The 121,896-nt window shown below is 34.4% G+C and overlaps 5 protein-coding genes and 1 long non-coding RNA gene across 6 annotated transcripts; 5 read left to right on the top strand and 1 right to left on the bottom strand.

Moving 5' to 3' along the window:
* Positions 1-21,597: 21,597 nt before the first annotated feature.
* Positions 21,598-84,869, top strand: LOC128171805 (transcription factor 12-like). Its single transcript, XM_052837592.1, is given in 26 exon segments — positions 21,598-22,693; positions 26,621-26,876; positions 26,879-27,016; positions 33,765-33,852; positions 38,766-38,821; positions 39,278-39,356; positions 39,944-39,990; positions 45,269-45,368; positions 45,699-45,742; positions 51,365-51,454; positions 56,821-56,917; positions 61,228-61,493; positions 65,990-66,184; positions 66,486-66,561; positions 66,803-66,885; positions 70,648-70,716; positions 73,047-73,268; positions 75,817-75,865; positions 76,095-76,272; positions 76,446-76,532; positions 77,476-77,685; positions 78,002-78,151; positions 78,345-78,413; positions 78,508-78,653; positions 80,330-80,455; positions 81,499-84,869. Coding segments are annotated over 26 exon segments (3,315 nt in total). The 5' UTR covers positions 21,598-22,634; the 3' UTR covers positions 81,834-84,869.
* A 1,157-nt stretch (positions 84,870-86,026) lies between these two features.
* On the top strand, positions 86,027-88,542 carry LOC128171803 (sushi, nidogen and EGF-like domain-containing protein 1). Its single transcript, XM_052837590.1, has 4 exons — positions 86,027-86,448; positions 87,081-87,185; positions 87,475-87,592; positions 88,043-88,542. Exons 1-4 carry the CDS (start codon positions 86,394-86,396, stop codon positions 88,122-88,124), a joined length of 360 nt encoding a protein of 119 aa, XP_052693550.1. The 5' UTR covers positions 86,027-86,393; the 3' UTR covers positions 88,125-88,542.
* Positions 88,543-90,363: 1,821 nt separating this feature from the next.
* LOC128171777 (uncharacterized) lies at positions 90,364-94,111 on the top strand. The gene is made up of 4 exons (XM_052837563.1): positions 90,364-90,695; positions 92,004-92,314; positions 92,675-93,289; positions 93,661-94,111. Coding segments are annotated over exons 1-4 (984 nt in total). The 5' UTR covers positions 90,364-90,693; the 3' UTR covers positions 93,717-94,111.
* Positions 94,112-94,151: 40 nt separating this feature from the next.
* LOC128171809 (uncharacterized) lies at positions 94,152-104,057 on the bottom strand. Its single transcript, XM_052837595.1, has 13 exons — positions 103,810-104,057; positions 103,613-103,720; positions 97,771-97,822; positions 97,608-97,643; positions 97,320-97,480; positions 97,057-97,210; positions 96,809-96,895; positions 96,205-96,400; positions 95,842-95,918; positions 95,326-95,469; positions 94,826-94,986; positions 94,527-94,714; positions 94,152-94,237 (listed from the first exon to the last, which is right to left on the bottom strand). The coding sequence occupies exons 1-13, from the start codon at positions 103,990-103,992 to the stop codon at positions 94,216-94,218; spliced, it is 1,569 nt and encodes a 522-aa protein (XP_052693555.1). The 5' UTR covers positions 103,993-104,057; the 3' UTR covers positions 94,152-94,215.
* Positions 104,058-112,330: 8,273 nt separating this feature from the next.
* On the top strand, positions 112,331-114,299 carry LOC128171816 (uncharacterized). Its single transcript, XR_008242146.1, has 3 exons — positions 112,331-112,449; positions 113,112-113,194; positions 114,210-114,299. It is a non-coding gene; the product is annotated as an uncharacterized LOC128171816 (long non-coding RNA).
* Positions 114,300-119,170: 4,871 nt separating this feature from the next.
* On the top strand, positions 119,171-121,501 carry LOC128171795 (uncharacterized). The gene is made up of 3 exons (XM_052837583.1): positions 119,171-119,456; positions 119,617-119,790; positions 121,332-121,501. Exons 1-3 carry the CDS (start codon positions 119,171-119,173, stop codon positions 121,499-121,501), a joined length of 630 nt encoding a protein of 209 aa, XP_052693543.1.
* The last annotated feature ends 395 nt before the right edge of the window (positions 121,502-121,896 follow it).

A 121,896-nucleotide genomic window follows, 5' to 3' on the forward strand; every position in this document is an offset into this window, starting at 1 on the left:
CATTTGACTTAGCATAGACTGACCGAATAAACACACGGGTGGGAAGGTGACATACATTGAGGAGAAAAATGTACACATGTTAAGCAGTCGCCAAAAATGGGTCTTCGCCACATTTTGAAAAAAAAAATCCCTTGCACTGTGATCATGAAACCGATAAAATCTTAACAAATCTTGTTTAAAAACCCATGTGAACATTCTAAAAATAATCACTAAATCCCTCAATTCTATCGTGTCAGCCTCTACCGCCAATCGCAACTTCTCGGGCCTTTCTGGCAAGCTCGGAAAACACTTCGAATGTATTACCTAGGCGTCCATGACGACCCCCCTTTTTTAAAACTTGATATAATTACAACACATTTTATGATCTGTTGAGATGTGAGCTATATTTCATTAAAGGTATCAATATACACTAAAATATAACACAGACACGACATACAAAACTTCTTGCCGATACTTATTTTAATGGGAAGCGACTCCATTTTGTATAATATTCTAACATCCGGTGATGTTAATACATTCGAGGTGTTTTTCCAAACTTGCCAGAAAGGCCAGAGAAGTTGCAATTGCCTCTACCGCATGTGTTAATTTGATATTTGATTTTTTTTTATCCTGCCTTGAACGCTTGGAGACTGTTTCATTTTCTTAATTCGGCTAAATAATGCTTCCAATTTTGAGCGCGCTCTCTCTCTCTCTCCTTCTCTCTCATTTTATGTGCAACCTTATGAAGACGTCAACTACTTTCTACGATATCTATTAAACCTCTCAGCAGTATCTAGCGGAAATTTTCGTGGGTAAATAAAAAAAATCTTAAATTGAAACGCAAGTCAATCTTACATGTACCGGTCAAAATCTCGAATAAACAAATAGTTGGAATCGTACAAAATATCAATAAACATGCACGTGTGATCAAGTACATGCAGAAGAACACGAGCTACCGCGGATCACTTGTCCACTCGCGCGGGATCTCCTTGGCTATGTTCTAGGGGTGATCATTTGAAGGTTTAATCTTTGTGGTTTTTCGTTGTTTATCTATAACATTATTAGTACATGTATACTTTTTAGAACATTTTAGAATTACAAATTCACTATTGATTTATGTCTGATGATGTTTCTGATTTGGAACAATATCGCTTTAATCAATTTTTAGAGGGGCTTCTCAATTCACATTCTAATGTTTCATTCAATAAATTGAAGGTGAACAAAAAGAACATAAAATTGAAACAGTTCTTGTATATATATCTTGTTATTAGATAACCGCTGACCTCTAGGTAGTGCAGCCGCGACCGATTTCCTCGGCCGCGGATGAGGGATCGGATAACTTACGTAAAGTTAAAACACACATAAAAAGCTCAGAACCCAGGAAGATTTACAATGTTTGCAGTACGATGAATAATCTCTAATTAATATAAGTTTTTTTCCCCTTTAATCCCACAGTTGATCTATCTGTCTGATACTGCTTCAGTTCGAGTTTATGATTAAACAGAACGATTTCTTATTCTATCGTTTAATTCAAATTAAGAAGAGTAAGCTTTAATGTCATTGTGTACGATTCTTGTGTTTGCTGCTAAGTAAAATCACATATGACAGACGCGATTCTTGTGTATTAGATAACCGCTGACCGCTAGGTAGTCCAGCCGCGACCTTGGCGATCGAATTTCTCGGCCGCGGGCGAGATGGGTTATGTAATGACGCACACAACTAAGAATTTAGGTCGATTTGAAATGCTTGCAGTAAAATGACTCAAATCCATTTCATGGAATTTATTTTTTTTTAAATCTAGTTTATGTATCTCACTAGATAAGAAAAAGAACGTTTACATTTTCTCGTTTTTGTTTTTCTTAACGGTTGTCCACTATAGGACCTAAACAGAGGTTACTCCAAAAAAAAAAGGCTGTAAGAAAAACATGTACACGTATACTTTTTAGACACTTTTTCAAATGAATCAAAGCATCCCGTATATGCTGGAACACTTTCAGCTGTTAATATATGTACGTTATTCGCACGAAGACGATTCGCTTACTTGCCAAATGAATACAGGTACATGTTAACAAGACAAGCTTTTTACACTCATAATACGCATTACCGGTACAAAATAGTTTTGTAACGACATTGATAACACAATAATGAACAACTTTTCTATCGACAGCTATAGCGAAATATTAACCATTTTTGAGTGATAAAGCGAAGACTTTTAAGTGCTCTAGACCCCTAATTTAAGGGGCCACCCCTTTTTCAATGGTGTCAAGTGAAAGCCCTTGACATTTTGCACATATTTTGTTCTATATGTGTTTAGAGAAAATTTTAAACTAAAGAGCTACAAAACAAAAACACAACAAAAAATCAGCATTTTTTAAAACACAAATTCAAATTAATTTTTTGAAACTTTAAAGGAGGCAAATTGTAAAAACAAAACTCGGAGGACAACGTTCAAACTCTCTATTTTGAAGATTTATGACTTTGTAACACAGGCTGTGAGCGGTTTCAGAGCCTTTGCGTGCACAAGAATGCCTATATTTTGGGGAAAAAGGGGAATAACTCGGTACCGGAAGTGTCGATATCAACGATTTTCCATAGATATTGAGAAATAGTAACTACCAATAAGCTCTGCAAATTTGACCTTTATAGGACAACAAACAAGCAAGATATTTGAGTTTTAAAAAACGTCTAGAAGAAAAAAAAGAATAAAAAGAATTACCAACAGAATCAGTACAAGGTCTTCCGTTGAAAACGGAAGACCTTAATAAAAACAACGATAAATATGTAAGTTACAGAGGCGCAGAGGAAGTGTGGTGATGCAGTTTATTTTCTACAACAAAAACCGTTTTTAATACCTTTTCTTTCATAAAGTTAATACATTTAGTTGGTAAATTAAGCACAATATTGAATTAAAAATTTTTAATGGCTTAAAGGTGGCTTAAAGGTAGTTTAAAGGTAGCTTAAAGGTGGCTTAAAGAAGTTTGGACATTAAGGACCTATAAGTTGTTCTTAAAGGTGGCTTAAAGATAGTCTTTAAGCTGCCTTTAAGCCATCTTTACGCTTTCTTTCAGCCACCTTTAAGCAACACATATAGCTTAAAGGTGGCTAAGATCGTCTTTAAGCTACCTTTAAACACCTATCTTTAAGGAGAACTTAAAGATGGTCATTCATCCTGTGGGAGTTATTACATGTAGAACCATTTTAACAGGAGCTTGGACTTTGGAAAGCTGTGTGGCAACATGCTGTCAAACAGCATTGTGACATAAGGCTGTCTATTTCATTGTAGGCCACTCAGCCATTGCCTTTAAATCAACGAGATCTGTCTGGCTTTTGAGCTAACACTACGCAATCTGTGTATTTTTCACTAGAAGCCAGCGTCATTTTAACTTGTTTCGACGCAAAAAAGGTAGTTAAATCATTCTGAAAGTCTAAGGTCTTGTTTAACTCTACAATTCACAATTTTATAAAGAGAAAAATTATAATTCTTCGAGAGAGAGAAAGGGAGAGGGAAAGAAATTCTTCGATCAAATTGTTATTTCATTAAATATATTTTCATTTCTTTTGTTTGTTTAAAATGTGATACCAAGATGGTGCCTCAATCTATTCTGCACGTAGCGCAGTTGATTTCTCGAAAACAATTAAAGATTAGCAAGTCATTTCAAAACATTTCATTATATATAGTGAAAATATGGGCATACATGTATTTTTGAAAGGGACAAAACAGTCATCTGATCTTATTATCCAAGATTTTTTTTTTAATATCATTATTATTTGTGTTCTTTTTTTTTTTTACTACAACAACATGTAAGGAGATAGCAAATTAAGATTTTATAACTTGTGACCAATCCCATTGTAATATATAATGCAATAAAATATGTTGAAATCAGATAAGATATGCAATCCTATGCTGTGGCATGCTATGGGATTTGCACAAAATCGCCTCCGTAGAAAAGTTCCAAACATTTCGAATTCGAAGTAAAATGATAAGAAGTCAAAGTTTGCCACTAACCTGTAATGTGAAAATTTATTCTTTAAAATAAAAGCATTCAAATTAAGTTAGAAATTTAAGTTAAAATATAATTTTGTATGTTATGCTTAGTACCGGTATGCTATGGTATGATATGACGAATGAGAATCTATGAGATTGCATGCGATATGGTATGAGATTCCAATGCCATGGCACATGATTGTATGATAATTGAATGCAATGCTTTGCTATGATATGCTATGGTGTATGTTGTAAAAGATAATGCTTGAACTTACTATAACTGGGAAGGAAAAAATGTATAAAAGTAAACATTGTGTTTGGTTTTATTCCGATAAGAAGTCCGTCACAATATGGAAGTGTCCAATCTAACCAGTGAAAATATTAAGGGGAGACAGGAGACATATCACGTGACTATCATTGCAATGATGAAAATATTTTGAATTTAATGTACTTTTATCCACATAAGGAAAGAGGATGTCCCAAACCGCCTTAAGATGTAATGAAGTCATACTTTCAACCTTTGTTTAAAAAACTGAATAAGGGAAACTCTTTGAAAAAATACTAGTAATTTGACAATAACAATTAATGACATTAGAGGTGCGTTGTTTCATTCCGATATGAAAAAATATAAAGTAATTCAAAATGGCGTCATTAAAAATTAGCTGTTTCCCTAAACAAAGCCAACCAAAATTGAAAAATGAAAAAAAAAATTAGATGATTAAATGATATTATTTCTGGCATGTAATTTGAAATTTCAAATAACATTCTTTTTTAAATTTCAGATATATTCTCAATGAAATCAAACATCTGTGTAATTCAAACAATTGCAAATAATAAAATTTAAATATTCTTTATGCCCACCCACCCTCCACCAAAAAAAAATTAAAAGTTGGTTTCTATTAAAAATATAATTTAAAATAAAAATAAAAAAATGAATCTTGAAATATCATGCATTAACAAACAATATATCTTTGTATACTTAATCTATCTTTTTCTAAAATGAATTATAGATCAAAGCAAGATGGATTCATACCAAATTGGTTTATTCTCAACGGACTCTGGTCACTCCAGCTAGTAAATAACACTTGTTTTAATTAGGCCCCGCCTACTTTTACAGTAATCGTGCAGTCATGATATTGATCTTTAAGCAGGCATATATAATGAGCCATTTGTATATTGCACAGGTATTGGATTTCTAAATAACATCCTCCAATACAGAATATACAGAGTTATAAATCAAAGTAAGTTAAATTATGATATCATGTATATATGTTATGCTTATTGGGAGTTTAAAAGCTTTGTCAGAATTTCATTCGACCAATATTCGAGCTATTTCAGTCGGTGCCGCTAATCTAACCTGAAGAGAAGTCTCTTGAATATTCTTAAAAATCTTGATTAGCCTTTTAAATCATTTCACTTGTGGTTCAACTTTTGTTTCTTACTTACATATAGCTGCTTTACATTTTTATCAATATAAGAACAAACCATTTTCTTTATGTTTAAAAATATGATAATTAGATAATTTATTTGTTGCTAATATGTCTGAGTTTAACAATATTGTTTATAATGTACAGTTTCCTGAAGTCATTTTAGTTAGTCCATCATGTACATGTATGTACACAAAAATAGGTACCGAACAAATCGCCGTGATGAAACATAACATTATTTGCAATTTTTAGCACCCAAGAGGCGGGTCCAGAGCCGGCGGGCCGAATCCCCTCTTCGGGTTTTTTCCTCTCTCTCTCTCTGTCTGTCTGTCTGTCTCTCTCTCTCTCTCTCTCTCTCTCCTTTTTTGTTATTTTTTTTTTGTTATTGGTTGTTGTTTTGTTGTATGTTTTGTTTGTTTGTTTGTTTTGGTATAATTTTGAATATCCTAATTCTAAGTCTAGGTGAAATGTTTAGAATGATTAGATTATTTATTAATATAAATTTATACGCACCCATAAAATGCCATACATTAGCAAATTTCTTAAAGGGACAGGGGAGTAAAGAAATCTTATGTATTTATAACGACTATGTATAATTTTGGGCACAAGTAAACAAGTAAATATAGTTATGTAGTTATGGCTTCTTGTGAAATCAGCATGGTTTGTAGACAAAACACGTTCTTAGGTGGCATTTGACATTCAGCAATTTCTATTGTGACCTAGAGAACAGTATGAAAATACAGATTTGAGTTTTAGCTTTATTTTTGACTATTCATAAAATTACATCTAAAAGAACTATATATGATATGAGTTAAATTTAACCCTCATAATTCGCCATTTTTTAAGTGCTTTGGGTACAATAAAATGTTAACTTATTTTTTAGAAGAGTTGATATCAAATATATTTTTTCGTCTAATTAATTGATTTACTTGCACTCACTGGCAGTATATGACGTCAGAAGTTACGCTATTTCTATAATTCAATCAAAATCGGTCAAAAATTGACATTTTTCTCATCTTTTTACGAATGGGAAATATAGAGCGCATGCTTGAACAAGGAAGATTTTTTTGTCACTTATTAGTCTTGGCTAGATACATCTCTGATTAAATTACTTTGTTTGTTCAAGCATGCGCTCTATGTTTCCTGAAAGAAATGCAAAAATGGCGGGAAAAGGTTGTCTTTACGATGTGATATTTCTAAATTGTGGGCACTTGAACCAAAATGAATATTATGTAAACATATCACATAAATACCTGTATTAAGAAAACAAAGAATTACAGTTAAATGATGATGTTACTTTTTTTTGGGGGGGGGGGGCATTTTAGGCCCATATCATACATGATTTCATTTTCTACGCAAATATATGCAGGATATTACATTTCTTCTTTTCTTTGATTCCTTTAAGTTTTGGATTTGACCTCATACACCGAGTTACCGAGATGTTCCATTGTTAATCACTGATCAAACGCTGTAATCAACCCGCGAAAGCAGTGTACACTTTAGGGACAGTGACGTCACAAATGAGTCGCCATCATAAGACGTTTTCATAAATATGATTTTGAAAAAAAAAAACCACAAATGATGCATATATCATTCATCATGTTTGTTGCTTTCTCCGACTGTCAAGACTTTCAATAAATATGATTTAAAATTTCAAATAAAAAAAAAAACAAACAAACAAACAAATAAAACATATCGTTCATCGTATTTGTTGCTTTCTCCGGCTGTCTAGACAAAGAAAATAGAACCATTTTAACAAGACCGTGGACTTTCAGTAGGACGTAGCAATCTTTATTTAAACAATATTCTATTTAATATAATATATTGAATGGGATTAGGCAGCAGACACAGCCTGTTTTAGACCTCTCCCTACATCAAGGTCAAAATGAACAAATTGAAATATTTAAATGTTCAATATTGATAACACAAGACGGACTATAGAAAGATACAAATAAAAAGAGGGGGAAAAAACAACGAACAATATGGTATCGGTTTGAAAAGAAAAGGTCAGACTATATTCTATTTCATGAATAATTACAAAAAGCGTTCTAATGCTGCAATCAAAGTATACACTGCTTTAAATGTTTGAACAATGATATTACGTCCATGGTTAGGACTACCAAATAACATTAATTGAAGTAAAAGTTGATGGTTAGAACTAATTATAATATTTTTAAGGCTTCAAAAACAGTCATTTTACCTGATTCATACTAGAGGCATTTGAAAAAAAATAATGATAAATATCTTCAACAGAAGTTGCACAAATACCACACATTGCAGTTTCTGTTAAACCATGATTATACATATCTGCCATTAACATACTTGCATTGTTTCTAAATTGACGATGAACTATTTTATATTCACGTGTCCCAAATTTCAAAAGGTTATAACACTCCCTACAAAAATATTAATTTTATAGACTCATAAAATAGGATATGCTAGAAGCATTTTTAATGTGATCTGGTAAATCAAGCCTTTGTTTTACAATGGAAGGGAAAAAATTGTTCATATAGGATATAGTTCTTATTTATTTTAGGAATTTTAAATTGTAAATCATTGGTTCTTAGGTTATAAGTGTGAACTGGTGGACGATATGGTTCTAATAATTCATACAAAATCTGGGGTCTAAAACCATTAATAATTTTAAAAAATAGGATTAACTTATGTATTTTCTTCCTAGTTTGTAAAAGGTCCGACCCAAGGACGTAGCTATCTATTTTTTGCGTTGAAACAAGTTAAAAATAAAGCGGTTGCAAGGAAAATATGCATTGATTGCGTAGTCTTAGCTCAAAAGCCAGACAAATCTTGTTGCTTTCAAAGGGCCATGGCTGAGTGGCCAGCAATGAAATAAACACGATTACGTTGCTGTTTGACACAACTACACAAAGTCCAAACTCTTGTTTAAATGGTTCTAAGACGTCAAGTAACTGTATTTACTTGTCTTGTTGAACAAATTAAAAGTCCAAAGCATTCAAAATCATTTGAGATTATTAAGTAGAGTTGACAATCAACATCAAAACTGTTTATCGATTAACCGTAATTTGTTCGAACCAATTAACCGATTACTTGTATTAAAATAAGCAGTAATTATAATTCTTAATAATTATTGGAAATAACACAGAAAACATCTTACGAATATTATGTGAATAATATGATAAATCACTCTTTTAAATATATATGTAATAATTATGCACACTAATTTTATATATTTTTAAAAATTGATATAAGTGCTACATTAGCTTTAAAACGGAAAATTACTGTTTGAAATATATATATATATATATATATATATATATATATATATATATATATATATATATATATATATATATATATATATATATATATATATATAACAGAAAGCCGATTCAAAACTCTACCGGAAGCCGATTCAAAACTCTACCGGTTTCATTATAATCTTCAGGAGTTTTAAACTCCTGAAGATTATAATGAAACCGGTAGAGTTTTGAATCGGCTTTCTGTTATTTTTTATTATTTATTACTTGTGTGGATTAACTTTACTCATTTTGGATTATATATATATATATATATATATATATATATATATATATATATATATATATATATATATATATATATATATATATATATATATATATACGAAACGCGTCAAAACAGCATTATAAACGGTACTAGGTTTATGGAGAATGAAAGCTGTAAAATTAAAGGCAATTTTTGAAAAAAAAGTGACAATTCGGATCGTAAAGATTATAGAGGCATTAATTGCAAAACCAACTTGTAAAAAGTATAAATAATCTTGGAAAGTATGTATGTAAAAGTATAGAATAACCACATAATTTGTTACCATAATTAATAATTATTTTGTATTCTCCTGTTTCGTTTGCTTATTTGTATGCAATATGTATTGGATTAACATAAAAATAAACAAGTAGGGTTTAAATTCTAATAAAAAGTAATTAAGAAAGAAGAAATACGCAGTATTACATAACATACCGTAGGAAAAGTTGATTAACATTCTATATAATAAACTGGGAACTAGAAAAAACGATTGGACAAATTTTAAAATATGATTTTTTATTGGGTAAACCAGTGGTTAAAGTAAATGTAAAATGTCTGCACACAAGACCATCAAAAGTTTAACCACATTCTTTGACAATTTTTATCTTTTTGCATCATAACAATTTAAAATACATATAAATAATATATATTACAATAAATTCAAACGCACATTTTCTATAGCATGGATAAAAAGTGATTTAAATTTACGTGTTTTTTTTTCTTGTCATTTAATTTTGGTTGTATCGCGCCTTCTGATTGGCTAAAAATATTTTACATCATTTAAAGAATGTTGCATACGTCATTATATTTACATTCCACATATGTTTTGCTTGTAAAGTGCGTTATAAGCTACGGCAGTTATAGCACTGTAATGCACACAGGGTACTCAAATTAAAAATGACGAATTTTATTATGACGTCACAAACGTTGAACACTATTTTAAAACTGCAACGTCACAATCAAAAATCAAAGTTCATCCTTGCGGCTGTTTCTGTGGTTCTTCCACTAATATGAACTTAGCCTTAGGATAAGATAGGAATTTTAAGGTATACATGTAAATCACATTTGCAGACAAGGCACGAAGTTAGTAAAATGTAGATATAAGCATTAAATTAGGATTTTTTGAAGTATACAATCTCATAACTGCAGCGATGTGTGCATACAAATTTTCATAACGCGCTTATGCTCGTTACTCAATTTGAATGCACACACCGCTGCAGTTATGAGATTGTATACTTAAACAAAATCTTGATTCAATGCGATATTAAGACCAACGTCAAAAACCGTATAAATCAACTGACGTTACGTTTGAATGTTTTACAATTTGGTTAATCTAAAGGTTAAATCACTGTTTTTATCTAATACTAAGAACACAAAATTGATAAATTATAAGCAAAGAATTAAATATTTATTAGTTTTATACGATATAAAACATTTTGCAACAGTTTACGTACTTTATCAACTGCTTCGCGGTAAAAAACAAAAACTAATATAAATATTGAATTCTTTCCTTAATTCTGTTATAAGATGTTCATCTGTTCTCCTCCTAGGTTTTGTCAGTTCTTATAATGCTAGTTTTTCTTTTTAATTTCTATCTCTAATATTCCACAATTCTAACTGGAACGAAATTTCAAAATAATGCTTTTTTAGCTATGTAACTTTGTATTACATTTTCTGCATAACTATTTATCTTTTCAAAAGTGATATGCATGTACAGTAAACCGGGAAAACACGTTAAATCAATTACATTATAGTATGACGTCATTATGAATTTATTACCAAATTAATGTCGACCTTAATAAATAACTTAGTTTCTAGCAAAAAATTTTAATTTGGATCTGATGGCTGGCCTGTAGACATCTTAACCTTATTCGCGTCACTGACACAGATATTTCTTAAGACATGTGTGCAAAGGTTATCACTAACGTTAATACTATAAAAACAATTAAAGGACCTAATGGCCACATCGCCCAACTGGGTAACTATTTAGACTTTTGTTAGGATGTAACTATCTTTTAGCGTCAAAACAAGTAAAAATGACGCTGCTTTCAAGTGAAATATACAGAGATTGCGTGGTCTTAGCTCAAACGTCTGACAAATATTGTTGAATTCAAAGAGCCATGGCTGATTGGCCATCAATGAAATAGAAAGGCCTACGTCACATTGCTGTTTGACACAACTAACCACGTCCAAGTCTATGTTAAGATGGTTCTAAACAAATTGTAAACCATATCTAACCTGAAAGAATTTCAATGCAAGCATTAAAAATTGCCTCCAAAAGATATAACAGAGATTAAACAATTATTCTAAATAATAAAACGCTTTCTTCATGCGGGATATGAAGGTAGCAATATTGCAGGAAATATATTTATATATGTCACCTGCAAAAATGGTTGTATGTAAAATAATTAGAACTGAGCCATCATTTGGTTTAAAAATATAGGGAATGTTACTCCTTGGATGCAATTGTATGCGCATGTAATTATAATTCCGTTTAAGGATCCAAGGTCATCACCAATGTTCGATAACTTTAAATTATCCGGATTTGTTTTTTTATTCGTACCATGATTCTGCCTTTCATAAAGACAAACTGAATAAGTCTTCCAGTGTTAAAATTTCATCGAGCTTTTGAACGATATGCTTGGCGTGGTAGTTTCCATTATCTTCATGGTTAGGTAAAGGCCATCGATGCCCTGATACATCCTCTCTTTTTTAAAAGTGATATTTATTTTATTTTATCAATCGAAAGCAAATTTGCAATAATTTTGTAAAATGCATGGATATCATCCAGAAATTTCTTTGTATTTCATTTAATTCACAAAGTTTGAATGACAAATGACATTCTTATAATGAAGAAAAAAAAATACTTTGAGGCTGAGGATCGGAAAACCTTTAAAGAACAATTTATAAAGTTTGATTGGCAAATGACATTTTTATTATGAAGAAAATAAATACTTTGAGGCTGAGGATCGGAAAACCTTTAAAGAAGAATTAAAAAATTTATAAAGTTTGAATGACAAATGACATTTTTATTATGAAGAAAAAAAAATACTTTGAGACTGAGAATCGGAAAACCTTTAATAAACAGCATAGTTTCTCATATTGTAAAGGAATTCTTTTTGTCATATGTGACTGTAAAATACAATGATCAAATAAATAGTAATAGACTGTACATTTACAAGAGGCATTGAGACTGTTTTATATATCAAAAATACGTTGCTATGCAACTGTTAAAATAATTTCTAGCTTTTTAAAAAATTGATTTTCCCATACGTTCATCAGTCCAATACCTGATAACATGTTCTTAATCTTCGCAGTACAGTTTTTTACATTTGTTCTTACATAAAGTTTCAATATACATATTTACATGACATGAATTCAGAATGCAGTTTTTGGATGATAAAAGTTTTATCCAGTATTTTAAAATACGTATTTTTCTACTACATCGCAGAGGCTTTCTGCTCTATTAACAATAAATAGCTGCATTAGAGATGGAACTTTTACAGTAATTAAGATATATTTTTTCTATTTCCAAGGCAAAATGAAAGCCCTAGTCTTCATAACCATGGTTAGCAATGCTTCCTACATATGTATCAAAAAGGGACAAGAGCGTAGTAAAATTAAAACTAATAAGACAGCATTTCCTATTCAGTGAAAAATGCTCTTTCATACATAGTAATGACAACTGTTTTTCGTAGCATGAAATTTGACATTGTAATAGACAAAAGTCCGATATAACAAAAACTTTTCAATACTTCAGTTTGTTCACACTTATAAAACCACAAATCTTCTGTTTGTAAAATTCCCCCATTTCTGAAAACCATTAATTTTGTTTTGTTAACATTAACCGTTATCCATTTTATCTGCATGTCTGCCATTCAAAGTTCGTAAACCAATTTTACGCATTGGTTAAAACTGGACCGTGTATATTTTAGTCTTCTCGGTTTCTATGCTGTGAATTACTACTTTTTTTAAAGAAATAGACTGAGTGGATTGTAATTAATGGATATCATAATACGTGCGCATGTACTTCCATTTAGAACCATTTTAACAAGACCTTGGACTTTCAATAGGACGTAACTATCTATTTCTTGCATCAAAACAAATTTAAAATGACGCTGATTTCAAACGATATATACACCGACTGCGTAGTCTTAGCTCAAAACAGACAAATCTGTCACAATGATGTTTGACACAAGTACCTTAAGTCCCAGCTCTTGTTAAAATGGTTCTAAATCAACAATTGTAAATTGGAATCTCTTTTTACTTCCGGATATAAAGAGTTCAACTGATTGGACAGTTGGGCAGTGAGTTTTATAGGGAAGTTCTCTGTCACCCAATAAGGACATGTAAAGCTGAGTCAGAATTGAGATTGATAAGAATTAGGTTGTTTGAAGAGCAATTAATGATCTTTCATTAATGTAAGCTGGACAAGTGAGAAAAACATGAAAGCTACCTTCACTTGTACGTCCATCATTAGTACCATTTTTACTTGGAGAAATGCCTTAAAATGTAGTTATGTCAAACAGCATGGGGACGTAGGCTTTGCCTTTTTCATTTCCCCTCTCAGTCATTGCTCTTTGCAACAACACAGTCTGTCTGCCTTTTGGGAGAGGACTACGCAATTTGTGTATCTATCACTTGAAACCAGCGCCGTTTTTAACTTAATTGTTTTGATGTTGAGAAAAAGGGTATTGACGGTGATAATTACGGTGCAGAGGCGTGGGGGCTGTCATACAGGAAAGGACGTTGAACGTGTTTGTGAACTTGTCCATTCTCGATTCTGTAAACTCAATCTATGAGAGTTCAGTTCCAAAACCAATTTCGTTATATATATATACATACATATATATATATATATATATATATATATAAATATATATATATATATATATATATATATATATATATATATATATATATATATATCTATATAAATCCAAGAAAAACCTCGGTCGGTGAAATATCGATCTTTGTGTTTTCATTTATTTAAGTTTTATATATATATATATATATATATATATATATATATATATATATATATATATATATATATATATATATATATATATATATATATATATACTATTTTACGAAGTTAAAGATACTGAATTATTGGATGAATATTTTGAATCCTCAAAATTGCCCCCCCCCCCTTTTTTTGTTGTTGAAAAGTTAGACATAATCATAACCATAATACTTATTTTGCTTTTTTTCTCTTTTTTTTAATTTTGAATTTTTTTTTGGCTTGTCAAGATATTTGATAAGTCTAGCCCCCCACCCCATACACACTTTCAGATTGCTTCCGATACCACAGACATATACTGGAATATGTTCCGCCCAGTGTGAAAACTCTTTGAACAACATATCCAAAACCAAGGAAATCTGTTTTCACAGAGTTAAAAAAGACCATTTGATGTTTTGTATCAAAATGTTTTGACCGGAGAAAACAAACACGTTGTTTGTTCTCAGAGACAGAAAAAAATAATTACAGTTTGATGAGAATTAATGTTTATTATGTTAATTACATGCTAAAAAATTGCTGCAGATAGTAGCTCCCACGGGGAATTCGGGTTCGTCAATCCAAATTTTCCAGTATAAGAAAGAGACGATTAAACTCATGGAATGTTACTCTAAATGTTAAATATAAACTAGAATCATTTTAACAAGACCTTGTATGTATACAAATATTTGTATAACTCATTTATTCTAAAGTACTATCATAGGAAATGTATACATATATATCAGAAAATAGTGTTTATTATCTGACAAAATATAGATTGTCTATGAAATATAAGCTAAATGTGCCAAAATATATCAAAAGAAATATCAAAATATTGTCTAAATATGTTTTTAGAACATCTGAATATATCGTAATACACAAACTATTTAGAAGTTGAAAATTAGGAAACTAAATAAAGTAACAGTACTCTAAAACTAGTGAGTTATGAAAATTGATCATTTCCTTCTTGAAAACCTTCCTCCACAAAATATAGTCCCTTACTAAACTCTGTAAAATGTAATTTTTTTAAAATAATTTTATTCAATATAGTTTATTTGGCGTTGTAAAATATAAATATACTACTGGAATGAATATGTGATGTAGGATATAAGAAATCACCTAATTTTAAAAGGTAATATGAATGATAAACTGGATTTTTTATTATAACTAGATTTTAGAACCATTTTAAAAATATCATGTCAAACAGCATTGTGATGTAGGCCTATCTATTTCATTGATAGCCACTTAAACATGTCTCTTTTAAATCAACACGATTTGTCTGACTTTTTATAGATATGACTACGCCATATTTCTCTCGAAATCAGCTTAATATTTAACTTGCTTTGCTGTAAAAAAAAAAATGGATAGTTACGTCCTACCGAAAGTCCAAGGTCTTGTTAAAATGATTCTAGTTTATATTTTTACAAATCCTATCTTAAATTTTTAGGAAGATCTGATAGGTCAATTTGGTAACAATTTGGCCCCTCATATGGTGGTTTAAAAGGTGAGCTCGTCAGTTTCCGGTTTCGTTTCTAAGCCATGCAATATTGTCTTCGCGATTTCCATAATTGTGAATTTTGGTAATTTTTGCTACTTCTACGGTTTGGGTTTTTGGTACATTTTTGAAAGACGAAGGGAGTTATTACATTTTGTTTCCAGTGGTAACATATTCCATAGCTGAATAGATGAAATGATGCATGGTGGGAAAAAACTCTTTAAAGATGATGCTGTCATAGAGTATGTGGCATACCACAAAATTACCACCGTTTGAAGTATTATTAATAACCATGCTGGTGTTGTTTGAGAGACAAGATTAAATCTTGTCAATAGAAGCATTTTAACAAGAGTTTGGACTTTGGGTAGTTGTGTCAAACAATAATGTGACGTTTGCCTGTCTATTTCGTTACTGGGCACTCGGCCATGGCTCTCTGAAATCAACAAGATTTGTCTGGCTTTTGAGCTAAGACTACGCAATTTGTGTATATTTCACTCTAAACCAGCGTCGGTTTAACTTGTTTTGACGCAAGAAATAGATAGTTTACGTCCTATCGGAAGCCTAAGGTCTTGTTTAAATGGTTATACAGAGGGAATGTTCCATAAACAATCATATAGAATGATAAAAGTTTGTGTCTTTTCCTTCTCTTACATCGTGCACTGTTCCCACACCAACTCTGAATACAGATGAATTTTTCCGAAGACTTGAAATTATTCTTGGACAAATCAAAATTAAGAGATTTTAATTTCCTTGCGTGTGACCATTATCCTACGTAATACAGTCATGCATTGCTTACACCTTTGGTATTTTAACAAGTGTGAGATGAAGTCCGTAAGGTATAATTGATTTTTAACTGATTAGTAATTATTGTGAATTTAATTAAAAACCTACTTTTATTTTTAATAAACAAGCTCGAAATAGCTAAAATGAGAGTAAGGTGGTGTACACGCGTTGGCGGACCCAAGTCAAGGGTAGTTTGCATCAATATATATACTTGCGGTGAAATAATATTGAATGATTACGTAAAGAGTGAATATATTCACTGGGAACTTATTTAGAGTATAAATATAAAACATCACTTTGAAAGAGAAGACTAAGATGACAGTTGGATCTAGATTCATTTAGAGGGCTCAATGCTCGTGGCCATTTTTGGGGGGGGGGGGGGGGGTGGATGTGCCAACCTCCTATACATGTATAAGAAGAGCACTGCATAAATGTATAGGAAATTAATAAAATTGAAAAATTGAAGCTAAAATTAATGGAAATCTTCTGTACTAAATAACAGCTTAACAAATCACATAAATCATATATAAATTGAAAGAAGTTCTGGTGGTTAGTTTGTTGACCACTTCGCTCCCTTAATTTTGCTATCATCATTAGCAAAGTCAACAGGAAGGGGATTAAAACCATTTTAACAGGAGCTTGGACTTTGGGTAGTTGTGACAAACAGCAATGTGACGTAGGCCTGTCTATTTCATTGCTGGCCACTCAGCCATGGCTCTTTGAAATCAACAAGAGGTTTTGGTCCAAGATTACGCAATCGGTGCATATTTTGCTTGAAACCGCGTCAATTTTAACTTGTTTTGACGCAGGAAATAGATAGTTACATCCTACTGAAAGTCCAAGGCTTTGTTAAAATGGTTCTATTTGATACTTGGAATAAATACATTTCATTGCGTGTACTACGCTCCTTGTTTTATGCCATGCATATTAGTTTCTGGGTTTTCCGCGGGGTGACAAGACCCATGACACGTACTAGTATTTAATAATTACATAATCATAGAGCATACGGTTGTAAATTGGATTTCTTCAGAAGATATTGAAAAATATTTAAGTGCAGAAAATTCATCCTCGCAGGTGCTTGAAAGAGGGATTTAGAATTTGTTGACCAATACTAGTGATATTTTTGCACTTAGAAATCACATCCATGGACTCTAGTGTTTCTATAAATTATAATTCTACTTAACGTAGATTTAGAAACAAGCAATCATAAACCGCCATTTGAGACAGGTAAGTGAAACAATATACCTATAAATCAACAATTTTGTAATTTATGTAAAAAGTAACGTCGGCGATGAAATTCACTATATATTATGATAGGTCCAGCCTTGAAAGAATAGGAAAAAACCACTTACTATTGGTGTATTTTAGACGACCAATTGTCTTCAAATTTTTAAGAATAATTTTCATGTAAAAAAAATATTGTTACATTTTATTATTATTATTATTATAAACTGTTATTAATAACTTTCAAATGAGTAAATTTATCAATATAATAAATATGAGTCAACTCTCCGGGTTAAAATTGACATGTACAGTATACACTCTTGATTTTTTATTAATACCGCGCGTAACCGGAGGCGGGCGAAGCCCGCCTTGCGAAGCGAGGATTAATGGTAAATCAGTGAAAAATGAAAGTTGAATCAGGGGTACTAACGCCAAAAAAAAAAAAATTCTTCCAGCCATGGGCGCCGCCATATTGGCAGCCATTTTGTTTTTAAAAAGTTAGTTCGATCATTGATTGACTGGTGCTTATCGATGTTTATTGCCCTTAAACTCGATTAAAATGTTCCAGTGTTTCAATAGAAGGTAATTAAATGAAATGAAAGAGGACACCTGAGAGTTTCAATAGTGCTTCAATCAAAAAACACGACTTGTTCTATGTATGTCTTATCAAATTATCAGATGGAAAATAAAAACAATAACATCAAGGAACTGATCTTTTAGATACTGGATCCTACTGTGTGCGTTTCCAAAAATTTGTTCTACAAAAATCAAACTGCACTGTGTTAAATCTGCGCTCGGTCCAACGGCCACACCGTTTATATATTAAATTATATTGTTTATGATTTAACTCTTGTTGAAACGCGACATTTGATTGGATGGAAAAATTAAGTTTAATCTGTATAATTTAATTCTGGTTGTAACACGGCATTTGATTGGTAAAAAAATTTTGTTAAATTTCTATAACCTGGTTTGCACGTCACAAGACATGTCACAATGCACCAACGTCAAAAACGTACTAAATTTGCTTGACGTTACGTTTGAATTTTGAACAGATTCATTTCATTTTTAAGAGTGAAACGGACTCAATTTGTACAGCAAATTACAGAAAATTAAATTATATTATCAATATCTACCCAAGTTATACTCGTACATATATAACCTGGGTTGGAGCATTTTTACGCTTTTTTAAAATGCGCGTTTAATATTTCAATAACGCTAAAAAAATATCAATAACCTTCTACTTAATCGTGCCTGTTTGACATGAATATTTTTTTTGTGAAGTTTACGATGAGAATGTGCATTCACAATTATTGTATACTGTGAAACACCAAAGAAGATAATCTAGTATAACGTTTTATATCTAATAGGCCTATACATGTATTTTGAAGAGCGCACAGGTCTGCAGTGACATATCAAACTTCATTGATAAAGAAAATACAATACTATGCACCCACCCAATCCTTCCCCCTAACCCCCCCCCCTTACACACACACACACACATGAAATATTCCAGGAAGTTTATAGTTGTCAAAGGGGATCGTTATATAGTGAACAAATACTATAAGGCGACAAGCAGACGATCGCTGGCACGCGCTGTTATCACGAGCTGTTGCTCGTTTGTTTGCCCAGCTGTTTCTTCGCGAGGGGACCCTAGCTGAAATACAGTCGACGGGTAGAATTATTATTAAGTCTGAAAATAACCTTTGTTTTAGTTTATAACTGTATGACATGCAATCAAAGACCAAATTATGCTATTGTTACAGAATTCAAAAATTTATAGAAAAACTGCTGAAAACATGTACATAATATGAAAAAAATGATAATGTTTCTTGGGGGGGGGGGCAGGTATTTCTTCTTTCCTCGTCCCTTTTTCCCAGTAACTAGGATTTTGAGCTCTGAAGAACACATTGTTTTTTTTTTTTATTTTGTCAGTGGCCTTTTTAAAGCTTGTTGAGAGATGTCCCTTCCAATCTTCATCATCACCCCCATTCCCTTTGGAAAAAGATGTTATTAATGTAACTAATAACTGTAATTAATTCTATATTTGAGATTGACTTTTGTAAAAATTACAAGTACACAATATATAGCTCAATGTTTTCTTAGTTTACATCTTCATCGTCTTGCATGGTTCCAACATCAGATTGGATGTTTTCTTCAATTTTCTAAAAGTTTACTGGTATTAATCAAAGTACTAGGCTTTCATGAAAAAAAGTTTCCGATTACGATTTACGGTTCATTTTCTAGTTGTTACTGGCGTCACAGTGCAAATCATCGATGTATACAACAGACCCCCCCCCCCCCCCTTCGTCTCAAGTCACGGTCTAGAGTTTGCGTACCTCTCCCGGGTGGGTGTTGCCCGTGATTTGCGAAGATGCTCTCTCCCAACACGTGTCCGTGAAAACACGTGCAGAAGAGTTAGGCAAAATACAATTAAATCATACGCCTACAACTCTAGGGATATCCATCTGACAAATAAATACGAAAACAAGCTGTTGAACTGTTGTACAAGACATTTACTAGATGCATTTACGTGTGTATTTGCAGCATTATTTTTTCTGAGCTATTAATTCTTGCGTATATGAAATTTAATGGCCATGAAATTTGAAAAATTGAATAATGTTTTCTCACCAAGTTGTATTTATAACATTTTTTAATAGATTCGACATACTTATAAATATATATACACACCAACTTACAAAAAAATATTAACTCATATACATGCAGTAATTCATATATTATTAGAGAAAAGAGCAAAAAAAAAACAGATTAAAGCCAATCTTTTCAACGGCTTGTTACCTGAATTCGTGATAAAATAATTCTACACAAATTTGCTTTTTAGAACTGTTTTCATTTTTCTGATTTATATATATTTACTTATAGCTAAGTTTTCGTTAGAGAGATTAATCTCCCTTTTACTTGGAATACACAATATATAGGATTAAACGAATTCATTGAAAGCTACAAAAAAAAAAAAATGTTTAAAAATGATCATACATATATATGTCTTTGAGCTTAAACCAAGCAATTTTATCGATAGAAATCTTTTAATGAGTTACATAAAAAGAATAAACTTTTTTAAAAAACTCTTATGAATAAAAAAAAACCATACCAATAAAATTGATTGGACAATTGAACATTACATGGATGTCTAGATGTAAGTACATGTACATAGAATTCAGTTTAATAATGCGAAATTAATTTTCAATTTATAATATACATGTAGTATGCATGCACTATTTTGCAAGACGACTGTATAATTTATACATTTATACACGGGGGGGGGGGGGGGGGGGGGGGGGCTAAAAGGGGCACCGACACCCCCGTATTCCTCTTGCCAACTTTATATAGTAAAATTATCAAAAATGTGCCTTGGACCCCCTTCCAAACCTGGAAAATTTAAATATATCCTTCGGACTCCGCTAAAAAAATATTATAACTGATAAAAAGACATGTTTTTCCAGACACATGCACAATAATAAAATGTGCATAATGCCTGCTAACTTTACTGCGAATTGATTTTGGGAAAATTCTATATCTTACATTCCATTTTCGCAATCGAGACAGGTTTTTTTTCATAAAATGTCATGTATAGAAATAAACAAGCATTACGTGTATAATCATTTGTAGCTTGAACGCGTACATGTATAATATAATTTGTACTTTTAAAAGGCACGTATCGAACGGAGCATTATTACCTCTCTCTCTCTCTCTCTCTCTCTCTCTCTCTCTCTCTCTGTCGCTCTCTCTCTCTCTCGTGTATGTAAACCATAAAAGAATTTGATATAATGCATTCAAGGAAATAGTAATAAATTATAAAGTTACGTAATCTCGCGTGAATCTTGGCTTAATTGATTTGTCGAGATAATAATTCGCCGCCTCAATGTGTCTGGGGTCGCGCTGGGGGTGCGAATTGTCGTGTATAGATGACCAGCCCTGTCCCCCGCGGTTAGCGGCGGGAAGAGTATACAGATTATGACGAGGTCCCGTTGGGCTGTCATCTCCAGATGTAGAACTCTCTCTGTGTCAGTTTCAGGCTCCATTATATGTGACGTCATGAAATACACAAAGGACCGGTGATACAATTTTATTTGCATAGTTATTATATTGAAAAGTAAGAGGAATCAAGCGTTTTATAATTTTTAGAAAGCTTAAAATATTAATTTTTTCGTATATTATTTTCGTGGATATATTTTTCATACTCTTTTCTATTTTACTTCACTTTGCCTCAAATAAAAAAAATTAAAAAGATGTAGAAAGGAAAGAAATTAGATGTAGCGGTTAATTATAACATATTTATAAAAGACAAGAAATTATATGAAAAATCCAACATATTATCATAAATATTTCGGTAAATCAATTTCACATATTTTTCTTTCTAATTTTTGTTGGTACCTTTTTTTTTTCTACCGGCCAATAAATTATTAGATCTAATCGAATGTCTATAAAATAGTGGTGACAATAGTACATGTACATATATAGTAAACTTATTCAGTAGGAATCATGTGAAACTTAATATATCTACATATTTCTATACATGCTAATACCGATCAATGTTGAATATATCTGTATAATAGACTATTATCTTTTCGAAACTTTGCTGAGAAAAGAAATGCCACGAGAAATATATATTTTTTTGTGATAAAAAAAAATGATTTAACAAACTGCTTTATACCATTTCAATTAATAATTAATTACTGTACTAATTAAAACAGCTATTGAGTAGTGTCCCAAAACTTAGAGTGAGTTAACTCTTAGCTTTAGAGACCTTAGGCATAAGACACTCTTTATTCGACCCCTACTGATCCCGATGAAAACATTGACCGCATCACACATCACATCGAACAGTAACCGACCAGAAAATAGTTCTAAAAGATCAACAATTCCAACATCTATTAATCTTGACGCAAATTTTGAAAATACGAAGATTTAACACCAGAATATATTAATTGAGGTTGAATATAACCAATCGGAGTGAATTGCCACCGCGCAATTATCACAGAGGGTGATTTCAGAGAGCGCGGAAGAATATATCAAACGGGCGAATCACATACGCTGCTTGCGACAAAGGATAGTGAAACATGTCATACAGAGGCCATTTGGGTAAATAAGGTAGATTCCGAATAGCCGAAAAAAAGTTTATGTTTTACAAACACTGAGGGTCTGGAAATTTGCTGGATTTCCAGGCAGTGAAAAAAGGGAATGTTAAATTCTGACGGATTATCGGAGGGAAGCGAAGCTTGGCAGCAACGAAGAGCAAGGTAAGTTCCAAAACGTGTTCGGGACTTCGGTAGTTCGGTCGTCGCCATTTTGGCTGCTCCAAGAGTTGATCGTGTTACCAAAGATAGCTGTAGATAAGGCAGTGCCATTGTGTCATGTCCGTTTGATTCCTTTTTGTTAAACCTCCTTCACATTACATCCCTAAAATCGAATCTGATTGCACAGAAAGTTTAGAGGCAAAATATCACAACCCTTATAAAGATGCTGTATTGTTATAACAATGTTTTTGTGCTCGTCGAACATTTTGAATTCCCTGTAAATAATCTCTCTCTCTCTCCCCATTGCTTTGCGTTGCACTGAACGCCACTATGTCCTTCTGGTTTCGTTCACAGTGTGTTAATAATGGCCGTGTGTTGTTATTATAGTTCTTGGGCATAACAGATGGCCCTGTCCCAACTGTTGCTAGATCAAAAAAAAAATCTGTGTGTTTTCCCATACTGTCCCAATATCAAAATTGGTCGCACGACTTTTCACAGATGGGGAGAGAGGAGGTCTGTTTCAAATGAAAAAAATGATTTCTCAATCTGTTTGATATAGATCAGAAATCTACACATGTTGCGACACAATTCTAGTTCACACCATAGAACATGTGTGGTGCACATCTGCAGATACATTATTGGAGCCTGTTAACAATTAAGCAAACATTCTCACCTTCCATTCTCAGAAGGTTTTGATTTTTGAGGACACATGTATTTTTGTCTTCTATTGATAGAGCTTGCAAACAGTTTTAGAATGGAATTTTGCCATTCATACTTATCAACAGATATTACACCTACAAGTTTATGATTTTTTTATTGCTTCAGATTTGTTAGCTTTTTGTAGTAATTTGCTCAATGTTGAATTAAAAGTGATGCTGATGGAGGTCTCCACTGTTTGCGTTCATGTTATTTATAATAATTTTTAAAATTATTTTTTTTGTCGTTTATTTGAACTTGATTAATATTAATATGTGGGGGTGAGAACCATTTTCAAAGTAATCAGAAGAAACCTTAATTTCATACCTTTCCTTCGCATACTATTCTTTAATAAATTTTTCACACATAAGTTGTTTATTTGACCAAGTATCTTTACAGACATGATTTGTCATTTTCTGATTTTCAGGTATTTGTCCCCAAATTTGATTAACACCCTCTGCCTCCGGTTTTGATTTTAAGAAGTTCATGCTAATCATATATCAGACCACAGTATTTTACTCAAAAGTCAAAACTATTGATGTAATTTCAAGTGAACACTGAACAATATCAAGTAATTTAAAAGATAAAAAAACAAACATTAATATCGCATACAAATTGAAATCTTTGAAAATGGCATGTGAATTCCTACTCCAAGCCCAGTTCCGTGCTCCCCACTACAATTTGTCATCTCTCTCTCTCTCTCTGGTATTTCAAATATGTTTAAATACACAAACACCCACAGGCATGGAAAACGCATAGATCCACCCATGACACAAATAGCAAGCCAAAAATAGTACAGGCTTTGTGTTCAGTAGAATAACACAAACTTGTCCACACTGTTGCATTATAACAGATTCATTAAAAATTCATGAAGGGTCCATAAGAAACCAAGAAATGAAAAAAAAGTAAAAAAAATTTTTTATTGTCGCACCATGTTTTACATTTTACCTAAGGGAGACTAGCAATGTTTAAATGTTGTGTTTATATCGTTATCTTGATCAATGCATACGGTAGATAAAGAGAATGGCAGATAGAGAGGGAGAAAAAGAAATATTTGATGATTGTCTAATCTTTATTTTTGTTTTCCCTCGGTTATAGGTTTAAAAAATTTCTCTCCCTTCTCCCCACCCCCTTCCACCAAACTTCTCTCCACCACACAGACACACCCATCCCACCTTAATCCTGACCAGAACCCCAAAAAGTATTTCTCTGTTTGCATCTTGCTTGAAGTTTATTTTGATTTGCATGACTACTTTCATTTTTTGTTGCATTCCTTCTTTGTTGTTTATGTCAGCCACTTTTATTTGTTTGAGATATGAATAATGTATGCCTATAAAAATGTTCTGACATTTTTATAATTGTTGTGACTAGTCAATGTATATAAAAATTTGAAGAAATTGGAACAAGAAAAACTTCTGTGACAATTGACCATTGTAGCACTCCTCGAAATCAGTTATGGCTTCCTTTTCAAATTTTGATTTGCATGTTGAATGTTTTTTCTTTGCCTTGTTTATGCATGTTTTATATTTTACTTTGAATGTTTTTTGGTTGCTGTAAACATGTCACCTGAAATGAGTGTTGTGTAGGGTTAGAGGGAAACTACATTGTATGAACACATCCAGCACATGAACATCGAACAAGACTGGGAACTGTGAACAAGGTCTGGATCTCTGTGAACAAGGTCTGGATCTCTGTAAACAAGGTCAGGATCTCTGTGAACAAGGTCTGGATCTTTGTGAACAAGGTCTGGATCTCTGTGAACAAGGTCCAGTTCTCTGTGAACAAGGTCCGAATCTTTTTGAACAAGATCCAGATCCCTGTGAACAAGGTCCGAATCTCTTTGAACAAGATCCAGATCCCTGTACAAGATCCAAATCTCTTTGAACAAGATCAGGATCTCTGTGAACAAGATCCAGATCCCTGTACAAGATCCAAATCTCTTTGAACAAGATCAGGATCTCTGTGAACAAGGTCAGGATCTCTGTGAACAAGGTCCGAATTCTTGAACATGATCCGGATCTCTGTGAACAAGATTTGAATATCTGTGAACAAGTTTCGGGTATCTTTGATCAAGATCCCTGTACAAGATTCAAATCGCTTTGAACAAGATCAGGATCTCTTTGAACAATGTCCGGATATTTGTGTACAAGATCCGAATCTCTGTACAAGATCCGAATCTCTGTGAACAAGATCTAAATCTGTGTGAACAAGATGATGCTCTATATGAACAAGACAGGGATTGTAAGAACATAAACAGTGTTTTAATGTTCTGTATGATGGGATTTTTGGGCGTAACAGCAAGTCAAGATATTAAGATATTTTGTAATAAATACATTAAATGGAGATTTCTTTGGCAAAAGATAGATATTATGAAGGAATATTTCTGCACAAGGTAGTATGAAAATGGGATCTTTCTCTGTAGGATTGAGAGAAAGATAAACACATTGGAAATACACACATATTTAATCTGCTTGGAAGTTGTGAATGATTTGGGAGTCCCGAGTCATGGATTATTTAATTTTTTTTTTACCTGGTAATTCATAATGTTTTAGTACAGGGCAAATTTTTCACACAAATTAGTAAATAATTTAGGGATGGGTTAAAATTGAGGCATTGAACAAATTTATATTTTACAAATGAATGAACTTACAAGAAACCTGAGTTTAAAAAATGAACAGTTTGGAAGTCATGATGAAAAAAAAGTCTGGTTTATTGTGAATTTAAGGCAATTGACATTGGAACAAGATAGGCATTGATCGTGAAACATAACGGGGGATACAAGTGAAGGAAGGCGGTCGCTCCTAGTAAAGCAATATTGGTCTGGTAACAGCTGGTAAAGATAGGGACTCCAACTTTCTACCTTAGTCCTATTCAAAAACACACTCCCCTGGCGGGGCAAAATAAAGAGGAAACGCAAAATTACGATGAAATCATTACAAGCGAAATATTTGTGATTTGGTATTCTGCGTTTAATGTAAATAATTTTTTTAAAATAAAAAATTGGTTTGAATGTGTTCAACCCAGCTATACTTTCAGTAGATGGAGCCAATCAATTTCATAGATCAAATAAAGCTGCTTTATGTAGAACTAAAGAAAATATATTATGTCTAGTACTCATTTTCGGTGACTGTTTGCGTTTTTAAATGTTTTTTTTTCTTTTCTGCTTATATGTTTTTATGCATGCTTCTTTTTTCTCCTACCTTTGTGTTTTTTTTTCACGTGTTGTCTTTTCAGGTACCTACCTGGTAGTGGTAACGAGGGGATGAACCCCCAGGGGGTGTTCTTTCGGGAGGGGCCCGCCCCCAGCATGCATCCCAATGTTTACCCCTCCTCCTCACCTCGTACATCTAACCCAACCTTTTATCAGCATCACAGATTTACGTCGTCGCATCATCAGCCTCCGCCGCCGCAATACGGCACTCTCCACCATCAGGGGGTGACGCGACATCAGCCGCCGCCCAATGTTACAGTAGAAACGGTTAGTATAATGTCTGTGTTTGGTTTTCTCTTTGGTACAGGTTGTTCTCGGCAGTCATGATGAACGACCATAACGGCCCGCACGGAACGTTCGGTGACCGAGTGAACATGCATTCAGATAAGGAACTTTCCGATTTGCTCGATTTCAGTGCGGTAAGTCCATCGGTGTTGTGCCAAAGCCCAGGGAGGTGCAGGAAGAATGAAGGGGAATGCAGTATAAGGGGTGGGGGGAATGGGAGGATAGGATTGTTGGTGGGGTCCAAGGGGGTTGGGGGTAGGGTGCTTGGATCTCTTTGCAGAAATTTATTGGTCAGGGAATCTTGTACATTAATATTTTGTGATTAATTTTTTAGTATTAATTTACAAAGGGTTTTAACTTGTTTGCTTGAATTAGTGGTGTATATTTTAGTGCCATAATTGAATGGGATACCTAACAAGAGGATGACCTTGGGGATAAGTTGGATAGGGTTCAATAATTAGATGAACTTTTAATATTGGATAAAATGGTTGAAACATTGAGGTATAATTCTAGATTAAGGGTATAAGCTGGTTGGTGATAATATTGATAGAAACAAGATTTGCATCCTTTGCATGTATGGCATATGAGCATCTTCATTATTCTTTGACATCTATATATACCTATCCTAATAATCCTTGTGTTTCCTGAAGAAGTGGTTGGTATCGCCCCCCTTGAAATAGAATTTGGGTAGCTATGATCCAATGTTGAAAAATCCTTTCGATAGTGATCTGAAACTTTTCAAATTCAAGTGTTACTACCCCTCTGAAGGTCTTTAAGTACCTTAGTTTACCAGAGTTACTTTAAGTAAATGCAAAACTTGTGCCAGATAGGAAATCATGAGAGATGTGTCTTGACATTAATTTTAGATCTCTATCTTGGCTTGGAGAAGATTGGTCGACAATGGCTTCGTTTCGTTTTTGTAATTAATTTGTTATGTGCTATTGAAAGAGTTTTACAGTTGTTTGTAATTAGCAGGTGAAATACACATTAAAAAGTGAATGGCAATAAAAAGGTCAAATGTAACTGTAAAGGCCTAAGGTCAATGGGTGCTATTCTTAGATAATTCGAGGCAAACAATGAAATGAGATATATTTATATGATAATGAAAGAACAATTTTATGGGATGAAATTTAGGCTCACATTTAAGAATAATTACCAAATTTTAAGGGCTGATAAACATGCTTATAATATAAGTTTATCACTAGACAAAATGAGTAAAAAGCTGTTTTTGTTGTATTGGTTAAAAATAGTTTAGGTAGAGACTTGGAACAAAGAACAAACTGCTGCATTGCACAGAATTTGTCATCAAATCTGTGAGGTTAAAGATTTCTTCTATGATGAATGTGTGTGTAATGTGGGTATGGTAAATTGATGTGGCAAATGGTAAACCCCCGTACACAAGGTGTAAGAAGTCAAAAGAGGCGATCACAAATTTATAATGAGATCAGCTTAGGGGAAAATCAGGCAGAAAAAAAGCAGGCTTACAGTTGATTTCAGTAATCTCTAAGGGTGTGATAATCTGTGGTAATCTCTTTAACCCTAAGTACCGGCAATTCGTTAGCACTAATCTCCTCATCTCGTTTGATGAGAGATTTTTTTTTTCATTGATGGCTGGAAGGAGTTGACTTGCATTCATAAAAGCATTTAAAGATTTATGGTCAAAGCAGGTTTTTGGTTTTTGTAGGGGTGTTTTTCTTTTGTTAGATACTTGTGGAAAAATTCTTTCCCCACCTGAGTGAAGGAAAGAAGGAGAAAAATTCTTTATTCAACAAATAGTATAATCTTGCAATAAGTTGACTGCAGTCTTTATGCAAAGTGCCTGAAATGCCTTTCTCCATAAACTTTCAAACAAAATAAGGTGTGTGTGTGTGTGAGAGAGAGAGAGAGAGAGAGAGAGGAGAGAGAGAAAATCTGAAATCTTTGAAAGGAAAGAAGGAATGACTGTTGTAATTGTTTGACAATTGTGTGGTAAGAGGGAAATGCCTCACCCCCCTTTTCTGGGGACCCTACTGACGAAATGTTCCACATGTAATTTATTTCAGTGTTATAAACCTTCTAATTTTATGGGCTTTTTAAGTGGAAAAGACACGCCTGAATAAATTTGCCAGGCAACAGCTGTTCCCTACTTGGCTTTCAAAAAAAAAAAAAAACAAGGGTCACTGAACAGCGAGGTCAAATCTAGTGTAGTTCCGATGAATGTGAAAACAATACAAAAGGATTTTTTTTTAAAACAAACTTACAATTTTGTTCATCAGAAACTCAATTTATTTCTTTGAAAATGAGGGGAGGGGGAGAGAGAGAAGGGGAATAAGGTTGGATGTTTCAATAAGAAGTTTGATTCTTGGAAAAGATTGGTTGCAAACCAAACACATGTAGAAGTAAGAGACTCTTGTCGGGCCTCATAATGATTCAGTAGGTCGAGTTAAAAGTCCTACCCGGTGTTTGGGTAACAGATTAGGGTACGAGGTTATTGAATTCGAGCAGCTGTGGTTTGTAACTTGGCCCCACTCTCTCTCTCCTTCTCTCTATCTTTATGAAATGTTAGGGTTCTATAAAGCAGAGTTGAGATCCGGTGTATTAAAAGTACATTGATTTATAAGAAGAATGTGTTTACTTCAATGCACTGGCTGGAATAGGAAAGGAAAATGTTTTTGTTTGGGTGGGAGTGGGGGGGGGGGGGGAATGCTTCAGTTTGCAAAAGGGGGTGAAGAGTTTTTATATCAAAGTATTATGAATTATCAAGAAATTTATGTGCAAAACTGGCAAGTAGAAAGATTTGAAAGTTATAATTTTTAAGTAAAAATTCATACTAGAGTAATTGAAATTTAATTCAGTAACTAAACAGCTGCATAAAGAAGGGATTGACCTTGTAAACAAAACAAAACATAAAAGAAAGGGAAGAATTTGTCTAAGGAGGGGGTTGGGGTGGGGTTAGGTCTGACAGGAGTTCCAAACAGAGTTATAACCCTTGGAATATCAACAGCTAGTGGGAATAAATCAAGGTGTCTGCATATAAAGAGAGAAGAATTTTTATGAATGAACACCAGGCCGATGTGTATTGAATAGGAACACATTGCAGTAGTACACATTCCAATCAATACCAGGGCCCTCCTGTGTCAGGGGAGAGCACCTGTTGTCCGTAACAACCAGATGGGGGAGCCACCTGGTGGCCTCAGTCTCAAGGTCACGCCAGCGTTTGGCAGACTGGGCTCAGCCAGTATTAAGTAGGAGCAGATGGCAGACTGTGTCAGTCTGGTGCTTGTAATCCATCTGTGTTGGAAAACAGAAGCCAGGAATCTCTCTTTTTCTCTTAATTTCTTTATCCCTTCCAGCTTCATTGGTGTACATGCTTCTGGGCAGGTTCTGAAAAATGCAGTTGTTTGATGATTCTGGGGGAGATTAATGAAGGTCACAGTCAGGACTCTAATCTGAATCTTTGTGACCTTGACCCTTTTCAAAAGAGCAGCTTACTACAAGAAAAGTGGATATGTTTAGGAAATTCATGTTTAGAAACAAGAAGGATTTAAGGTTATTTACAGGAATGAAGAGGATTTTGAAAAGTGCATGTGGATTTAGGAACAAACAGAAAAAATAGATTTTTGTAAGAGCTCCTTCCTGATGGTTGACAAAGTCATTCAAGAAATATTAAGAGTGGTGTGTTTTGTTGATCGAGACTCAGAGCTGTAAGGTCCTGCTGTAGTCTTAAATGTATCTAGAGCTGGAATTTAGTTGAGGAAAAAATTAAAGTTTTTATATGGAGTGAACTTGTTTACCTTCTGAACTTATTAATGTGCTTTTTAAGACAGTCATATAAGCAATGTTAAAAAATGATTGCTTTCAGAGAATGTGTTTTGATTTCAATAAATCAGAAGATGAAAAAGTGATTGATTTCTCCCTCTGTTCTAATCCGCTGGGAATATTTGGAGTGCTTTTATTATGAGCTAAGTCCCTACTGAAAAACCTGTGGGGGATGCTGGATGAAATTGTTACAGTGACAGTGAACGAAGTCTGTGATTAGCTTGGAATCTGCCTGGGGGGTGAAATCAGGCATCAGCTGGTAGAGGTGATTACATGTAGGAATTAAACAGCCAGCTGAGGACAAGAGAGAGAGAGAGGGGAGAGAGAGAGAGAGAGAGAGAGAGAGAGAGAGAGAGAGAGAGAGAGAGAGAGAGAGGTCTGGAAGATTTTTAGATGAATCTATTGGAGTACTGAACAAAAGACAAATCTATAAGTAGTTTAAAATTACAGTGCTGATAAAAAGACAAACCTGTAGGAAAATTCTTTAGGAAGTGATCTAAAAGCAATTTTACAGGTAGTTCTTTTTAGTAAAAAATTTACAGTACTGATCTTCTGTCAGTGTCCATTGATTGGGTCTTTAGTATTCATCAAAGAAGAGGGTCTTTTGTATTCATCAAAGTAGAAATGAATTTTAAAGGTCAAGGTGATTTCCCCTCAAGGTTACCAAATTACAATCTTTTATAAAACAGAATGACGTTTTGGCCTGCTGGCATGAAACCAATCTGGCGCCGTGGTTATATACTGCACAAGTTGAAAAAGAAAATACTGTTTGAAAGCTAAACTACAATGTTGTGAAGAGAAGTGAGACACAATACCATGAAATCTAAAATGATCAAAGACCCATTCTGTTGTAAAATGCAGTGCATATAGTGCTAGGGATTTTCTTTGAACACTGTAGCAAGGCATTTCAGAGTGTTGCTACGATTAGAAAGCAATCTTGCAGCGTGAGCTATTTGATCACAGCGAGGAGATGTTGTGTGCATTCTCTTTTCTTTTTGGCCACTGGGTAGAAGTACATAACTTTGATATCTTAGAAAGAAATAAAAGAAAGATTGCTAAAAACCTGAAGGACTTGGTGTGTAATAATGAGGCTTGTCTTTTTTTATTATGTGCCTCAATCTGATTTCTATTAATTACTAAAAAAAAGACTTTTCTCGGTTGTACGGCTTAAAAACAAGAAGTGACGTAACATATTAATGTAAAAAGAATCAGGTACTTTTAAAGAAGACAATGTGTTTAAATGCAGAGGATCATAGAAGGAGAAAATCATATTACCGAAATTAAAAAAAGAAATAGAGTTCCATAAGCCTCACCTAGTTGGTTGAGAATGAGCTTAGTCACAGAGAAGGGATGTTTCCTAAAAGTAAAAATAACACACAGAATCCCGAGCCACACCCGGAGAAGCCAGATTCTGTTGGTCTGTAATTTGGAGTCTGCTGACCAGTGGGCTCAACCAATTAGGACTTGGATGACATTTACGAAGATGGGTAAACCCTTTTTTTTGATAGTTGTGTAATTAAAAGGATGCTGGCCAATAGGCTACTTTGCTACTTAGATGATATCTACATAGATTTGGTAAAAAAAAAACCTTCGCTGATAGTGGTCTAATTAGAAGGCCGCTGAGCATTTGGATACTTTTAAGACTTCGATGGCATTTACTTAGATCAGAAAAGTCTAATAGGTTTTATTAAAGATTTACATGGAAGGGGATTTTTTTCTCCGTCTCTCTCTCTCTGTCTCTCTCTATCATCGTTCCTGCTTGATTGATAATTGAAGGGTCGTTAGTGCTAGGTCTGGCTTGTTTATACTGATGTCCGGTGATTATAGTGCGACCTACGCTGGTGACTGGTTCTCACTGACCACTAAACGACCAGTTTATGGCCACGCTGACAGTCATGCCCTTGTACATCATTGGGTTCTGGGACCCACAGGAAGGTGTATAACATGTTGTAGAACAGGGACAGGGAGAGGGAAAAACAAGAAGGGGTGGTGGACTTATAAATCAATGGGAATCGGAGAATGTGAGAATTATAGGGAAAAAATCAAGATAAGAAAGAGGAAAACCTTTAGTGGGGGTTGAAAAAGAGGGAGGGGTAGGGGGGAAAAGAAGGAAGACAAGAAAGAGGAAAAGCTTTAGTGGGGGTTGAAAAAGGGGTTGGGGGGGTAGGGGGAAGAGAAGGGAATACTATTTTGTTCAGTGATAGGGAATAGGAAATAGATGTACATGTGATAACATGATTAGAGGATTTTATTGATTGAATCAAACAATGAGAGGGCTTAACTATGGTGATGTCGGGGCTAATTATAGTATGGTATCCCCCCCCCAACCCTCATGAAATGCCTGTGACATAAAGCTCAAAATAAGTGTCTTTTATAGAATGCTGTCTTTTGTAACAGACATCTTTAAGAAGTACTTTTTGTACCAAGATGTCATGATATGAGAAAATAAAAAGACTTCTTTAATCAAATTTCAGTAATGAAATAAGAGGGATGTATAACATGTAATGACTTAAATTTAATTAATTGATCTGGATGATCAAAAATGAGCGTGTTGAAAAAGGTTGCAGCCGAGAGTTTGTTAATTTGTGATAGAGCAAGTATATATATATCAGTTCCTTGTTGATAGTTAAAAATACACTAGAACTGGCTTGATGCCTGTAGTAGAACGTATAGTGGATCGGGAATAATGATGCGAGTCCTTGTCATTTTGATTGACAGCACAGCTGATCATCTTGACAAAGCGTTAAAACTCTAGCAGTCGTGTACAAAATATTTGTAAATAAAGTTTCCATTTATTTCCTTTTTCCTTGCGTTTTTCGATCATTTTTGGTTGTCTTTTGCTGCATCAGTCACCATTAAGCTGTGAAATTTTTTTATTGATTTAACTTGCCCAGTTTTTGACCCCCCTCAGCTGTTCTATTTCTCTTTTTACCTTAAAGAGAATGTTTTGGGTAAGTGTATTGTGTATAATTATGGAAGATTGACAACTGCAGTGATCAGAATTTTTTCTTTTTCAAGTATGTTCGTCATTACGTTTGGATTTTATATGGTAATATCTGACATCTCCTCTTGTTTTTTCGACAGATGTTTTCTCCACCAATCGGCTCCAATGGAGGCGTGAAGAATAACCCTCAGCAATCCAACCAAAACATGGAGTTTGGGTTCAAACCAGGTACCTTTATATCTCCATAAACTTCTTTTGGGGTTGGGGTTGGGGGGGGGGGGGTGTACATTGTCTACAGGGTATTGTATTCAATTCAGCCAAAAACCAGTGATATGTATCTATTCTTAAATCTCTTTGAGGGGTGGGGTGGGGTGGGGTGTACATTGTCTACAGAATATTGTATTCAATTCAGCCAAAAACCAGTGATATGTATCTATTCTTAAACTTCTTGGGGGGGGGGGGGTGTACATTGTCTACAGTATATGTTATACAATTCAGACAAAAAACAGAGAGTTTGGGTTCAAACCAGTGATATGTATCAATTCATAAACTTCTTTGAGGGGTGGGCAGGGATGTGATTTTTCAGTGGATCCGCTGATTTCTTCATCTGCCATTTACACCCCTGGGTGGGGGAATGATGGTATATTGTTTATATATGGATTGTATATCTAGTGCTTGTGTCAGAAAAATGGGGTAATGGCCATTTCAGTGAATCTTCAATTAATTAGAATTTGATTTGAACATATTTTATTGCATTTGGGATTGGGCACATGTTATAAAAACTTAATTTGCCCTCTCCCTATATGTTGAACAACAAATACAATATTATTGCAATTACATCTCAGTTTGTACTAGTATGATAATAAATTAAACCAGTTAGGTATTTGATAGTAAAAGTTTGTTATTAGTATTAGTCTAACATATGTGCAAGGATGAGTGAGATAAAAAGATACAGATATTAAACTAAACAAGATGTTATAGACAAAAATACTTTTGTGATTATTCAAATCTGCCAGTACCTTGAATATAAATTTGAACGATTATTGATTAATTAGAAAGTAGTATATTGGATGTGTATGGACCTTGTGTGTGTATAGTCCAAGTGTGAGTGTTGTCTGTGTGTGTATAGTCCATGTGTGTGTGTATGGCCCCTGTGTGTGTGTATGGTCTCTGTGTGTTTGTGTGGCCCCTCTGTTGATTATTTGGTGAGTGAAGCGAAATAGACAGGCCTGGTGTATTGTCAATTCTGTCACCTGTAAGAGCTAGTAAATTCTGTGGGTAACCTTTGCTCTGGATAAGTGAGAAAGGTTTTAATCTGGACACAAGGAGTATTACTCATTTTGTTCCTTCTGAAGAAATTGTATAATTGGTTCTTCAACAGAGTTCCCCTCTCTTATCCCTTCCCCAAAGAAAAACAGAAAATCTGAAGAAAAAAAATTAAAAACATTTTTGTAATGAATTCCTTATAGTTTTGAATATAGAGGATGGGAATAAAGGGAAGTGTCCAGTTATTTTCAAGGGCTGGAGATGACATATTTGATAGTTGTATAAATTCCAGGAGGATTTTGACCTCCTCCAACCCCCCCCCCCCCCCCCCACCAACCCCCCAACCAACCCCCTCCCTTTCCCACTCTGAATTCTTCCCTGAAACTGAGGGAGTATGAGTTGGATCAGATTTCATCATTGTAAAAGCACAAGTGTGCACAAACACAGACACACGTGGAGTTCTCAAGTTACTCTCCTTGTTACACCCTCTTTCTCTCTCTCTCTCTACCTCTCTCTCTCTCTCTGGCCCCTGTGTTGGCTGAGATGATGACTGTGCTTTATGAGTGATGGCTGTTTGTGTGTGTGTGCCTCGGTGCATTGATACTACTCTTATTTTACCACACTGCATGGGAAGGTGCCAAAAACCAGCATGAGAGAGGTTTCTTTTTCTTTGTTGTATATAATGTCAGAGAGAGAGAGAGAGAGAGAGAGAGAGAGAGAGAGAGAGAGAGAGAGAGAGAGGTCTAAGTAAAATTTTCATAGTTGAATTTCTGAAATATCTTGATTGAATATTTAAAATGCAGACTGGTAAAATTGTCTGCATGTTTCACAATAGGTAAAAATAATAGTTTGATCAGTCAATCCATATAAGGAAATGATTCTGGCATAATTAGTTGGCATTTTAATATAACGAAGTGTGTGATTTGGTGAAACAGACTTGACAAGTGCTTGCTATAGGCCAATTGACACAGAGTCAAAATCAGTGCTGAAAGATTTGTGACAGTAAATTTGATGACATAATTTTGAAAAAAAAAATATGTTGACAGACATTATTGTGCTACATTATGTAATTTTAAATTTATATTTTTTTGTCATGTTTCAAAATAATTGTCCTACTTTTTGTTATTCCCAAATTTGACCTAATATTTAAAGAAATAGGGCATTCTAGCTGTAAATGTAATTGTGCATTTCCTCCTGTTAAGTGTATGTATGAAAATAAAAAGGTTTTCAAAAAATCCGGAAAGGCAATCAATCCCAGCACAGAAGTATTACAAAAAAACTTCATGTCTTCTGTTTGGCCCAGAGAGGTCAGGGTTCAAACTCTCTGTAGTTCCCCAGTTCTGTAAACCTATTATCATGCTGTTGCGACTCCTGTTTTTAACACCTGTCCTAAGTAAACAAAAGCTCCCTCTGTGTGTGTGAAGAGCTGATAAAAAAAAAGGGGGGGGGGGGTGTCACACTTCTGTGTCACAGGCTGAGAGAGAGAGAGAGAGAGAGAGAGAGAGAGAGAGAGAGAGAGAGGAGAGAGAGAGAGAGAGAAAGAAAGTGAGGGGAGAAAAAAAGAAAGAAAGAGGGGAGAAAGAAAGAAAGAGAGAGGGGAGAAAGAGAATTTTACCTGTACAGGTAAAAGGTAGCAAGCGACTCGCTATCAGTGACGGTCACTGGGATGTGTTATAATTCCAGTCCACCCCCCTCATATCTCTATGGAGGTGTGTTTTGGGGGATTATAGGCCGCTTGTAAATCCGTCTTATTCACACCTGGAACAATGGCCAGGTAGAAGTTTACCTACCTGTAGGTGTGAACTTGACAGGATTTGGAATTGATTAGGGCACAGGGTGTTGATGTGTTGTATTGTGTGTATTAGTGTATGTGTATGAAGAAGTTTCATACTTGGGGGGGGGGGGGGGTTTGATAGGTAATGGCAAAGTTAATAGTTAAAAAAAAACCTCGATTGACTGTGTTGATTAAGGTACCTGATAACTAAAGAGCATTTAAAATGTAATGAAAGGAGAATACAGTTTAGGAGTGTCATTTTGGTGATATTCGTTTCTTTTTTAGCTTTTATTACTTCATTCTAAAAAAAAAAAAATGGAAGAAACGAAATCATCTACAATTTCATTTCACTAAAGGAGAAATGGAATAATATAGTAATATCTGATCAATTTGAAGATTTGTACTCAAATTCTCTATCTCTACAGAGAGAGAGAGAGAGAGAGAGAGAGAGAGAGAGAGAGAGAGAGAGAGAGAGAGAGAGTATTGATTCTCCCTTGATTCCCTGCCTTTTGCAGGGCTGTAAATTGGACAGATCTTTATACCCCAAGGTCAATTAGGACAAACACAAAGATAATAGAATCGTCTTGTTTGATTTGGTGATTGAGAAATGAAGATCTCTGAGAGAAAGGGATCAAGAATACAGACATGAAGAAAGATTAAAGAAATAAAGCCAAGTGAAAATGAAATTCAATGAATTTGCTGATATTTGTAAACAAAATTTTTGTATAAATAATCATGGTATGAATAATCAGGGAAAATAACTTTGAAATTTATTTGATTCATCTGATTGCCTATTTAATTTCAAGGATTGAAGTAGCTTTTATCTATCTAATAATACCAAAACAAAGCAAAAAGAGTTTGAGTAGAATGTTATTACACATATCGATAGTTTAAAGGAAATATCTATATTTAAATAAGTTTAGATATCAATTGAATTTAAGAAAATTCTGAAATTTTAAAATTCATTTTGACTTTGCCTCTTATTCTAAAGAAATAGAAAGAAATATTTTGCTGTTGTTCTGTGTTCCATGGACGCAAAGAGGTAATGGAGGTTCGGGGGGGGGGGGGGGGGGGGGGTCACTTTTATGAATGAAGATAATTGCTTCACAGGCTTGATTGGAATTCTAATTAGGTGTCATAAGTATCCCATAAAGAGTACACATCAACACATTGGTGCAGTAAAACTCAAATAAAACCCCTGAATAAATTCGCATGGAGTGTTCTGAGGGGGGCGAAGGAAATGACCGTCTTTGGTGGTGCTACATAGTAGGTCTATCCATAAAGTCCCATAATGCTGTGTTTTATTTATTTCTGGGACTGGGCTGATAAATCAGGGACAGCAGGGCCACTGCAAGTCATGATGAGGGCTCGGTGATTTGGCGGCCCCAGCCTTTGATGTTCCCTAGGACTTAACACAAAAACACTAATTGTGCAGTCGTAAAACTGTCAATGCTGTTGAGCGGTGGCCATTATGGACTTAGGGTCCCCAGACATTTACTCTCACTGCGAGAAGATTTGTGAATGTAGGGGGAGAAAAAAAATAGCGAGGTGTTCTTCGTAGTAGTCCTTGGAATTCTCTTTAAAAATATAGCTACGCACCTAGTTTTTTCTGTCCTTTGCATATATATACCTTCAGAACTTCCGATTCCCTCAGTCTAGTTCGAGAGATGTGTTTCTGTCTTTTAGAGTGATTAAGTTGTTTTCTGCTCAGGGAAAAAGAACTGAATGTTCTAAGAAGTTTAACCAAAAATTTTCCTTTTGCGGAACTTGATTTTTTTTCTGAATGGATAGTTTTGTGATGTACGGGGAGTTTGATGCAGGTTGGTACCTTGAATTAGATTTGCAGCAGAAGTGATGTTTTTCTCGAGGGGACATTCAGACACACAAATTAGTTAAAATACGCATATTCTCCAATTGCAAATCTCTTCTATTGATCTGCATTGGAGGAAAAAAGAATGGATTAAAAAAGAAAAAAAGAAAAAAATTCTACCATCGTAATCTCTGATTTAAGTGATTGTCTGGCGGTAATTGTTATCGAGTAATAGTTTTTTGATTTGGTTAACTTTTTGAATTTATTCCTGTATGTTTTTTGGCGTTGTAGGATTAGATGAAGGCTCGTGGAATTCAAACAACCCCCCTGGTTCCTTCGATAGAGGGGTGAGTATATTGTCAGATACCTAGGCTATTGGTGCTCTATCTCTGTCAATTAGCATCTCAGATCCAGGTCCCAAAAAATCATCCTAAGTTCAGGGTCTTTATTGCATGTTAAAAATGAAGTCTAACATAGTTTAATGTTTCATTTTTAAAAGTTTTCTGATCATTAAAAAAGATTTGAAAGACTTCTTTCAGATACTATATGATTACACATGTACATGTTATTCAGACCTGAAAGAGTCATTGTTCCCCAACCTGCATTAACAGTTCATTGTCTCTTAAAACTTAAACCTTTAAATCAGAGAAGATTGAAGCTTAACCAAGTGAGAACCATACATGTTTTTCATTAAATGAAGATGTACTTAATTAAGAAATAGATCCATGGTTTCTAGTTCTAACAAATCACAGTAGACATCATTTCACGTCAGAAGATGAACACTGAATTGTTGTTGCTTTCAGATGTATGACCAGAATTACAACGGCCAAACAACAGACAACATGCACCCATTTACCAACGAAGTTCCTAACCTAATCAACAGTATGTATAGAACAATAATGATGTGGTGATTCTTGAGGGTTTAAACACATTCCATAGTACTGTATGTTCTTAATTAAATGTGATATCTGCATAAAATCACGTGATCAGAAGCACATCTTGCGGATTTTAAACTTTCACATACATTTTGTCAACCAGATGTAAACTAAATAAAACTATGATAAAAATATTTTATATTTTTGTGATGAAAAACGATGTGCCTTGAATTTATATTGTTGTGATTATATGCAAAGGAAATGATTTGCTTCATAAAGCACCCTCGTAAAATAAAGGAATCTAGAGAGTATTCCCAAGTTTAAATGCAAAAAAATTATTAGATATTTTTGGACACATTTTTCCATGACTTACACAAAATTTTTACTTTATCAGTGTGTTCACTTTGGCAACGGGTTTTCTCTGGAAATTCCATTAATTTTAATCTCCCCAAGCAAAAATCTGGTGGCACTTGCAACATTTTGATTATAATCAATTCTAAACTGTCATGAAGTGTGTAAAACTAATAGACCAGATAAGTACTTAAATGTAGAAATGGTCACCTCAGGTGTTGAACCTCTGACCTTCTGTTTCAGACAAGACCACAGACCTGCCTTATAGAACTAATATGCCTGGAGCTCAGGTAAGTGATGTTGCCCACAGGCATTTTTTCAATCTTATCATTTCATCAAACACTTGTGTTATATCCAGTATATAAACCAAGTGGTAATTTTATTTACTTAATATGTATGTAAGGTATGCCTTTTATTCACCTTATACAGTTTATGTTGACCTGAGAGAGAGAGAGAGAGAGAGAGAGAGAGAGAGAGAGAGAGAGAGAGAGAGAGAGAGAGAGAGAGAGAAATGGGAGGGGGAGAGAGTATGCATGCATATTTTGCATGAAAATAGGGCCCCCGCTGGTTTGAATTTCATGGTGGTATTGAATTGATGCTCAAAGAAATGAGCTAGTACTTAAATGATGTCCACAACCAGAATGTATTGATAGAATTGGTCAGCGATTTCTCCCTTCACATGATCTAAGGACAAGGAGAACAAAGCTTATCTAGCTGGGGAAGGCTAATTGATTTGTTGGAGGTATAACAACTCGTATTTACTAACACCGTGGGTCACCTATCCAAGATCAGAAGTCCCTGTCAATTCCAGGCGCTCTTCATTATCGGGAGGGGAGAAAAGTCAATGACAGGAGATTGTGGAAAACAGGAAGAAGCCATCTTGATGCTGGTGGCTCTTCAATGTCTTCTATTATAGGTCTGAAGAAAGTTTTGCCTCAAGGTTGATTTTTTTTTTTATCAAAGGAAAATGGATTCTTGACTGAACTGAGGTTAAAAATTAATACTGTATGTGGTTCCAGAAAATAGTTTTGTACGCTTTGGCTTTAGGTCTCAGGAGGAAGTCAAACAGTTGTTTTAGCAAAGAAACACCATGACGATCAAACAAATAGAAAAATATCTCCCTTCTTCTGCCATACATTGCTTATGATTTATTATGTGTTGTCATATGATGAGGCATTCTTTCTCTCCCAACCCTACCCCAAAACACCCTCTCCACTGTCCTGACATTCTATTCTTCTCTCTCTCTCTCTCTCTCTCTCATATTGTGCTATGTAATATTTGTATAGCTGTTCATTCTTTATCTTTGGACTCTTTGTGTGTGTGTTTTATGAAGCTTGTTTCTGTGTCCCATAGGAATAAGAATTCAGATCAAATTCTCCAATTATATCCACTACCACTGACAATCTTATCAAACAAGAAAACCCATGGGGGGGAAATGAAGAGTATTTTAACTTGCCAAAAACCCGAGATACTTGGTTTTGTCCTGTAACGCGCAAAGCTGACCGAGATATTGTATGTTTGTGGAATAAAAGTCGGTATTACTGCACCAACAAGTTTGGAGAATTTACATTTTCATGACACTAATTAAGATGATGTAATCTTGTTATGGCATGAGTATCAGGAGAGAAGTATTTGGTCAAGGATATAGACCTTCCCACTTTTGTATTCTTCTGCTGCCTTTGGAAAACATACCAGTGCTTGCATTACACCCCCCTCCCCCCCCCCCCCCCCCCCCCCCACCCCCCAATTTTTCTGTTCTGATGTACCTAATCTTCTTGAAACATAAATTTTTTTGGTCGATCAGGAAACTCTGTCGGGGCTGAAGAGCAATAAATCTCGGATTCTGTTTTAGGGTCTATAATTTTTTGGACAAGTCTGTAGTCAGAGGGACTTTAAAAATTTGTGCTTCATTTAGGACTAGTCTGTAGTTGGAGGATTTCTGAAGTTAAAGAGTATTTGAAAATATGTGCTTATTTTTGATGAGCATGCAGTTTGATGGTCTCTATGTACAGGTAAAAGTTCTTGCCAATGACTGTTCATTCCTGTTTAACCATGGAGGAGGCTTTCGTTTGATTGGTCGATTTAGGATTAAGAAAATTGATGACAGAAAAATGGACAGGATGTCAACAGGAAACTTATGTGTATTGAGTCATATTCTTATTAACAGTTTTCTTGTGAATATTGAAGCACAGGACATGTAAACAAAATGCTGAAATACCAAAAATAAAATAACAATCACAAGACTAGTATATTTTGATTTTGTATGCACCTGGCTTTTGTTAATATTTACTGAATTGAATTTTTTGAAAATCATAATTTTTCATCCAAAATTGCATTTTTTCACCTATTTCACCTATGTACTTCTGATGCATTGTGTAATCCAACATACTGGCAATTAATTTTTTGCTGATTTTAAAAAAACTATTTCAAGGTGTAGTGAACCACCTTAATATTAATTGAAATACTTAACGTTAGATTTATATCAAAGTACTTCTCCAAACAATGGCATTATATTATCATGGCAAGAAAAAAAGTACACAATTGAAAAGAAAACAGGAAAGGAGGATGCTATAGGAAAAAATGTAGGAGAGTTTGATTCTCTGCAGTGAAAGGGGCTTCAGTCATGATAGAAGTAAAACAAACTTGCATTAAGATTTATCAGAAAGTATGGGTACAATGTCTGTTGAATTTGCTTGCAACAAAGATTTATCAGAACGTTTCGACGTGTTGAACAATGGGCACTAGGATGGCTCAGGTGGCCAGGCAGGTAAATTAATTAGATTAACAGATAAGCCGCACACCTGAGTTTTACCTGATAACGAGGAGGTAGCTGGGAATCTGTGGCTGGCTGCGGTGTGTTGTGTGAAGATAGCGGGATCTTAGGCGTGGACAATGATTCCCTGATTAGTTTGATGGCTACAGAGAATTAGTTCTCAATGAATTGCTTGTCGCAATTAAAATTCATCAGCCAATTCAAGTGGCAAAAGAAATGTCCCTTGTCAGTGAATTGTTTTGTAGCAATTAAATCTTGTCAGCTCATTAATTGGCATCCAAAAAAAATAAAAGGACGAAATCAATGGTAGAATTTGTTGCCGTTATCAGTACTGTTTAATAGTCGTTAGTGAAGTACCGAACAGAAGAGAGCAATTGGAATGTGTAGTTCTCTGGGATGGAAAGAAAAAAAATATTTGTGGCTTAGAAACTCTGAATGCTGAGGTTTTGGTCTTCTTAGAAAATCAATTAGATCAACAAGGAAATATCTTGGTATCAATGGTCATATTTTTCCATCGGCCTGAATTTTTAAATTTTACGACAATATAAAGGTTTTTGGAAAGGAAATGAAGTAATGGATTAGTTCGGTAAGTGACCAAAAATTTAAATTAGGATTGATGAACTCGAAGGTGCAGTTGTAAATTTTTTCCCTCGGCCAATGCAGAATACAGGAAGTTGATGCGAGACTGGAGTCTGATTCAGTAGAACTCTTTGTCTTACTGGCCAAGGATAATGGTACTTAGCCGAGGGACATTTTCTGATTTGTAAACAGCAAGGCCTAGTTAGTCATATCTTACCATGGAACTCTTTCTGGAAGATCCATGAAACTCTGAAGAAGAAAAACACTAAAAGCAATGTTTTGAAACAACTCTTCTAAAATATGAACCAAAAAAATGTTATAATGTTGGTATCTTTATTTAGATGCTAAAACATTCCTCTCTCAAAATAAGAAAAGATTTTCAAGTTGTAAGTCTGTGACCAATATAGAAAAATTATTGATCCAGTTATTATTTTTTTTGGCATTACGATAAAAAAGCAAATAAATATGTACGCAATAAAAGGTTTAAGATGGAATACATAGCTGGTACATATAGATACCGTCTTGGAAGCTATGTATATTTTACTGAGAGATCGAGTTAAAGAAAAGAAATTAAAGGTAAACGGAAGTAAAGTCATCGTCTCATTGTTTTACAAATAATAGCTTGCTAGTTCACTCCCATGAATGCTAAGACATAGACCCCGGAATCTTGTGGAAAAACGGAGAATTCTGTCTCTAACTAGCCTTTGTGGTTTGGTGTAGACAGAGTTATTGGATGAATAAATCACAGCCTATCGACACACTGAATCGTTACATATTTCCATGATTATTCACGGTGATTAAAGATTGAAAAATGAAGAATGAAGTATTACAAAAAAAGAAAGAAAAAAAGCAGCAAGAACCAGCCATCGTTTGCATACAAAGAGGTTTTTGTGTTGTCAGATACTCCCCCTGGATTTTGGTATTTTTGAGACTAGCATAATGATAGGTTGTTTTTTTTTTTTTTATTAATAAAAAAAAAAGATGACATAATATTTCTTTTGAATTCAGATTTTGCATAGATATTGATGAAATCTATTTCAGACATTGGAAATAATTTGGGAATCGCTTTGCGTGACTATGCAGACAGTAATAGGAAGTCTGAATTTAGCACTATAGCATGTCACGGTTGGAATTCGAATTGACAGTTTGTAATTACCCAACAAGTAATAGATAACTTTGAAATCTTAAACAGAAAACCCCTGAAATCCTTTGAGTCTTAAAAATGTCTTTGTCTTGTTCGAGTTCTTGTGTGGCATTGGCTGAGAATTTTACATGAATAATCTCCATAGGTAGTGAAAGTACTTTTGTTTCCAAAAAAAAAAAAAAAAAGATCTGCATTAATCGTGGATAACTTTATGACTGGGTCAGGGTTGACTTGCCTGGAGTTTCGCCCCCAGTCTCCGAGTCCATCGCTCTGTGTAGAGTTCTCGATGAATTATTCATTTTTGAACCTCCTGTAACAAGACACTTGTGTGTTCCATTTCCTGGACGTTGTGTTTCTATATACCCCAAATTCTGATTTGTTCATTGGTTTGCTCACATACGTCATCTCCATTTTCCTGCGAAATTTTTTTTTTTGGTTTGTGTTTTCCTTGTTATTTTTAAAATTGGGCCGAGGCTTTGTTGCACCTACAATACCACTTGCTGTGACAAGCAAACTGACAGTTTTCAAGGCGTGAAATACTTGCCCGCTTGTCAATATTAGCATTTTGTCAAGGTTTTTTTTCCCTGGCAGTCTGGTGAATAATCATAACATTCGTAAGAATTCTTTTTTTCTATTGCTTGCCTAGTTTTGTACATATGTATGTACAGTTAGCAGGATCCATATAAAATTTTCTAATTTGAATATTTTTCATCTTTATATGTAAATATGATACAAGAGAGAGAGAGAGAGAGAGAGAGAGAGAGAGAGAGAGAGAGAGAGAGAGAGAGAGAGAGAGAGAGAGAGAGGGTTTTATTCACTGACAACCATACTAGTTTTCATCCATGTTAAAAGCTTACACATTGCTACACTAGAATTTGTTCACATTAATTTCATTTTCTCAAGTAATAGTAAATAACACAGGGTTTTGGAAAGTATTTAAACAAAATAAATTAACAAGGAACATTTTTAAACACATTTTTGTATTTGTAATATTCTGAGGGAAATAAAAAGGGAAAATACATGTAGGTATTAGGGTTTTATGGCTATATCTGAACTTTTCGTTGTTTTGCAGGGAATGATGGGAAGTAATGTTCCCATGTCTCCGGACTCACTCTCTCCTGGTGCAAAATCTCCTTACTTCTACAACAAGCAGCAAGACATGTCAATAAAAGGTAGGACTGAAGGCAGCATTAAATAGCCCGGTCGCTGTGCAATGCAGCATAAAGTCTCCCCATCTCAGTACAATGTAGCATAAAGTCTTCCCATCTCAGTAAAATGCAGCATTGAAGTATCCCTATCTCAGTGCAATGCAGCGTAAAGTATCCCCATGCATCTCAGTAGGACTCCCCATCTCAATACAATGTTGTACAAATCCTCCCTACTTGAGTTTTTCAAACACTGAAAACTTCCAACCTTTATTTATTTGACAAATGTTCTATATGAGATAATGTCTGGGAAGGAAATCTAATTTTTTTTGTGTGTTTTTTTTTTTTTAAAAACAGGCAGAAGAGCCAGTACCCATGGTGCTTCAGGGAAAAGGTCAAAGGTAAGTGTCATAGTTCACAGAACAACTTCTCCATTGAGAATGTGTGTTACAGCTTGGCATCACAAACTTTGTCTGTCCGTCTGTCTGTGTCTGTCCTTTATATACCACAAACATACACCTAGAATGTTTACACTGAGACATAATTCATATCCTCAAGGCACTATCCAGGTGTGGGACTTTAAAAATAAAAAAAAAAGAATTCTTTTAAAAGGCTTATTTAGAAGTAGGATAGTCTGCGTATACAAATCAACCTGGTTCTCTTAGCCACACAGAAGAAAGGCAGGTCATGTAAGTTGGTTGACTCTATTGAATCTGCTGGGGGCTGCTTCTGAGTTCAGTTTAGTTCAGCTAACACGGTTTCCACTGAGCAAACTATGACAGAGGGGTTTCTTTTGAGTTCGTAAAAAACATGGAGAAAAAAAAAAAAAATATGGAGCAGTGTGCCATGCATGTTGACAGTAGTAATAGAAGCATGGAGGTTGTTACAGGCTAGGTGCTGGTGTTGGGTTACACGGGCTTAAAGCTTTGCTGTTAAAGCCCTTGGACCAAAAAAAAAATACAAATGAGCGAGGGTCGTTCAGGCGTAACGCTGTTCCCTACCTTGATCGCGAACACCTGTTGCCGCTGTGAATGGATCTATAGTCGGAGGAGAGCGAGGGGAAATATATCTCCCCCCTTTTGTTTGTGTCACAGATGGCAGATTGTCAAGATTTCAAATAATAAAAAAAGGTTGTAATGACTGAGTTTTGACTGGCTTACAGAGTAGGTAGGGCTGAGGCGATTCAGCAGAGCCATTCAGGGGGATCTTTTTTAATTTTTTTTTTTTTTATCATTATAAAACAATTCTCCTCAAAACATGAAAAATAATTCAGTTAGAAAAACCAACAGGCTAAGAGACTACGATGGGGATAAATTCAAGGCACTTTCTTTTGTTTAAAAAAAAAAAATTTAACAGTCAATAAGTGCAACTTACATGTAGGTCGATTTTAGAGAGACAAAGAATGCAGACTGTCGGGTCAAACTTGGGACCTTTCACCCCTGACTTTTTTTTTCGAACAAGTCGTATAGACTGAAGGAAATGGATAGGCTTGTGTTTATTGATACACAACAGAGTGGGTTGTTTTGTACGCTGTATGAATGCACAGTGAAACTCTAAACTCATTTGCCCCATCGTGAAAGTGGAAAGCAAATTTAAATATGAATTTATGTGTAGAACTTAATAGTATGTTTATGTATGAAAGTTCAGTGAATGGTTGATTGCAAGATAGGAATGAAGTACTGTATTCAAATTTCTTGCCATGCTGACGGAAAGATTGATATTTTGTGGACTAGTCAAAGGGGCACAACTCAATCTCTTCATTGTATTGAGTGTTTCATTCCTGTGTCTGGGAAATGATGTATTGTTAAGACAAGGTTACTAGTTGTAGAAATTGATGAATGATTTTAGCTGCAGGTTTATAAGTGAGGGTTTTTTTTTTTTGTATATTAACAATCCTTGATGTGAAAGTGATTGATGAATTGATGAGTAAGCAGGTCTTGAAAAAATCCACCCCCCCTAAAAAAAAAAAGAAAAGAAAAAAAAATTCTTGCACAAGTTGATTGTGTAATAGGTTGGGTTAGGCTTGACTGTAAATGTGTTTGTTGATTGTTGGCACTGTTGAATTACTAACCAAAAAGAAATGTCAGCGAAAAGGAGAATAAAATGTCCAAAGTTTTGTGAATCACTCTCTCACTGAAAATTAATTTCAGTCAAAAAGAAAATTTAAAAGTCAAAAAACGAAAGCTGCAAGAAGCATAAAATGTGGACTTTTGCCATAAATTATAATATAATCATTTTTTTTGTTCACATCTGGAATGTCAGATGCATTTTTTTTTCTTTCCATTTTGAAAGGCCTGATACAATAATAAAAGCTCATTGCTCTCCCACAGTAACAAAGCCCGCTTTATGTTAAAAAAAAAAATCCCTGAAGTATTCTGAACAGCACACCTGGCTCAGCAATTTATATATATATGTAGGTAAACACGGGCAGGTGTGAAAATTATGTCTACCCAAGTGTTGGATGTGAGTGGAGTTAGATTTGTAGCAGCTCTTGAAGCTGTGAGGAATTTCTGTAATCTAGACACAATATTGTAACACAGGGGAAAGGGGGGGTGGGTCTGTGTTAATGCTCAGTAGGGACGAGTGTAGTTACAATGAAAACGATGTGTGGATTAGAAGTGAGTAATGGTGCTGTTAAGTAAGAGGAGGATGTGTTTTTTCTAAGGATGTGTGTGAGAGAGAGAGGAGAGAGAGAGAGAGAGAGAGAGAGATGAAAAATGAAGAAATTATTTTAACCAAGGAGAGAGAGAGAGGAGATCCAATAAGTTGGATTAATTAGAGCTGGGGGGGGGGGAGGGGTTGTAGAAAAACCCTGAAAAAGTAGGATCCCACAGAGAGAGAGAGAGAGAGAGAGAGAGAGAGAGAGAGAGAGAGGAGAGAGAGAGAGAACCACAAAAAAAAGTTTGGCATTGGTAGCTGTAAAAAACGGTAGAAGCCTCACGGCTGGCTGCTAATGGCCTCCAGATGTTGGGGGTCTGGAAGGCCTCGCTTCACAAGTTCTGTGTATTTACCTTTTGCCGAGGGAAAGCTGGAGGTATACACAGGAAGTGAGGGCACAAACACGGGGGATAAAAAATGGACAGAAAAAGAGGAATGTCTGCTTGACTGGGGGGGATGATGACTTCAAGATGTTGTTTCTGGCCTAACAATGTCACTGTGCCTCATGTTATGCTTTGTGAAATGGGTTTTTTCATTAGTTTATGTCTAAGTTGTAAAATGACAGAGAAATTGTAGGTCTGCATCCTTTTGAATTTTGATTTGCACAATTCATTTATTTAGAGAAAGTAAGAGAGAGAGAGAGAGAGAGAGAGAGAGAGAGAGAGAGAGAGAGAGAGAGAGAGAGAGAGTCTGAACAGAGGGAAATGGAGAGAGGAGGGAGAATAGAGAGAAAATGGGAGGGTATCGTAGTTTCTTGAACTCTTGAATCCTCACTTTATGATACAATGTATAATGAAGACTTGAGATACCTTCTCACCTTTGTCATCTATGGATGAGAGTCAAGCACATCTTTAGATCTTTATCATATACTGAATTAAAAAAATTAATCAGTCGATAGTTTCCTGTGATTCCACACAAATTGCTACCCTTTTATATACAATTTCAGCCTTCTCAAACAAATACACATTCAAAAACTGCTGAATTTCTTTTTTTTTGGAAATGATATAAGATCTTGGACGTTTATTTCGGAGATCAAAGACATGCTTTGTTGCATGTGTAAGAAAGGGATTAAGGCTGTGTGTAACTTGATAGGCGGGGGGATTAATGGGGGTGTGCATGTTTGTTACACCTGAAGGTTTTTACCTGTAATTACTGTGGGCAGCCATGACTTACAGGTATATATGTATACCTGGGGCTGTCTGGAGAGCAGCTGGGGAGGTCTGGAGGTGTTACGTAAGCAATCTTAGGAGTCTGTAAGTGGGGGGTCTTCACAATTCCGTACTCTCTGTGTGGGAGAGAGAGAATACACAAGATTCTGACAGGTATTGCAAACAGCAAAGAACCAAAAAAAAATTGGAAAAAGAAATGCAAGATTTTTCTTTACTATTTCACTTTATATCATATATATCCATGTTCCAGTGAAGAAAAAAAAACTATGGTGAATTAACCACCAAGAATTTTTTTTACTCTGAATATCATTGTTCCAGAGAAGGACAAAAGGAAATCAACCAGCAAGAAATCTGTGCTTTTAATGCAAAAAGTAACTTCCAAATTCATTGAAACAGTGATTTTTATATACAGAGCCCACATTATAAAGAATTTGATTCAATAGGAACTAGGTATTTTGACTCCAGAAAATTTGGTTATAGATATGTTCAGATACAAGCACTTCGTCAGGTTTGACCTGATGAATGTAGAGATATTTATGTATATATATCTACAACCTGATGAAATAAAACTGTCATTGCAGATAAAAAAAAAACCAAATTTTTTAAACCAAAAAAATTATATTAAATGTATCTTTATGAGCTAGGTTTAAAGCCAGCAACTCTTGGTGTTTACATGTTATTGCCCCATGCTGCCTAATAGAACTCCTTGATAAGATATCTATTAATGCAGGTGTGTTAGAGAATGGTCTTATAATAGAGAGAGATATGCACTAGGTCTGACAAAATGCCGCTATCTTGATGAGAGGCAGCCATCTTGTTTCTTAGCAGCTGTTTCAAGGAGACATCTGGTGGATTGCTAAATCAGGAACAGTAACTCCTGCACAGATCTCTTAACAGGTGTATAGTAGGCTAATCAAGAAAAGGTGGTAAAGCCATTTGATGACTGGGGGAATTTAGATTAGAATAGAGCCTAGAATGTTTTGGTGGATGCAATTTTGAGATTTTGAATTAGTTCGGATGCTGATAGGAGATTGTTCTCAGTGGAATTCTGAGTAGGAAATTAGAACAAAAATTTGATGTTTATCTTGAATGATATGTGTTTTATTGAAAACATATACACGTTTTTCTATGGGTTCTAATCGAAAAACATATCTTGATAACTATTAATCTCTGCCAGCATTAAAGCTGAGAGATTTGCACCTTAAAAAAGCGGCAATGAAGGGATGAACAGAACAATTTCCCAAGTGGTTTTTAAAAAAAAAAGAAGGAAGAGATGAGGCAAAAAATCTGGTCTTCAGGAAAAAGGTATGATATACAAAGAACATCTGGATTCCATCAACTACAGGCAATGCACCTCCCGTAAAGCAGGGTCACATCCTGTTAGAAACTGGCTGGTCCACTTGTGAAGGGGGGAAGACAGGATTGGAGGGGGACCAGTCTATTGACTCAGGGAGGGGGATGCAGGATGGTTGCAAAATGTCTGGTTTGTTTCCTTGAAAAAACTACCTCAAGTCACATCTGTTCAGCTCTTTGACTTGTTGAAAAACCATTAAAATCTGTGCCATGAGCTAATTTCATTGAGGGTTTTTACAACTTGATTAATCGGGAGTTTTCTCTGGGTGTTATGTGCAGGCCTCTCTCCTCCTGGTTGGTTACTCAATGAGACTGAATCTAGGGCATACACAACTCAGATAGAGGCACACTCCTGATATTTACACGACCAGAGCTTTACCTCTACACATCACACTGTATACTGGAGTATAGAGAGTGAGTGAGTGAGAGAAAGACAGACTCGACTCATCATCATATGTTCGTACCAGATTCACGCAAAAATCTGTTCCTGTGTTATTCTTGGCTGGTGATTTACATTTAACATCTGATTCAGATGGAGGCTTGAAAGCAAGCTGTGATTAGAGCCGACAGGAACAGGTGAAATACCTGCTTCCTGCTTTTACTTTTACTTTTCTGTATTTTTTTTTTCTATTTTTACGTGTGTTTTTTATTCCTGTTGCTTGACAGTCAACATCTGGATCCTATCAGGGATATATGAGACCAAAGCAATGAAGTAATAAAGAAAATTTTTTTTCTTTGTTATTTTGATAATGTAAACTTAGTTTTGGAACTTTCTGATATGTGCTGTTGTATGGAGCTTATTGGTCGTAACTAAAAATATTAGCTGACCTATTCTGTGACAAGGAACCAGTTTATGTGACCATGTCCAGTGACAACTATCCCCGACCTTTTCCCATGTTTTTCTACCCGAGACCCCTACGCCCTACGGCTATGGTGAGTATGAAAAGCATGAGCATGCGAGCGGAACATTTTATCTTGCTGGTCTCTGTCATAGCTCATAATACAGGCTGAGGTCATGACCTGATGAAGGGTCAAAATTGCATGATCTTTTGTTATGCTGTGATTGTGATGCTGTTAAAACTTTTGTATGTAGAGGTTACACAGATCACAGATTCAGATTCAAAAATGGGGACAAAAATGGCAGAATTTATAAGAAAAAAAAGTTGTGAAAATATTTTTTTTTGCTGAGATTTGTTGGATTTTTGTGTCTGAAGGATATATAGGGTGAATACTTCATACTTGATAAAGAAAGGAGAAAAACTGCTGCAGACATTTATTGCTGGTGGAATGGAAACTTCAAGCATTTCTTTTACAGGCAGGGTGTAAATTGGATCTTTATGGCCAAGATATTTAAGCAGAAAAAACCCCTGGAACGCTATTACCTAAGTCTAATGTATCTTGTATCTCTCAAACACATTCAGCTTATAGTAATCTCTGTCAAACGCGCGAGCTCTCTCTTTCTCTCTTTCTCTCTCTCTCTCTCTCTCTCTCTCTCTCAGTGCTTGCCTGCTGCCTGATGATGAGTTCCAGACACAGGAATTCCATTGAGCAGTAAAAGACCCCACAGTCACAGCAGCTCAATACAACACCTGTCTTATCACAGACCACACAACACTCATTACACAGCAATTAGTAGGGAGGGTGACCTCAGCTCTGATTCCCTGTGTCCACTAGTTGGAAGGGGGGTCAGTATTATGCATGATGAATAAGGTCAAATTGTAAACACAGCTGTCTCTTTCAGGAGGAGGAACTTTATGAGTCTATCAGTGGTCAACAAGTTGGCCATCAAGATTCTTTAAAGAATCTTAAAATATGATTTTATAACCATTAAAACTACCGCCATAATAGAAGAGTCACAGGAGATGGAGATGAGCTTTGGCTAAAAGAAGGTCTTGATGGAAGGACCAATTTCAGTTCACTGCAGTGTGTGCTGTTGAGTTTACTTAGATTTTGTTTTCTGTTGACCTTTAGGTTACTTGTTCCACATAATAAGTTTGGAAGTCCACCTCTCTCTCTCTCTCTCTCTCTCTCTCTCTCTCTCTCGTACACATTGGGGGAAGTTAAGAAGTCAAGTTTCATGTTGCAAAGGAAACAGTGGCCTTATCTTTCCTCAGTGTTACAATGACCTTTAGATGTGAGCCAAAATATATCATGAACGTATACCAAAGATCCTAAACCATAATTCCAACACATTGAATCAAATAAAAAAAAAGAGAAAAGAAAACCCCCACTTCTATAAAAAATCAAACGAGCATTAAAACAATCATGTAACGGAAATACTTTGTTAGAATGATCGGAGGCTGAGAACCTCACCCAAGTGGAGATAAACATGATGTAACTTATCTCCTGTATAAATCAACGTTTATAAATACTGGAGGTGTCAGAAGACACAGGCAAGCCACGAAGAATTCCAGTGGTTCTGTAATTCAGCCCCAACTGATGGATCTCTTCAGGTGCCAGGGCCTGGGGAAGAGGGCGATACGATCTGCCAGTGGGCCCTCCCACCGGGGCGATATCAGCACTTCATAGTGCACTGGCTGTGTGTGCTACTTACAGGTTTTGTTTGGTGGGTTGTGTATTGTGAGAGAGAGAGAGAGAGAGAGAGAGAGAGAGAGAGAGAGAGAGAGAGAGAGAGAGAGAGAGAGAGATTTTGATACTCAATTTCTATGAGTTGGCAAATCTTCAAGTTATATTAGCAGAACCCTCTAGTGCTCAGTTAAAAAATGAAATTGGATTTTCACGTAAGATGTAATGTATAAATGCTTGAGATTTATTCCAACACTTGTTTATTGTCAAGAATTTTTAACTGTAATTTCTGTTAATTGAGACAGGGAGAAGAGAGGTAGAGAGATCGGGGAAGGATTACATTATATGAAGTGACATTACCTTGAAACACTGACCCTGTCTTGGCTTGGTCTAATATATTAACTTTGTTTAGTTGCCATAGCTTTTGTCCCAGCTGACATATTTTGATGTTTAATGCCTTTCAGAATTCCTGTTATGTCTTTTTTGCACTGAAATGCTGTGCAACGCCTTTAAAAAAATGGATGGTAACATGAAATATGACCCAATTTTGATTTATTGGATTCTATTTATGAATATCTTAATGTTTCGTTATTTTTGGTGATTTTTTTTTTTTTGGCTAGCAGGAAATACAACTTTATTCTGACAACAATTTAAAACCTGGTGAGGCCTGATTCATGTATTGTTGGGACATCCTGAATAGTTAGAAAAATATACAGCTGAGAGAGAAAAAAATTCTAATTAAAAAAGTTGCTTTCTCCCAAATCTCATTAATTATTAAAATTGAATAGAAAATTTGATCAATAGAAACACAAAAGCTGTTAATTAAAAAGAAAAAGCTGTTAAAAAATGATTAAGCTTTAGCAGGATTGGAAGGTTATTTTACTTAGTTAGCTGTGTGTGTGCGTATATAATATAATATATATGCCATGTGTATATGCTATTGCTTTTGCCTCCTGGATACTTTTAACACCGTTTTTCCCAAATGTTGAGAATTTTTTAAACGCTAATCGCTTACAGATGTTAAAACACGCAGATTGTAGAAATCATATGTTTCTGCTCTGGGTCTGAGAAGTGTTTGGCTCACTCTGTGATTCAGCAAGCTTTTATTCACTCTGTGGTTTTTCGGACTGAATTGGAATCTGTGTTGATTCGATTGAATATACAATCTGGATTTGAAATCGAGCTTTTTCCGTTTAAATCGTTTTAATTTTTTTTTTTAAAATTTCACCACAAAATTAATTTTATTTGTGTGTGTTTTTGCCCGTCTTGAGAGGAAAATTGATGAGGTTGTTCATATCAGGGAATTGAAGAAAGTGTTGAAAGAGTTTAAGTTTAAATTTTGGAGGGAAGTTATCAAAAGTTTTACGAGTGCATAATTCTAAACAAATTACTGAAGAAACCCTGATCAATGATATTTTTTTTTGTTTGTTTCAAAGAAGGAACTGAGGTTTTCACCAAAATGAGATTAAATGATTGAATTAACTGATTGGACCGGAGAATTCGAGTGAATTTCAACAAATTGAATTGGCACTTGTGTTCAATATCAAAGAAGCATTCTTTATACAAAGTGCTGTGTTATTTGACATCAAGAGGAAAACAACAACGAAAAATTCATTTGTATTGATGATGTGTTAAAAGAATGCTCCATTTTGATACGAATAATATTAATGAGGAATGCACTCTGAAAATGTAAACCTGACTATGACAATGTCGGACTGTCCGTTAAAAAGTGGTAAATTTTTTACACCCATGGTGAATGAACATTTGGATATTTAGTCCCTGGGGTTTACTATTGGATCCTGATTGGTTTGTTATATCTCGAGTTTGTGAAGAATTTACGCCAAAGCTTTCACCCTGGATTCCCGGCGAGACTTTTACAGGCGGATGTATTGTGCCTACCCCTATCTCCCCCCCACCCTGGGGATGTACCTGCCCGCTAAAATGCCAGGGGTCTCTGTAAGTATTGGACCCACTTTTCTGAAACTCATCTCATTGATTGGTTGATGTGTGGTCCAAGTCGTGCTTCTGTATGATATAGGGTCACCAAATTAAAAAGATTTATGAAATTTATTTCGAGAAAAAAAATGATAAAAAAATTAAATCTTTTTATAAATAACTTGAAAGTTTCTAAAAATGTCTTTCTTTTATCATGCAATTACTTTTCAAATTGAATTCCCTGAATTTCAGTAAGGGACCATGAATTCTTTGAATTATTAACCAATTTTTTCCCCTTAATTTAATTAAAAATGAAAATCAAAATGTAAAGATTTGAAAGACATTTTGTCACATTCATTAACTTTTTTGTAAAGATAGCAAAAATGCTTTTGTTGGTAATGTGTGTGTTCCTCTCAATCTATTTTTTTATTTAAAAAAAAAGAAATCTGTATTTGTATGAAGCATTTAGTACAAGCCTTTGCCCTATGTTTCATAAACCCACAGTTCTACCGAGTGCAAGCCTTTGTGCCCATCATTCTACCAGAGGATTTTGATTTTACAGATATTTCCCCATTCTTCCATTTGTGTTCAATTACCGCCTCGTAGTAATCCTGAGAGATAGGTGTGAATTTTCTCCCCAAAAACCTTGTTTATTTTCCGGGCTACGAATGCTACCGATTACAGAGGTGCCAGCGCCTCAAAGGAACGGCACCTTCCTACCGACCTGCTCTTCATTATACACTTGCTCAAATTTTGATCCAATTTCAAAACTTCAAAGCTCGCACTCTCTCTGTGGCGAAAGCCAGTGGAGAAATCTCGGTGTATTACATGTGGTTTGAGTTTCCAGTGCTAAGCTGGCTGTTCATTTTTGCCTGGTTTCGTTAATTAAGGTAATTAGGAAAAACCAGGTGCATTCGACACCTTGTTTTTCTTTTTTAACTCGCATCAGATTTAGAAATAGTTCTATCTGCTAGCAAGGAAAAGTTTGAGAGGTTTTTTTCTGTTTTTAAAAAGGCTGAATCTGCATAGGATACTCTTTTCTTAATGATTTGCAGATTTTGATAAAATTAAGTATTTCCAGATAGTTTGAATTTTTTGTCTATATTTATATGCTCCTCCTTGTAACTTGCAGCAATAAATCTAGGAATATGTTGTTGAAAAAAAGGATGATGCATTTATGCATTAAGGACACCTTTAATTAATTTTATAAAAAATCTTGATTATTTCCAGTATATATGTACATGATATATATATTTATATGCCTTAATGCCAGCCATTAATTTGAAAATTATTCTTAACAATAGCAATTAAATAAGGAATCTTGAATTAAGTAGCAATATAGTAGTGGGCGGTTGACAAGGGACTGCCTTGGACCTAGGGCTATTAGCACTCTCCAAGTACACGTCCTATAAATTTGCATTCATCTTTGAACTTAACCTCACAGTGCATTTGGCAAGTTTGCCTGCACTTCGCAAGATGATTTTGTTTATCCTCAAGGTTTTTCAAAACTTGAAATAAATATCATCCAGATATTACAAAGATGATCAGCATGAATAAAAAGTTCGGCATGTAAAGCTCAACAACAAAATTACATCCTTGCAAAACGAACCTTTAAGAAATTGACAAATTAAGATGATTTCACAGTATAAGTTTGTTGATGAGAATTATGAATGTATTGATCCATGTATTATTTCATTTTAAAATATAAAACAGTTCTGAAATTGATTCTGCTATCAGTTCTGTGTAAAAATAACTTTCATATAATAATTGAGCAAAACGTTGTTGAAAATCTGTATGATTTTGAAGTCATCTAAGCGTTTGTTTCTTTGGTTTTACAGATGTATCCCTCCAGCCCTGAGGAGTACAATGATTCCAGCAATAGATACCACGCATCCCCAAACCCTATGTTCCCCAAGGATTCTTACTACATGCCAGGTGAGTTAAGGGGCTCCCCAGGGGATTATTTTTGTTTTGTAAAAATTGTCCACAGTTTTGGGTGTAGGGGATTGGTCTCATTTATTTTCTTGCCAATTTCGGAAACATTTTTGAAAAGTAGCTTAGTAAATGAACCATTCTAGAATGTATTTATTTGAAAATAAAGCAATGTTGACGATGAACAGAAAAATTATTTTGAAGTGGTATTTGAAACATAAAGGGGAATGATTTTACACAGCACATGTAATATTAAATACTTCTGAGTTGGTGGATAAGAGAAGAGGTATCTATTTCAACACCTGATGCATCTTTAAGATCAAAATTATGTATTGTTCCAAGGTTCAATTCTCTTGTAAACATGGTCTCCTTTTTGACAAATTCTGACCTTTGTTCTATTCATGAGCATCCCAGTATTTTGATTATTCCTGGAAAGGGAAATTAAAAAGAATGTAAAAGGTAATTACCGTCGTTATCTATGGTAATACATGCATTGAGAAGTTCTTGGAACAATAAAACGAACGAAAACAAGGAACAAGCCACTCTCATTTGCTGCTGTAAAAAGAGAAGGAAAATATCAAGGAGAACCCAGTGTAGGTGGATTGAACCTGTCAACCAAATCATTTTGATTTGACATTCATAGTTAATGGGGTTATTTTTACTTTGAACCGATTATGTGCAGGCATTTCGGTTTGTGAAGATTAGGAAAATTCCCATCTATATCTGCAAACGTTTTGATGCCCAAAGCAATGCATGTTTCGTACTATTGGGATGTTACATTTGACCCTCTTTGCCATTGTCTATGGCTTCCAGAAAAATCCCCAGTTTTGGCGCTAATTGGGTCCAAGTAACATGAAGATAGACCCTCTATTGTCTAGTCTGTCAAAGTGATTTCCAAGATCAAGTTAATTTTGTCACCTTTCTGATTTATTGGAATATTTTTCTGATAACAGAAATGGAAAAGTTACGAAACAATTATGGTTAAGACGCACATAAAAAAATATGCATATGCAGCATCCATTCACTTTGAAACACTTAATTATCATATTAATACGTTTCAGTTTTGATCAAAATTTTGGCCTTGAAATTGATTCAGCTTGCAGGGTTTTAAGTAGTTTGAAAAATTTGTCCTTAAACTGCTGCTTTAGTTAAATTCACACTAAATATCAATTGCCTTAGACTCTTTTCTCTTTTTAGCTCACCTGAGCTGAAAGCTCAAGTGAGCTATTCTGATCACATTTTGTCCGTCGTCCGTCTGTCCGTCTGTCCGTCTGTCCGTCTGTCTGTCTGTCCGTCTGTAAACTTTTTACATTTTGAACTTCTTCTCTAAAACCGCTTATCCAATTTCAACCAAATTTGGCACAAAGCATCCTTAAGTGCGGGCGAATATAAATTGCAAAAATAAAAGTCCAATCTGTATTCAAAGCGGAGAAAACCTTGAAACTGTAGAAAAAGGGGGGTGCATTTTTAAAAATCTTCTTCTCAAGAACTACTGATTCCAATGCAACGTAGTTTAGCATAAATTATCCTTATGGGAAGGAAAATATAAATTGCAAAAATTAAGTGCTAATTCTGTTTCAAATCTGAGTTATTACGAAAATAATAATAAAGGAAATGCGTGTTTCAATCAGTTTAATAGCTTCGGGTTCGGCATCCGGTAATCCGGCATCCAGTAAAATGGGTAGGCAAGACTTGGTATGGGCAAAACAAAGATTGGCAGTTATTAATCTGCCAATCTCATTAAAATTTCAGGATATTTGATGGACTAGTATATTTGTATTCGCTGTAAATATTGCTGCAAAATAATGCGTATTTGGAATTGACAATTGTCGATCTGCCTTGGCTTTTATTTTGCCACGGCCCGGGTTTGCATACCCATTTTACCTAGACTCGTATTCCATACTTTCGAAAACGAGGTTCTTTGTTTAAAGCAGCCATGACATTATACGAAAAAGGGTCGATCTGACTATGATGAATTGCTTGTTGTGCAACAGTTCGCGTATGAAGGGAAATTTTTGAAACATGCAAAATATATTGTTGCCGATTTTGTGAAGTAAATTGAGGCTAAATATTTCAATGCGTTGACAGTTTTCACACATGACGTTGGTGTTAGCTTGTTCCGATTTTCGTTTCGTTTTCATTTTTCTGCTTGTACCCTGGGGACTATCGTCTGTATTCTTTCGTGATTTTTACGTACCAAATCAAACAGAGACTTTGGTAAATCAAACAGTCAACTGTTTACCTGCGCAAATTAAGCAAAATCTGATGTATCAAAAAATAATGTAATACAATTCATTCTATCGGTAATTCGATCGGCATTATCTTTTGCGTAATGGTATATTAATGCAATAGGTTTTGTTGCGATGCTCGGCATTTTCTCGAGTTTATTCAGTTTAAATAAAGTTTGACATTGCTGACGGAAATGTGTAGGTATATACATGTATATATATGATTCATTTCGAAAAAATAAATTGTGTTCTTTATTTGTTATAGTGAATGTTTCTTGTGTTTAATTGTTTTCAATTTCTATTTACTAACCATATTTGAGTGTTAAGCTTCAAATTATAAGCAAGATACAGAGATTTGCTCACAATTCTATGTTTGTACACAGATCTTAAAAACTAAAGATTAAAAAAGTAAAAAATTTGTCAATATTTATTAAGAAAATTTTCAAAGTATGTTCGTTCAGAAACCAACTTTAACATCTTATTGTATTGTAAACTTAACATTTTTCGTCATTATTACTCCTACTGTACATGTGATCCTTCACTGTGTTTGTGTACATTTGTATAAACTGATTTTGAACCTCAAATACCAGTGAACTGGTCTTGAGTGAATAAAAGAATATAAAATCTTAGGCCATTCTTTTTTTTCCAGTTTAAATGCTGAATAGGAAATACCAAGTTAAAAATCATAACTGAATGTAATAAACTCATGTGAACAAAATATGAATCAAACCTAGGCGAACTGTGAGCTCTGTATCTTGCTTATAATTCTACAATTGACGCTGAAATTTTGGTTGAACATTAGAAAATCTCTATGAATTATGAGTATGTTAAATACTTGTACAAACAAAATAAAAGAATGATACTGTGAAATCATTAGATTTCGTGGTGGCTCATTTTTCGTGGAATTCGTGGGTACCTCTCATCCACGAAATAACATCCTTCACGAATTGATGAATTAGGGTAATAAAGTCATATTCCCTTTTGTAGATATATATGAATACACGAAATTACGTCCCCACGAACCTGTAAAATTTAAGTCATCCACGAAAATTGGCCCCCACGAAATTTAATGATTCAGTATTCTGTATATATCTACTCTCTGGGGCCCTCTCTTTATACAATAAATAATGTGAAATCTACATCAATTTTGATAGATTTTCAGACACGAGTATATAAAAACGACATCTTAAAAACAGTTTCCATTTTTCTGACACATTTCTGTTGCGGGGATAAAGTAATTATCGCTATTCCTAAGAATATCACAGCGGAAAATTATCCTGGTTTGTACGCGAAGTAAATAACAGTAATCTAATTGTAATGGAGAAGACAACTAAAATTTTTGAATGTTTTTAATTTGAGCACATTGAGGTACAATTTTCTTCTTCACATCTATACATGTAGGGTTTTTAAAATAAAAAACAATTGCTATTATTTTTTTTAATACAATAACTAGTAAGTACTGAGTAGTTGATGAAAAAAATGTACCTATATGCACTCATATATTTTGATCGCTTTACAAACTGGGGGGGGGGGGGGGGGGGGGAGGCAGAACGAAAATATAGGGATTTGGAAGTTAACAACTTAACAGTATACCTCTACCAAATGTTTAGTTTTATATCTTGCGTAGAATTTTCTTATGCTGGTAAAAAATAGTATTTCATGAAGGTACAATGTCAAAGATTACATGTATACAAAAATAAGTGTAAAATTCGAATACTTTACAATATTCATTTTTTGTTTTTCTACCGATGGACCATATGGCACAATATCTTTTGAACGCCCATTGTTGCTCAGGTGAGCGATGTGGCCCCATGGGCCTCTTGTTTTATATGTTAGCAACAAAAAAAATCCAAATTTTAAAAAAATGTAAAACCTGTAATGCCATTTTGTCACAATGGAAAGGAGGGTCAAACGTTATACAATATGTCACAAGAGTAATAATATCATTGGATGTTTTGTGACACACAGGGTGAAGAGTGCACCAAAGATAGAGTTCTATTGAAGGTGTCATTTTCTTTTTTTCGTGCTTCTCAAACAGACAGGGTGATTATGCATCTATAATGGGGTTTTCTGTTCTATTTTTAGATGGTCCTGGACATAACACGCCCGACCCCTGGTCCTCCAGCAATGGACTTCCGACTTCCACATATCCCTCAATGTTGCCAGGCAACAGTCATCATTCTCAAGCATATCCCAGCATGCATCACTCTCACGACATGGTAAGGTCCTCTCCAGTCGGGAACTCCGACGTGCGACATTCGCCCGGAGTAATGGTCGCGCAGTGGTTGGGAAATAACCCCCCTTCTTCTTCCTCCTCCTCTGTTCCTTCATCGAGGCATCACCCCCAACAGGTTGGTATAGCAATTGGCATAGCAGTGTACTCTTGTCATCACTTCTTGTCTGCACAGTGTGTCATGAGCAGATATGCCTCGGACTTTGGTCTCGGGGAATTTTTTTTATTCTTTTAGTATAAAGAATCTTGTTGTGTTGATGGAAATATCCCTGTAATTTTGTTTTTAAGAAGTGGTTTAACTTTCTGTAAACTTTCTGTATCCTAAAGTAAAGACAGATGATTTGTATTAGATACAACTTCATTTGTTGCATGAATTTTACAAGTTTTTTTTCAAATTTAAAATGCAGTGGCCTTGGAATTTAAGAAGAGAATAAGATTCTTACTTAAAAACACCATTTATAGAGAATGTTTATCTGCAGAAAAGCAAATTCGATCCCAAAATATGTTGGTGAAGGCAACCAAAAAAATACAGTTTTCCATTACTTTCACATCTTCACAACCTATATCATTAGTTTCACTCAGATAGATGTATAGTAATCATCTTCATTTATTTAGTATTCTTATATACAATGTATTTGTCCTTTCTAAATCTTTGATAAAATTAATTATTTTACAACAGTCAGTGATTTGGTGAAAGGTTTGCCTTAACAGAACTTATTTTTAATTGTTAATTTTTAACAGCTAACTAATTCAATATACATTCAGGCTTTATGGTTTATTAATAAATAAAACATAAAAAAGATATTAACAGCTGATTTAATACAAATAGTATTTGAAGCAAATTAATTAAATGACTAAATATTTGCTGTAACAAATTGCTCACTTTTTGCTGTTTTTATACATTAAGCTTTTAATTCTTTTTTTGCAGAGAAAAAAATGCATATATTCCATTTAAAACAAAAATGTTGCTAAAGCTTTTAATTTAGAACAAACCATGTCACATTTTCTGCATGAGAAATAAATAAATTCTAGTTAAGTTGACATTCTGTCTCAAAATCCCTCAATGTGTTTTTTTTTTCAAGAGAACCCTCATCAAATTAACAAGCTGGTTTTAATATACAAGATGCTCTTGAATTAGTAGTGTTCACCTCTTTTTAATAATTAATAATAATTAGGAAATGTCATCAATGTTTTTATGTGAACGTTGTCAGCGTCAAATATGTATTTATGTAAACATTGGCCCATCCTAAACAGTATTCCTGCTATTTCACTTTTGTTCATTGTATACTTGAGTTGGCTAGTTTATTAATCTTAATAATTACTTCTATGTAGGGAAATGAGTTCTTTTGGTCCATTGTTAAATGTTGAAGAAAGCATTATTGCAGACTTTACAGGTTGTTTTAAATATTAACCATGATCAGAAAGTTTTGAGGAGTAGAATGCAATGTTTTTGAAAATAAAAAATCTTTCTGGGGAAGATATATACAGAGGATTAAAAGAAACATGTAGAACTCATCAAGTTGCAATTTTTCCTGTTTGAAAGAAATTAAGTTTAGCCTGCTTACAGCTTATGAAGCATGTCAAGCTAGAGATATTTTAAAATATGAATGAGAGGCTTTAGTGTAGTGAAAAAGAGGCTTCAGTGAGTGAAACAGAGGCTCCAGTGAGTGTAAAAGAGGCCTTAGAAGTGGTGACACACCATTGATATGCATTGCTATACCACTTCATCCCAAATCACCTTGCTTGCTTACAATATATTGAAAATGAAATTGAGTTTGTAGAGTTTTAACTGTTGCCATTTTTAAGGAAATTTCTTTTTATGATTATCAATTCCCATGTCTTTTAGGCAGTTGTAATAGTAGCATGTATTGAATTTGAGCAGAGTATTATAAAGAAATACATTGGATTAGATTCTATATATAGAAAAGAAATGAAGGATATTGAAAGCATAGATTGCAATATTTTGTATTGTTTTATTTTTATATATTGTTTATTTATTCAGAGTACACGTGTTATTAAAATTTGTAGGAGTAATTATGAATGTTAAAAAAAAAGAGGAAATTAATTTCATCTCATTTAAAAACGAAACAATGAGATTTTTTTTCATGTCTTAAAAACCTATCAAAATGCAAATAGAAAAAAAAACTATCCCCAAAAAACATTTCTGAATGCAAATTACGTATTTTGAGATGTAGCACAAATTGCAAAAATAGAATCGGAAATCAATTTGAAAACGCAGTCATTTTTGGAACAAAAAAAAAGAGAGAGAAGATGATTTAGGATACAAAAAACCAATATAATTGGGAGATTACGGGCTCTCGTCTGTCGTCTGGTTTACGCTTGAGTGGGTATGACAGGGGCAGAAGGGAATGGGTCAGTTCTATTTCACTGACATGTAACCCCTGTTACCGTGGTTACCAGAATGAAGTTCGTCACACAAAGCTTTTTATACCGAACCAGATGCGAGATCATGTTCTTAATTTTTGGGTTTTTTTCCCCTCTTGTATTCTTTTTGAAGGGGAGGTGGTACTCTGCTTCAACATTAGAAAAAGTATGAATGAGCATGCTGTGGCTTCAGTTTCTTCATTTGTATATATTAGAATGAATTAAAATTCTGATACCTACTTCAACTTCTTTTGAGAGTCCTGTTCTCCATGCAGTTAATATAATTTCCAGTATGTAACTTAGAATATCTTCAATACTGGCATGCTTTACTTTCATATGTCCAAGGCTCATTTATTGGAACCCAAACCCCCCCCCAAAAAAAAATCGATCTGCCAGAGTGAATCCGTTTCCATAGAAACATTAAATTCAATGATGATACGAACTTATTTTAGGTAAAGTGGTGTGTGTGTGTGTGATGTTTAGCTTCGCATTGTACCAGCTTACTTAAAATTGAGGAAAAATGGGATTTTTATTGGATTAAATTGTCTTATAACTAGAGGCATGTAAACTCTACTGTCTTGAAAGAAGTCCTTGAAATGGAAAAATAATGGACCTGTTTGCTAGAACAATTAAATGAGAGAGAGAGAGAAAGAGAGAGAGAGAGACTTTGTCCAGTATTAGTTGTTTTCTTTATCAATTTGCTCCTCTTATGTAAATAATGTAGAACAAAATCTCCATCATGTTCAACAGTTTAAAGCTTCAGGCTTCAGCAACAGGTGTTACTCTGAAGATAAGAATAGGAAACAGATTCAATAAATGAAAACAAAGGGAGGAATAAAGGGGGTAATGAAGTGTAAACATTGATGGTTGACTGTGTAGTGGTACATGTAGGCTTTTTGGAATACCTGATATTGCATTATTTTCAAATCAAAAACTCAATTATGTTACCAGTAAAACATGATGACCATCTTGGACTCTTTTTAATGTGTGATAAATACAACTTAAATCTGAATAAAAAGTTAGCAGAGAGATACTGGTACTAACTCTTTACCTTCAATAAATTAAAATATAGCTATGTTTCTGGTAGTGTATTTCTTTGTCAGTATATGAGTATTGAGATTAATAACATATAACCATCAGTTCTTATTATAACTTATTAACATATGAGTTAATGCTATGAGTATATTTGATAATTGACACACTTGTTTTGTGTGTGTTAAGTCCTTTCAGTACTTTGATTATGTGCCTGGAGCATACTTGCCAACCTCCAACATGTGAAAATCTGGTCATGACCAGATTTGGAAAGTAAAAAATCTGGTCATAGCGCGTAACGACATTCACGACATATTTACCATGCATTTCATAGGTATATACAATAGAAATATGTGTTAAAACTTATGTGTAATACTTTATTGCAAAGAAGCATTTTAACTAACAGTTGCTGATTTTGAATTTTGTAAAGTGATCTGACACAGAAAATGGTAGGTTGTGTTCAGCTAAAAAAAATGCAAAGAGTTTCTGCTACATTAACCTTGCTTTTGAACTCTGTAAATGATGGCATGAAAGTTGTAAGTGACTTGGAAGACTTTGTGTATTAAAAAGCATTCTATATATGACTTAGCGTTTTTGAATGTTTAGTCAGATCATTTTGGGCACAAAATCCAATATTCAAATGTGCGTTACATAGAACACAAAAGCCTCGTTTTGTACTCGATTACTTTGTTTTACCTATGGGAATTCATTTTCCCAGATATGTTGATAGGTACAAAAATATCATTTTCTTTTTGTTGGTTTTGATTCCACTGGCCCCGATGAAGACCTTTTCTTATTGGAAGCCATCACACTTAATGATTTAAACCTTCGCTAAGTCAAAACAACTCACGATAATAATTACACTTAATGTGACTGTAATAGCCATCGGCATTGTTAACGCGTTACGTAAATCCAAGCTCAGCTTGGGTTCATAACTGGAAGTCAAACGCGCAACGTAATTTACGAACCAAATCCGGAAATCGGGAGATTTTCGGGTTGTTCGACCAAAATCGGGTGAAAAGCATGACCCGCCGGGTCATAAAAAATAATTGGGTGAAGGGTTGAAAAATCGGGTGTGACCCGACGAAATCGGGTCAGTTGGCAAGTATGGCCTGGAGTACTTTCGGTACTTTGATTATGTGCCTGGAGTACTTTCGCTACTTTAATTATTGACTGACCTTCTGTCTCTCTTTACAGGGTTACTCCAATGTTCCTCCTCCTCCTCCACCCCAGGACAACCTGGGACTACCCCCCATGTCAACATTCCGACCGGGCACCACCATCCCTACCACCTCATACTCCACCACCTCACCCACGGTCAATGGTGGGGGCAGCGGAGGCGGGGGTCAGGGGTCGCAGACCGGGGACGCCATCAACAAAGCTCTGGCATCTGTAAGTCGTAACAGGGTCACTTCTATCAATATTTTGCAGGAATATGTGAGGTTATTTTAACATCAAAGTTTAATCATTCCTTTCAATAAGTAGAGATTATTAAATTTTAAAAAAGCATGCTTTTAACACAAGAACAATGAATAAAGTTTTTTGCTTGATAAGTGGCAGAGTATCATTGTAACACAATACTACACAGAATTGAAAAATTCAAGATGGACAACTTAACTTTTGATATAATCTAAAACTTAGATGAAAATGTTGGAAGTGTTTAAGATGTGTTTCTTTCTCTTTATTTGAACAGATATATTCACCCACAGATCATACCAATAGTAGCTACGGTTCAAATCCCTCCACCCCAGTATCTTCACCACCCCCAGGTAAGAACTTGCTGTTACAGGTCAAGGTCAAAATGTTTGGTGTCAAGGTCAAATATTTTATTTCAAGGTCATCAATTTTTTTTTGGAATTAACTTTACTTGACTTTATAAGACCCATATCAGTGGTGGGGACTTCATCAAGATCCAATTAATAAATGTATTATATATATGCAATATGAGAGAAATTTCAAAATATATTTTTTCTGTCTCTTGTGATGCTGAGGAATTGCTTTCTGTTTTAGGATCATCAAGTCAGTGGCAGAGACCATCCACCCAGACTTCTACCTCGCCCCACTTTGAAGGGGGAAACCCCCTCCATTCTCTGGTAAGTCCCCCAACCACCGCTCCTGTAATGCCTATCCCCCCACTGTGCACCCTAGTTTGTTGGTTTTGTTTGCATGTTGTAGAAACATTGGTGTATATTTTTAGCCAATAGGTGCCGGAGTTTGTCCTTGGGAATTTTTTTTCTGTCGTAAGAGGACATGTTCAACTTTACATTTTAAATTTTCACATTTGATGTTATGATTGATAACTCTGGTGCATTATAAATCGCAACATGCATTTAAGCTTAGTGCAGTAATGTTAAATTTGTCTAGATTTTCTCCATCTTATTATTATGAAAAGGATGCTTATGTCAAAATTCTAATTAATCCATTTTATTATTAGGAAAAAGGTTGCTTTTGTCATATATCTGGAGTGCAATACAGTAAATCCTTCAAACTCCTACTGTATATTTATTGACACTATCAACATAAAACACCTTGTCACCCCCATTCCTTAGTGCAGACTCTTTGTGATCAAATGAAATCTAATTACAGTTCCTTGGCATTGTTTATGACAGTTAATATTCAAGAGAGTGATCTATCAGAATCCACTTCATTTGCTCTGACCCTGTCGGAAAATTAGGATAAAACTTTTCCCAATCAGCAGTATTAGATTGGGGGGTCTTCCCTTATTCTTCCAAGTGTAAACTGATTGGCCACAAGAGTTTTAATGGAAGCTTGATGGTCAACAGACTATCCATCACATCTGCTTAAACAATTTTTTTAGCCATAAATTGTCATCTAGTAAAGGAACAATTCCAAAACTTTAAGTCTTAAAATAATGTTTATCTTTATAAAAGGCCCTTCTTCTTAAGGGCATTAATATGGTCTAAAAAGGGCCACTGCTGTCAAGCCTTATTAAGTCGGACGCCAATTTTCTATTTTCAAACTTCTCTCCGCCCCATTACCAAAAAAGTGAAATAAATGAGATATGAAATGAAATGAAAAGATTTCTTTTAAAAATTGAAAAAAAAATTTTTTTTTAAGAATTTTTTCCAAATTGAAATTATTTTATTTTCAAATATGATTGACTTGGCTGAACTTAATTAGATGTTTTGTAATGAAGTTGCAGTTTTTAAATTAATTAAAGGCTGTTGAAATTTTTTTTCTCTTTAGAGTTCTATCTTAAGTAGGGCTCTGAAGTTCATTTGCATAATGTTATGTGTGATTTACAAGATAATAAATTACATACAATGATTAGAGAGGGAGTTTGCAAATAGTCATTACATATGTTCAAAATATTTCCCTTCCTTTCATGACCTGAATTTCAAACCATTTTCCAAGAATTTTTCTTTACATAATTAGAGACAAAAATATTTAACAATCAGATAGATATTTATTTTTTATAGATGTTTTTTTTTGCTTGGAGACCTGAATTTATAATATTAAGGATTAAAAGGGAAGATGAAAATAGAGATTATTGCATACTTAAAAATAATGGGATTTTGCCAGTCTCATTGCTCTAACAAAAATTTTTTTTTTTAAATTTTAGAACAGCCATTTCATGAAATCGTGTAGAAACTGTACTAAGTTTAGGTGGTATGGGGCATCAGTTGATATTAATGTGGATTAAAGTACATAATTATTGAAATACCTTCACCAGTTTAGAATTTTCAAATTTTACAATATTTAACCAGAAAATACGTTAACAAAAATTTGAAAGTGTAACAATTTCTAAATCCCCAGCGGGATTCAAACTTGTGACTTATAGATCTGTGGTGAACCCTCTAAACCACTGCGCAAGAAACTATTTATAAAATTATTCTTGATTTTATTGTGTATTTCGATAAATAAAACTTCATAACATGGAGGTGTCCCATAACACCTTAAAACACTCTAATGAAAAAAGATTGAAAAGTACACTCCTAACTAGTGACATGCCCTCTGACGTAATGAGAGGTAGCTTAACTTGGAAGTCGGGAGTTGAGTGAGTGCTGTACTGTCTAATAAATCACTGGTACTTATACTACAACCCCAGTGCTTCCCCCATTAATCTTCTCCTCAGTCAAACAGTGTCACAGCTATAGTTCTCTTTCTCTTCCATGCCATCTTCATCATCATCATCATCATAATCATCATCATCATCGTGAGAACAGTAGAACTTATAGAGGGTCATGGGTACAAAATTCATATGACGGAAATAAGTGTGTATACATATAAACTGTTCTTGAACTTGTCTATGGTCGTCTATAAATCAGAGTCTGGTCTTTAAGGGTGTTGTTTACTCAGGGTTTGAGTTCTCAAATTCGGATTGTTATAAAGATCAATGTCATTAGTAAAATTTGTTCTAAACACAAAAAGTATCTGTGAAATGAATTATTATTGACAGAACATTCGATATTACTACTATATTATGGAATTATGCCAAAACAAAAATAGACTTTTAGCCAAACAGAGGAAATTCGAACTAAATTTTGCAGATTTTGTTTTCTGCTAAAATATTTTTGGAAGTACTCTAATATTGAAAGTTAAGATTTTATATTTTAGTCTATATCATTTTGCATATTTTCTGGTAGTTTTACCTCATTTATTCATTATAATAACCGTATGGCAAGAATTTAAAAAATATTGAAATTTGCTTAAAAACGAGAAAAGACACCATATCTCAAAATTTTGATCATTGACATCATATAAATTATATGCAAACAGAATAAGATCAATATAAGTAGTTTAATACTATAAATGTTTTTGTATTATCATCATTCAATTTTTTGTAAAATTGGATCAAAAATGGGTAGGAATTTGAAAAGTGATAGAGGAAATTCGGACTGGAATATTTATAAAAATTGTGAAGGAAAACTTAATGCTTTGTATATATTTAGTGTCACTGCCATTCAGAAGTTGTATTTCATTTTCAAAAGTGTTGAGCAATTATTATTATTTTCACAATTAAGAAAATATCAATCATAGTGTAAAATTTTAAGTGATTTTCCTTTAATTTTCCAAAAATATACAATGGCCATTAACTCAAAAAGTAGGTCATTGACCTACTTTTTTGAAAATGAAAAATAACACAACAATAAAAGGTCTATAACACACAATAGTTGGTTTTTCATTATCATCAGTGGAATTTTTTTTCATTCTGAGTAAACGTCATCCTTAAAGGCACATAGATAATCAGCCGGGTTATTTTATTTTAGTACTGAAACCATTTACATGTAAATTTTTACGTGATGGTGGTGGCAAGGGAGGTGCAAAAATATTGATAAATGATTCCTGGTTTCAGTATGATATATTACGTAAGGACAAATATGATTTGTATGGGGTTTTTGATTTTTTGATCTCTGTTGGAGGTTAAAGAATTATGTAATAAATATGATCTTTGCATATATTCAAACTTTTGTTAAAAGATTTATATTTTAAAAAAAAAATAGTTAAAAAAAAAAAGTTTTTATTTCCAAAAAGAAAGAAAGAAGTTTGAGGTTCTAAGTAGCACTTATACAGTAAAAAAAAAAAAATGAAAGAAAAAAACGAATTTTTTTAAGACCAAGGCATTTTATTACTTAAATTCTCTCATTAACAGAAATAGTGAAAACAGTTTTTTTTATCCTGCATTGAAATGTACTCTTCATTATAATTGTAATGATGTTCTAACACTGCATTCTTCTTTCCTCATTATCTTCATTTTATGTCATAAAATAACAGGTTAAGGGGAATATCTTTCAGCCTCTTCATTTCCATGGTTCGATTCAATCTCTCTTTCATGTTGTTCTCGTAACGTTTTGCATGTGACTAACTGCACTTTTTGAATTAACCAATCACAGCCCAGCAGATTGGAAGAGAGGCTGGATGATGCAATTCTAGTTCTGCATGAGCATGTTGTCACGGGCGAGGTATGCGGTTTCATGATTTTTTTTTATCCTCACATCTTGTTCATTGTTCGTTGTTGTCATTGCTTGTTGTGTTTCTGTCTTCTGCTTGTTAGTGAATTTTTTGACAGTTTTGATTTTCATTATTTCATTTTAAATCTTAAATGTCTTAATTTTTTACATGATAAAAAACCCACCACAAAACCAGAAGTTCTTAAATGCTAATATTATAACAAATTTACGTCAATTTGCATAACTACTACAGACATGTTCTAGATGTTATTGAAATGTTGTTTTCAAATTTACCTGGAACATAATTTTTTTCTTACTAATATTTTTTGTAAGCTTTTTAATAAAAATCATACAATTTTTTTTTTCAAGTTAAGCTTGCAACTTAAGAAGAATTTTTAGATAAAAAATATTAACATTTTCAGATATTCGGATCAGGTTTTTTTTACGTCTAGAAATGCATTATGTATATATAAGGAGACAAATAAACTGGGAATTTCTTTGAAACAAAATCACGACTTTTATCGAAAGGTTTTTCAAAGACTAAACAATTCCTTGCCTTTCCTTGTTGTTATGTCTTTAATCATTAATTACACAAATGTCATTAATCAAAACTCTTGTTTGTTGCATTTACATAGTGGAAACGATTAATTCCAATATTTCTCTCCATTAATCATTCATAATCATAATCTTTTCATTAACATTAACATCAAATCATGCTCTGATTTCTGTGAAATCCTTGTGTTTGGTCCCAGATCAGATTGATGACTCTTTTATGTGCCTAGATAACTAATAAACTGACCTAGCTATGCTTAATCTGGCAAAGACGTTGTGAGAGCTCTAAAGAGACTTTGTAGAGCTCGTTGCAAATCTCGACAGTTCACTATTTGCGTGTGGTATGTCACCTTATAGTTCAGCATAAATTATTTATAATTTTTTATTTCCAGAATTTTTCGCACTCATTGTTGACATTTTTTAAAAAATTCGACTTGTTCAAAGACCCTGCGTTAATATGATAGATGAGATTTAAGGCCAAAAACACAGCGTGTTGTGAAGTTGATTAATTGTGAATTTCATTAATTGTTTGATATGTTGAGAGACAAGTGTCAGAGGTGAAGGAAATATTGTTAACTAAAATGAAAAAAGATTCCCAGATTTTTTAAACAAAAAAACTTGACTACATGTAAGTTGACAAAACTTACAGAACTCTGTGGAAGGCACAATTACACACAAGGCTGTCCGACCAAAGACTGACTGAAATTTGTATTTATTTTTCATTGCTCAAAAGAAAGATGTTGAGATATAGAGGATTCTAATGCACTCTTTTTTGTTGTGATTTCAACACAAAAATTAAAATGGATACTGGCTATCCATCCACCAAATCATATACGTTATATCGTTTTTTTTTCGCGTGTCACAAAATTTGCGAAAATGGGAAAAATATGTAGCATTTTTTATTTCCGTTAGTCATTTTTTGCGGTTTAAAGGTGTCCTACAGAAAATGATACAGGATATATATAATTTCTGCGCATTCAATATTTTGCAATTTAAAAGAGTTTGGGAAAAAAGTGAAAATTAGATCATTGCGAAAATTACCGGATATACGGCGTAAGTATATGCAGTGTGAACACATTTCAAATTATAAAACCAAGAGTAATCAAGCACCATACCTCATTAGATGCTCTAATGAATTTGAACTCTTCAATTGGGAGGAATTATGGAAATCAAAATTTAAAAAAAAATGTGCACTCTAATGACGAGGAATAATATTTCATTCTAGGGATAAAAAATTGTGTTATATTGGTTGTCCAATTATATGAAGAACTGATTATGTGGGCAAAAGGTTAATGTCCACATAGGAAGTAAAGGGCAGAATCTTTTTTAATTGTCAAAAAAACATCCGACAGTGATCAAGGCTAGGTCCAGGAATGGTTGCAAAGTGTTCTAAAATTAGAGAGTAAAAAAAATCACAAGGCCGAATGGACATAAATCACTACATTTTGAACGTGGAGAGAGGAGTTTTTTGCTTGGTCATTTGAAATGTGTTTCCTGAAACAAGTTTGGGATTCGCCATCTTTGGAGCATAATGACTGACCAAAAAAAAATAAATAATAAATCTCTGTAAATTTGCATGATAGTTCCTGAATATGACAATTGTCAAAAATTGTGGATAAAAAGTAGTCAAGTTTATAGAAAATTGAATTAGAAAAAAATTAACAAAATGGACCTATTCAGCTTAGATTGTAGAGTGGGGGATGGAAATAATAAAAGTTGATAAAAAAGAAAGAATTGATAATGGTTGTTTTGAATCTCAAGCAAGAGTTTTTTTTATTTTTTTCCTTTAGCAAAGTCGTATGGAAGAGCGTCTAGACGATGCTATACATGTTTTGCGGCATCACGCAGGGGAACCACAGATGGCTGGTCTAGCGGCAGCAGCGGTGGGTGGTGGTGGTGGCGGTCATCAGAATCTGTCCATGATGCATTCTGGCGGGAACCACCCCAATGGTATGAGTGGAATGTCCAGTTACTCTGGGATGGGCGGAATTTCCAGTCATGTGGATCAGATGGTAAGGGGCTCTGTAATAAGAGAGAGAGAAAGTGAGAAGAAGAAAGGAAAACAATGAATAAAGAGAAAGCGTGACAGAGAGAGTGACAGAAAGAATAAGGGAGACTGAAAGAAACAGAAAGATGCAGAGGCAGCAACAGGAAAAAGATTTTGGGCCATTTTTAAATTGGAATATACAGAGTTAGGTTTTTTTGTGAAGTGAATGATAAGAAAGACATAGAGAGAAACAAAGGGAGAATAGCATTGTTTTGGCCGAATTTTTTTTTTTTTTCACTCCTGGTCTAGCTTCCCTTGTTTTCTTTTGTAGAAATTAAGTTTGTGGTTCAACTGGGAAGTTATCAGTGGGGTAATGGTATGCATAGTCTGTGGCATTTGAGGTTTATATTTTTCGGGATTAGTAATTCATCAAGAGTAGAAGGTGATATAGATCAAGTGAGGATGTCGTCTCAAAGATACAGAGTAGCGAAGGACGGCTATGTTTATATGACAATTTGTAAAGAATTACGATGCACTGTAAGGTTCTTGGAAAAAAAAAATTAATGCAGAGATGACAATATGTCTGATTAATCTAAGAGAATGCTTAATTTTAGCATTTGTGGATAGTTTTTATTAATATGATATTAAAGGACGACTTTGCAGCGACAGTAATTTAAAGATCAAAGTGTTCTGCAATGTTAAGCTGAAAATGGAATTAAAAGACAAATGGCATTTTGATGATGTTTCTAATAATAAAGATTTGATTATGAGATGCATGCGCACCACAGTATAATTGTCTTTGTTATAAATTATGAGATTAATCCCAAAATATATATTTTTTTTGCCAGACATGTTAGTTGACAAATCCTGGATACAATTAAAACTTTTCTAATTAATGGCTGTCTGAAAGCTTCCATTTTTTTTTTGAAGATGAAAAATTTGCATAGAACTGGATCCAAGGCTGGCTTTAGAGTTAACAGGAATTGGGTTATGGATATTAAAAAAAAACTTGTTGTCAAAATGAACGCCAGTCTTGGATCTTCTGTGTCAGACGTTCCGATTCTGACGACGCCATGGCATACAAAAACTCAGTACATTCTTTGAAGTGAGATAAATGGCTTATTAAATCAGTTGTCATTCTTCGGTCACATACTATCTCTACAAGTGACTATTGATGCCCTAAATAGTCTCGAGAATTTTCTCCGAATTGGCTCCCCCTGGGTTTGTCGCCAGCCAAGGAAATCTTGAGACTTCATGATGTCTTCTGACCTTGACTGCCAGATTTCTCGAATTTGAATGATGAAAAAAAAATTCCTTTTTTATTTTTCTTCTTTTTTTGGGGGTTCATTAATTCATTAATTAATGTGTTGATAATCTGTCATTAGCTGTTGCGAGAGAGTATGGCGGGGCTGGTATATAGGATTGCGACGACAAGGGTGTTATTCAGTTGTTGAGTGTCTGGTGTTGGAGTCAGAGGCTGTGATTGTCGCCCCTTACCCCATAACTTACCCACTTAAAGATTGTTGGGAACTTTGTTTTGAAGCCAGCATGCTGAAGGAAAACTTGTTTGATATTTCTTATTATAACATGCCGGGACTTCTAAAAAGGACGTGGCCATTTGTAAGTCTTTTTATTTTTTTGTTTGAAAAATTTTAGTGCATTTTAAAACAAACCTTTTGAAAAAATTTTTAAAGGTATTTTGAAAATTCTAGCTTTGCAATATTTAGTATTTGAACTTTGAAATTTTTTGAAACTTCGAAAATAGAGGTAATTTTTTTTTTTTTTAAGGTTTTGCTTCTTTGATTTTGAAGTTGCATTTTTTAAATTAATGAAATTTTTTTTCAGAGAAAAAACTTCCGAAATTTTTTTTTATTTTGAATGTTTTAGTTGCCTTTGGTCATTTGGCCGTGAACTCCATCATAACACCTGTTGTTAGAAATATGTTGATTGTATTTCAGTGCATGCTCAATATTGTATACAAATTGGTAGTGTGCATTTGGCATAAAAGCCGGTTATGTCATTAGTCTTAAGGCAGGAAAGCCACATGTTGGGGTTATTTTCCTACCTCCACTTTTGAAGAGTTGGATGCAACCCTGAGTAATAGCTTATCAGGACCCATGTTTCTGCATCATGTGTCTCGAGAACTTAATGTTTGGTTCTGTTCTGTGATGGTGGGAGAATTTGTGTGGCCTTGGGTCTTTGTGCAGATAGGAAAATCAGGAGGGCTAAAGTCACTAAATCGCAGTTTCACAGATGCGTGTCTTTTCTCAAGGTTTTTTCCATCAGTCATATGAGAGAGAGAGAGAGAGAGAGAGAGAGAGAGAGAGAGAGAGAGAGGGAGGAGAGATATAGATATGAAATTCTTAGCCAATGAAAAAAAAAGAGAAAAAAAAAAGAAAAGATTTATAACCTAAGAAGAAATCCTGTATTATATTAGGCCCCTTAACTTTATCATGTGTGATTTATGAATTCATTTTTACAAATGATTAATGGTGTTTTCTAAAAAAAAAACCATTAAATTTTTGCCATACTTTCTGTAATGTTTCAAGAACTTTTATGATTGAATTTTTTAGGGGAGCCATCACAACACATCAGAAAACACGGAGTCCAAGAGCCTTGATGGTGAGTCTCAATCCTAGCTTGTAGTTAGTGTATCTGTCTACATGTGGTATGAACAGTTTGGTTTTTTTTGGGTGGGTGCAAGGGGTGAGATAAAAAATTCCTTTTCACTCAGATGTCATGCATGTGTAAAAAAATAATAAAAAGTTTGGCATGAGAAATCATAGCAAGCAGTAGGTGAAAAGTTATATGGAAAGGGAGGTAACTCAAGGAAATGATTTTTTTTAAACAGGTGCTCCTTCAGAGAAAGCCAGCCTGGCCCTGAAAGAGGAGAAGATGGACAAAATCGACGGCGACTCGACCAAAAGCGAGAGCTCGGGGGAGGGGTCAAAGAGTAGTGTCACCTCTCCCGGGGGCAACGGTCCCCCTAGTAAGAGATCTAGGTACGGAGACGACACCAGTTTAGCAGGGTACTAGAATAGGAAAATTATACATTACAAAATTGGAAAAGAATTTAAAATGAATTTTTCAATTTTTTTTGTTTTAATTGGTCTTTGTTAGAACTACTGGTCCCGCTTGAGTAGATTCTGAGAAGGCTTTTTTGTCCAAGCAACAGATTATATGCTGTAATTTGTTTTAGAAGAAGTGAACCCAATGACGAAGATGAATCTCCTGAAGCCAAGGCGGAAAGGGAGAGAGTACGACGTCAGGCCAACAATGCCCGGGAAAGGTACATCAACTTCCTGTGTATTTACTTTAACATATCCGTTCTATTTTATAAAATTTGAAAAAAAAATTCTTGTAATTAAAAAAGATATAGTTCAGAAGTTGAGCACTTCCAAAAAAATTTTCTTACTATTTAAAGATAAAAAAAAGATCTATTTATCATGATATGACGTTTGCAATTTATATTTACATATTTAATGGATGGTTAATTTAGATAAGATTTGTTTGAAAATTTTTGTATTTGCTGAAAATGGACTTAATTGTTGCTTGTTATATAATTATGTATTCTATATTATTTGCTATGAAGACATGTTATGTAAAATATTTCTGATGCATTGATATTTGGTATATGCTGGCCTCTAAAGAATTTGAAATGTTATTATATGCAAAGTTCCCTGTGCCATAGCTAATAGGTACTTGTGTACACGGGCAAAGGTAGGTTTCTTAGGTTAATATAAAAGTTTCAAGAACAAGTTGCAGGTTATAACCATGTAATCATAAGTATTCAAGAGACTTTTTAAGCAATATTTAAGTAATTTGTAAGGGGAATGGAATTAAGTAATGGAGACTCAGGTAAGTGTAGAAGAAAAACTTTATAAAGAGGGGAGATAAGCCAATTTCATAAAGATCTTGACAGCAAGTTGGTTGCGGTTAGGTAAAATGATAAGAATTTGAAAATATTAAGTAATATGTAATTTAGTTCTGTAAAGTACAACATTTCTAAGATTATTTATTACATGTAGTGGGTTTGATTTATACAAAGAGTCAGCATTTGAGATGGATAGCAAATCTTGAGAGCTATTTTAGTGGCCAGGTAAGAATAACATTATTGAGAATATTAAATTAATGTACCATGTCTGACTCCTACTTAAGTGGTCATGGCAAGCTAGCTAGGTAATCTTGAGAGAGCAATTTTGTGTACACGTGTGACTTTTGTCCCCCTCCAGAATCCGGGTGCGGGACATTAATGAGGCGTTCAAGGAACTTGGCCAGATGGTGGCGCTACAGTCGGGCTCCACCCAGCCCCTCACCAAAGTGATGATTCTCCAGCATGCTGTTCACGTCATCTCCTCGCTAGAACAGCAGGTCCGAGGTCAGTCTGTCGGTGATCCCTCGGCAACCCTAAAGGTCAAGGTCATCCAGGAATTAGGGCAATTGTCTGTGGATGCTACACACCACCAAATAGCCAGATTGTTAAAAAGAAGAGAAACAATCAGTTTTTTAAAAGTTTACTTAAGGGAGGGGGGTGTTAAATATTTTAATTGCAGGGAATTTCAAATATTTGGGTGAGGTGTTTGAAGAAGTATAGAAAACTTGATGGGTGTACATGAATGTCTGGCTTTGGTGAGGTGTAGTTTACCAAAAACAATGGGTCTGTCTCAGAGTGACCTTGACACAGAGGGTTAAAACAGGCCAGGGATGTGTAGGACAGTTTTGAACAACTAATGGTGAGGGCGTTTTTCTGATTTTCAGGCTCCGAGTACGCGACATTAACGATGCGTTTAAGGAGCTCGGTGAAATGGTGTCCCTCCAATCAGGGTCTAGCCAGCCCTTAACTAAGCTCATGATCCTACAGCACGCGGTAAACGTTATAACCGCCCTGGAGCAACAAGTGCGAGGTCGGTACTCATACCCCACTCACTGTCCATTTGTTTCAGGGTCAAGGACATAGGAAATGGGGTCAACTGGTCACCTATGCAAGAGTCTGTGAAGGTTTGATACCTCCATGTAACTAAAACAAAACAAAAAAAATCAAAAGGTTTTGATACCATGGCGATTTTGATATGCAAATTTTTTTTGCAAATTGACCTTGCAATGGCCTTGTTGACCCCAAGTCCTCTGTTACCATGGAGACCGAGAAAGAGAAATCAGCTGATCATCAAGGGTAGATTACTGAGGGGTCAGAAAAACAAGTCAAGGGTATTGAACACGTCACTGTTAGGCAGTAGGCTGATGTTGGTGTGTTACGGTTTTTGCAGGATTCGGGTGCGAGATATTAACGACGCGTTCAAAGAACTAGGACAGATGGTGGCCTTACATTCGGGGACCAGTCAGCCACTAACCAAGCTGATGATACTACAGCACGCCGTTAATGTAATTACCTCCCTTGAGCACCAAGTGAGAGGTTGGTTGTACAGAGATTTCTATACATAGCATTGTCCATTACGTCAGCAGGGCTCTTGGGTCGATATGGATGAGGATTGGTGAGGAGGGAAGGGGGGATAGAGGGATAAGGAAAAAGCATTTCTGTTGGTCAGGGGTTCTTTTAGTTATCAAAGTGGGCGGGGGTTGGGTGTTGATTAACTATTGAATTTAAAATAGAAGTAATATTTGTAAAGAAATGTTGATAAACAATTCATATTCTAGCAAAAGTAACAGACTATTCTATATTTGTATTAAATTTTTTGAGTGGTAAGGAAGAAGCAAGGCTATATTATAAGATGGATATAAATGATTTTTTTTTTTTTGGGGGGGGGGGGGGGGAAGGAAGTTAGATTCTAAGTTTTGTCAGTAGACTGGTCCCTTTAGCGAGTTAATTGGGAGTTAGGTGGGAGAGCCCTGTTGATGCTGGCAAGGCTGATAGTGAGGCTTCTTATCATGCTCCATATGCTGCTATTTGTCTACCACAATAGCCACCACAAAATGCCACAAAGCTAGCTACCACAGTTATCACCTTATATGTTCGTGGTGCACCATTTCACACGTGTAGGGCCCCTTGTGATGGCGACATGGAATTTTAACAGCTTGTGTAGTTGTTACACATACAGTTATTGTGTGTAGTGAATGGTGTGTCTGCTTTGTACCTGCTAACATGCAAATCAGATGGTACTGTGTTCTAAACTCAAGACATGATTGACCAATCAAGTAGTGCCTTGTAAACTTTAAGTCAGAAATGATAGCCAATCAAATTTTGCCTCTTACAACTTTGGTCAGGTTGAAAAAATGAAATAATTTATGAAAACTAGTGCCATGTACCCATCAAAATTAACAAATATAACTTTTTTGTTAGCCTAAAGCAAGTAAACATAACTCATTGATTGATTTGTGCCAATGTTAACAAACATCACAGAAAAAAATTGTTTCTTGCTTGGATGAATCGTACATGTTATTGCAACCATAACACTCTAGTGGAGGGGGGGGGGGGGGTTAAAGGGAGAAAACTGCGGAGGGATGGGGAAGTTGCTGCCCTTGATGAATGGCTGTTTCTTGTGAGTCCTTGATACTTTTTGTTTTGTCTTTCAGAAATCAGGAACTTTTGCTGTATATATAAGATAGCATGAACACTAACCTAGAGAATTATGCATGAACTCACTGTTAACATTGTGAATGAAGTTGATGTTTTAACTCATGATTATATTTTGTGTATATTTAGTTTATTTTTCTTTCAATTTGAAAATGATGCTGAATTTTAAAGGAAAGCTTCTGCATTAAAAAAAGAATAAAGTTAAGAGGTTTAAACGAGTAACTTCATCATTTCATAACATTATGACTAATACCTTGAAAAATGAGTGTAATTGATTATGTCATAGTTTTGCCATGCATTCTGGGATGCTTTTTGTGTCACTAATTTCCTTCTTCATTATGATTGTATCATTGTAATAACGAATCCATCTTTTGATGCGTAAATATTTGAAAAAAAAACAAAAAATTTCTATTCACATGGCAAATCTGACAATGTTTCTAGATATATGTATGTTCAACATAACTTTTTCTTTATTTTCACTTTCAAATCTGAAAAAGCGCTTCAAGTTCTTAAAAAAAAAAGAACATTTTATAAACTTGTTTTTTCTCTTTTTGCAGAGAGGAATCTCAATCCCAAGGCAGCATGTCTGAAACGCCGCGAGGAGGAGAAGACGGAGGAGCTGCCAGGAGGTCGCGGCGGCATGACGGCGGACGATCTGGCCGCGCAGCAGGCAGCGTTATCAGGTAAGGTACGCAACTTGTTGCTGCCTTATTCCAGCGCTCAGTACGGCCAGCAAGAAGATGGTGACATGGAGGACTTCTGCTGAGTCGAGTTTTTGTTAGGTAAAACTTGCTACTCGGACTCCAGCCTCAGTCAACAAACTTCTCCTAATCCTGCTCCTATAACCTCCTTTTTTTCCTCCTATTCTCTCTTGGTTTTTTAATTAATTAATTTTTCATGACTGTAAACCAACTCTTATTTGCGCATAGGATAATTTTTTTACGAGATAAGTGAATATTTCTTACCCGTGGATATTTCTTGCCGCTAACCAGTACGTCATTGATTCTGGTATTAGTTAACTTTAATTTACATTTATTAGTACGTATTCAAGTCAATGTTAACCAGTTTACTGTAAAATCCAAAGTTAAACGCGAGAAATTAATATCAGCGTAAAATTGCAAGAGGAACATCTCACAGATTTTTAAATTTCGCTTTTTATTTTTCTGACATATGTAAACTTAAGAAATTATGATACAAATTTAGTGTTCACGATTTCATTATCTTGCGATTTGATTCAAAATGTTTGAATCATGGAAATAAGTACTTGTGAAAAATAAGGAATCTTCAGTATCAATGTTTGTTGGTTTACAGTGTTACAATGCATGGGACCAGTTACTAGGTCTGAATTATCCTCCCCCTTCTCTCCATGGTGGCGGTACTGATATCTGGAATTCTCTCTGCACACAAGCTATTACAGTCTGTTTCTGTTCGACATTTCTTGCTGCATTCCTTTTTTCGTTAGCATGAGGAAAAAAGTGATTTTGAATATTTTGTAACCCTATTTATCAGAACTAGAAAAAATGTGTTGAAATAATTGAAAACAACAATGTTTATTACTGTTACATTTTCCAGTGATGATATTTTGTGAAATGTTTTATTTCATCAAGTTTATTTGGGAAAAAAGTTAAAAGGAAGAGAACCCTGTGATGGTAATATAGATGAAAAAAAAAAAAGCCCAGCTAAATGTTAGAATATGACTGCAATAGATGCCGGTCTTGTTTTGCAGGTTCTGCCTCTCTGAGTCAAATGGGGTCATGTGGAGGAGGAGGGAGGGGAGGGGGCGTGTCCATGAACAACGCCCCCACAAACAGACACAGTGCTTACCCGTACATGTCAGGGGGCGGTCAGGAGAACAGCCCCTACATGATGGGAGGGGAACCCCCTGCCATGAAATATTCAGACTCTAAGTGTTCGTCCTCCAAGTCGATGGAGTCAGAGATGGCCATGAATGGGATGGGTCTGTCCTCGTCGTCGGGCGGGGGCGGCCTGGACCACTGTGGCCCCGGTGACATGGGGATGCTGGCCCGACTGACCTCAGACCAAGGACACTCCACCTGCTAGCCGCTAAAAAATTAAAAAAAAACAAAAAATGGAATTTTTTTTATTCCAAACAAACTGAAAGGCAATAATGATTATAATTTTTTTTTTTTTTTTACATGTGTATAATCACTGCTGTATCAATAGTGAACATAAGGTAACTCTTACAAAGAGAAGGCCAATGATGGCTTTGTCCAGTTCAAGAGTTATCCTCCTCTGAGAGATAACATTTTTCTTCCCTCTCGATGTTACGAGAGCTCTCTTGTGTTAAGTAGTAAGGTCTGCTGTGACAAGCTGTAGTTGTTTGATTCTTGGTCACAGGAAAGCTTTTTTTTATGTAAAATATATGTTACGCTGTTGAGCAGGCTATGCCAGTACATTATGATTTTCATTACGTTTCATTGCTGTTATTTTGTCAGTTGCCATAGTAACAAAACTATTTTTGAGAATCGAGATTCGATTTTTCTGAATATGTGCTTTGTCTCTTCAAATTTTTATTGCCAATGATATGAAAGTGTAATTTTTATTGGGAATCAAAGAGTCATGCTTTATATCTATAATGAATAATTATATAATTGAATGAGGGAAATAAATTGGTAAAGTTATTTAAATGGTGTGCAATTTTTCTATATGGATGACAAATGATAAGAAATTTTTATTACGTATTTTTAGACAGAATGAGATAAAGGCTATCTTTACATATAATTTTTTTTGTATTGTTGAAAAATTTTTGGATGTTAAATTTTTACCTAGGGACGTGGGACCTCGCTAGGAACAGTAATTTACAAATTGCTGACAAAAATATTGATGATAAAGATGATACAAAAGAAAAGGTTGTGAAATATTAGAAATGATCCTTTGGTTGTGTTTTTTGCTATTATTCTATAGCAAAGAATCAAGTCATACATGCGAAAAAGGCTTGTATCATGAAGCCGATATCAATGATATTTTACTAAAGCATTAATACAGGTCAAAAATCTTCTGTGGAGCAATTTGTATGTAAACGCATAACAGCATATTGAGCTTAGTTTTTACTTGGTGCATATTTTGAGTGTTGATTATATATAATAACGCATTGTAAATAGTTCATTCTTCATATTATGCATGACAATTCTTGAAGCCAAAATATCTTTCAAAAGCCAACTAAACATCATAGACAAGGGCTGTAACTCTGTCGTGTTTTTTTGGTTTTAAGACAAATTTGGTAGTGCCATTGGTGAATTTTACTCCTTGGTTGCACATTTTTTGAGAGAGATAAATTTAAATCTTTTAGATTTGATGAATGCCAAATATTTAATTATTTTCTTTGAACTTCATTCTTTGTGTTTAATGAATAAGAACTGTATGAGGGGAAAAAATGCCAAATTTCAAAGGACAAATAGCTTTCATGACTTGTTGGCCTGTGGTTCTGGGGTTAGCCCCCTTTGTATAAATGTACATAGCACCTTGAGAATCGTTATTATTATAAAAGTATATATCAAGTCAGTGCCTGTCTTTTTACTGGGACGCCATGAGTTACCTCCCTTTGATTTATTTGAACCAAAGCAATGCTGTTGTGAGGTATAAAGGGAGGGAATCGTGAAGTGTCCTCGGTGATGCATTACGTCATTTAACATAGAGGGAAAACATTCTTCCAGTTGGCTTTTTTTTTTCTTTCTGTGTGCATAGTGTAAAATTGATGATCTAATGTACTGATGAGAGAGAGAGAGAGAGAGAGAGAGAGAGAGAGAGAGAGAGAGAGAGAGAGAGAGAGAGAGAGAGAGAGAGAGAGCAATCATATCTGACTTCATTTTGTCATGTCCAGCCAAAGGGAGGTAAAGCTTGTGTTCTGATTCAACTTTGGATGAATGTTCAAATTGACCCTTACGTTAGATCAAGTATTACCTTACTACGACCACCACAAGAAAGTTTGTGTATGTTGTAGATCATTTACTCACCAAAAGTAAAACACCTCAAATTTTGTTTGTTTTTTTCTTTAAAAGAAAGTGAACAATGTATATTTTTGTTTAGCATTGCTAATTTTTGGTTGTACCTTGTACGTTATCTATGGATAAGATCTGATGTGATTGGTTGATTCATTTTGTATAAAATATTTTGTAAGGTACAATCTGATTGGTTGATTTATACTTCTATGGCACAATCATGGAGAGATCTGATTGGTTGATTTTTTCCTTCTTAGTACAATCATTGATCTGATTGGCAGAAAGAAAAACAATTATGATTGTTTATGCAGGAAATTTATTTTTAAATATCTGAACAAGGTTGTTTGAACATGTTGTGTTTCTTGATTTCTAGCATCAAATTAATACCTACCCCCCCCAATTATATTTGAATGTAAATGATTGAAATATTTATTGTTTCTAGAGAAAGATTCGTGGCCTTAGAATATTGAATTCCTTGCTAGCAAGGGCTTATGATTATCATTTAGATAATTGTATATTATATATATGAATATGATATAGATTGTGTTGAGAGAGATTGAGAGACAGTCGTGGCGGGATTAAACATCTGGTCTTATGAAGACCTTGGATATGATTATTTAAAAAAACAAAAACAAATTTATGTAATTTATTTAAGTATAGGAAGTCAACCATGTTTATTCCCTCAGTTATCTCCCTTTTAACTATAATAGAAAAATTTGAGTATGAACAAATTGATTGAAAAAAGTTTGTATATTTGAATTTGTATAAGCTTTAAAAGATCGACCCATGACCGCTTTATTCTTTGTCATTTCCTGAAACAAGATGTATATTTAGCGTAGAGAACTCATATTCACAATCAATTGTTTTATTTTTTATTGAAGTATACTGTTAGTGACATTTTCTCTTTCTCTTCCCCCGTGAGAGGAGTGGGTCTTGTTAAAGCAGTTAGGTCCGCCCCTCCCCGTATCGTTGACCTTTCACCTATCACTGCCATTGGACTAGAATGTAGTGTGATTTTATCATTGTGTATGCCAGGTCATATTTTTTCAGATCTCTCGTTTTTTTTGGAGTATGATATATAAATACCTTGTAAGTCTGCTGAAAGAGATAAAGTAATAAAAAAAAGTCGAACTCTTCATTCTTTTCTTTATTTCCTGTTTTTAATGATTTTCATGAACTGACCCCGGAGTATTGGTCGTGTTTTGACAGTAGAAGTGATTTTTTGTGTACTCAATTTTGAGTTTCAAAATTCGTTTGATCATCTCATAATATTCATGAAATGATTTCTTATTACTAATATAATTTCCGACAATTTTACGATTAAATATTTAAAATAGTAATTTTAAAAATGTACTGGACTAAGAATACATTATAAAATCGATTCGTAGTGTTATCTTGGACAAAGACGCTAGAAATGTAAATGTTAGGGCTTATACTCGAGAAAAAAAAATCAAAAGGTGCATGTAATAACGTGTTACATACGACAAAAAAGTACCCGGTTGACGTTGTTGAAAAGTGCGAAAATAAGCACGAGATGTACAGAGATCTCTGACTGGATAAATAGGTTTCGTATTTCGATATTCGTTAGAAATGAGTTTTTGGTAATTGATCATATTAAGTGAAATTTAAGCGATTAAGATGGAGGCAGTGGGAGCATAGCAACCGACCTATTATTAATCTCGTCATTTTTACTTTCAGTATGTACGTAGATTTTAACCCACTTTTTCATTAACTGATCAATAGTTCTGCGCCAATCAATATCATCTCTCTTTTGATTACGGCTATTAAAGCTGTCAATCGAAATATGACGTCGCTATGAACTTGAAAAATTCTTCACGATTTAAAACATCATTTAGAACCACTTTAACAAGAGCTTGGACTTTGGTTAGTTGTGTCAAACTGCATTGTGACCTCGCCCTGTACATTTCATAACTGGCCACTCAGCCATGGGTTTTGAAATCAACACGGCTTGGCTGGCTTTTGAGATAAAACTACGCAATCTATGTATATTTCACTTGAAACCAGCGTCATATTAACTTCTATGATGCTGATGAACTACGAACTAAATAAAGTTATTAATATTTTTCCGGGGTGGGTCTCATGTCTATCATTTGATTTTTTCTGTAGATCCAATTACTTTGCTAAGTCCCGGGGGGGGGGGGGGGTAGTAGGTCCGACCAGCATTTTTCCTAGATTCGTGCATGACATGTAATGTACAATCGTACAATGTTTTCGTTTAATATACAATTAACCCATATCGTACACATGCATCTGTACATTAGATTGATGTTGAACCTATATTTCTCGCTGTTCCCGGTTCACTATCTACTATCTGTTTGTCATCGCCAATTACATGCTACACTCACGAGCTATACAGCAGTTATTCCCAGCTGCACGCCCGGGAAAACGAACACGCAATATCTTGCATTGCCTGCTGCGTGTAAAGATTCAATGTACAATTTGGATTTGCTTTTTCGCAAGCAAAGACTTGTGATATAGAGGAGGGGTATATAGAACATATGTAAATTTTATGTTTTTACGTGCGGGTACTTTGTTTGTTGTTGTGTTATTTTTACATGAAATTGTGCCGGAAGTCGAAACAGGCATACAGATGCATTTCCGGTTGAAGGCCGGTAAATGACACGGATCGAGGCTTACAGAGATGTCAATATGGACGTTACTCTGTCTCGTAATGTGGCACATGTTTAGATTCGTGGGTAAGTTTTTTTTTTAAATTCCATATTTTATCTAACCATATATATTATCCAAAATAATGTCTTCATTTGATTGGAAAACCAAGTTTTGACATCTCTTATAAAAACTTATCACGAAAACCTATAATATATACATTTGTAAGGGAACTGAATTGCTTCAGAAAATGAACATTTATTGTAAATTAACGTCGTGTCGGATATAATTGTGCCAGTGCGAAAGATCGAGGCATTTCTGCACCCGTCTAATTGGCAATTTCAAACAAAATCACAAATGCCATATGACATACAATTATCTTTAAAATATGTTAATATAAATTTGTTTTTAGTGTAAAAAACGAAACAAACACAAAAACACTTTTGTTAAATTGTTTGTTATTGATTTTATTTTGATATATGTACATTATAGTATACATGCAATTAAATAAATTCGTGATTTTCTATGGATTTTTATCACGTACTGAAAAACTCGACCGTCCGATAAACTATTAATAAAGAGCTTGCAAACTTATTGTTTTCTTTTACATTTTTACTGAACTATAATTAATTTACATTTGGATCATTCTTAATTTCTTGTTTTTGTCCACGAACAACTAGATTGTTCATTATGTCATTCATAAACACAATTTTTTCCCTAGATGCAGATTGCATTTCAAGTCCATGTCAAAATAACGGCACATGCGTACCTGCGTCCTTCCGGTGCGAATGTCCACTGGAATATTCAGGAAAGTTTTGCGACATCGGTAAGTGAAAGTATATCCTTTTTTGCGCATCGATTTTGCGCAATGAAACTCGCAGCAAAAATAACGAAAAAATTCATAAGTATAATGCAATTTGTCATCGAAAATATACTTCTTTATTTAATCTTAAACATGATTATTCAATAAATGCCTCTTTATTATTTTTCTCGAGTTTGAAACTTTACATGAAGTCATCTCATGTTATCTACAGTTTAAGTTAACTCATTTCCGCTGTCGTGTCTTAAGTCTGTTTACTGCAGTGATGCGATGAATGTACACTCCCTTGTTACAGAATGTCCCCCTAGAGAATCCACAAAGTCTTATGAAGGATTTACAACCGGGTTTTTGTCCGGAGCGGGCGCCATGTTGTTTTTGTTTGCATCTGTCTGCGGCACCGTGTGTCTTACCAGGTAAAAAGCTGCACGTTAATACACTTTGTTCTCACCTGTATAGTTACCATGGTTACTGAAAATATCTATCTCACCTGATGAGGCGAGAAAGAAATATGCCGTAAGTAAAACAGTAAAATGTTTTTGATTGGTATGCGTTTACTTATATGCGGATAATGAAGCAAAAAGAGAAGGCATTTGCGGTCCGATGTTGACCATGTAATAATGTACAAGTATTTGCAGAAATAATATATTTACATGGCCCGCTTCAACAGATAAAGTATTTTTTGTTTGGTCTTTATTTTCGATTCGATAATAACGTTTCACGGATACTTTCTGGGTCTCATTGTGGAATTGACAAATTTGTTATTTATGATTAACGCTAATGCAAGGACAGTGTATACATAGGTTTGCGAAAAGATAAAACAAAAAGACGAAGTGATTGGTGCATGGGTTTTTTGTGTTGTGCAGGAAATATGAAGAACACAGGCAGCTCAGACGTTTGAAGAAACGACAGAGGACAGTGCAGATTTTGTCAAAGGACAACTTTTGATGATATCTGATATCTAACAGATGTTGGACATGGGTCCGATATGTGGTACACCTTTAGACAAAAGATTATTTTCGAACTCGGCTCAGGATATCTTAGGGGAAAATTGTTGATGAACTAAAGCATTGTCCGAAAATACAACACAGGACTCACAGATTCATCTGTAGAATTATTTTGGTAACATACTCTATATGAAAACGTTGACTGTACGAGAAATTATTATAACGTAGACAGGTAATAAGAGTGAATTACAAAACCTTCTTCCGTAAAGACACATAAATATTTTTTAACAATACACAACTTAATTATGACCATGATGATATGAAGCTATGATTTTTGATGTTTATTGTAGCTGTTTTCATTCATCGTTAAGAAATGGAACTCTCATTTTCAAATAAAGAAAAATTAGACACATCACCAAGCTATATCTGGAGTGGTTGATTTCTGATTAGGCAGTCTTTGTCGTGCCTTGATGCGAGCCAGTGTCAAATACTTTTTTTAAGCTTATCGCTTATTTACAGGATGCTCGATGGTCATCAAATAGACTTTATTATACTTTCATGCTGAATACTGAAATCTGATTGGTTAAGACGCAGTTGGTAATCCGTTCTATTACCCTCAGCGTTAGCAACACACTTGGCAACGGGTAACACAACGAATTGTTACAAGCGCGTAAATTATGCGCGTACGGTTCGCCGTAGAATTCATTTCATTTCTATATAAAACAGTAAAATGTTCTTTAAACTTAAGACATTCAGTATAATAAAATAAATAGTTCCTGTTATGGAAGGGTAACTGTTAAAATTGACATCCCTCGAAAACCATTGTCAACCTCCGCTTCGCGTCGGTTGACAATGGTTGTCTCGGGGTGTCAATTTCAAAAGTTACCCTTCCAAACAGGCACTATTTATATAATAGAATTTACCTAAAATCAAGACATGATTTGTTTACCTATAAACCATTATAAAGTATAGAAAAAAATGCATAAATATTGACTTAAATTTGGGTATTTTACTATATTTTTATATAGAGCTCTTCTTCTCATGGAGATAAATACAGTCTAAGAATTGCCACAACCATCGAGTCGTCTTAGTTTGTGGAATACAAAGTTAGGGAGGCTGGACGATCAACTAACCATCGGATCTACCTTAAACTTTTTAGATGCGATTTGATACAGACTATTATATATTAAACAAGAAAGATTTCACCAAAAAGTAGCTTTAAATCATATTTGCCTAAATTTTTGTACGAAACTCTTCTTTTTAAGGAGATAAGAACCGTTCTAAACATTTCCACGATCATTCAGCCGTCTTAAAATATGTGTTTTTTTAATTACAGAAGTCAATTCCCTAAGAGTCTAAATTCAACTAACCGACTTGTTCTCGGTTTATATACATTAATTTTTATCTTTATAAAATAAGGCCTAAAAAATATTGTTGGTTTAGGGTAACCCGCTCAACCTATAAATTTGCCCCGATCCTACCATTTTAAGATGTCTGTTTTTATCCGATTGTGATTTTCATATTTTTCCATCGATAAAAATACGACACAAAAATATTCTAAACATTTTATGTTTGTGTCCTCATGCGGAAAAATTATGATAAAATTTAAAAAATAACCCCTGCCTACCTTACATAATTTTTTCATCAATGTTACCCTAAAACGCAATTTTTTTTCTTGTATAGGTCTAATCTAATAATGTAACCAAAGATTTTTTTTTTTTTGGGGGGGGGGGGGTTGAAAAGCAATCCGCTAAATGTTGGTACAACTTTAAATTGTAGAAAACTTTGGGTCTTTTTTATATCAGCGTACATGACAAGAACAGAAATGAAATTTAAAAGTAACAAGCATTCAAATCCAGCCTAATATATAAACTTGATCCACAGAAAAGAAGCCATGAATACACATCGTAAAGAGAATTCATTTCTCTCTTGTCAGCTATTTAATGACGTCTAATCTTACTGATCCGTATAAAATATACTGCAACATCCATTCTACCAAATATTACAGGCACCATATCTCCAGAATATATATTGCGATAATCTAAACAGAGTCCAAAGGAATAAAAGACATTGAGAGATAATCCCAAAACATACATAGCCACCATAAAAAAACCCTCGATACTGCCAAGATGTTTTATTGTTGTCGACTTGATTAGCAAATTTACACATTTAATACTGTGTCAATACCTGCACGATACAAAAGATATCTACCAGGGTATCTTCTTTGTCAAACACAATGCGCGGGTCTTCGGCAGTTCGGGGCTGTGTTTTTAAATCTCTCTGGAGTTTTCGGTGAGGGGGGTATCAATCTTGTCTTTCCTTTGGACTGTTACAACTAATGCGAGAGGTCGACCCTCCTTGTCAATGCCGACGTTACGTAGATTGTGATGGTTACTAGCTGAGGGTATAAGCGGACTTGGTTTTTGACTTCCATGGTTACCAGAAGTTTTCATTACGAACATAAAAAAGGAAACAAAACCCTGTAATAAAATCCGTATGCGGAGACTGTAAAAGACGCGTGATATTAAAATATACATTGACGGGAATGATTACCACTTAAACAGCAAGAAATGTAAGTACAAAGTGTAACTATCATTATAATATACTATAAGTACTGTAAGTATTGTATTTCACTCATTTTGTTCAACATTCGCATTACTTGAAGAAAACCTGCATTGTTAAGGTCATATTAAGCGTTCATGAAAGTTACAGGCACATAGCATCGAAGGGGGGGGGGGGGGGGGAGGAAGTTCTCGAAGTAAACCTTTTTTTTTGGGGGGGGGGGTGTGGGTGTTAAAAATTTCGGGTAAGCCAATGGTCAATGGAATCAAGATTTATACGTAAATATGATATAAATTACTCGTATAAATCTTGATTTCATTGAGACAGTCCACTACTCTGTTAAAAAAGTACAGAACATTGGCTTATTTAAGGTGAAAGTTTGCACTGACCTGAGCGAAAATAGCGTTGAAAAAAACACAATCTTGTAACACTGCCACACAGTACGGGTCAGGAATGAAACACTGTGGAAATATGAGTGGATCTAGGGAAGAGGTGGGTGCGTGGGATATGAACAACCTTCTCCCCTGTGAAAATTTAGACCTTATCAAATTCTTATAGTGAAGCTGCTTTGACCCCCCCCTCCCCCCCCCCCCTTTCCAGTAAGGAAACCAAAAACAATTTCTATATCAGTGCCTGGAAGAATTAATATTTATTATATTTTGCTGATAAAAAGTTGTGTCTGCAATTCCTTTTGACAGACTGCAAACTTTGCAGTCCTGTGTTGAAGTGTGCACGTACGTCAAGGCCGCGTGCCCTTTTCTTTGTGAGCCTCGATCTCGTCTTCATCTGATAACGAGGCTGGAGACAATCAGCGACTATGTACCAAGACAGGGGGTCTTCTCTGGTCCTGACCCCAAAACAATGACGCATTTACTGAAAGAATTTTTGACAACTCTGTCGCCGTGAAACAAATCCAGGACAAAGTAGTTTACTGTCAAAGTCAAGGTTTTATGATAAAGTCAAAGCATACATATATGTTGGTGGTAGCATTTCCATTCAGATATTTGGGTAGCAACATGTATTCCTGTCCTTTTATAAGGATTTTTTTTTTTAATCAAGTCTCCTTTAAATTTAACTAGCAAAGAGTACCATAAAACCATTCTAATGTGTTATTAAACTTTTTGTAAAATCGACTTTATATGTTTTGAGAACACCATAGAAGGACACTTGCAATATTGCTGAATAGTCATTATCAGAAAGAAACCCAGAACATGACTATTACCCCCCGTAATTGAGTCGAAGTCTATCAGGATATTACGAAATTGTATCAATCTGCTTTAATTATTGTATGATGCCTTTATTTTACATGATTTTTAAGGTCACGATACAGAAGCATACGAATGGATATCCACAACAACCTCAAGGAAACTGTTGCCAACGGTTACCTCAGCAGGTCGTACAATGGCGGACGGAACTACGCATTGTGGAAAAACTACTTCCGCCGGAACTTCTGCAACCTTCCAATTCACGAGGATTGTAACGCCACGCGAGATTTGGCGTATCTCGAGAGAAAGGGCCATATCAAGATCGGGGACTATGATGTTTTGATCGATATATTTAGAAAGATTGACGAAAGGGCCATCCAGTATATTGAAAAGAAAACGTCAGACATCAAGGCGGTCGGCAAAGGTCGGTGTGATGTAGCAATGACAGGCACAAATCTTAAAATTTTTCCCATATGGGGGAAAAGGGGGGGGGATGGGTCCGAGGGTTAATGCCTAGGGAAAAAGGAGGGGGAGGGGGCGAGGCTTATTATCGGTAACTTTTTTATGTGAATTTAAGAAGTTTTAATTTTCCAATCCCCTCCCCCGACACCTTATTATAAAAATAGGTTTTTATGGACTCTTAAGTATGGTGGCATATATTTTAGGAGGTGAAATTACATGTAATTTTTTCGATTGCAATCACACAATTATTTACAACAAAGGGAGCACATATTAAAAATTGTGGATAGGTAGAGGGTTAATTCAATAAACAATTTTTTTTCAGACGTGAGAAAGAAAAAATGGGCTCGATTGAGAATTGCTGTCAATCCAAACATCGTTTCGGAACGTGAAGAAAAAGATTTTTCAGATCTACTCCAGGCGATAGCGGATTACATGAAGTCCCCACACTGGGCGTCGGATTTCAAGACGGTGAACCGGATGTCAAACGTCATGGCTGACAAATTGGGAATGAACGCTCAATTAGTGGACTTCGTGAACACCCTTATTCAAAAGACGTCCCAACTTCGCGACATGACTGATGACGTCATACACAAATTCGTTACCGGAATTCTCAAGTTCGCAACGTCACTTCACAACGACTTTGGTTTCGTTATCCAGAAAATTCGATCCAAATGCGTGGATTTCTACGGCGAGTTCGCGAAGGACCCGGATCAAAAGGCGGAAGATAAACTTCGAAATTACGCATGCGCAGAGATGTCTTCGTTGTTATCGTCTGCCGGATTCAGTAAGAATGAGCTCAATATCAGCATGGAGCTCCACTACTTTCCTAGGGACATTTACGACAAGATCATTGAGCACTGGGACTTCTACCACCACACAATGCACCTTCAGAAGTCCAAGTCCAAATCCTTTATGTCTCAAGATTTTCTCCACAGAGGTATGGTAGCAATAATGTGATAGACACACGAGCTTTTATGTAAACAAAAACATTGTCTAAATTCTATATAGCAGACGTTAAACGATTTCAATTTGCATATTATGTAATCTAAGACAGACTGTTTTCTTAACAAGTTACAAAGTAAAAACATTATAAATGTTACATATTTACATGTTGCCACATATAGACTAGGTTTTTGACAGTTAAACGTTTTGTATATTTGTGCACGAAGGAACATTAGTGTACGAAAGGACAGCTGAAAAATTGGATGGATATTTTGAATAACATGTATGACCAATATTATATTGTGAACTATGTTACATCGGAATTATTTATGTGATAATTTACACCCTTTAAACCTTTCTTTCCAGACAGCGACAGATTAAGAAGCACCAACCAGAGCAGAACGTCTTCCCGATTTAAATAAATCACTTGATCAGCACATATTTGATGGACAGAATTACAATGTCTGGATATGTACAATTTTGTAATTTTGTAAATTTCAATATCCCTACAAATACCATTGGTAATATCGAGATAGTCTTTATCACGCCTGATCGTATTTGATCACTTCATATTTTTCAAAATATAATTCTTTATTACTTACCATTATATAAGTTTCAGCAATTGTACGATTAAATATAAAAATAGTCATTGATGAAATGTATTGGACTTTCCATTTCAAAATCGATTCGTTGTGTTACGACAGACAATAAAATGCACTGATCAATGTAAATATATTTTCATAACTCGCTAACACAAGTTACTCAATCTAATATGTAACTTTCAAATTAACTTGTCTATTACAGCAGTGATATTACCTTTGTATTTGTGATATATAATACATGTATTTACATGTACGTTGTAAGTATACACATTTTATTGACATCATTTTATAACATTACAGATCTTCTAAGCCTCCGACGTCACTGAGGTGATTTGTTGAACCTTAAAAAAAGGAAAAGACATAATTAAACAAAAGCATAAACACTGTAGATTTAATAGGCACACAGTTAAACAATTTTAAATTGATAATTAAATGCATTATTAAGACAATAAGCACAGATGTTCAGAGATCAGACGAACAGATAGAGGCTCAAAACAAAACAGTAATAGAGAATCTGCTGAAGGAAATTCTGGTGACGTCATCAATAATATTTTAATCATCTCAATAGGAAAACAAACGTTGTTATGGGAATCATAATGTAACTTCATTGCGTCATAAATATAAACTTACTTTTTACATGGTCCATGCAATACGATGATGTCATCAATAGCGATATCACCGTGGTAACTAACGCCTTGCGTGAACTCTAAGATGATCTTATGACGTGTTGGTGACGTAGGGATTTCCACCACCGCTCTCTGCCAATCGTTTCCTTGGTCGCCATATTTATTCCAGAGCGTGCTGTTTGATGCTCCTTGCTTAAAAAACAGTGATATAAGCTTTTTGAAATTTCCGTTCGATCTATACACAGCAGCCAAAACAAAATCAGAGCAAGATATCCTTAACCTTGACCTTTGACCCAATCTTACCAAAATCACACTCAGGGAGTCCGTATCCCTTCCATACATGTGATACCAGAACGTCAAGCATTCGGGTTCTACGCTGTTGGTAAAATCCGAGGACACCAGAATGCCCTCATCTTTTTTCTGATGGTCAGAGGATTCAAGATACATGTAATACCCTCCAGGACCTATATGAATTCATTCGAAAAAAAAGTAGATTAAATGATCAATTATTCCCAAAATACCAAATCACAGTGGCTTCGGAGACAAATTGAAAGTGGATTGGTGGGGGCGGGGGAGGGGCGCTAGAGGCTTATGAGAAATTTGATAAGCCAAAAAAAAAAGTATAAAAAAAGTTTTTGGATATGGTTATGTTTAACTTTGCAAGACAGCAACCCCTCCCCTCCACCCGCGGTTCTGATGCTTTTGAACCAAATGGTTAGGAATAATTCAACTTTAACGACTTAGATATATGGAAAAGAAAATTATGTGCCTAAAACGGAACTTCTGGTGGTTTGTTTTCTTACTTCCGCCAATCGTGTGGTCCGATGACGGGCCTGTCATGGCGGTCAGTGTGTTGCCTTGGTAACGGGCCAGATCAAAGTCATCACCCCTTCCTTGAGTCCAAGAACAGAGGTCTTTTTCGAAATCACAATCCAGGGGGTCATCTCCTGTCATGCGAATCAGAATTTGATGAAGTTAGAAACTTATAGTTATTGACTGTCAAAAAAATAATCAATATGCATAGTTTTTATTCAAGTTGCACAAAATAAAGAATATGAAATATGTTAAACTGATCAACTCGTCTCATTTCTATTGATTGTCTATACTGTTCAATTTACAGATATCTTGTATGTCAAGGATTCTTGAAGTCTTGTATGTTAATCTCTGGGAGAAGAGAATTCTCGACACTCATCTGATGAAAACTATGCTTAATGAACTGGATGTAATTAGTCCTACAATTTTTTTTGTTTCGAACATGATTTCATACGACTGTAATGGGTAGTTATAATTATTGATGTTGATCACACTGGCTCATTTACCTGATGTCACTTGTAAATCAAAGCTTCCTTGTACTGTTACCGTTTTTCCTGTTTCATCAACAACATATGCATTGCATCTAAACAACGTCAAAACAAAAAATTCAATACATATTGAGTAATCATGTGTTTGCTCAAACCTCTGGAAAAATTAATACTTTCTATGATGATGTTCGTCCCGTGACGTCAAGAAAAATACAGTACCAGACCGAAATGCACATGATGTGATTTATTCACCTTTTTTTAAACTTCAAAGGTGAGAGGTTAAGATTCATAACAAAAATTCTGAGAACCACTTACTTTTCGTTTTGGATCATAACGACGGGGAATCTTATATTAATTTTAACCGATTCATTAATAATCTACCTGTATACACCAACGTCACTGGGGTACACTTCAGGTAAGATGAGGTGATTTCCTTCTCGGGGCATGCGCACTGGTAGTTGACTAGATCCGTCTTTGGTCCAGGTGACGTTTACTAGAGTTCCGTTTCCGGTGGGACATGTCATCCTGATGCGATCCAAGATTCCACTCTGTATAACGTTGTTTCTGTGTTTTGGAGCTGAAGTATTGAACGACTGACTCATTGAACTTAATGTTTGAAAAATAAACTAAGACGGTTAAAAGAATCACAAAAAACAATATGTTGAAAGGTGAAACTGTTTGGATGCCGAAACTTATAACACAGTACCACTTCACTATCAGTTCGCGTCTATAGATTTATCGGAAACGTGCACAGTTAGATCCGCATATCTATGCATTCCGCCGAAGGTCACGTGCTCAGTCTACACACGTGCAAAGTCTACATTACGAGTTAGACTTACTGGCAGTTAAGCAGACATAGCCCGTTAACAAGCTCCAAACAATTTGCAAATAAAATACATCAAAACGATTATCTGCAGAGAAGAAGCTGCAGTCAAGATGCACTTTTATCATTGCTTTTAACAGTAGGTTTGTGTATCTTACAAACCTTTACACAGACACTTTGGGTCCAATCCTTTCCCCGGGGGTCCTCGCGGGCCAGCGTCACCCTTATCACCCGGGAGTCCTGGGGACCCTGTAGATAAACGCATAAGTCTGTAAAACCGATAGACCTATTAACCTATGCTACTAAATAAAATCTTTATGAAATCTATATTTTGTTGCCATTCTCAAAATGATGAGAAATGAGAAAGAGAGAAAGAGAGAGAGAGAAAGAAAGAAAAAGAGTCGTCCTACCTTTGGGTCCTGTCACCCCCTTAATACCAGCTTCACCTGGCTCACCCTGATCACCTGGAAGTCCGGATGTTCCACTTGTTCCATTCTCGCCAGAAGGTCCGGGATCTCCGGGATTACCCTTGTTTCCAATTGACCCAGAGTTTCCCTTAGGGCCCTGAAATCAGACAGCGATTGCAAATCATGAATCATCGATTCCCAATTTAAAGTGGATGGCGGAAGATTTCATATTTTTTTTTTACCGAGAACTTTATTAAATTTTGTACCTTGTTACCAATATCACCCTTTTCGCCAACGGGTCCCATATCTCCACGAAGACCCAAATCCCCCTTTTCTCCCGGAAGTCCATGGTCTCCTTTACTTCCGGGTAAACCGGAAGTGCCTTGTTGTGGTTGAGGTCCAGGATCTCCTTTCTCCCCCATTATACCTGCAATATTAACATTTAACGCTCATCAAGTAAGCGGGTTGCATGGTAAACGTTTCTATCAGGCGATTTGTACCAACTTTTAGCATTTATTGATATTGTAACTTTTTAGATTTTACAAATATTTTACCTTTCACACCGGATGTTCCAATGTCTCCTTTTTCACCTTTAAAAGGAGAAATATCGAGAAGATCATATAATGAAGTAACACGAAAAATACCTTGACAAAAGTTTAAAGATGACAATTGTTTTCATCAAGAAAAAAGTAAAACTATGATACCAAGAGGCGTTACCATATACACACAGTCTTGTATTATTGATGCAATGTTGTTCAAGAACCAATTCCTGCAAAACAACATATATTCTATAGATTTTATTTCATATAGAGACATTTCTATATATTTTTTTGGTCTATGTATGACTTCTTGAAAGAATAATTAAAGCAGAGGCGCGAAAAAGCAACAGATTGCTAGTAATGAGTATCAGATGCACACTTTTTCAACAACAACCCCTATTACAACGGGGCTGTTTTTTGGCTTTGTATATACCTGATAAAACCTACACACAGCGCCAAATGACCAGAGACCATAGAGGTTTTAAGTACATTTGATTTTTTAAAATTACATTTTAATTTTTTAACAACAGATTTCAGAGGTTCGGCGCATCATAGAGAATGCATTTAGCATCCCGGCTCATCGCTGACAGATCCTTGTGACCGCGTAGATTTCACGGTGCTAGGGAATCCGTCTGGAGCTGTATATCCGCCGTGTTCAGTACGGACGGGTGAGGGAATGTTGGCGTCGAAGGTATAAGTATACAGTATAAGGTTTAGGCGCGCTGTGGGCCGTAAGGTAAAAACGAAGGGTAGGTTTGCCGTATTCCCAAAGGTCCACCAGTATACAGTTCCAGAGAAATAAACCAATTGATGAAGGATTCCGTATTTATTATCAATCGAATTTAAAAGATGAATAATAACAAACAAACAAGCGACACAGACGGAAGTGGCCGGTATAATGCGTCAGGCCTCCGAACTGAAGATTGACAAATACGATTCAGTATATATAAGAATCTAAACAATGAGTAAAGGTGACAATTTGATGACATCAAATGAATTGAGTGAAAGATTCACGGGTATTAGGTAATTAGATTAACTCAATGAGTCTTTGATGGCCAAGACATGAAAGGCATATAATTACGCAATGTTGTTTCAAGAGATTAGCAGTTCTTGGGAGAAACATCTGTCTGATTTGTAATAACAATTAAATAAAGAGTCTGCCGAGTGTCAATGGCTAATTCACTTTGTAAACATTAAATTCTAAGAATATATGATAAAATAAATGTTGTATTTGAAAAGTAAAGTCCGAAATAAAGATAATTATAGAACAGTCAATTTTGCACTGTGATAATATTCCCCCCCCCGCTCCGGTAAAACACGTCCTCGTGTTTAAAAGGAACTGTCAACGGTAGAAGTGTCCGATCCCATAGTGTCCGTTGTAACCGTTGCTATGGTTGGGGTATAACTGGTTTCGCAAGTCACAGATTTATTTGCGGTGTTGAGATATGACTTGTTTTAAATCAAAATTTGTTTGATGTAAATCTTCGATATCTTCCATCTGATGTTGAATAGTTTGATCTTGGTGATAAATATCATCACGAAGGTCATCTATGATGTGTTCTTGCTCGGATAAAGAATATTCTAAATCGGAATTTCGAATGTTCAAGTCAGAGATGTCTTTTTCTTGGTCCTGAAAAATATGAAGTTGCTGATGATTTTTCTGGATTAGCGCTTGAATTTCTTCGGATGCCATTTTGTTTATTTCTTTAAATGCGTCCAGTTTTGTCTGTAGCTGTCATATTTCTTCTCGGGAATTCTCTTGAATCGCGTGCATTCTGAGTCTTGTCGAATTGAACTCCTTTTGTATTTCATTGAACTGTGCAATCAATCCTACAAAGTTGTCCTGTGAATCTTTAAGAGATTGTTTTGTTTGGGCAAGTTCGTGTTTGAGAACAGCCGAATAGTCCATCAAATTACGAAGGGCCGAATTTCTGACGTTGTAGAACGGAAGTTCCTTCAGATGTTGTTTTTGTTGGTAATACTCTTGGATCCTGTATTTACCACGTACCTGGTTCGATTTTGATTTCTGTGCTCTGTGAAAGGTGCAGGTTCTGGCGAAGTGTCCAGGCATGCGACATCTGAAGCAAGTGTTGTTGAACCAGGGTCTATGTTGTTTGGAATTTTGGTGAAAGGTCCAAGACATCCAAGCTGGCCGAAATCGATAAGTGTCCATCGTCGTAGGGGAACTCGCTTGCTGTTTAGGTACGGGATCTAGCTACTGCAAGGTATATGTAGCAGCCCCGGGCGTTGTAATTACCCTTAGGATTCATCCACCAATTGTGACCGCGTAGATTTCACGGTGCTAGGGAATCCGTCTGGAGCTGTATGTCCGCCGTGTGCAGTACGGACGGGGTGAGGGAATGTTGGCGTCGAAGGTATAAGTATACAGAATAAGGTTGAGGCGCGCTGTGGGCCGTAAGGTAAAAACGAAGGGTAGGTTTGCCGTATTCCCAAAGGTCCACCAGTATACAGTTCCAGAGAAATAAACCAATTGATGAAGGATTCCGTATTTATTATCAATCGAATTTAAAAGATGAATAATAACAAACAAACAAGCGACACAGACGGAAGTGGCCGGTATAATGCGTCAGGCCTCCGAACTGAAGATTGACAAATACGATTCAGTATATATAAGAATCTAAACAATGAGTAAAGGTGACAATTTGATGACATCAAATGAATTGAGTGAAAGATTCACAGGTAATTAGATTAACTCAATGAGTCTTTGATGGCCAAGACATGAAAGGCATATAATTACGCAATGTTGTTTCAAGAGATTAGCAGTTCTTGGGAGAAACATCTGTCTGATTTGTAATAACAATTAAATAAAGAGTCTGCCGAGTGTCAATGGCTAATTCACTTTGTAAACATTAAATTCTAAGAATATATGACAAAATAAATGTTGTATTTGAAAAGTAAAGTCCGAAATACAGATAATTATAGAACAGTCAATTTTGCACTGTGATATCCTCCTCACTACGGTGCAACACGATCCCATTACAATCGCTATCATTGTTGAAATATGTGTCAATCTTCACAGTTTCTAAAACGCTGACATTGACAAAGAAAATGCCAACCATCAATTTATTCTGGTTCTTGGCGGGCCTTTGCGACTGTGCATAATGTGGACTGGACAACAGTCAGAACATCACGGATCCCAATCGGGACGGTACAGCTGTAACGAAACAGCTGGAGTGTTTGTACTTCAACTCAACTGCTGGTTCTGTTCCCTGACAGGATCGCAGGATCCGAGTTCTACTACATGTATGATACGAACATAATTATAAACAATTGGTTTGTTGTATATGTTTATAAGGGTTGATTTTGTTATTTAGTGCTTTGAAAAGTGTTATAAATGATCGTATAATGTGTGTGTTATGATTATCTCTTCTATGATTATGATTACTAATAAAGGCTAATTTTTGTGGAAATGTTGTCTTGTTTCTTACTTATGTAAGTATCGTCTTATTCAACTTTTCGTTCAAGCTAAGATACCACTAAGTCCAAGAGTAGTTTCACAAACAGTTTTTATTCACGGCGTGATCGTATAATTTTACAAAATTATAAACTCAATTCGTACAGCACACGTCTCTATATGATAATGTAAGAGAAATATCTAAATTAAAATCCAAAATCAAGAAATCTCAGATTTCAAATCTGCAGGGGATTATATACCTTATGACCGACAGTTTTGATTGGCTCTGTCCACCTGTGATTTTCATAAGTGAACAGTAATGGGTAAAATTCTGAAGTTATAAGTTACTTCTATATACAGTAACAAATCTCTTAAAACTGTCCATCATAAAGTCTGGGGACGCCAGTTCTTAGTCTCTCGTGGCCTACGTGCCACATTGAAAGGTCATGTATAGAAACATACATGAGTATATGGCTTTAAAGGTTACAAATGTTGTTAAGCAGGTAATGCATGACTATTTATACAGTATCAGAGCTATCGATGCAGACACTGGAACACCAAATATGACAACCAACTTGCTTATAAACTTTAAATTTGGATATTGTTGTGCCCGCAATCTGCATCTCGTTGCATACCATCATTTAAGACTACTACAAAATATAATTTGGCTTTGCTAACAAAAGCCATTGTTATTTCACAAAGGTCATTCTATTACTCTGCATTAAATCATCGATTACGCAGTATATAGATATCAAAGCATTCATGACTGTATTTGTCATACTGTATTCAGGGAAATATTAGCCCCCAGTCTATTTTCACCCTCGTTGTCTATAAGCCAAAATTTAAGACTGGGTGAATTGCATTGGCTCAAATTATCCCTCTTTAAACAAAACTTTTTCTTGGCGAACTCAAGACGGGGCGAACTACCGGAGGGGCTGTTGCTGAGCTGAAAATTGCAGTTGCATGTTGAGCAGAGAAGATCTGTTGATTGGCAACAGGATGGAGGAAATCTTCACTTTTCTCTTGGTAAGTATACAACAGTGATTGAAGCAGGTTAACCATTACCTCCTTTGTCCAGTCAGCGTAGGCAGGCAGTACTCTGCGTTGCATTTAGTGGAGCCAGCATCTTTAGTCTGAAAGCCATGGATTCCTCACCGCTGTTTGCAATATTGTCGTCCCTCCTCTTGAATGGCTTTCTTCTTGTTCGAAACTGATGGAAGAGACTCCAGCTGCAGAGGAGAGGTAGGTTCTGTTTATGGCAGTTTCTTCAACCCGTCATTCACGTCATTCACTGATGACACGGCAGCTACCTTCTCCTTCATCTGCAAAGACAAGGAAAAACTATTGTTGAGTTGTTACAATAATTATGCTAACCACGATAAAACGTACATGTACGTCATTGAAGGAAAAATGTCATTGCTCAATCCTTATAGAATGAGCGTTATAATTGTACTTACACTGACTGTTGTTTTTTTTTTACTTTGGCGACACGTATTCTCAGTCAGGCAAATTTCTGAAGGATCCAACGGTCCCTTTCTGTCAACTCACTATAGAGTCGTCACGAGGTCTAGACTTTCTTAGGGTCTCCTCAGGTTTTTTTTTAATTACTCAGTGTTTTGCCATTACCGCAGTGAGATCTAGGCTTTCTATGCACAAGGCTGGTAAAGCGAGAGCAGATGAATCTGTACCAGGTCTTTAGGATATCCAAGTCTTTGTCCATGCCTGCTGCTTTGAACTCCAATAGAGAATCTTTTTTTTCTGAAATCTTTGTAGGCGATTCGCTTTGTGTTATAGATGAGGTCGTTCACTTCAAGCCATGATGCCATATATATTCTTCTTGCTCAACAGTCTGCTCAGTCGTAGTCTTGGCCTTTTTCTGAGGCTGATTAAAAGAAACTACTTGACTGAGAGGGCATCAAATAAGGCGAGCCATCGCGTACAGGACAAAGTGATGGCCTTGGGTTTATATCCAGTGGTGTTGGATTTTTATCCAATGGCGTTGTTTTTGAATCACGATGTGTTGCATTGCAACGATTTTAATCCAATAGCGGAGGACTAGTTATCCTCGGTTTAGTCCGATTTTTGTCCCTCTTTCTTGTCATGACAAGAAACTGATCAATGATGCTAAAAAACCTCCGTTTATATACCCATAGTGAGAACGTCGTTTGCACGCAGTCAGCGAATTGAACACGCCCTGAACTCGCGAGCATGCTGCGGGAGCGCCGTCAATTACCGAGTAGAACTCAATGGAAACGCAAAATTCCTAATTAAACGCGAGGAATTAATATCCGCTTAAATCGCGAGAAGCATCCTTCGCGGATTTTAAAATCTCGCCATTATTTTCTGAGAGTTAATAAAATATAAGGAATATGGAGATTTTCGCGATTTTATATTCTCGCGATTTGATACAAACCAGCGGGATCGCGGAATTAAGTAATCGCGTAATATAAGGAATTTACAGTAATTTGTCTAAATTTCCATGCGATCACCCGGCGATTAAAGAAATTTTACATCGTCGTGTTAACTCTGTATGAATGCAACCCGGTGTGATATTCCCTTAAACGAAGTCCCAATTTTATGACTCGATTGAAATGAAAATAATCACCTGCGCCTTAAGGAGGTCCGCCATCATCATTTCGAGGGGAGACACTTGTCTCTTTTTGGCATGATCTTTTACTGCTGATACCTCAATGAACTTTTCAATTTCCCTTTCCTATTAATAGAAATACACAGATGGACTGCATTTTTAGAAAGAAAAGTAATTGATACCAAAAAGAAATAATCCTCATACTAAATACAGACCAATTCAAATGGCTCCTCGTTTGTCCTACAATTCTTTGTCAAAAGGTCCAGCACTTCCGTTTCCTGTTTATATTCTCGACTGAGAGACTGGGACCGGAAGTAAATATACAGATTAAGGGACATAAACAGAACAGTGTGGATTAGCAGCGAGACACTGGCTAATGTCTGAACGGTGGTCGCCATTTTGTTTATACTTTTGATAAAGACATTAGGATAGAACTGACTTAGCTGTAGGTCCTTATCAAAGAGTATAGTGAAGGTATATGGAATACAATGGCAAGTCTTATCAGTGTCATTTGTAGGTCAGTGACATTTATATATCAATGATATAAAATAAGATTAATTCAGTCCGATGATTCAATCATTTACTAGTAATCAGCTCTTCAAACACATAAGATATGTTGTGGTCATATTTTAGCGAAAGACGTGATTTTAATATGAAAAAAAAATGACTCTCAGCGAAGCTCATTTTTTTCCATCTTTAATTGCATGCTTATTTTTGGATATCGTCGGTCTTATAACACACCAGGTCTTGTGGACAAAATGGAGTACCGCGCGATGGAGAAAATTCGGTAAAAAAAAATCTTTTCTCTTTGGACAAACACGATTTGAAATAAATACGAGTGGTTTAAAATTAAATCTTTTATCGATTTTTGATATGTCTCATCATCTGTAGTTTCTTATTTAAAAGGTACATGACAAGTTTCAAATCAGTTCTAAAATTAAAATTACATCACAATAAAATGTACATTAACCAGTTTGCGACAGTATGATAGATACCAATATAGGATATATCCCATTTCCCCTTCCTCATGTTTCACCGGTATTGGACTTAAAATACATCATTTATTCATGAGCCAAAAACAAACAAGGCAGCTTTGGTATACTATGAACATGTATTGACTATTCTATTACAGTTATTGCCGAGATGAAATATATTATTCTCCAATATACCACGAATGTCCTCAGTAAATCTTCAGATCAGATAAACGTATTTGTCTTGCACTGGCTTCAAACCTTAAACAAATTTTAAAACTATGTCAATTTCACGTGTTAGTTCCAGTGAAAACGATATGCATTGCCTCAAATGTTTATTTTTAAGAGATCAATGCGGCTGTTCCTAGGACCTCCCTGGCACATTTTCACTGCGTGTTTTACATAAAATATATAACGTGTAATAGTAATAATCGTATTATATTGCCCTTAAAATATTAGGAATATGAATCAAAGATATTTTACAAATAAGTAAAGAGCATTTAAAATCCAAAGAAAAATTCTGTCGTCTGCATGTGGTTCCTTCGATCGTTACACATTACTAACAAAACCATTAGGGTTACACGGAACAGCTGATAGAAGTATAAAATTACGCGTACATTTGTGTAAAATGAGATTTAAAAAAACCAGGTTTTTTTACAATTGAAAAAATTATGTTGTTTATTTGTATTTATGTCATGGACAATACCAGATATAGATTGAATATTTATAGATGGTATTTTGCAACCAAACTAAACAAAATAAGAACACACGTTATTGTCATACTTAAGCACCAAGAGGGCAAAAGGATTTCATGTCTGAATCCTTGCGTTTGCATTCAAATATACACCGCTGTAATAAAAACTACTCGCTGAGGCATACGCCATTTTTATGTAAATAGCGGGAAAATTCTAAGAGTTTGTCGTTGCTGTTTATTAGTGGATTCTCGTTATTCGGATCATAAAACATAAAAAAGGTATTGATTTTGTCTTTATTTCCATTCAATAACATGATTTAAATGCTACATCTTCTTAACTATACTATTAGACGAATTAGAAAGGTATTTGAATTATTGCTCCTTCAATATTACATTTTTGTCATATTTTAACAAAAGCTTTCAAAACTAGTAAACTGACAATTTATATATATAACCCAAACTGTGTCCAATAATTAACATATCATATTATTTTCTTTTCAGATACACACGACATACATGTATATGGAGAGGACGACAATCGATCATATATTTTGGCATTGCTTGCGGATACTCATTGAATGCCCTTATTAAAAAATCCACAAATATCAAAGTGTGTTAAAAATCGTGCATATCGGGTCACTCACTTTTTAAATCAACAGGTGGCATTTAAGATTTGATAACCAAATAGAATTAGCTCGTTGAAGCTTTTTATTACATGCTTAGCTATATATACGAAACATAACACTCTTGTAGTAGCTTTGTCATAAAACACTATGTATCATTACGCCACATGACGTCATAATTAAACATTACGTAGTTTAAGGACGGAGGCTTTTCTGGTTTTAGACTTGTCAAACGTAAATTTGATTAATTCTTCATTAAATCAAGATGAAAGGAAATGAAAATAGTATAATTTTCTTTCTTTTTTACTATCATACAACTTTGCATAGAAAAAGTAATCAATGTTTAGAATCTAAGAAGGACTATATTTTTGGCGTAATATTGGCGTAGGAAAATATCACATGTTTCGCAATTCAGAATTGCTGCAGATTAAAGAGTCTGTTTTAGCGTCTTAAAAACAGTAACATTAATGTTGGATTTTTTTTTTACTATTGTGAACTAATGATATGTTACCTAGGTTTCAGAATATGTTTTTAAAATATGATTTGCCTATCAAATTACATTTTTATAAGTTTTTTAAAACGCCCATTCTATACATTGATTTTTGCAAAAAAAACACTAAATCGGTTTTTCTCTTTTTTTAAATGGTCAATATAATAGCTTTTCTGTCAATTTATATCTTTATATAAAGTCTTCATAATACATAAAAATCAGAAATATTTAATATTGGAAGCATAAAAAAATAATCAAAATTTCTTCAAAATTTAAGAAAATTAGAGGAAATGCGGGCTAAGCAATATCAATTTTAGTTTAAATATTTATTCCAATTTAGCAGTATAAGCTGATAGACATTCTGATACTCTATCATTTCATTGACGAATAGAATCTTCAAATCTTAAACAAATGTCTTTAGAACTACAAACAGCTACATTTATTTTTATCATCCTTTATATTTAGGAAAAAGGTAGTGACCTTGACCTGACCTTTATGCGATAACAAAAAGGTCAAATTTGATTAAACTGATAGAATCATTTGGTAATATGATCCGTTTGACTGTGTCAAAATTTCATGAATTGCTTATTATAAGAAGTATGTTTGTTAATGAGAAGACTCCTTCCTTAAGTCAATTGATTGAAATTAGATAAAAAAGTTACAAATAACAGCTGAAGGTCTAAAATTGTGATTGTGAAGCATTTAACGCTGTTTTATAAACATTTATTTACCTCATTTGACATTGAGATGAATGTGTTGTGCAGCTCAGAAATACTGTAGATTCCTAATTAACCGCGAGGAATTAATATCTGCGTAAAATGGCGAAAAGCACCCTTTGCGGATTTTAAAATCTCGCTATTATTTTCTAAAAGTTAAAAACTATAAGAACTGAGGATGGAAATACCTTGATCGCGATTTTTTATTCTCGCGATTTGATCCGAAACTGCGGGAAAATCACACAAAATCACACAATATAGATACCCTCCATTTTGTGTCGCTCAATTTTTATGAAATTATTGCGTTATATGCTTCAAAATTGATTCGTAATGTAATTGACTAGTAATGACAAATGACAAAGAAAATGTAACTATATAACTTTATTATTTGAAAACAATCTTTATAAACGTACCTAACAGTCAATTTGCAAAAAGAAAGATAAAACAATAAATGATAATTTTCACCCGGTAGTAGAAGTTGTTACATCAAAATGTAATATAACTAAAAGTCAAAGATCAATGACTGAAATATGACCAACATTTTACAAACTGAAATACTGTATACAGGGTTATTTTCGCCCGTGTTATTTTCGCAATTTTAACAATTGCAAACGGTTTTGCCGCGTCTTGAATTCGCCTAGATGCAGTTGTGTTTATATAGATATTATTTGTAATTCAGAATTCGCCCTGTCTTAAATTAGCCCTTTGACAACGAGGGCGAAAGGGGCGAAAATAAACAGGGGGCGAATATTTTTCTGTATACAGTAATTTGTAAACATTTGCGAATCATTTATGAATTTTAAACGCTACCACAAGACTTCTGTTTTTGCACGTTATATTGTGATACAAAAAATATATCACTTTTGTAAGGGAATGAAAAATACATCATTTCAACATGAGCTAAATACAAACAATGAAGCTGTGGTCTGTTGTGGAGAGAGCTCGATCACAAACTACGGTCGCCGTAGTTCAACTAAAATGAGATCAAACTCACTTAATTCCGACTAAAATGAAACCGTAGTCTAACCAAGGTAGAGACTCTGGTCTGTCTCTGGTCAGGTAGTTTAAAAATGGCGGCGGCAAGCGAAACCTCTAATTTTTGCTTTCGTTAATCCGCCCAACATGCAATATGTTAAATTTGAGCGCACACACATGATTTGTACAGGGTGTAGTCCTTTTTTTTCACGAACAATAAAATCATTAGTAGAAATTAACAACTTTGTCATTAATTTAGCCAGACTTCGAAAAATATGCGTTCGAATGCAGACAAGCGCACCATACGTTTTCCTCACTACATTGTTATTACTCTAGTTAATGATCGAACTCGCCAGTAGAAATGCTGATGCATAATTTCGAGGTATTTTTCCGAGCCTGTGGGAAAGGCCCGAGATGTTGCGATTGCTACGTTGAGACAAATACTGTATATTAAGTTATTATCGCCCGTGTATTTTTCGCTCCTCCTTTCTTGCAAACAGTTTCGCTACGTCTTGAATTTGCCCAGACACCGTTGTGTTTACGAAGAGATACATTTGAGTCATTGGTATTCACACAGGCCTAAAATTTGTACGCAGACATGTTTCTCCCATAATTCTCTGTCAGAAGATCCAGCTATTCCGTTTTCTGTTTATATTCTCGACTAAGAGACTGGGACCGGAAGTAAAGAATAAGATTGAGGGACATAAACATAAGCAGTCTAGATGAGCGAGACGCTCGCTAAAGTCTAAACGGTGGTCGCCTGGATAGAACTGACAGGGTTCTAAGTTCTTATCAAATAGTTCAGACTGAAGTCAAGGCATATGGGAGACACTGGCAGGTCTTATCAGTGCAGACACGTAGCATCAGGGGGAGGGGCAGAAGACGTCATGACTGAAAGTTGAATGTCGCGTAAATTTGATCGGAAAGCATATAAAATAGTTTCAACATTTAAGTAATCTAAGATCCCTAATAAAATATTTTTGTGTGATTTATTGAGAATTGATCAAAAGAATACATGGAGATATTCGTTTTATCAATTGCATCGTATTCGCCCTTTGGTATGCAAATTTGCTTTTATTTCTCGGTCAGGCTTCCCTGTCTCGTTGTTTATGATTTAAAAAATCCAACTAGAAAAACACAACTTCATATACTGAACTTCAAATTTTACATGTATCGCTAGTTTGATGAATGCTTAAATTAAAAAGAATCTCGCGTTATGTGTTGTTTTGATGCAACATAACGTTTTCCATGCGAAATGAAAAAAACTTGAGAAGATTTATAAAAACTTTTAAAGAGTTATTCATTATTGAATAACAATTTAATTGAGGAAAATATAGGATTCTAGCAGTGATTTTGATAAAACTGAGATGTTTTGCCTTCATTTGATATGTTTATTATTTTGTGGAAACCGCGGGTTAGTTTTGTTCTCATTTTATATTAAGCTATTTATAGATGTCACGTGATAATGCACCGATGTGGCAGTAATGTACTATCTGATTTTATTACATTGATATTTATTACAAAGGATGATACTAAGTTTTTAATCTGCAAACATTCTTATCTTAGTAAAAGACGTGATGTTTACAAGAAAGAAAAGTGAAACTCGGCGAAGCTTAATTTTTCCATCCTTAATTGCATGAAGCATTTATTTTTCGGATATCGTTAGTCCTATTTCACACCAGATTTTGCAGACAAAATAGAATACCGCACGATGGCAAAAATTTGGTTAAAAATCTTCTCCATTTTTGACGAACACGATTTGAAAAAAAGAGTGGTTTACAATTAATGCACTAATCGATTTTTGATCTGTAGTTTCTCATTATAAAGCTACATGGCAAACCAATTTAAAAAAAACAACAAAATAAAAGGTATATTGATACAGTTTGCAACGTAAATTCAGAGCCCAATATAGGCCATAGCACATTTCCTCTTTATCCGGTTTCACCAGTATTGGACTTAAAATACATCATTTATTCATGAGCCAAAAACAAACAACAAGGCAGCTGTGACATACTATGTATGTGTATTGTCCATTTTTGAAGCTGATGGTTTGATTCGATGTAAGGTAATAGATATGATAATGAAAAAGATACCTTGTTTTTAAAGAATATAATACATGTAGCAGTATAAAATTAAAAATAATTGAGTCTATTTGAATTTTTGTCATGGACGTTACCATATATAGACTGAATTTTTATAGATCGTAATTTATAACTAAATTAAACAAAAGAACACACGATTTTGTCATACTAAAGCAACAAAAAAGCAAAATGGGTTTCATGTCTAAATCCGTGCGTTTGAAATCAAATATCACCGATGTAATAGAAACTAGGCGCTGAGGCATACGCCCCTTTTATGTAAATAGCGAGGACATCCTAAGAATTTGCAGTTGCTGTATATTCTAATAAAGTTACGGTAAGGTTATTTTTCCTTATTCTAATGTTTCATTTTCCTTTGCGATAATAATTTGCGATTGACTGTTGAAATATCCTTCTCAATGCAGAAAGTTATTTTTTTCAATTATTTTGAATTATTTTTTATGTAAAAGGGTTAGTATAAATTTATTTGTTGAGTTTTATGATGATAAATTTTCGTATGATTCTAAATAGACTTTTGTGTGCCCTTTCATACGGTTTTTTGAAATTATGTTTCTAAAGCACAATTATTATTTGTTTGTATCTTAAAGATAATTTTAGAGTATCTTCAAAGAAACAATCATCCCTCATAAGATGCGTTAACTTAATACCAGCATGGGAACACGCTTAAAGTCGACTTCTTGTTCGCATGCTACAAAATCTTGCGACGTGACGATACATAATAAAAATATTGGGGTGTTAAATGTTCCCATGTTTATGAAACATAAAACTAAAAATATTTTAAATGAATTGCTTAATAACGTTGAGACAGCAGTTTGCAGTCCCAGGTATGAAATAAAAATTTGAATAGACGTCTTAAGAGCTGCAATGCCTGCCAAATTAAAAAAAAACCCTGCAATTTTCGGCACACAAAATAATATATTTGATCTACAGATCTGCAGCTAGCATTGTTACAACACATTTTGAAAAATTACGCAATTTGGAAACTTTTATTCGAAGTGTGTTAATTTTGGGAACCAAGTCAGCGCACTTGATCGTCGATATTTACGCACGAAAAAAATTGTTCAGGGTTTAAAGGGACTTGGACACGATTTGAGATCAAAAATTTTATTTTTATTTTTTATGTATAAAATGGTTTACTGGTGCATTTTAAATGATTGGCCAAAATATTGAATGTTAATGTCAAGGTAAAAGCGAGATACAGAGGTAAGAATTGATAGTTATGTAAACAAAGCTCGAGTCTTATAGTTGTTTACAAAAAATGTAATGTAGAGAATTACCATTTCTTAGACAAAATGACATGTAAAAAACAATTTAAACTAATTCAATATCTTCATATATACTATTATCAACAAAAGAAAGATACATTTGATTGAAACTTACACCAATACAACGCATATGTATAAAATGACAATATTCGAGCTTTGTTTACAAAACAAAGAATTATGAACGCTGTATCTTGCTTATAACTTGATATTTGACTTTCAAATTTTGACAGAGCATTATAAACTTCTATATTTATCAGTATAAACAGTGAAAATAGAAAAATATAACTTGAAAATTTTAAGTCAAATCGTGTCCAAGTCCCTGATAATGTTATAAACAATATTCGATTGTTTTAACCATGTTAAGCTCAATAGGATATATCATCATAATAGGACAAATCATCATAGTATCAACAAGTTAGAAATTCAATTCTAGAAATTGTGATTTATACATATTTTTTCAAAGTGCGTTAAGTGTCCCGATGCTTAAAAAGTTGATGAACCTTCAGTGCACAATTTTGAAAAAAAAATCAAAGTGGGCCAACTTGGCCCCAAATTTACCGCACTTCGAAAAACAATTTCAAAATGCGTTGATTTGCTCCAAAATTGAATGCACTTTGAAATATTTTTTCAAAGTGCGAAATTTGTCCAAAGTGCGTTGCCACAAAGTATTGATAGCGACACATGGTACCGATGTATCATGATCATTTAGAATTTTGAAGCTGATTACCGATGGTCATAAGAATTCAACTTTTTGAAAATAAATTTTACCTATCTGCTATTCATTGCAAAATGTTTATAGTCAAGAGCATAGACGAAAAACTAAAATAAAATTATAGGGCACGCTGAGATCAATCTTGGGTTCAATGCATTTGCGTTGAATATGCTGTAAGGGGTAAAAGGCGGCTAAGGCACCAGGTAGATAAATATATATATATTTTTTTATATTTTAGATGAAGTTCGTACTCTTGATTCTTATATCATTTGTCTTAATGAACGTTGCAGACTCCCTTCCAATGCCACAAGTACGTATGTTAATATCTCTGTAAAATATTATCATTTTTTGTTCAGACAGGGCTACTAGTAAGTATTTATCTGTACTTTTGACTAACATTATCTGGTTCCTTATGCTTCAATTTCTTAAAATACTATAAAACATCAGAACAGAAAAATACAGCAGATACACATACACTTTTTTGTCTTTTAAAAGTCCCTAGCATTTTGTTATAGCCTCTATGTTCAAATCACGTACTATTTAAAGCAACGTTTGTTATAAAAATACAAAGGGCGTTCAATTTGGAAATAAATCAACATGCTTTTTGCCATAGTCTTTTTGAAAAAAAACCCTATTTATAAAGAAATTAAAATTTAATTAGATGATTTGATCGTATAGTAGTTAATTGTCGAATACCTTATCAATAAATTGTCGGTATGCTTATGCAAAGGCTTTAAGCTTCCAGGCTTTATCCAAAAAAAATTTGAAAACAATTTAGTCTTTCGTTGAAAACGGATTACATTTATAGATAAGACCTTTTATGTAGCGATTTGCACTTTCAATTGTTTCAACACTGGTTCTGTGCAGTCAGCATTCATTATTACAATGTACTACGTTTTGCACTTAAAGAAGCTTGATAATCATTTATCAGAAAATGAAATAATTATATATTTACTATATATTATATAAAAGAGGAAACTACCAGATGGTTGTAAGAAGAAAAAGGATTGTACAATCGACCCATTGTCGGATGTTGATCAAGAGGACTTCGTAAGGTATATACCGTATATATCCGTTTTTTTCTCGTTACAAAAAAATTGCCAAAATTGAGAAAGTTTTTTACGCTTTTTTTATGTGCGTCAGCCATTTTTGCAATTTAAAATGTTTCTTAAAAAACGATAAGGATATAATTTCTGCGAATCCAATAATTTTCGATTTAAAAGCGATCGCGAAAATTAGATAATCACGAAATTTACCGTACATTATTAATCATGCACGACAACCATCATCGTGTTGAATAGGAATATGTAGCTTTTTGGTCGAATAAAGAACCATTAGTGTTCATTTTTAAAAAAAATAGATTATAAAATTCATTATTTTGAACTTTTCAAAATATTTTTGATAAATTGTTATTTTTAAAGTACCACTTATGATTAGTAAATGAGTATAAATCATTTGGTTTGTTCGTAACAGGTGCAAAACAGAATGCTTTAATGATAGTTAGTGAACAAGGTTTAGATATGTGTTTAAATGACGTTATTTCTTGTTTGATTTTAAAAGCTAGGCAAACTCTTTTAGAGGATGGTTGATAAATGATAAATGAAATTTAGTGACAACAACAACCAATTGTTAGAAAATAAATAAATAAATAATTTTTTTAATTTCATTTGAATGAGTTGCAATTATATTTTTTTATCTTTCAAAAAAATTATTGGAGTCTGGTGGTTCGGATAATAAAACATAAACTATTTATTTTATCTTTATTTCAATAAAAGATTAATATGCTACACTTTTTTTTTTTCAAAACTAAATTTATTTATTAGATGAATAAGACATGTATTTGAATTTGCTATTCAATATTACATATTTGTTATATTAAAACAAAACCTCCCAAAACTAGCTAGTAATCTTACAATTTATGTAACCTACACTGTGTCCAATAATATGCATTTGAATAGCTCTTTCAATATTACATATTCGCCATGTTAGATCAAAAGCTCCCAAAACTAGTAAAAGTACAATTTATGTAACTCACATCGTGTCCAATAACTAGCATCTGTTTTTTTTCAGAAACAAAAGACGACAACGACAATGAGATAACGACACTTATCGTAATTATGCATGTACTTGTTTTACGATTCAAAATTAAAAATTGCGCAAACAGGGTCGGTCAATTTTAGATCAACAAAAGACATTTAAGATTTGTTAAGCAACTAGAAATAGCTTTATAATGTTTTTTAAATACATTTTAAGCTCTATATTTACATTTGCATCAAGGTAAAATCTTTGACTGAAAGCAGACTATAACTGCTATCACAACACAAATCACACCTATTGTTCTATACCCAATTATCAAATGTGTGCAAAACGGGAACACACCCGTTAAATGAAGGTGAGAAGGTAAAATGAATAACGTGCGTTGGTGCGTTATGATAATTTGTCCGCTCAACTGGCGGCAGTTATTGAGACGACGACGTCAAAAAATAAATTATTCAGTGCTTATATTTTAAATTCCCTTACAGATGAAGTCAATTATTTACTTCAATAAATCAATAAAAATTGCAGTTCACTGAGGTAGTAAATTAGTAACAGCAAGAACAGTTATATCATAAAACCGTTTAAACTGGTTATCACATTTACTGTTGAGATCATTGAGCAGGAAAATATAATCCATAAAAAATACCTTTTTGTTTTTGGTGTTTTGACACTATGAATGAAATATATTTTGAAACCGATAACATAGAAATCACTGTTTCGGAACATGAAAATCAATACGAAGTGATTAGTTGTTGCATTTAGAGGCATTTGAAGATCACAGAATTTAATGGAAAACGCAGTAGAGTTTGAATAAATATAACATGTCGGTAATTTTAGCAATTCTGAAGTTTGCCTTATTCAAACGTAAATATAAGTAATTTACAGCAATGTTCAAAATTTCATAGGGTGTAAACTTGGTTAGTAGGTGATCAAATCTTCTGAGAAACCCTTCGGGCATCACAGGATTTGATCACATGACCAACCACGTTCATATCCCGATGAACTTTTTATATTGCTGTTTATTTTTTAAATGTACGAAATTCACCAATCCTTTTATGACTTTTTAATATCACACTGCATTATTATGCAACATGACGTCATAATTAAACACAACGTAGCGTAAGTCGATGAATTGACTTAGATTGAAATACTAACAAAAATACAATTGAGAAGTCTAGAGTTATAATTGTCAACTATTTCACGTTTTTTGGATGCAATTTTTCGTTCATAATTTTAATAAAAATGTATTAAAAAACGGAACAAAATGTTTGTTTAGCGTGGAACCTTTTTGAGTAAAACTGTTGGCGGCTTGTTGTGAATGTGTTGTATGTCTAAAAAATATGATGTTTCTGAATTAAATCAAAATTTTTAAAAAGTGATAAATTCAATATATGCAATCTTTCATGATTTGCAATGGTATACGATTTTTATCCAACCCATTGTGTTTTCTACTCCCGAGCTAAAATCAAATTATATGCTTTTCATTAAACCAGCATCGCTGAATCAGCCAGCATTGCCTTCTTTTAAGGACACCCGAGACGTTCCTTAATTTTATTTGATTTATTACCCCAGATACCTAATGAATAACATGAAAACCAAGTTATCTGAGAATAGTTTATTTGGCGTTCTGGCTGCGGTGAAATTATGGGGGCTACCGCAGGGCCGCCCCCAACAAAAGCAACAAGCAAAAAGCAAAGCAACACACATTAAGCAAACATGATGTAATCAATACGCAACTATGACGTAATTATGACGTCATCAGCAAGCAAATATGACGTTATCAATTATCAATAAGCAAATATGACGTAAATATGACGTAATCATGCACTTGGTAAACACAAGTGCATTAACGTTCTAATAAATATTTTAACCTTACTTAAGCCATATATATGATATAAGCAACCTTGAATGACAAGTAAATGGACAAAAATTTTCACATGTGCATATCCATCATTATGGATTTGAATTAGGATCAACTGTCCAATATGACGTCATGAGCGTAGAATATGTGTCAACTCTTCCATTTGTGTTGAGGTGCGGTCGAAATACGCCATATGGATTTTTTCACCGCAACGTTATCCAGTGTAGCCGTTTTGATGAACCAGTGCACAGCTGCAATATAATAAAAGGAAAACCACAGCATTATACGCTCTAAAAGATTCACATGAACATAAAATCTTGTAATATGTAATTAAGTAAATCATGCCAAGTAAGAACAAAGACCATGTGCATTCTAACAAGTATGGGTAGTGGGTGGGTGGGATAAAAAAGCAAGATTATGTTAAAAATTATTTAGCAAATTTACTACGTCTTACCTAATCCACGATTGTTTCAGAAAGGGGATTATTCTAGAAGGGAAGTAACTAATAAAAAGACACCCGTTAAAACCCAACCCGATCGTACTCAAAATTTCTGGCTAATAGTTACTGAGATAAATGCGCATATCTGAGACAAGCTCCAATATGCGATATTATTCTTTTTTTTTTTTATTAACATTTAAAGTCATAAAGTTTAAAGGAACGAAAACAAATTTCCTACCGAGATTTATGATGGGGATTTTTTTTTTTTTTTTTTTTTACATCTTTCTACATTTGAAAGTACTCGGGATATCTCGCTCAATTTTTCAACGTTATCATTCAGGCTTATTTGATGGCTGATGCAATGAAAAATCTTCCTAGACCTTCTACCGTTAAACGACTTAGCCTCAAAGTAAAACACAAATATGATATTATTTTTATCGACTTATGTGATGTAAATCATCTTCTTTTTTTTTTATCTATTTCAGGGTTAGTGTTAAAAAATCATCGGTTATTCTCAAAACGTAATCCTTAATCAAAACATACAATTAAGAATTGTTATTTTATATATTTTTTTCAGAAACCTTAGAAAAACCAGAATATAAACGAAGGTTCAAAATTGATCTTCGCGGATTTCAAGTCATTCAGTAAAAGAATTCAAATAATATTATAAATATAATATAAAATACAGTTTAATGTTTGATCTATGTTTGTCTACTCTTGGTTATGTGGATTATTTTACATATGGATATGTTAATGGGGTGTGCTCGTTCATGTTGGCGAATGAAATAAAATTAAAAAAGTCTTATTTGAAAAAAGACTTCTGCAACAAAACTTGATACATCTCTAGACGCCTCTACAGTCTTATATTACATAAAAGAGATTTACTTTTGTTTTGGATGATGTATACGAATTTAAATAATATTGTAAACAAATTTCTAGAAAATTTTCGTTCAAGTTGAGCCCTAGCAAAAAAAAATTTAACATATACTCTTAAAATAAGAAAAATTAGGGCTTTTTGGACATAACTGATGAAATGACGATAAACAGGTCGATATCTAAGACAAATATACGTATGAATGTTTAAACAGTACCAGTATTTTAACAATACCTAATGTAACAGCTACTGTAAATCAATAAAAGCTGACTCGTCTTCTAATACACAAATTACAAATTACTAATTAAAAACTAATTATGATGGCAAGATCATGGTTAGAATACTGTAAATTCCTAATTAAACGCGAGGAATTAATATTCGCGTAAAATCGCGAGAAGCATCCTTCGCGGATTTTAAAATCTCGCCATTATTTTCTGAGAGTTGAAAACTATAAGAAATAAGGAGAAAAGTTCAACGTTCGCGATTTTATATTCTCGCGATTTGGTAGAAACCAGCGGGATCGCGGAATTAAGTACTCGCGTAATATAAGGAATTTACAGTAGATAACATGCCTTTATTCATATGATTTAAGCTTATAGTCTGTACTTTTAGGGTCAACAGTGTAATAAGTGTGCTGCAGTATAGCTGTTCCGAAACTCGCAATATAAATGCATGCGGAAGACCAAACATTCAGGTAGCTGCCACTAGATAAATTATATGGCAGCCGCCAGATAGTCATATGGTGCCCACAGAAACTTATCTGATGTCCGCCAAATAAAAAAAATGGCATGCCTCAGATATTATTTTTTATCTTGCACCAGTGGGCTTCCGTATCAATGTCCTTTAATCATAGAATTATTTTACCCCTTTTTATTGCTCTGTTAACCCTTAGTACGTAAGGTTTCATCAACAATAGCTGTCAACAGAAAGCTGCTTACATGTATCTTTTCGATTTTATATAACACCAAGTATACCTGATTTATCAACATTCTTGAAAGATTTTCATTCTGAACATTTTGATTAATTTTTACTGCGCAGTCATTTGAGTACATGAGCTCTTGAAAAAAAAGTACATTTCATTCAAACATTATAAAAATCTATGTAGATACATGTATACTCTTAATTTAAAAAAATGTCCCTCGTTCCTTTTTTTAAACCGAACACTGATTGTTAGGTGTGTAATTTATTTTAAAAAATCTTGCTGAGTATTTTCTATTTAATAACATCACTACTTCTTGTTCATCAATATCTTTAACGATTTTGATTTTAAATTATCCTCTACAGCTTTTTGGAAAGACAGTTTTAATGGAGTTTAACAATAAGTTTGGTTAAGTTTGTTGATAAAGTGTTTAAAATAGATATAACAAGTAATTAAAGTAAGAGTGTTTGTTTACAATGTTATGTAATTCAACAGCAGAAAACAATGGTCCCCTTTTAATGTTTACCTTGCTTTAGTTATAATATCTGAGAGAAATATTTAAGATTGTTTTTACATCCATCTTATCTTTCATTCTGAAAAATTCACACGAACATGACAAAAGTAAAAAAAAAAAGAAGAAGAAAATGCTGCTTTGTTACAGAAAACGTCAATGAACTTGAGACATTTAAACATCAAAGAGTCTAGAAATGTCTAGTTTCGAGTACCTTATAAATAGAACGTTTTCATAACTTGAAAAACCGAACCTATATTGAACTTTTACTCATACAACTATAAAAAGCTGCTTCAAAGTTCTTCAAAGAACTGCACTTAAAGCATATTAAACGCTGCAATACTCATATTAAAAACATTTCTTTATGCGTGGTTCATTAGAGATACGGAGATGTTACTTACGATATATGTAGCTTTATTTCTGGTTGTGCATATTATTCACAACGAAGCTACAGTCGTCAATGACGTTTTTGCTGTTCGAACAAATGATTATCCGAAATCTACGTGTCACAGAATTTCTAATATAAGAAGTAAGGGCCAATGTCTAGGAACATGCATAATCTCGGTGGATCGCAATGTCATGATCAGCCACGATGAATCTACAAACACCTGTATGTGTTGCAATGACATCACAGGAAGTAACATAATTGGTTCAAATTGGAAATCTTATGTCCCACGTAAGTATTTCCTTTTTTTTGGTCAAAAAAGGTTTAGACTCAGATTTCAATGCTGTTTTCATTGGGCAATTTTCTAGCGATTCAAAAATAATGTATCATAATAAGGTTAAAAAATTATATTCTGCTAAAAGTGGTGATATATTAGCTTGGTGTTTTGAAGTGCCCTGTGCTGAAGGTTATGCGACGTTTAAGTTGATGTCATACGAAATATGTATGAAGTATATCCCAGAGCCAGTCTCGTATTCAACAGCCCAGGCGAACTGTCAAGCTGAAGGTGCCGATCTCATAAAGATTGATTCCCAGGAAAAGTACAACATATTCAAGGATTATCATGGTATGTTTAGATTATGTTACTATATTTTAATTAGCTTGAATTGAAGGTGATGTGATAACTTTACGAAAACAAAATCTTTAGTGATAGACAATATTCGGTTTGATAAAGTTGTAGCATTTATCAAAAGAATATAATGTTTTGCTTCTAATTTTATATATAGACAAGATTGTTTTTGATATCATTAAATCAACTTCAGATTTACATTTACTCAGGGATTCAGTTTTTTTTAACATTCTTTTAAACGTTCAACATCTTAAGTAAAAAACTGTTCTAACAGACAAAATAACAATGCTTTTCGTAATTATAGTTTTCTTATTCATATGTTCATTTTTCTGAAATATGCAACGACAAAGGTAAATTTATTTTAAATAAAAAATGACTTAAATTTTCATTGCATTTTTTGCTTGAATATTTTTAAGGCAATTTATTCCCAAAGAATTAGTTTAAATGATATTTCATGTACTATTTTGCACATTTGGTGTTGGTAAAATAACGATGACATTTTGGATAGCTATGTGATGCGCAAAAACATTGATGATTTTATTTCATTTCCCATGTAATTTCACCCCAACAGAATGCCGACAATATACTGTAAACTTATGACATTTGGCTGTGTATTCTGTTTACCGTTCTTGGCGGAAGGCGGCTTCCGCTAAAATGAAGTACATTGTTAAATGCCATGAATATATACACTAGAATAGTTACATTCAGGAATACACTAATTCAAATCCACGTGAACTTGTTCAAAAACTATTTGAAGCCAAATATTGTGGAAGCTAAATATAATACGTTTACAGTAGGTAAACATAATATTTGGTGTAGAATTCCTTTTAGAAAGGTTTTCTAACTACGAATGAAGCTCATAAAAAATAAGTCAAATTACAAAAAACGATAGATGACAATTTGAATTAAATAAAAATCTAACTTTGGCGTTAAATTGATTTTTGCAAAACACGTTTTTATTGTTAACCACCCCTCAAATGTTATAATCAGTGATAACTAAAAAAAATGACTGTAAAATTTTAGAGATGTTTACCAAACATTCAGTTACTACTAGCAAGAAAAGTAGATATTAATCTTAGCTGTTCAAAAGTGAATTTTAGCACTACTATAGTAAAAATAATTTCTTATTTTAAAAAAAAAAACCATTATATTTAAAACAACATTACACCACCACAACAATTTTTCCCTTCACAAAATAATGTTGAAAAAAAAATGTATTTTTCATTTAAAAAAAGCGTGACAAGATAGGGAAAACACTACGTTAATTGTAAAAAAAAGTTATTCAAAGGTTTCGCCATTTTTAACAGACATAAATTATTAGTTATGAAGAAATCAAAACAATGTTTCATAATTCAATATCGAAGTAACAGTAAGTCACATATGCTTCTCTGCTATCTAGTCCGTTTTATATTTACAGAGTACCATACAAATGATACCGTTAAAAAAAAACAATTTTAAATCATGTCAACTTTAGTACCAATCGCCAGTTATGATCTTATTCAATGATAATGACCATTATTTTGATAAATTAAATTTAGTTCCAATTGCCAACAATGAAATACTCCAAGTCTGGGTTCAAGGGGAAAAGGTTGGAGGTCAGTGGCAGTTTGATGACGGAACTCAAATACCTGGCTTCTGCCCCATCGGTATGACTAACGAAGCGGACGAAATACGTCTCCGGGCACGGGGTACTACATTGTTCGAGTGATTAGACGAACATTATAACAAGGGACATCATTATTCCTGCGAATACCGTCGTCTGTTATACTTCAATAATTGATATGAGATCAATAAACGAAATTCTGCAATAATTTTATGATATGTTGATGTCACTGAAAAATTAAGGCTAAGTACCGCCATACTCGAATGTGTCTGTCTGTTATATAGATACATTTGTTTAATGTAAAAGTGCTGCTTGTTTGGTTTGCATATTTATTGTAGATTGAAATATTATACATCAATTTTTCCGTATATCATATTTTGCTTGATGAGCATATAAACATGCAAAAATATATCATATTACTCTAATAAGCGTTCATTACCAAAAACGAAGATTTCTCTTTTGAAATGATTATTGAAGCATACTGGGTTAAAGGACAGGAT

Source organism: Crassostrea angulata, chromosome 2, assembly GCF_025612915.1.
Source record: "Crassostrea angulata isolate pt1a10 chromosome 2, ASM2561291v2, whole genome shotgun sequence".
Classification (NCBI taxonomy): Eukaryota; Metazoa; Mollusca; class Bivalvia; order Ostreida; family Ostreidae; genus Magallana; species Magallana angulata.

What these genes read in the sequence shown, in the direction of transcription:
- LOC128171803 (XM_052837590.1), top strand. Translation starts at nt 86,394, where the DNA reads ATGTCAATATGGACGTTACTCTGTCTCGTAATGTGGCACATGTTTAGA. An exon ending in AGGAAAGTTTTGCGACATCG is followed by an intron (nt 87,186 to 87,474) that starts GTAAGTGAAAGT and finishes CCCTTGTTACAG; the next exon opens with AATGTCCCCCTAGAGAATCC. An exon ending in GGCACCGTGTGTCTTACCAG is followed by an intron (nt 87,593 to 88,042) that starts GTAAAAAGCTGC and finishes TGTGTTGTGCAG; the next exon opens with GAAATATGAAGAACACAGGC.
- LOC128171777 (XM_052837563.1), top strand. An exon ending in CATCAAGGCGGTCGGCAAAG is followed by an intron (nt 92,315 to 92,674) that starts GTCGGTGTGATG and finishes ATTTTTTTTCAG; the next exon opens with ACGTGAGAAAGAAAAAATGG. An exon ending in TCAAGATTTTCTCCACAGAG is followed by an intron (nt 93,290 to 93,660) that starts GTATGGTAGCAA and finishes CTTTCTTTCCAG; the next exon opens with ACAGCGACAGATTAAGAAGC.
- LOC128171809 (XM_052837595.1), bottom strand. Translation starts at nt 103,992, where the DNA reads ATGGCGACCACCGTTCAGACATTAGCCAGTGTCTCGCTGCTAATCCAC. An exon ending in TACAAGACTGTGTGTATATG is followed by an intron (nt 97,644 to 97,770) that starts GTAACGCCTCTT and finishes CTCCTTTTAAAG; the next exon opens with GTGAAAAAGGAGACATTGGA. An exon ending in AGTGACGTTGGTGTATACAG is followed by an intron (nt 95,919 to 96,204) that starts GTAGATTATTAA and finishes GACGTTGTTTAG; the next exon opens with ATGCAATGCATATGTTGTTG.
- LOC128171795 (XM_052837583.1), top strand. Translation starts at nt 119,171, where the DNA reads ATGTTACTTACGATATATGTAGCTTTATTTCTGGTTGTGCATATTATT. An exon ending in TTGGAAATCTTATGTCCCAC is followed by an intron (nt 119,457 to 119,616) that starts GTAAGTATTTCC and finishes GGTGTTTTGAAG; the next exon opens with TGCCCTGTGCTGAAGGTTAT. An exon ending in CATATTCAAGGATTATCATG is followed by an intron (nt 119,791 to 121,331) that starts GTATGTTTAGAT and finishes AATTAAATTTAG; the next exon opens with TTCCAATTGCCAACAATGAA.